Source organism: Anabrus simplex, chromosome 11 (genome assembly GCF_040414725.1).
Source record: "Anabrus simplex isolate iqAnaSimp1 chromosome 11, ASM4041472v1, whole genome shotgun sequence".
NCBI classification, from domain to species: Eukaryota; Metazoa; Arthropoda; class Insecta; order Orthoptera; family Tettigoniidae; genus Anabrus; species Anabrus simplex.
The window spans coordinates 98,995,176-99,139,354 of record NC_090275.1 but is presented as its reverse complement, the minus strand read 5'-3'; positions in this window follow the sequence as shown (position 1 = coordinate 99,139,354).

Here is a 144,179-nt window from a genome sequence, read left to right as displayed (position 1 = left end):
CGTTATGGCTCTCCTTGCTCGTCACTGGTAGTCAGCCTTCGGTCTTGAAGCCCGCACCTTCCTTATTTCCACATCGCTGCCAATTTTACTTGGTGCAGCAGTCTGGTAGCAGAGCGTTTATTTGTGCTCCTACCAGTTCTTTCGGGCAATTTTGAGTGTGCGTGGTCTCTCTCTCTTTCGGTTACGGTGTTTCCCGTTCAGCTTGGTGGCCGGCGATATCTTTACCATGCCTACTCGAGACGTGGCATATCCTGGGTCTCTTAGAAAAGAAGAGTTGCTATACGAACTGTCAATTCGTAATGTAGAGTCTAAAGGGACAGTTAAAGCGGATGAGTTATTATTACGAACTAATTTAGATAAAATTGTTGTGGTACCCAAGGTCTCTGACGGTGAGGCTGCGAGTGTGGCGTCCCTTATTCAGGCCAATTTGACTGAAATATCCTCAGTTATGGATTTTTTAGAGAACGATGTAGCGTCTCTTCATCAGTTAAAACGAGTACAAGGGCGTCTAACCCATTATGTTTATCGGACGGAAGATTTACTCTCCTTAGAATTAAAGGAGGAGCTAGTAAGTCAAATTGGAGCTTTGAAGAACAAGGCAGTCCAACTTTTGGGAAAGGTTGAGGCTTGGTTGGCCGCACTCTCCATTAAATCTAAACCTGTCACTCCTTCTGTTAATCGGGTTGACGAGGAACCCAATAAGGTTATTGGTAATCCTGAGTTGGATGGTGTGCAATGCTTGCTGGAATCGCAGCAAGGTCCCTTACCTAGGATTCTCCCCCAGGCTAATCTTCCAGTTCAGCAATCGATCTTGCCTTCTGTGAATTTGCCCTTTTCTAGTATCCCTCACCCGTTAAGTAGTATGTTGAAAAACGTTCCCCGTTATTCGGTAAATTCTGCCGATGATGTAGTTACCTTTTTGCGATTTTTTGTGGAATTTCAGGATCATGCTCTTGTGTTCGGGCTAACTCACGTTCAAATATTGCAAATTCTTTATCCGTATACTACAGGGGTGCTTTCCAATAAAATAGTTAGTGCTATTTCTGATCAGTTGTCACTTCAGCAGTTTCATGCTTATTTGCTTACTCATTTTATCCCGGCTAGGGCTCTCAGCTCTCTAGTGCTGAAATTTTATTTCAGGGTTCAACGCTCGGACGAGCCTTTAACAGAATATGTTGCTGATGTTAAATTTTACGCTAGGGTGTTTGCGTTACATTATACAGAAGAGGAGATCGTTCTCATGATCGTAGAGGGCATTTCCCCGTTATACCGCTCCTGTCTTTGTTTTGCTGCTCAACCTCACAGTTTTGCGGAGCTCGAAGCGATAGTGGTATCGGCCGAAGGTGTTCGCCATGCGGACTCACTTCGTATTACTAGCTTGCCCCCGGTTGGTTCTAATGACAGGGAGTCTGTGGTGCTTCGTAAGCCTAACTTATTAAGAAAGTGTTATAATTGCGGTGCTTCTAATCATTTGCGTAATAAATGCCCCTCTCGGTCTCGTAACAACAGTCAGGGTGCTAGTGCTGGTTCTAGGGTAGAGGTTCCGCCCAGAACCAGTAATATTGTATGCTTTCGGTGCGGGGTCGCAGGTCATCTTGCGCGACATTGTACCACCCATTCAAATAGCTCTTGACTACAGCGGGAGGTGGTGCAGGACAATGGTACCACCTTGCCTTCCCCTGTTATTAATCAAACATCTTGTTCGTTTGGTGAACCATCTCCTGTTTGTCCTGTGGGCTGTTTAGAGATATCTACGGAAATTAAAGGTGTGAGTCCGTTGGTTGAGGTCGAAATAAACAATGAGCCCGTTTCGGCTCTTCTTGATTCTGGTAGTGTGGTGTCATTTATTAGTGAAAGATGGTTTGCTTTACATAAAGCTGTCTGTAAATTCCCTCATTTATCTCCGGTTTTGCATTCGTTTGTATCAGCCAATTCTTCCAGAATTGAAGTCCTGGGACTGGTAAAATGTAAGATTCGTCTTTCCAATTTTACTTGGAAATTTTCCTTGTATGTTGCGAGTAATTTGCCGTATCCTATCATTCTTGGTTCAAATTTTTTCGATTATTCTGGTTTAGTCTTAGATATTCAGGAGGGTTCATGTTGGTTTAAGTTTTCACCAATGAATAAAATACCTTTGCACATTAGTAATTCTGCTTCAGCGTCGTCGGTATCGCCGCCTCAGGACGAAGTGGTGTCAGATCTTAGCCATTTGACTGAGGATGAGGCGCAGCGTATTAGGGAGTTGTGCGAGGCCTACCCGGATGTGTTTACTGAGAAATTGGGGATGACGAATATCTTAGAGTATAAAATAGAGGTCACGGATTCGGTCCCTGTCAGATTTCCGCCCTACCGTTTATCTCCTCCTAAGATGCAGGCATTAAAGGAGATCATTAACAACATGCTTGAGGAAGGGATCATCCGGCCCTCTACTTCGGCTTACTCTTCCCCCATTTTCCTGGTGCCCAAGCCCCAGGGTGGTTATAGGCCTGTTTTGGATTACAGGGCTCTTAATCGTAAAGTGGTCTTGCAGTCTGTCCCGCTCCCGGATTTACATACGTGTTTTTCATGGTTCAAGAGGGCGAGGTACTTCACTGTCCTGGACCTCAATCAAGCTTATTACCACATTCCGCTCGCGGAGGAGTCTCGTCATCTGACGGCCTTCGCGACGGACTGGAACCTTTATGAATTTTGCCGGCTGCCTTTTGGGATCTCGACAGGCGCCGCCGTTCTCACGAGACTCCTTGATCAGTTGTTTTCCGACATTAAATTTGACTTCCTTTATCACTATCTTGATGACGTAGTTTTGTATTCGGAGACGTTCGAGGATCATCACCGGCACCTTGATGAAGTATTGTCACGCCTGAGGAAGCCTGGCTTGACAGTCAAATTGTCCAAGGTCTCGTTCGCTAAACCTCAGATGTCCTTTTTGGGGCATATTGTATCCTCTAACGGTGTCTCGGTCGATCACTCCCGCACTCAGGCCATTCAGGATTTTCCTCCTCCGCAGGATGTGAAAGGTGTGTCCCGCTTTGTCGGAATGGTTAACTTCTTCCGAAAATTCGTCCCGAATTTTGCCAGTCGTGCGGCCCCTCTTAATGCACTCCGGCGTAAGGGAGTAAGGTTTCAGTGGGGAGCTTCTCAGCAGGCTGCTTTTGACGATCTCAAGCTGGCCATTTCTAACGCTCCGGTGTTAGCTATGCCGGATTTCACTAAGGTCTTCATAGTGCAAACCGACGCTTCTTCGTCAGCTGTCGCAGCCGTTTTGCTCCAGGAATCTGAGTTAGGGAGACGCCCCATTGCTTATGCTTCACGGGCTCTTACCCCTTTAGAAGCTAAGTACTCCGTGTACGAGCTTGAAGGCTTGGCTGTTCTTTTTGCTCTAGAACGCTTTCGTGTGTACCTAGAGCATGTTAAGTTTGAGCTTGAAACTGACAACCAGGCGTTAAGTTGGGTGCTTGGGAAACCACGGAAAACTGGTCGCTTGGCTCGTTGGGCCATTAGAATTTCCGCCTTTCAATTCAACGTCCGTCATATTCGGGGCTCTGAGAACGTTGTAGCGGATACTCTCAGCAGGATGTTTTCTGAACAACCTATTCTTGATGACGAACCAGGTCCTTCTGAGTCCTCTCTAGCAATATCCTTGGCTGGAGCGATTTTATCTGATTCCCCTCTCTTGTATCACGATATAGGTAAATTTCAATTGGAAGATCCGCTCTTGGCTCCTATCGTCCAAGACTTGAAGGATGGGAAAATTGTCGATCCGTATGTATTGAGGAACGGAGTTCTTTGTTGCCCCTCCCGTCATGATCGTAAGATGAAAGTTGTAATTCCATCTGTGTTGGTCCCTATGATCTTTAAGTATTTTCATGAAACTCCCCTCGCAGGTCATCAGGGAGTATTTAAAACAAGGGAGAAGGTCAGGGAAAATTTCATCTGGAAGGGAATGGACGGAGACATTCGTGAACTTGTCAAGGCTTGTAAGATTTGTAGGATTAGTAAGCCATGTGTTAATTCTCGGGTTGGGTTGTTATCCTCTACCCAAGCTACCCGTCCTATGCAACGTCTATATATCGATTTCGTAGGACCTCTCCCGAGATCGAAATCTGAATCAAATAGGTTTATTTTGGTCTGCGTGGATGGCTTCACTCGTTTTACATGGTTATTTCCGACGAGGATGGCCAACGCTGAAACAACCATTAGATGTTTAAAAACCATATTTCATCATTTGGTCCTAGTCAGTATTTGGTTTCAGACAATGCTAAAGCCTTTACATCTAATCTATTTAAGAACTTCTGTTTTAGCCTGTCGATTACTCACGTCACGACTTCCCCTTACTACCCCCAGCCTTCGTACGCGGAGAGAGTTAATAGGAATTTACGCTCGGCCCTCATTGCTTTTCATCATCACGATGTTCAGAGGTGGGACACCACCTTGCCGTGGCTGGCTTATGCTTTTAATACTGCGGTGCATGAGGCACACCAGTTTTCCCCTTTCTCTCTCATGTTTTCGTTTCTTCCGAACTCGCCGCTTTCCAATTTGTGGCATATTGATGATTTGTTGCCTGAGAGGGTGGATCCTCTTAATATTCGCGCGAACTGGAAGAAAGCTAAAGAGAATCTTCAGGTCTCCTACCAGAGGAAGAAGGAGCGCTACGATAAGGGGCGTCAGCCTATCAGCCTGGCTGTCGGGGATGAGGTATTCATTAAGAATTTTGTTCCCTCTGGGAAGTTGGCACCCAGGTTCCGTGGTCCTTTCCGGATTATTGATTTTCTTACCCCGGTCACCCTGTTGGTGAGAGACCCCGTGACCGAGGGAGTTTTTCGTGTTCATCTTTCTCAGCTTCAATCTGCTCAATGAAGTTTTTGCTTTAATTGGTTGGCGAGAACCGATACGTCTGTGGTGTTCATGTTTGCGGGGTTTGTTCCCCTGTTGTTTTGCTAACTTCTGTATTTTATGGGGAGTTGTATTTTACTTAGTCTGTAAGAGTTTTTAAATTTGGTATGTGAGCCCTCCTGCAGCCCTACCTAGCCTCCTACCTCCACGCCCGGCCCGCTGACCCGGGATTGTCTTCCTCCACCTTCACTCTTACATCTTATCGGCTCTTGTGAATACAAAACTGCTGGCCTTAAACTTGTATGTTTCAGCATTATGGAGGTTCCATCTTCGCCGTCGCTCCGTGAGAAGGGCCCCTCATGTGGGCGTGTTTTGGCATGCGCTGACTCCATCGGCCGTCCTTCCGGGCCGTTTTTCTGCATGTTGTATGTTTTGCGCTGGCTAGCATTCGCCGCCAGTTGTGGCACGCATCATCCATCTGGCTTATTGCATCTTGGTGTGCCTGGTTGCCGCGTGTTCGGCATTCGTCATTCATTTTGAGCCATGCCAGTTTCGTCGTCACTTGGACTTGCAAGCCGGTAGCTCGCCCGGCGATTCTGCTGAGATGTGCATCTTGAAATATGGATTCTCACGGACTGGCTTTTATTGCCTTTCGCCAAGCTAAAAGGTGTTTACCTAATGAAATGTTAGGCCAGTTGTTGGTGTATCCTTAGCAAAGACTCTTTCTCCGAGTGTTTTTAATTGCTTAAGCAAACTGATATTTATTTGTTTGGAAAAAAGAACCTTTTATCAAGAGCTCTTGTGATGTCTAAAGTAAAAGAAGAAGGACTTTTTCCAACCTGGTTGGAAACTTAGGGAGGGAGGTCTGTACCAAGAGGAACTCTCCTTCGTCATGAACTTTTAAATTTACAATTCATACAGGTCGATCTGCATATATTATATCTTTGTAACATGTGTGTTTTTTCTTCCTATCTTAATAAAGTATAAATGTTGTCCCGTTCCCTTATGGCCCCAGGGAAATGCGAAATTATTTCCGCCCTGGTGGTACCCTCCAAATTGTGTTGGCAAGCCTTCCTCCGACCTGCGCACTCGTCTTGTTCTCTCTCCACCTTGCCCCTCCTCACCTCTGCCGAGGGATGGCACGGTGCTCGCAGTAAACTTCGTTCAGTTCGCTTGGAGCGAGCAAGCAGCTTGGTCATCTAGCCGCGAGCGTGGAGGTAGGAAAGCTTACCAACCAACGTTAGGCTTAGGGAGGGAGTTGCCTTATATTGAGAATGTAACGTGTTTGTTCTCTTGTTAATAGAGGCTAAGAGCCTCAGTAAATAGTAAGAGGGTTTGCTTCTGTAAAAGTTAATGTGGTTTCTTTAAATTTAACATGTTGTCACTAAAAGGAGTTTGTTAAGAATTGAGAATTGAGAGTTGTAATATTTGAATTGTTCGAGGGCAGGTCCCCCAATGAATACGGATTTCATTTGTGCGCACTCATTATTGTAATAAATGTTCAGCATTACAACCACTCGGTTTTCGCTCACTGCGTTATGGCTCTCCTTGCTCGTCACTGGTAGTCAGCCTTCGGTCTTGAAGCCCGCACCTTCCTTATTTCCACATCGCTGCCAATTTTACTTGGTGCAGCAAACTATATAGCCTATTCCTCTCGTAGCATTTTTTGATCACCTGAAAATCTTATCCCGACAGCTCCTCTTTGGTCTGAGTTCACACTGGTTTTCATCCAATTTACTCTAAACCACTGATCGTTCCTCATAGTGGGATATTTTTAAATCAAGACTTGAAGGCCACAATTTCCGGCAAATTCCGTTGGGTTTTTTTCCCCGTAATAATCTAATCTATTACTTTCGAGATAGAACAAATGCAAGTGAAGAACCTAAGATAGGTTAGTAGAATCACCGCTGGAATCAGATAGAATTGGGCCCGACCAGAAGCTATCACCAGTCTTCTGAGCTTATACAACCATATCTATTTAAGCAATTGTTTCATGAGGAAAAAGGGTGATCATTTTCTTTTGTTCTACCTGCTCTTCTGTATGAGTTAAATTCCTAAGTAGAGATATCCTATCGTACTGATGACGGTAGCTATATTATTGATGTGATATTGATATTCATGAACCTCTCAGTAAATATATACTACTTTACTAACGTCCTGTCCGCCTCCGTAACGTAACGGTTAGTGTTATTAGCTACCTTCCTCGGGGGCCCAGGTTCGATTCCCGGTACTGCCAGAAATTTAAGAATGGCAGGAGGGCTGATATGTGGTAAAAATGGTACATGCAGCTCACCTCCAATAGGGGTGTGCCTCTTAAAGAAGTACAACACCTCGGGATGAGAACATGAGTTTGCATTTTTTGCATTTTACTAACGTTTTCGCCCAAGATGGTCGGAAACAGCGTGGACCGGGTAGGCCTATATGAGCGTTAGATGGTTGGTCATACTGATAAATAACTTAAAATAAATCGATATCTCGCACGGTTGTCATTTTATCTTTCTTTCTTAATCCGTTTACCCTCCAAGGTTGGTTCCTCCCGCGGATTCAGCGAAGAATCCCACCTCTACCGCCTCAAGGGCAGTGTCCTGGAGCGCGAGACTTTGGGGCGGGGGATACAACTCTGGAAGAAGACCAGTACCTCGCCCAGGCGTCCTCACCAGCTATGCTGAACAGGGGCTTTGTGGGGGCATGGGAAGATTGGGATAGACAAGGAAGAAGGAAGGAGGCGGCCGTGGCGTTAGGTAGGTACAGTCCCGGCATTTGCCCGGAGGAGAAGTGGGAAACCACTGAAAACCACGTCTAGGATGGCTGAGGAGGGAATCGACCCTCCCCCCTCTACTCAGTTGACCTCCCGAGGCTGAGTGGACCCCTTTCCAATCCTCAATACAATATATCATGTAAATGATATTACATCAGTCTTGGGACTAGTTTCAGCCACTTAGTCGCCATCTTCAGTCAAATAACAATTATAACATTAAAATACATATAATAACAAAAATTACGGTTATGATCATCTTGTTATAATATGATGTCTTTAAGTTGACTTGGGACCTCAGTCAAAGAAGTAAATCTGGGATTGATAGCCAGAATTAGGAATGAGTAAACATACAGAAAATAAATTAAAAAGGAGAAAAATTATTTATGAGACTCACCTCTAATGTCTGATGTAGAACAAGCACTTGTTGGAGGAAGCAGGCAATGAAAACAAAGGAGTAGATAGGGAGAGGAGGGGCGGAGGTAAATAAGGGGGGGGGGGAGGCATGAGAGGGGAGAAGGGGAGTCTAAGGTGAGGCTTGTACCACTTTTCAAATTTCGTGGCAGAGCCTAGAATCGAACCCGGGCCTCCGGGGGTGGCAGCTAATCACGCTAACCACTACACCACATAGGCGGACTGTCATTTTTTATCATCTGCTAAAATCAGCCAAACAGATCGATTCACAGGCGAATTCAAATGGGCTTTCCGAAGCGGTGTTCATAAATTTGCCCGTGACTTAAGACCGGCGTTGTGTTACCATATTGTGAGACATGTCCACTGTACGCATGCCAGACCGCCTAGCAGCGACCAATGAGCATCAAACACAAACACACCGTGCACTTCAGCCACTGCCGCCGTAGCCTACTTGCTATGGCGCGATCGTATCAGCTCGGAGGTCCGTGTCCGAATCCCTCCTGAAGCGAAGTTTCTTTCTTCTATTGGTGATTTCAAGCTAAGTGAATTTTCCTTTGTTTATGAGGATGTTTCTGCAGATGAAGTATGTAAAATGTAGGATTGTACAGTTTAAACTCAGAATATTTGTGTGGATTTTTTAAATATAGCCTATATAAGATAACATGTCCTCCCTTCCTTCCTGGCTGACTGACTGACTGACTGACTGATTCCTCATCTCCGAGCTAAAACTACTAGACATAAAGAAATGAAACTTTGGCGATCCATTTAGATTCCAGTTTAGTTGCTCACTAAGCGAGGATTTTTTTAATATTCTGTCACTAGGGAGGTGAAAATGGGGGTTAAATGTTTAAATGAGTATACATCTGTATCTCAAACAGTTAACAGTTCACAGGCGTAACAATTAGTATTTGGAATCTCCCTTGAAAATAAAGAAACCCATTTTTTGTTTTCGGAAAATCCGCGCGGAGTGAAACTAAGTTAAAAGTGGGTTGAATTCTTTTTATGAGGATACTTAAATCTCGAAAACTTAACATGTTACAGACGTGAATATTATTATTTATAATCACCTTTAAAAATAAACAAACACGCATTTTGACGGCTGTAGGGTGAAAAGGGGTTTGGGAGAAAAGTGAAAAAATATATTTTAATGCGGATACTTATATTTCAAAAACTGAAGATATTACAGACCTGAAAATTGGTCTTTGGAATCTCCTTTAAAAATAAATAAACATGCACTTTTATTTTCGGAAAATCCGCTTAATTGTGGGGCTGGGAGGGATGAAAAATTGAAAAAGGCGTATGTGAAAAAACTGAGGATGTTACAGACGTGAACGTTGGTATTTGGAATCTCCTTTAGGAATAAAGAACACGTACTTGTTTTCGGTAAATCCACTTAATGGTGCCAATGGATCAGGTAAACTCAATTCAGTAGACCAGTTTAAACCAACTTTCCTATTCGATGAAAATACCAATACCACCACCGACCCTCAACGTATCAAACCTACAAAGGAACCTCACAATCGTAGGACGGACCAAGCCATTACCAGATCAGGACGCATGGTTTATCTTCCTGCTACGTTTCCTTGAAATTCCCGCGAGCTAAGCCGCGGGTAACAGCTAGGGTTTGTATTGTTTGAAATTCAGATGAAAAGCTATTGTACATATTAAGGATCTTTGTATTGTACACTTTTATTTATTTAATCCGTTTACTCTCGGGGATACAACTGGGCAGGAGTACCAGTACCTCGCCCAGGTGGCCTCACCTGCTATGCTGAACAGGGGTCTTGTGGGGGACGGGCAGATTAAAAGGGATATAGACAAGGAAAAGGGAAAGAGTCGCCTTTAAGTTAAGTACTATCCCGGCATTTGATAGAAGAAGTGGGGAATATCTTCGGGGATGGCTCAGGTGGAAATCGAACCCCACCCCCTCTACTCAGTTGACCTCCCGACGCTGAGAGAACCCCGTTCCAGTCCTCGTAACACTTTTCAAATTTCGTGGCAGAGCCGGGAATTGAAACCGGGCTTCCGGGTGTGGCAGCTAATCACACAGAGGCAGACACGCATCTTTTTAATTCGGCGTTATGCTGCTGCCGATCTTAAATAAATAAATAAATAAATAAATAAATAAATAAATAAATAAATAAATAAATAAATAAATAAATAAATAAATAAATAAATAAATAAATTCAAATTAATTATCACTACGACCAACCTTACCACGCTCATATACCAAGTTCACGTTGTTTCGGATCATCCTGTACACTACTACCGCCCTTGTAGCCTGCATGGCCCCCTGAGTAGATACATAGGCCTACTGCTTTACTGCTGGTTTTGCAAATTGTCTTCTGATCATATTTAGGGCCTACGCTACACAAGGCACATCCTCGCTGGCCCCGTGGTGTACTGATAGCGTTTCTGCCCGTTTCTTCCACTTATCCGGAAGCCCCGGATTCCATTCCGGTCAGGTCAGTAATTTTTTATCTGGACCTGAGGGCTGGTTCGAGGTCCACTCAGCCTACATGATTACAATTGACACGCTATCTGACGGTGAGATGGCGAACGCGGTCGAGAAAACCAAGAATAACGGCCGACAGGATCCGTCGTGCTGACCGCAGGACACCTCATAATCTGCAGGTCTTCGGGCTGAGCAGAGGTTGTTTGGTAGGCCTTGGCCCTTCGGGGCTGTTGAGCCATAAGTATTGGTTTTTGGTTTCTAGGGACTTGCTCAGTAGACGATAACACGATAAAATGCTGACATATTTGCTCATTGTCTTCTTTGATGAAACACGTCCCAGAAGGCTCACACCCAGCCTCATGACCCCTTAATTCGAAAATAATACGCTATTCTGCTGTCAAATATGACCATGGTTTCTTCTTATGGATAAACGATCTAGAGACATTCTTCTTCTTCTACTTCTACCACTTTCCCCACACTGTGGAGTCGCTAGTGCGAACCTGTCACACATGTGGATTTGGCACTGTATTACGGCAGGATGCCCTTTCTGAGGGATGTAATCACTATTGTGTGTTTCTAGCGTGGTTGGTAGTGTGGTATGTTGTCTAAGTATGAAGAGGAGAGTGTTGGGACAAACAAACACCCAGCCAGAAGAATTAACCAAACGCGATTAAATTCCCCGATCCAGCCGGGAATCGAACCCGCGGCACTCTGAACTGAAGGTCTCAAAACTAGCCATTCAGTCAAGGAGTCGAATGTCCAGAGGCATACATATTTCACTTAAATATTCCATTCGTTTGAGTCATAAACTATAGAACAAGGAATAATATAATGCCTGTACGATTCTTTGAATGATTTATTTAATTACATTTCTGTCATAAAATAACCGTGGCCTGTGAAAGGTGTGCCTCGGGTTAGCAAGCGTGACCCTTATTAGTTTGGAGGTATTTATTCTATTGTTGTCAACACGAACACGTTTTTCTGCGCTATTAGCACCTCACGCGTACGGCCTGATCTCTGCAACCTGGATGTAATTGGCTATTAAGGGGCGCTGAAACTAGGCCAACTATCGATACTGACAGGTAAACACTGATCGATGTTAACGCTCCACTTGTTTCACACTTCATTAAAGGCGCATACGTTCCGAGGCGATAACCAGCGCACCGCACAGTTCACCCTACCCTTCTAAAAAGTGACCTACAATGGGGGCTTTCAAGATTTATTCACATACTACCAGATAGATAAGGAAATACTTATAGAGCCAAGAAACAAAAATAGCCACAGTTCTAGCCCTTCAGACAAACAACTCAATGTTGAAAACATCCTGGGGATATGAGCTATGAATACAAAACTCAAGAATGCAAACCTCCGCTTTACGCTTACACAAAACAAACCAACAACACGCATATTTTCAACTGAGGAAACGGCACGAAGATCGGAGCGTCTGAAGAAGTACTGGGAGGACCGCAAAGCCCGAACAATCCCTTCAAAGAGACCTGAACGACGGACTGACTAAAGTGATCCTATGTGGTCATAAAAGAAGAAGAAGAAGAAGAAAAATAAATAATAAAGTATGAGAATATATTCTTTATTTATCCTTTTCTTAATCATCGTTATCCTTACGGAGCGCAGCAAGGGATCCAGTCGGCCGTGATTAGATTAGCAGTTTGTCGTTTTCTGCCACTACGAGCGCTAATGTGAGTCATTGCATTGTTTTACCACGGCCGACTGGAAACCTCGCTGCGAGCTAGCTAGAGCGACGCATCAAGTCGGCCGTGGTTTTACGTAAGCACCACTACGAGATGGCAGCAGTGATGAGCCATTAAAAAAGGAGTCTAGGGCAGCGATATTTGCTATACACTGTGTAGTACGGATGGATTTCTGCGCGTTCTGAGTAGGGTAGCTTTTTTTTTTTTTTTGCTAGGGGCTTTACGTCGCACCGACACAGATAGGTCTTATGGCGACGATGGGATAGGAAAGGGCTAGGAGTGGGAAGGAAGCGGCCGTGGCCTTAATTAAGGTACAGCCCCAGCATTTGCCTGGTGTGAAAATGGGAAACCACGGAAAACCATCTTCAGGGCTGCCGATAGTGGGATTCGAACCTGTTATCTCCCGGATGCAAGCTCACAGCCGCGAATAGGGTAGCTAACCATTCTTAGTGATAAATATATCGTCGTATTTTAGACAATTCGCTGGTTCAAAATGGTTTAAAAAAAGCGACCCTATGAAGGTGCCTGTTCTTCCATAAAATACGTAATAAAGAACAGGATGCGAATTTACTGCATGTTTACCTTCCAATATCTGCTTCAGCTCTCGTCAGTACAAGTAACTATTCGACAAGAACAGAATTGCGCAAATGTCGAGACTATTGTTATCCTTGTGAGTAACCAGGAATGGACACAATGAGTTCATGGCTTGAATATTTTAGCCAACGATGGTTTAAAATCTCTGAAACTTACAAGACACTTCCAGACAGATGTCGGTAGATCTACCGAAATTTTTTATGCGTCACAAGCAACAATTAGTGAAAGTAAATATCTAATTCCTAGAAAAACCTGCTACTGTTCCTAATAAAGCACAAATATCATTCTTAGAGGTTTTAATTTTAATCATTTGCTGTCACGGGCCATTTATTATTATTATTATTATTATTATTATTATTATTATTATTATTATTATTATTATTATAAAGGTCGATCAAAATGTTTCCGCTCAATTGCCGTACAACTAGGCCTAGGAGTTGGAAGGAAGCGGCCTTAATTAAGGTACAGCCCCAGCATTTGTCTAGTGTGACAATGGGAAACCACGGAAAACCATCTTCAGGGCTGCTGACAGTGGGATTCGAACCAAATCTCTCTCAGATGCAAGCTCACAGCCGCGCGCCTCTAACCGCATGGCCAACTCGCCCGGGAATGAAAAGATTAGCACAGGATAGGGTGTTATGGGGAGAACTTCATCAAACCAGTCTATGGACCCAAACAACATTATTAACAAAAGTTCCCGTGAGTAGGATCATTGAGCAACCTAATGAGTAGTGGGAAGGAAGAAAGAAAGAAAGAAAGAAAGAAAGAAAGAAAGAGGAAGGATGGAATGGAAGAGTAAAGTGGGAGGAAGGAATATTTTACTCTAGAAGTGGGATGCGACATAAAAAGTTTGCGGAGGACTGCATTAGAGGCTCTTAAGTTTGGTTCAAGGGCCCGGAATGGAGTTCATCAGCCCTAGCACTCAAGAAGTTGCCATCCACGTTCCAGTAGTTGTCAGTCACTGGCGCAGGGTCTCGTCTGCGAGACCTCAATCAGTCATCTGTGAGTATGTAAAGCAAGCGCTCGACTTGAGTTATATGACACTTGGTCTGCATATGAAATGCGCCGCCTTCACTGGACCCCACTTCGCTTGCTTCAGCCAGAGAAAGTTGTGCTCCCAAAAAGTCAAGTCATTTAGTGCCTTATTTAGCAATAGATTTGACTTCCTTATGGAGAGAGGGGACGTTTTCACATAACCTCCACGATATTTCCTGTCTGTGACGCACATTCCCTTTTCACTTTGTCACGTAGAAAGATCGATATTTTGTGTATGAATGCCGCATTACTTACTTCCACCGTAGCTAGTCCAGCTCAAGATCTCGATATTCACGGAAAATAAAATACATTCGACACTCCATGTAGTAATAATAATTATATAATCCTATAGACTATCGCACCGCAGTGAGGACTGATGGTAGAATGAGGTCTTGGCTCGAAGTAACCACAGGGGTTACACAAGACTCCAATCATTCACCTTTTTTGTTCATAATATACTTTCATGCTTTCAATTTGATTTACGTTGCACCGACACAGATAACTCTTATGGCGACGATGGGACAGGGAAGGGCTAGGAGTGGGAAGGAAGCAGCCGTGGCCTTAATTAAGGTACAGCTCCAGCATTTTCCTGGTTTGAAAATGGGAAACCACGGAAAACCATCTTCAGGGCTGCCGACAGTGGGGTTCGAACCTACTGTCTCCAGAATACTGGACACTGGCCGCACTTAACCGACTGCTGCTATCGAGCTCGGTGGGGAAGGAAGTTACCTTGGCCTTACTTTAGGTACAGTCCCAGCATCCGCCTGGTGTGGAAATAGGAAATCACGGAACATCGTCTTCGTCGCTGCTGGCAGTGGGGTCTGAACCCACTATCTCCCGAATGCAAGCTGATAGCTATGTGACCCAAACCACGCACCCGCTTGCTCGATAATAATAATAATAATAATAATAATAATAATAATAATAATAATAATATAATCGTGCTGCAGTGGAGCTCTTTTACATGTTACTTGTTATCTATTTAAAGTAAATTACAGAGCATAAGTTACATTTTCATTCAATTGCATCAGTGATGACATTATAGTCATTAGAATCCTCTTTCAAATTAAAATCCAATATTGAGGATTTTTAATTTATCCCTTAAGTGCAATTAGATAAAATGGAATTACATGAAGAGGTTCTGTAATATTTTGCTTTACCTGAACGCTGGAATAATTCGCTGTGCTTTGTACTATTTACTGTCGAAATTCTTGGAAACTGATGTTATAGGATTAGCAACAGACCAAACAGTAATATTTAATCTCAACGTAATGTTTAAAAAATTACGAATAATACAGTATTTCACAAAGTTTAGTAAGTAGGATGGATATTTGACTGAAAGATAGGAAGTTCCATTTAACAAATTAGAAAGGCAAGTGACGTTAAATCAAAAACTAAGACAGTTTCATTTTTATCTTCTCCTTTGAGTCTAATAATTTTCACACCTCTGTAGTTCTTGGTTCAGAGTAGTTACAGGGGCTTCAGAAGGTTCCAATCATTCACCTTCGCAGTTCATTCGATCCCTGCGCATATATACAAAATATCATTCGCACCCGCACCCGCATCTGGGGATATTGTAACTATTTAACTACACCCAAGGTATTGAAACGGATAGATCTGTTACCATAATACAACAGGCCTAATACCTGGAGCCAGAACCCGTACAGTCACAGGTGTATGAGGGATTTCGTCTTACGACAACTACCGATATATTGACCGCATGAAATATATGAAAGACACAGTTGTCGAGATTTCTAGAGTATACCTGACAACGAACATCATTATTTAGAAATTATTAGCAAAATTATCCGCATTGACTTACAGTTTCCATCCGCCAAGACACCAACATCGCTGACATCCGCGGATATCCGCATCCGTGCACAGCTCTATTCATAGAATGCATGAATCACTTGCTGAGGTACGGTTTCTTCAACGAATGTCAAGTCTTAACAGTGCTGTTACGTAGATTTAATACAAAATTTTTAAAAAATGGCCGTCTCGTCAAGAATTGTTAATACTAACAAATTGTCAACAATTGTGTCAAATTAAAAAGGATATGGGCCCTGTATTAAACCTCTTAAGAGTAGAGACTACCTACAAACTGAACGAGGTAAAGGACGACACCTACTAAGAAAAAACGATGTTTAGTGTTATCGGAATAAGATTTTCTACACAGATACTTAACAAAACTATAATGGACAAGGTACTAGAAGAAATTGAAAAAGAATTCTATGTTAGATTTTCCCCATAGATTGAAACTTATCAGTTTCTCCAGTGCAGCAGTTGCTAACAGCGGTTAGGTATTGCGCTTCAGACTCTTTCCAGGCGACTATGTTCGTGTGTGTTAAGTAAGAGAGTGTATAGAGAGTGTGAAGAATTATGCAAGGAGTTTCAGCTGTTATTCCAAGTTTGGCAAAGCATTACATGGGAAATTCCAAGTTCCCATGGAGGGAATTATATATTTTTCACCAATAGAGCATATCAAAAACAGAACAGATGTAAGGCTTTTCAGGCGTTTGCTCTATTAACCAGCGTTTCGTCTTAGGTCTGACACTAGACTCATCCGAGTGGGATGTATCAGACCCTGAAAAGCCTTACATCTGCTCTGTTTTTGACATGCTCTATTGGTGAAAAATATCTAATTCGCTCCATGGGAACTTAGAATTTTCCATTCGGAATTGCTAGGCGGGCAAAATTTCATTGTGGAGATTTATCTCCCGTATGCAGTTATCAGGCTGTGCCTCTTGTAGTGGGCTTCTGATAAGTTCACCTGCATACACCCCAGCGTCAGTGGGTAGGGTCTGACACACCCAACTCTGATGAGTCTAGTGTCAGACATAAGACGAAACTCTGGTTAATAGAGTAAACGCATGAAAAGCCTTACATCTTTTCTGTTTTTAAAGCATTACATTGTTTTCCCCACAGAAAAATAATGCCCAAAAACCTTTCAAGACTTAACTCAATAATGACATTTGCCCAGTGTTGTAGGAGCACTAGATTGCACTCATATCACGAGATATTGAATATTGCCATATAACTGTCTGTTCCTTTATTTATCAAGCACACTCGCATAATTTAAAATTAAGTCTATAACAGTGTTTGTCTCGTATTCCAGGCTGAGTTAAGTGTTAACACTGCCTTTAAGTAGACTTAATACAAAATTTTACAAAATAAATTATTGTTCCGTTTGTCTGTTAGGTCATCAGCCCAGAGGCTGGTTGGACCCTCAAATAGCACCACCAAAGGCTATGCAGTTATAGGAAAACCACAGTAGAGCCCAAATGAGGCATACTAGGCAAGATGAGGAGTGGGGTAGTTTGCCATTGCTTTCCTCACTGGACCAAAAGGTTATACTGCAGCACGACTGACCCTATGAGCAACACCTTTCATAACACTCAGACCCTAGTCGTGCTCCAAATGTCATTACTCAGCAGCTTCCGTATTGTCACAGCCATGGATGAGACTGGGACTTCGGTGGAAGCTACACTTTGCTCTGGCCTGTGCCAAGAGAAACACTAACAAATTGTCAACAATTGTGTTCAATTAAAAAGGACATGGGCCCTGTATTAAAACTCTTAACAGTACAAATTACAAGATGACTGTGACGATTGAGGCGCTGGCCTTCAGACCCCATCTTGGCAGGTTCGATCCTGGCTCAGTCGGATGGTATTTGAAGGTGCTCAAATACGTCAGCCTCGTGTCGGTAGATTTACTGGCATTTAAAGTAAAACCTTCGGGACAAAATTCCGGCACCTCAGCGTCTCCGAAAGCCATGGGACGAAAGGCAAATAAAATTATTATAACGACTTTTTTGTCTCCTATTATTTATGTTTACGTCCTTGCGGTCTCCGCTAACCATAACCTATAATAACCTCAACCAACTGTGACAAAATACAATTCCAATAAACCGCTCTGAACGTTTTATGTAAAGAAACGAAAGACACGTTCATAAATCTCTCTAACGATTGTTTCATGACAAATGTTGGAAATGTGTTAGTGAAACAGAGAACTTGTAACAAAAGTGTTAAAATATAAATTTGTTAAGTAAAGTTTAAAACAGAGTTGAAGAAACCGGTTGGATGTGAAGTTTTCTACGTTTTTGGTGTCACAAAAATATGATATCAATTATTTAAAGATGCTTTTATAATATGTATTCCGTATTTATTGATGGTAGTTCCCTGCTATATGGTGGTTATCACGGGAGATGATGGGCGGCGGCTGCAGAGAAAAGAAATGGCGTATGGCATTTAGTGCCGGGAGTGTCCGAGGACAATTTCGGCTCGCCAGATGCCAGTTTTATGATTTGACACCAGTAGGCGTGATGAGGATGAAATGATGAAGACAACACATACACCTAGCCCCCGTACCAGCGAAATTAACCAATTTTGCTTAAAATTCCCGACCTTGCCGGGAATCGAACCCGGGACCCCTGCGACCAAAGGCCAGCACGCTAACCAGTTAGCCATGGAGCGATGCAGAAAAGTTTTCGGCCCACAAGTGGACACAGCTGATCCGTGGTTCGACAGCTCTGCACTCCGACCGAACAACCAAGGAAAAGACGGGTGACCACGAGACGGTACCGTGGCTCTACACCTCTATATTCTGAAGATGGACCGGAGTTGCCCCACCGTCCGCAGTCCTGAGAATGGTTTTCCGTGGTTTTTAATTCTCTCCAGTCAGTCAGTCAGTCAGTCAGTCAGTCAGTTAGTTATTTAGACGTACCGACCGACCAACAGAACAGAGCGCCGATGGCCACGGCCCCACATCGGCTCTACACCTCTTCATTCTGGAGATCCCCGTCACCTGTCCTGAGAATGGAATACCGTCGTTTTCCATTCTTCTGCGATAAGACGAATGCCGGAACAGGTCCTACTATAGGCACGGCCACAAAACCTCTCACATTCTCCACACATCTCCACCCATCCCCATAAAACCCCATGGCGCAAAAGCCCCCAACGGCTATGGCCTACCAAGCGACTGCTTCTCAGCCCGAAGGCCTGCAGATTACGAGGTGTCGTGTGGTCAGCACGACGATTCCTCTCGGTAATTACTCTTGGCTTTCTTGGTCGGGACCGCCATTTCACCGTCAGATAGCTCCTCAATTGTACTCACGTAGGCTGAGTGGACCCCGAAACCTCCACACATCTCCTTAACCAATTCAAATCTCCTTCGCCTGGGAGAAGACGTCACCTTCCAAGTGACCCTACCCCTTTAGAGTACTATAGGAAAACAAGTTTAGTAGTAGTAGCAGTAGATGGTAATTGTCTTTTTTCTCTCCTACGGTTCTTATTTAATAATACCAAACGTACCCGTGCTTCGCTACAGTATTCTGCATTGTATACGGATTTCTCCGTAAATTATTATAAAGGCAATGATTAAGATTATATTAAATTGCATGTTTCTTAACGCTAACCGAGAAACAAAACAGGGAGGGCGCCATACGTCGTTTCCGATATAAGGTAGGCAATGGGGAATTTTTTGAAAACGGCAAGTCAAATTTCCTACTGCCAATCACAATCGAGTTCGGGAGTTTCTACTATAACGGCAGGCTCACTTAGCAACTGCCATTCACGGTAGAGATGGAGAGTTTTCATTATAACGGAAGAACCCTTTTCCTAATGCCAGTCACGATCGAGCTGGAGAGATTTGAATATAATCGGGAAATGCAGCGCTATCGAACGTAGCAACAATCGAGACATGACAATAAGTATTAGGACCAGAGTTGTAGATCTCCCCAAATTGAACGGCGATTGTGCTATCTGTTTTTTAATTCGACTTACCGTTTATCCACCAACTACCCCAAAACGAAAGTCTGCACCGTCGTTAAAATGCATCTATAATTCGATATTTTCTGGGGCCAAAAGTTAGTATACATTTGAACAGCCTGGTCAGGTTTCGGGATTAGCACTCGCACACATACGGAGTAATTAAAAAAAAAAGTAATACAATTAACGAAGTTGAAATAAACAGAAAATAAGATTCTAACTGAAGACAGCCGGATAGGACAAATAAGGCAGTGACAGAGGAGAAATTAGGCGCAGGGATGACTTACGGTGCTATTACATAAGCCTAAAGAGGCAATGCACATGCTAGAAATTAAAGCGGAAAACAGAAGTAGAATAGAAATACAGTAATAATTATAGCAAATGTCAAAAAACACATAACGGTGTGAAATAATGGGCTACAATCCGCGGTACTGTTCAAATATTAACAACGCCACTTATTGCTATTCGAGGACGATTGTAACCTCTAACGGTATTCCGCCAATAACCCTCAGAATGGCCGATTGACGTCTCTCTTGCTTTTTACCCAAGCAACAACCAAGAGTTTACAGGAATGATGACGAAAATGGCAATACGTTACTTCTCTGCTGGCAAGCAGTCAGAGACGTTGCCATAGTAACCTGTAGATTCGTTGTCGGTCTGTCGGTCACTCAATGCAGAGCACGATACCCGCAGAAAATACGAATTTTCTCCGTCACTGGAAGAAAAAGCGAAATTATGTACATAACAAAATGAAGGGATGTTTCACATTCAGTACGTGGATTTTACAGAAAAACAATAGTATACGAGAAAATGGAAGAAAAATGTTCTTGTTTTCCTATAAACCTCCATCTATTCAGAGATTTTTAAATCATACACATATCAAAACCTTTCCTGGGATGAGTATACTCTAAATATGAAGTGTGGTCGAGATCTATCAAGCCCTTTCACTGCGATAATGGAACAAACAGACACGAAAAATAAGAACCACTGATACCGTCTTGAGTCGACCTAAAACGGATAAATATCCTAAAAATTGACAAAACAAACGTAATTATAGACGGCGGACACCCTGCAATTTTATTTATATCGGTAAGGCACAGAGAAGCATTACCAAGAGGTACAGTGAGTTTGGTAAGTCACGTATTTTCCAACTGGTCTAGGTTTAAACCTATTCTGTAACACTAACTGGCGATTCCTACAACAGCAAGGCCAACTTTCCAAATGAAGGAAATATTTCCATTTATACATCCTCAAATCACAACAGTTACGAATTGGGAATGCGAAAAGAGAAAACTCCAAGCAAGTGGAAGCCTTTACCTTTCACCCCTCCAAGGCCCTTCACTGTTCTTTTATATTTTATTTTCTACAATTTGCTTTACGTCACATCGATACAGATATGTTTCATGGTGCCGATGGGGCAGGAAAAGCCTAGGACTGGAAAGGAAGGAGCCATTGCCTTAATTAAGGTACAGCCCAAGCATTTGCCTGGTCTGAAAATGGGATACCACGAAAAACAATATTCTGGGCTGCCGACAGTAGGGTTCGAACCCGGTATCTCCCGGATGCAAACTCACAGCTGCGCGCTCCTAACCACATGGCCAACTCGCCCGGCAGGGCCTTCACTGTCTGTGCGGAGATGACTGTTGTACTTCTCATACAATAGACTAATTTTCCGTCGGATCTGTCTTGATCATTTGTAAATTTGCTTAGAAAAGTTTATGCAAATTTCTGCTCTACACGGAAAGCCTAGAATCATGGACATGTTTTGGGGTTTAGAAGACGAGGGTGTGAGTATAGATTCTTTGGGTATTCCCCTCTTAGTAGCCTCTTACGACGTGCATCCTTTCATTCCATCCACAAGGAAGAAACAGAGTTCCAATAAATCGAAATAAATATGTAGCATCATGATCTACGTCCAACAATATGGCAGCTGATCCAGCACACAAGATTACCATGTCATGTCACAACATAGCACCACCTATCAATATCTACGTCCAACAATATGGCAGCTGTTCCAGCACACAACATTCCTATGTCATGTCACAAGATAGTCCCACCTAACAATATCTACGTCCAAAAGTATGGCAGCTATTCCAGCACACAACATTCGTATGTCATGTCACAAGATAGTCCCACCTAACAATATCTACGTCCAACAATACGGAAGCTGATCCAGCACACAACATTCGCATAACATGCCACAAGATAGCCTCACCTATCAAGATCTACGTCCAGTAAAATAGTCGCTGATATCGCACACAATTTTATGGCCATAAATATTCGCAAGATACGCATTATGAGAAAAATTCCTCTGCCTTCCGTGACGTTACCGTGTGTAAGGGGCTTTGATGTGATCTAGACGAAACGCCGGTCAAAGAGAGTTGAAACTCGTTTTAAACACGGCGCAATTTGTAGCTACTGTATATAGAAGGCAGTGTTCTGGCGTGAGGAAGAAGATGACGAAGACTTAGTATAGACAGATGACGGAACACTGGTTGCCCGGTCACCACAGTGTCGGTTTTATGTCGACGCAAATTTGATGACGCTATTTCCAGACAAACTCCCAGCCCATAAACATATTCATGTTGATATGGGTACTTTCGCATGGTTTTACCTGGGAGATCCTATGAACCAAGATATATTTTTCCTTCGCATGTAAGTTAAAATAAAAGTTTTAACTAATAATATTTCCCCTTATTTGGAATAATGAATCCAGTTGAATGGACTCTATAAAACAACCTGCAAACAGAGATTGAAGAAGATGGACACGACTTATAAAGTTACTCAACAACGTTGCAACAAACGATCGATATTTTTCCAGGCAACAGTCCGGCACTAGAAAACTGTGATAAAACCAGATATATTACATGGTTTAGAATGTTCAACGTTGAACAAAAGGGTGACCCCAAAAAAATACTTAGGAATCTTTTGGGACCCCAAAAGATTAAAGATAATTGGATTAAAAGAAGAAGTGAAGACCACTACCACAATATGGAGAAAATTAGACATTCACTTGAAAGAGGAAGACTACAATTTTATGGACACCTTCACAGAATGAACAACGACAGGCTAACTAAGAAGATTTTCTATTACATCTCCTAGTTAGAACACACCACCGGTCGGCTGGAAGTGACACAATGGGATCTACAAAGACTAAAGAACGCAGACGACCCGGCGACAGACTACTCCTGGGGATCATTCACTTTCGCACATTCGACGTCAACCTCTGAGAGTGTTATCGGAGGAACAGGGTCAAGCGATCAGCCACGTATGAAGAAGTCCTGGGAAGAAAATAAAAGAAAGGCTAACTCCGCTAATATTATACAGTTTCATTTTTTTTAATAGATTTATTGATCAAGTAAATTACAGATTTTTTAATGTTACATCTTCAAAGAAATACTGTAATTCTGGTACGGACTGGATTGTCTTTTTAAAAATGCTGTTTACGTGTTACATGTTAGACACACCTAAGAAGTGATACAAACTAGTTTCACAGAGTATTCTAGACAAAGACATTACTGTACTGTGTTCAAATTTCTCTCTGTTGAGGTTTTAGAGTCCGTAATGTATCCGAAATTCCTGTGGCACTTTCGTAATTCCTGTAACAAAACCAACAAAGACGTCAACAACAAAGTACTACTTATCACAAATCACTTAGATAATGTCCACACACGTCGTTGACTCGGGGAGCAACAAACTTCCATCTTGTTCGCTTCAGGTATGCACCGTAAAGTTCCTTGTCCAGCTGTCCATCAGTAGTCATTATAAAATGGATAGTGTGTCCAATTATCCATAGTGAAGAATTGTGCTTTGTCCTTGGGGTAAGGAGGTAATCTGGTCTTATGAATTGGTCATCTCTATTGATTGTGAAGTTCAGTTGGTGAAGAAACACTTTGGCTTGCATATACACCGGTCTGACCCTCATACAAGTGGTCAGTCTGTGAAGTATTGAGTCATGTTGAGTACAATATGAGCAGGAGTCCGAATCAGTCATTCGTATTCGATATAGCCGTTCTTTTGTGGGTACAATGTCATGGACTACCATATACCATGTAGATCGCACTTTAGCAGGGAGATGAGGGGCACTAATGTTTTTCCAAAGTTGTTTAAAGTCGGTGTTTGAAGGCACTTGTTGAAATAAACGCATAAGTGGTGTAGGTGTTAGACGAAATAAATCAGTATAAACCCGACGTGTTAATTGTACTTCTGATACGAACTTGGCTTCCGTCAAATAGCACCATTCTTGCAAATAAATTCGGAGATACTTCAGGGCAGACGGGACAATCCGAAGATCAGGTGGATTGCGCAAGTCCGTCACAGTAGACCAGTGTTTCAGCCAAGCAGATGAGAAGCTCCGTTGGTTCATTTCTATTTTTCTTCCACGACTCAAGACGAGGGCTTGACATTTAATGATGACGTTTACCAACCCAAGTCCACCAGCTGTTGGTGGAAGACACAAGGTAGTTATCGGTACTCGGAAGATATTGCCACGCCATATGTACCAGGAACTAGCACATATTATCTGTCTAGCAAACGTTGCAGGCAGTGGTAGTACTTGTGCAAGATACCAGCATTGTGATAGAAGGTATGTGTGGACAGTCCAGATCCTTTGGATTAGAGAGAGGTCTCGGCAGTAGAGTTCTTTTGCATAGACTTTTATCTTGTTGACAACAGGTCCCCAGTTTTGTTGATTCATGTCACTGGTCTTTCGAGTGTAATGTATTCCAAGTATCTTGTGTGATTCTACCGTTTGTAGCGGTGGGAGTTGAGGTAATGATGCCCAGTCTCCTAGCGGAATCACTTTCGATTTACGATAGTTAATAGACAACCCAGATACTGCACTGAACTGTGCGAGAGCATTTCGCATGTGGAGTATATCGTTATCCGATGATAATATTACACTGACGTCATCCGCGTAAGCAGCTACCGCGAGCTTTGCACTTCCTTGTGTTATTCCTCCTATTTCTTTATGCAGCTTGCAAATGAGAGGATTTATGGCCAAGGTAAACAGCACCATCGAAGCCGGACATCCTTGTTTTACTGACCTCTTAATGGGAATGGTTTTAGTGTGAAAGCCATTAATTTGCAAAATCGCAGATACGTTTGTGTATAGGCACTGAATGTAAGAGATAAATGTGGGACTAAGACCATGCCACTTTAAGCAGTTTAGCAGATACTGATGATTCACACTGTCAAACGCACGCTGGTAGTCTAAGGACACTAGTAAGCTCTGTGAATGAGTGCGTTCCGTGGACGCCACGTAATCACGCAGCGAACAGGTAACATCAAAAATTGTTCGTCCAGGCACTCCACAGTGTTGTGCAGGGTGAATGATGGAGGATAATAATGGTCGTAATCTGTTGACGAGAATTCTGGCTAATATTTTGTAGTCGTAAGTAAGGAGGGTAATTGGGCGATAGTCATTGACAGTGATAGCTGTAGAGAACTTCTTTATCAGTACAACAATCCCTCGACGATGTGATTCACAGAGTTGTTTCCTCTGTAACACAGTGTTCAGGACGCAGGTGAGGTCTTCTCCAATTATCGGCCAGCAGGTAGAGTAAAATTCCTGAGGTATTCCATCAATCCCAGGTGTTCTTGAGCTCTTCCCTTGTCGTATCGCTTTTAAAACCTCTTCCTTGGTTATGGGTCCTTCAAGGCTTGAGTTATCCTCTTCTCTGAGCGGTGGAGGCTTACAGTCAGCAAAAAAATTAATTTCATTGTCGTGGGTGGGCTCGGCATCAAACAGTTGTCGATAAAAGGAATCGAAAGCCTTACTTATAGTCGGTTGTGTTATGTACTCTTGTCCTTCTGGGTCCTGAACTTTCAATATGAGAGATGATATGCGGCGCTTGAAGTCCTTCATTAAATGATAAAGATTGATCCGTTCATTTTCGATTGGTTCGTTGACCCGACTGCGTATTTTGAGTCCCTGCAGTCGTTTGTGATATATAGAAAGTATTTTTGCTTTATAACGGCTGATTTTACTTCTTCTCTCTGGTGATGGCTGGTAGTTTTCTTGTAAGTCATAAATACACCTAAAATAAAGGTTTATTAGACGTTCTTCGTCTTGATAAAGTTCGTAAGATTTTCGCTTAAAGAAATACTTTATTTGCGGCTTTACATACCGATCCCACCAATCAGCACAATCTTGATATCTAATCTTTCTTTTACTCCATTCTGACCAAAGCAATTTCAGCTCTTCAAGGATACTAGAATTTTGAAGACAGGTTACATTCATCTTCCAGTAAGAGCGTCCTCTAGGTATAAAATTTATATTTAATCTTATACGTAGGATAACAGCTTCATGATCAGAAAATGTGACTGGTACTACTTCTACACGACTTATGTCATTAGCTAAATTTTGAGGAACATAAAATCGATCCAGTCTTGCTGCTGAATTTGAAGAAAAGAAAGTAAATCCTGGGGTATTATGTTTTAGCACCCAAGGATCACACATTTGGAGATTTGTAACTAAAGTCTGTAAGCTGCTGCTCGGCTTAAAGGGACCTGTACAATCTACTGCACGCAGTACACAGTTAAAATCACCCCCCATCACATAATGCATAGGCAAGGAGCGAAGTAAATATGTTAAGTCCGACTGGAAGAATTCGTTCCTTTCCTGGCGTTTATTACTCCCAGATGGTGCATAAACATTGTAAAACAGGTAATCTTGAAATCTGCCACTCATTCCACGACCAGAGGGAAGCTTCTCTATGGATTGCAGTTCAATACCTGACTTAGTAAGGATAGCAGTACCTAGGTTATCACTACCAGTATTTACATAGGCATTATAGTTTAATACCGAAGAAAAATCATTGATGGAGACCTCCTGTAGCATTACAAGATCTATATCATGACACTGTAGAAATTTCAGCAGAGCATGCATTTTAGTTGGGGATGAATTATTGTTGAAGTTGACTGTCCCCACTGTTAGTGTGAGGGTCATGACACTACAACAGAGAGAAAAATAGAATGCAGTCCACATATTGATATTCTGTCAAACTATTTCTTCGTAGTCGGGGGAGGTAATCCTTGCTTACTCGTTCCTGTCTTATACGGATGGTTTCGTTGTTTACTAGCTAACTTGCTTACTTTTTGCTGACCGGGGTTACATTTTGTTACATCAAGCGATATTTCTGCTACTGGGTCCTCACTCCGCAATACTTCCTCCTCCAGGTCCATCTGACTGTTCCACGATCCGAGAGTGGGAGGATGCTGTTCAGTGATCACAGACCTATCCATATCAGACGAAGATAATGTACTTTCCGGAGGGCGCTGGCTCTCAGTTTCAGACCTTGTCAAAGGTTGAAGAGTGATGGGCATTGTATCAAGTTGTTGGTCTTCCTGTCTCAGCGTGTTTGTGATCGCGTTATTTTCTTCTATGGTTCTTTTATCTGATACGTGTATATCCCTGATATCTAATGTTTCTTCTACTGATACGGTATCTGAGTCTGTACTGTCATTTGAAGGTAATGGAAATTGGTCCCCTGCAGGTGCGTTAGCTATATCCTGTGAATCGGCTGTTAACACTAGTGTGTTTACTATGTCCATATGTTCTAACTTATTGTCATGACTTGAGCCAGGTGTTGTAGGGTTGACGTTGTTATCTGTGCTACTTTCCACTGCACCGTTCGCTACCCTGCTCTGCACGGACGTTGGTTTGTTTACATCCGTGAGAGCGGGTTCTCTATCTGACCGCGCACTGTCAAATGAGGGAGGTTTGAATAGATCGCTCAATGTGAAGCGTGATCTAGATGCCGTCGATGGTTTGCTGTTAGTAAATCTAGTGGGACAATTAGTCCGAATATGAGAACAACTTCCACATGAAAAACAATGTTGCTCCTGTCCGGGATAGGTTACATATGCCTCATAACCCGCTACATTGAGGGTTGAAGGAATAGGCTTTTCAATTGACATCTGAACTACCCTTATTCCTGTATCGACTTGATAGCGGTATCTGTTTGACCACTTCTCGTTTTCTATCTGTTGTACCTTGCCATAATTCTGCAATACGTACTGTACCCGCTCGTTTGGTACTTCCGGCGGTATATTCATTAAGCGTACAGTGATAAGTTCTATTTCACCGGGCATGATTGTAACTGTTACTGAATCGCCATTCATTAATGTAAGAGAATTTGTACCTCTAAAGGAATGTAAGTACTTCTGGTAGCTTCTGTCATTATTAAATTTGAGATAGGCTGCATTCTGTTTTCCAACTAGTTGAATTGTTTGTAGTTCATCATCACATACCTTTAGAACGTCTTCTATCCACTGGTGAATTTCGTGGGCTGTTGGTCTTTGTTGCTCCTTGCCAAACACAACTTTCAGGGTGTTTTGCCGTGTAATTTTGGATGCCATGTTTCCTAACTGTACTTGTTCAATAACTGCAACTTCAAATGAACAAACACTCACACTACCGTCCTCGTCAAGTTAGCAGGGCCCGGCCAGACAACCTGCTTGGCCGGCTGTACAAGCAAGACTGTGTTTCATTCCAGCTTCTCAATATACGCAGAATAGTCTAAATAAATCACTCTGACTCTCATAGGTGGTGGTAATATTTGTTTTTAGGAGAAATATAAGTGAGCAACCCTCCTCTCTCAACAGCAAACAAAGAGTAAAAGAGTTCGGAAATAAGGGTATCAGCAAAAGTATGAGAGGACCACGGAAGGCGTGAAAACGAAACATATCCTACGACTTGCAAACGTAATATTTTCGGAGTCGGAAGAGTACAGGGGGTGTCAGAAAGTGAGGTGTTTGACACGAATGAATGGAAAAAATGGCAGTCTCCAATAGAGGATACGTAGTTTCCAACCTACGCTGTCATGTTAAGTAGCAGTATCCTAGTAAGACTGGCAAGGGATACCTTGGATGTATTCTGGCACCCCAATCTATAGGGAAATTTACCCTTGATATTGTGTTCCTGTCATCTTTCAATGTTGAAAAGATTTCTTAAAAGACGAAGTAAGCGTCCCCATACTACTAAAAAGGTACAATTAATCAATTTCCTCAATTGTGTTGAAAGTTGAAGGCCCAGACTGAGAGTTTTGGATGGCTCTATCAAACTTGTAAAAAATCGAAAATCACTTTCGGCCTGAATGCTGTTCCGGAAAAGCAGCCTACAATCGCTTGTTTCTTTACTCGTGTTCTTCTTTATTCAAACCCCAGCCAAATTAACTTATGTACATAATTATTCCCGTATTGTGTCCCTTAGTTCAATACCCTGAGGCATTGTTTGATTTATTGAATAATATCTACACCGAAAGTAATTGTAAATCCTTAAGTGAAACTCTGCATTGACTCACATTAGCACTCGTAGTAGCAGAAATATGCAAACTGCTAATCTAAACGACCAGATAACGATGATTAAGAAAAGAATTGCAATTTTTAGGAATAAATAAAGAATATATTCTCATATATTATTATATTTTATTTGCCTAAAATTCGTAGCTCATATCCCTGAAATGTTTTCAACATTGAGTTGCTTGCCTGTAGGGCTACAACTGTGGATTTTTTGCGTTGGCTTCCTACCTTAGAAATAAAGGAGGTTATTTCGAAAAGAATCTTGCAACCGTGTAGAGAGTGAAACATATAATACAATGATGAAGAATTACCTATCATTTTTAGTAGGAGGCTGGCTCTCCGTGTGTGGGTGTGTTCGGATATGGGGTTCATCGAATGATGATTTATTTATATTTGTCCCCAGCCTGCAAGCTCATAACTCATACTTTAGACATGAACAATATCAGACGGATTTTTTCTTGAGCAGGAAGGTAACCATTACTGTTCGCACAGAGACACGCCCTTATTAGAAGTGTCCCTTCTGTTGTGCCACCTGTGTACGTCATGAGAGTACAGAGACACCGCCATGTTTCATTGCTCAGAGACCCGCCGGCCGATCGTACGAATTATCTCCTCCATACAGCTCCTGAGCAAAGATTTATCGAAGGTGAAATTGTCGCCGGCAAGCAGCATGAACCATAACTCAAGCACCAACGCTCGTCTGAACATCATCAGTAGCAGAAAACGGAGAGAAAGAAAAGAACAGATGATTTATAGCAACTACATTACAGCACTGATCAAAACAGTATTTTTTATTATTAACTAATTATTAATACAACATCCCCTGTGAGGAGGCTCCCACAAGGTCAAAGTATATTCATTACAAAATATTGTAGGCTATGTCTTCAAATTCATTGGTGAATTTGATACAACAGTCAGAAAAGGTAGCGTATACAGTGTATATACACTAGCAAAAGTACCCGTGCTTCGCTACGGTATTCTACATTGTATACGGATTTCTATCTAAATTACTGTACACGCAGTGAGTACGATTATATTAAATAGCATGTCTCTTAGCGTTATCCGAAGATTGCCACGGGGACGACTCTATACGTAGTTTTCGATGGAAGGTGCGCGTTGGGGATTTCTGAAGACATTCAAAATCAAATTCGGGAGTTTCTACTGTAAAGGTAGACTCACTTGCCTACTGCCATTCACAATGAAGATGGGGAGTTTTCATTATAAAGACAGGCCCCTTTTCCTAATGCCAGTCACAATCGAGTTTGGGGGATTTGCTTATAATCGAGAAATGCAGCTCTGTCTAACGTATAAAAGATCCAGATACGACAAAAATGGCATATGACCAAAGTTGTAGTCCGACTCGTTGGCTGAATGGTCAGCGTACTGGCCTTCGGTTCACAGGGTCCCAGGTTTGATTACCGTCCGGGTCGGGGATTTTAACCCTCATTGGTTAATTCCAATGGCTCGGGGGCTGGGGGTTTTTGCTGTCCCCAACATCCCTGCAACTCACACACACTCTCATAACACTATCCTCCACCACAATAACACGCAGTTGCCTACACATGGCAGATGCCGCCCACCCTCATCGGAGGGTCTGCCTTACAAGGGCTGCACTCGGCTAGAAATAGCCACACGAAATTATAATTATATTTATACCAAAGTTGTACATCTCTCCAAAATGAAGTGCGATTGTGCTAACTGTTTTGTCATACTGAACCCATAATTCTACGGTGGAAATTTTTTTTTTCCCCAAATATTTATTTGGTATTAAGAAAGTACTTTTATGTTTGAAGCCAGCCATGTTGCGCTCCTACGAGCCCCGATGTCGCGTGGGAAGGTTCTCCCTCACGGCAAGCTCGTGAATTGCCGGGACACCTCGGTGGGACTCGAGTGCCCGACAATTCTTTAAATTCATGGAATTCTATACAACGAGGGATTTTGACAATATAGTAAAGAAAGAAATAAATAAGCAAAATTATTCGTACACCCTCCGTGAAGTTAGTGACACCAGGGAAAAACTTAAAGGCAGTTAAGCCTAAGTACATGTTAGCGTGAGACCAGCGAACCAGCTACACGTGCCAAGGTCAGGGGAAGAAGAAAACGCGCGAAACGCACGGGCAGAAACAATTTATTTCCCGTGTTGTGAGTGTAGAAAAATTATAAAATTAACACCTAACATAAATGCAAGTCTGTCCGAAGTTCTGGGACAAGTCTCATCAAAATTGGTCTATTAGACGCAAAATTGGCAGATTACACAACCAAGCCTCATAGAGGGGATAGCGTCCCTCCTGAAATTATAAAAGAAACCCCCCACCGTAGATTTTTCAGTGTCGATCTGGAACTTGAAGCCGCGGGAGCTTGTGCCCGCCGCCATTGGAAATTCGCGCCAGATTGACCGACAATAATTAAATACATGTCCGTGGCTAAGGTCCATATACTTGGTTAAGAAGAAAAAGTGATTGGGAAAGTTCCGAACGTTTGCCGACGAATTAGGAAGGTGTAGGCTGGTTGAAATATACGCAGCAGGTTTTATTTGTATCATCTTGTGTACATTTGAAAGTGAAGCAGAGTCTTGGGGGAAGCTATTCAAGGCAGTTCTGCTCCCTTATCGGCCGAACACCTGTTTTATTGAGGTAACGGAGAGAGAGAAATCACTCTGGGAACGCATCAGACAGTTGTAGTCGACTGCAGGACGAGGGAAGTTCGTGGTGCAAGTTACAGAGAAAGTGCCTGATTTATATGGTAAATTTAATCTCGTGTGTGTGAAGGGTAGTGTTTGTATAAGTGAGATTTTGGAAGTGAAAATGTTATCTGTGAAAATGAGCGGCTAAGCCCGAGGTTAGCTGCTGACGATGTAATCAGAATGCTGAGAATGTCACCATTGTGCAGGTCTGTTTATTTTATATTATGTTGTAGATAGTTAGTTATTGTCTGTCCTAACCAACTTTTCCAGATGATTGTCGGGTTGATATTCGTAATTATCAGGCGAAAGGCGTTGTAAATTTTTGGTCAGCGTGTGAAAATTTCAGTGTGTAAAGTTCATGTCAAGAACGGTAAAATGCGCCGCTTAAAATTTTGTGTTGAGATGAGATATCATTCAAAGTGCGGATTTGTGAACGTTATAAGTGTAAATTTGTCGTGGCGAATATCTTAATCTCAGATGTCAGTTGAATTCAGAAACGTTGGTCGATAATAATAATAATAATAATAATAATAATAATAATAATAATAATAATAATAACAATAATAATGTCTACCGCGGGATAAGGAAATTTTTCTATGTTAAAGTGCATTTAACCAATATATTTTTACAAGGATCGCAGGAATATTTAGATGATTTCGGTGAAATTTGTTAGAGTCACAGTCATTAATGGGAAGGAAATTTTGAGACATCGTGTATATCAATGATACGAAAAGTCGCTGGGTGCTCTTGGACTCTCGAGGTTCGAAAGTCGCAATAATAGTAAAGTAAGAGATGTGTTTAATAATGGTTGTCGTTTTCACCAGGGGATCGAAGTATGAAAAAGGGTCTTGAAGGAAAAGGGATTGAGAGCGATGGATTTATATGTACGTGGAGATGAGAGAGAAGTGATACCGCTGGAATAAAGCGAGGAGAAAGAGTGTGGAGACAAGCTGTATTTTTGTAGAGGAAGTATTTAGGAACAGGCTGTGTTGAGGCAGACTGTATTGTTTTCCGCAATCAATCCGAATTTGAGACGACTATGGTGTGAAGCATTGTAAATTTATAGAACGATTCCAAGTGAAAACGACTCTAGTAAAATGTTAAAGTCTGGGTAGTAAACGTCCAGTGAGTTTTGTTACGAAAAGCCCGTATGGATGATAAGAAAATGAGCGACTTCGAGGATCAAAGAGCACTTTGGACCCATGGTTGGGTTGTATTGAATTTGTTCACTGGAGAGGTCATTGATAATATAGTTGGAATTGATGATAGACGATTTGAGAATTTCGAATGCGGTAGTGATGATTATTATTTTTGAAGGTATCCACTAAATTGGTAAACGTGTATTGGGAATTTTCATTTGCTTCCCTAACACTTCAGTGCACAGGCTGAGATTGTGTTCGAGGTGGAGAATCGTTCGTCACGTATATTTATTTTTGAGTTCATGTATTGTAATGGTAGAGACTTACTGTATTTTTCGACTTGCATTCATTTGATAGTAAGAGACGTGGTTCCGTCGTGCGTATTTTGTCTGACCAGATTTAGTACTGAAAGTCAGAGTTGTTTGAAATTTGCCAGTTCGCCTGATATTTTAAAGGAGGCGTAGTACGACCCACTTTGACGCCCGACGATAGATTTAGGACGTCACATGTTATTCTTGGAGTCACTGATGATGAGACGTCCTAGGTCACGCCCGACGATAGAATTTGGAAGGCATCATGTACATAATGATTAGTGTTAGGGTGTACAGATTTCAAGTGAGCCCGACGATAGGTCTGGGATGGTAGCTGTACACACTCAAGTCTCAGTTTAGATGTTTCTTTTGTTTTTGTTTGTTGAAGCGGCTGGATGAAGGTAGCAGATACAGTACGATATAATTTTATGAAGAGGGTCAATGCGTAGCTCTCCATTGAGATAACGGGACAGCTGTTGACGCGTGAGGGTTGTCCAAGTGTTGGATATCGACCTGATGGAGATTTAATATTTTTACTGTGATTCTCCGTGCGTGTTAAGCTTTAATGACTTCGAGATGTTGATTTATATTTACGGACTTTATTGTTTTCTCGTTTTAACGTCCGTTTTCGTTTGATAGTGTGCATATTGACACTCAGTGTATTAGTGTGAGACTTGAGTTGCGAATGCGGTTTCGATTCGTCAGCCAGTATTTTATTTTATTTTCAATCTTGTAGTACTTTCATTTTATTCATAGTTAAAGTAAGTAAGTAATCACGTTACAAGTAGTGTGTTGGGACAGACAGTAAATAGAGAGATCTGTACTGGTAGCATTGTTTTTCAAGGGAAAGAATTCCTTAAAGTTGTAGTAAATTTTAGCGTGGACTGGTAATTTTATTAAGCATAACAAACCCATTTCTAACCTGAAAATCGGTTCGATAATAATATTTTTCAAGTGACTTTCCACTTTTTAATTAACTTCAGTGTTTGGCATTTCTTCTAAATGCATGATTAGTAATTGTTTCCTGCATTTCGCAGTTTTGTTCCTTTAGTTGTTGTTGGTTCCTTCCGAACAGCTGTTTGGGGTGATGCACATTTAGCATCGGGATTACCTTATCACTTAAGGGTGTCATGAATGACAAATACATGGTGGAATTTTATTTCAATTGTGAATGATGCTGTTAACTTGTAGTGAACACCATGCTTTCCCATAGTATTTCGCAACCTATCCAAAGCAACTGATAGTCAGTTTGGTTCGATTAAGGGTCCATTCGGCGGGTGTTCCGTATCCGTTAAGGGTATTCGACTGGTGGATAACCTTAATTGAGAGAAAATCAGGCGTTCTACTTGTTGAAAGTCAGATTTTCCACGGATCGTGTGGATTAACTCTCAGTTCTCGTTTGGAATAATAGGTGCCCGGTTTTCAGGTCTTCCCTTTTTCAGTTTTTCAGTTTCGCTGTCCACTAACATATTAGCTTCTCCGAAGCAACTCTTCGACATGGTAAGAAACAAAGTGACGGTATGTAATGTGACTGTGTTTGGAACATTCAAAAATCAATAATTTATAAAATTTTTTTATTTTGCAAGAATGCATATTAAATTAATGATGTTATCGTGCTCTTTCAATTTAATAAAAGTTAGTAAGCACATTTTTGCTCCTCATTTCAAGTAGTTAGGCTCTCTTCTGAACCCCATCGTTTGGTTAAGATCGTGACCGAATTTATTCCCGCAACGACCCAAGATTTAAGAGTTCTAAATTGTTCTACTGTAGCAGCCGTGGCCGACCAACGATGGAATGGTAAGTTCAAGGGTTCAATACGATCTATCGTTTAGCCACCAATTACTCCGAAACCAAGCTCTGCACTATCATTAAAATTGCCTTCATACTTACATAATTTTTGGGGGGTAAAAAATTACACAATTGAACATCTAGGAATTTTTCCGCAGAGGAAAGAATCCACTTTTTAGGATTAGCACTCGCATGGATACGGAGAAATTAAGCAAGAAAGTGATACAGTTAAGAAAGTTAACATTAATTGACGATAGAAAACTGAGGAATGTCAAATATGTAAATATCGAGTGAATGTATTGGGATAGGTTAAGTGGGTTCCTGCTAATAAAATGGCGGTTGGTAGGTGTGTTCGAATTCCACTTGATCGTGATAATATTACTCGTATGTTGTACTTCGAGAATCATCCACAAAGCCAATGTATTGTCGTCTGTGTGGAAATATTTACTGGTACAGACGCTGTGCTCCCTGCACGTTCACCGTACATGAGGAGCATGTAAACATACTCATCTTTTGAATACGTAGCGAAAATATGACCAGGACTTCTAGGCTACACCAAGTGTCTGGCCAGTACAGACTGAACATGCATGCTGCATGCTATTGGTCGGATTTGGCACGAATGGACTTCTGTTTGATCCTCAAATCTTAAAATAAAAATAAATACATTTAGCGCCCGTGTGATTCGAATCCACCTACCAGCGGCACAGGCGTCGGCACGTCTGTGCTTAATCCATGGCACCACGATGACTGTTGCTTCACGCTTATCAGAAAGCGTACTTGGTGTAAAACTTCTTCCCGCTTTACAAACTCTCACGTGTTTTTAGCGTTAATTTCATATCCAATCGAAAGATTATAATTCACACGTACTATTTACATAACCGTATGTCAGTTTGATATATTGTGCAAATGCCTGTTTTAAATAAAGTCTTGCCTTGATGACGCAGGAAGTGCTTTAAAGGAGACTATAGCTTGGTATACGGCAGAGGAGAATCGACCATCACACCACTGACGTTCGTTGGGTTGCCTAAAAGCAGGAAAAGTCAGACGCAGCGGACTCACCCGGTATATAGGAGCTTTATTGTGTGTTGTCGCAGTTCATTGTCTCACCCTCTTTTCATCTTATTTCTTCTTTCCTGCTTTAATTTTCCAGCCGAGTGATTTTGCGGCCCGAATAGGGTCGTGTAGCTGTGAGCATTCGGGAGATGGTGTGTTCGAATCTCATCGTTGGCAGCCCTGAAGACTGTTTTCCGTTGTTTTCGATTTTCATATTACACCACGGCCGCTAACCCTTTCCTATCCTTACGTCGCCAAAATCCTTCGATGTGTTAGTGCGACATTGAAACACTAACACAAAAACAATCCATTTCACAGTGTGACATATCATTTTGATATCTGTACAATATAATTTGACAAGATGTGTGCGAGGAACTTCAGAAGATTTGGAGTCATTGTAGTCCTCAGACAGGGCGAAGCCGCGTACCATAGCTAGCAGTTTTGCAGGTCATAAGATACCGGGAATTAAGTAAAGACCTGTTCTACTTGGCCTTCACACGTAATATTTTCATGGCCATTAACTTTGCAGTGTGTCATAAAGAAATGCATCTGATAAATAAGTACACAGACTTACCTAGTAATAATAATAATAAAGCCTCAAGTGTCATGTGTAGGCATTTCTGTCTGACGCCATTTATGCTGCCAGCTCGTCAATTTCGACGTAATGTTTTATCTCCCAGATTGCATAGTAAACGATATCACTGCTGGGCGTGTTTTAATATATGTTGTCTGCTTAACACCAAATGTGTTACCTGAGATATTTTGTATGCCGATATTATACGATATGGATTGCTCAATTGACTTTCTTGCACCCTTCAAAAGACCCATACTTCTGGGAGGATTTAAACCGGCAATCATGGTATCTGAAGTGCAATACTTTGTCACTCATCCTCAGAGGGAGCTGCATAACAAGTATTTGAAACAAAATGGAGCCATCTGCCTAGCAGTCCTGTGATCCTCCACAGAAAAGTGCCAGCCGATGAATTGTTGCAAAATTGAATAGAATTTTGTTTTCCCTTGTGTTTTAACATTAAACATTTCATCAGCTCATGTTGGGTTCGGAACCGTTTAAGATTAGAAACTTAGCAGCCGTTAACGAAGCTGCCAGGTGTGAAAAGAGGAAACCACGGAAAATTACCTTAAGTGCTTCGCTTTAGAACAGAGTGACATCGTCTTTACATTCTAATCAAGGTGGCTGCGTTTGGAACCCTGACGAACGTATATAATGTTCCATGATCAAGACACAAGAGTCACCTAAATCCAGAAGCTTCATCCCCCCCCCCAATGCCACTACAGCCCTTGAAGGGCCTTGGCCTACCAAGCGACCACTGCTCAGCCCGAAGGCCTGCAGATTACGAGGTGTCGGGTGGTCAGCACGACGAATCCTCTCGGCCGTTATTCTTGGTTTTCGAGACCGGGGTCGCTATCTCACCGTCAGATAGCTGCTCAATTCTAATCACGAAGGCTGAGTGAACCTCGAACCAGTCCTCAGGTCCTGGTAAAAATCCCTGACCTGGCCGGGAATCGAACCCGGGGCCTCCGAGTAAGAGGGAGGGACGCTACCCCTACACCACGGGGCCGGCCAGAAGCATTAATAATAATAGTGTTATTTGTTTTACGTCCCACTAACTACTCTTTTACTGTTTTCGGAGACGCCGAGGTGCCGGAATTTAGTCCCGCAGGAGTTCTTTTACGCGCCTGTAAATCTAACGACACGAGGCTGACGTATTTGAGCACCTTCAAATACCACCGGACTGAGCCAGGATCGAACCTGCCAAGTTGGGGTCAGAAGGCCAGCCACCGTCTGAGCCACTCAGCCCGGCATCAGGCTTGAAGCTTCATGGAGGCTGCCAAATGTGGGATTGCAACACACCATAACTTGAACTGTAGCTCACAGCTACATGACGTGTAAAGTACAACAGAGGTGCACAAAACGTGACTCTGGTAGCGAGAGCGTGTGTTGAGGATCCAGCTCGTGTCCACCGTACATTCACCTGCACATTTGTTGCTGAGGCGATCTTTGACTTCGTTCTAATTTCCTTGGAGGGAATACTAATAAAAATGCTACTACTAAATAATAATAATTGTATGTCTTGGGCCGGTAGTGTGCTTTAGCACCAGGTAGGTTACCTACCCGTTATTTCTATGTTCACTTTATTCCACTATATGGCATGGACGAACTATGGGTCTTGCCAAAAATGTAAATGATGTTGCAGCCACTCTAGGATTGGAGGTGTAGGATTGATGACATCTCGGGTTGTCTATAATACTTCCTCGCACTCCTCAACAATGTGCTCCACTGACTGGGAAGGGTCTCCGCAGTCACAGGTAAGAGATTCTAGAAGTCCCCACTTAAGTAGCATGGCATTATATCTAGCATGGCTGTTTTCAAACGGTTGAGTTTAGTCCATTTGTGTACATTCAAGTGAAATCCTGGGAGTCCAGTTGTGGCATTATGGAGCCTTCGCGTTTCACAGGTGCAGAGTTCCAGCTATGACGACATTTTTCTGGATCCTGAAGCCAGTTATGTCATGGTATTGGGTTCCTTGACTTAAGACGAGAAGGGGGTACGTCATTAAGGACCTCATGCATTGGGAGATCCTGTGGGTCAGTAGGATGGTCCTTTATGAAGCCACAGTACTTGTCTTGGTCATTAATATATTTTTCCCCAATTCACATTTCCAATAAACTTGCATACCTTTGAAATGAGTCCGCTGTTCTATTTAACTTTTGAAGCTATATTCCAATTTTATATTCTTGCTCGGAAACAGTAGTCTAATTTCTTTCGCTTCTTCTTTCCAGCCTTTTCAAAATTAGTACTTCACGGTTACAAATCCCAGTTTAAAGACACAAACCGTGTGTGGAGGGATGTATTCACTAAGTGGAGTGGTTGGTAGTGTGATGCGTTGTCTGTGAACGAGGAGGTGTGAATCGAACTCTGTGTCACACTGAATACTCAGCCCAAGATCCGAACTTTCAAAATATTGTCACCCAGTTACATTTTCTCCCAACCAGTCTAATTCCGTTTGGCGTTTGCTACTTTTCAGAACAGCTGGGCAAGGCTTGAGTGAGATAGGTCCACATCATTAAACTCCTCTTTCGATCGGAAAATTTTGACCTGATTCTTTGTTACGTGACGTCTTGGTTACTACATGGAAAATTAGAAAAAAACGTTGTTATGAATGTTTTAAAACACTTATAAGACACAGTGTCGTGTGGTGCCAACTACAACGGAGCAGTTCCACCGTCAACGATGAAGACTGCACTTGTAGTCCGTGCTTTCTCTCTTTCTTGAGGAAGTGGTTGTAGCCCAGAACGTGGCTGAGGCACTGCGCTTCCCTTATCTCGGTAATACTGATGAGACCTCTCTCTCTCTCATTAATTCATTACCTCACTCCGTGGATGTGGTTGATCGTATGACTGCCTTCGGATTTGAGGGAAGCTGGTTCAAACCTGACTTAGGTAGACGGAATTTTGAAACGTCAGGACGATAATCCATTTTGTACGATTCAAAAGACCTCTGGTGACATCTGGTGTTCACGCAACAAAATTATTTAAAACTCAGTCGCAGAACGCCCAAGAGAGGTACGGTTTACTCCAAAGAACATCTAATCAAAATGGCTGCACACAGTTATTGGGGTCATCGACTTATTATTATTATTATTATTATTATTACTTCCTTACGCCCATTCAAAGAGTGCGTTTGAACTTGTTAATTTAGTGCGACTTCTTCTTCTCCCAAAATCTCTTGATGTCATTGCTGTGATGTTTCCTGCACTCTTCTGTCCACTGTTTTTCACTGGTCTATTTTTCCTTTAGCCTACTCCAGGTATATGTGAATTTTAACCAGAGTTCCAAAGAATTTACGATTTGTTATCGTGTCATCCGTAGCGTTCATTTTTTTGTGAATCCTGCTTAATTTCTTCTAACCAGTTGATCTGGACCTTCTTTGAATTGATTATATTGAATAGTTTTTAGGAAATCTAATATTGTGCATTCTATAGATGTGAGCATAGAATTTCAAGTATCTCGTACGTAAGGCATCAGTGTCCGCCTGGCCTCCATAGCGTAACGCTTACCATTATTAGCTGCCTCCTAGGAGACCCGGGTTCGATTCCCCGTACTGCCACAAATTTAAGGATGTGGTTGAAATACTACATGCAGCTGCAGTACCTCGGGATGAGGACACGAGTTTGTCCGACTCGTTGGCTGAATGGTCAGCGTACTGGTCTTCGGTTCATAGGGACTCGGGTTCGATTCCCGGGCGGGCCGGGGATTTTAACCTTTATTGACTAATTCCAATGGCTTGGAGGCTGGGTATTTGTGCTGTCCCCAACATCTCTGCAACTCACATACCACACATAATACTACCCTCCACCACAGTAACATGCAGTTATCTACACGTGGCAGATGCCGCCCACCCTCATCGGAAGGTCTGCGCTACAAGGCAGAAATAGTCACACGAAATTGTTATAAGGCATTTGTAAACTTAAATGTTGCTGTCTACAGGTCTGTCGTTTTTATTTTAATCCTTATGCCATTTGCATTAATGAAACCACATATTTTTCCAAGAATTTTTCATTCTTCGAGGCACCTTTTACTGAAGTATCTTTGACTGTGGTGATGTTTGATAGAACATGCTGTTTGATATTACAAGAAGAGAGCTACACCCTAGGCTGATATAGGGTTTCTTGAGGAGGATATGTAATAATATCTCATCTATTTTTCTGCCCTGTAAATTGTGAAAATAATACGTTGGTGCTATTCGCAATCATTATGGTGATAAGAGTATGAAAATATGGATCCAACAACCAAAAGTATCTCTGCAAGATTAACTAACGCTCTCTATGAGTGTTATATACACTGAAGAAAACTGAAATTGCAACACTCAGAAGGAGTGGTGCTACATTGCTGCAATTGAACATGCAGGAAGAGTGTTCGGTTGTGCTTCGATGATTACACTTTCAGGTCCCTCTGACGGCAAGTTTGGACAATAGTCAATCAAGGATGTGCCCATCACGAGCTGCAATACATTGATGAATTCGTCGAGGCATGGAGTCAATAAGGCCCTGGATCGCTTTCTGAGGAATTGTGGCCCATGCTTGCTGCACTGCACGGGTCAGTTGTTCCAGAGTTGTGGGTGGCTGAGGACGGTTGGCCAGTTGTCGACCCATCATGTCCCACACATGCTCAATAGGACTGAGGTCCGGGGATCTGGCGGGCCATTCTAAGGTTGTGATGTCGTGGAGAGCTTCTCTGGAGATGCGTGCAGTGCGAACCCGGGCATTCTCCTGCTGAAACATCCCATTAGCAATGTTCGCCATCATAGGGACAACCACTTGATTGAGTACCCTATCAACGTACTGTCGAGCAGTCATAGTACTCTCAACAAGCACTAATAGTGATTTCACATTAAAGCCAATAGCTCCCCAGATCATAATGCTTGATGTTGGCCCTGTGTGCCTCTCGACAGTAAGATCTGGGCGGCCCCTCTCCCCGGTACGTCGGCGCACACGATTCCGGCGATCACTGCGGGCAAGACAGAAGCGCGATTCATCACGAAAGACAACCCTATGCCATTCGTGGACGCACGTCAATCTTTCTCGACACCAGGCCAGCCTTACACGTCGCTGTTGTGGGGTCAATGGAATACCTTTTGTAGGAACACGGGCTCGTAAGCCAGCTGCACGCAGGCGATTACCAACTGTTTGTTGTGTAACGTGGTGTGCCACATCTGCTCGAATTTGCGCTGCTGTTGCATTGAGTTCCATCCGGGCTATTCGAATGATGCGGCGATCCTCTCTCACAGTTGTCTGTCGCGCTGGGCCTGTGCCAGGTCTACGAGTGTGGGTACCTTCATTTGACCACGGCTGCCATACATGTTGTACCGTAGATGCCTGTCGGCCAACACGTGCAGCGACAGTCCTTAGCGATAATCCAGCCTCACACAGCCCAATTATCCGAGCCCTCTCAAACGGCGACAGTTGTTGATAGCGTGCTCTTCTCTGTCGTCGAGGCATGTTTAACGGGGAACACTTCACTGCACAGACTGCAAGTCAACTACGCTACACCAGAGTCCGTATACTGGAGTTGATTCCTCCGCGACCAATCACGTGGGGAGACCTGTAGCAACAATCCAATGGGTCTGACCTACATGGCATCGTTCCATATCTTGAAAATCAACACAAACGACCAATGCCTTCATGGTGTTGCAATTTCCATTTTCTTAAGTGTATTTAAATATAAACTCTTGTACAGAGCGAAAGCAACACTTCGGTGCTATTCACAATCATTTTGTTGCTAAGCGCATGGAAATGTGGATCCAGTAGCAGTAAGTATCTCGGCAGGTTCTACTTCGAACCCCAGGCCTGTATTCTAAAACCTTTGGGCTAACGTTACCGCAGTCTCCATCCGACTCCTAGAGCAGCAGTAGTGTGGTGCCAACATTTCGAAAACGGTTTGTTTTACGCCCTTAAAACATGGTTTCGAGTTATTTCTCGCGTTATGAGGTTTAAAATGAGCTTTGTCTCGTCATTTAACGCTAAATTCAATATTTCGCATATATTAGCCTATGCTATTGTGCCAATGGCCTTAAATCTAGGGAATGGAGAAGGCTGTCAAAATTTCATGTAGATAGTGTTACCCAACAGGATCCTAAAAGGCAAATATACAAAATTTGGTTCAGATTGGGAAACGGAATGAATTGATATAAGGAACAGGCAGACAGACAGATACAGATAAATACTCCATTGCTAGGGAAACAAGTACAGCAGATGAGCAATAATTTTATTGTAGTTTGTTTTACCCAGACCATATATGGTGGTCTTAAACTTCTGACCAGACTGTACTCTTACAAGTGTGCGTTTAGACACAGCCCACAGTAACATACCTCGTTAAAGAGACGAATCATTTCTGAATGAGGACGAGTAAGATACATGCGGAGAAAAAGGTCACAGGGGAAGAAAAATAATGGTTTATTGCCCGAAGGAGCCTAGCACAGCACTGCACGGTCTAAAATTTAATATATACCATGGCATAAATTTTCCATTGTGACAAATCACTCCGCTCCTTTTGCGCATTAAGATTCTAACTCACATCGAAGCGTTTATTTTTAATTGGGTGGCTGGTCCAAGCTCTCTAATGTCACTAAAACACTTTGATGTTGCGACCAGCTTAGCGCTGATCGGAATATCAATCAGCTAGCTTGTCTTAATCCCAGGAGCAATTAATTATTGTCACAGAAATTTTTTAATAACGAAAGCTTTTTTTTCTCTAAAAATGAAGTTGATGTGCAAATTAGCGTCGAGCACCACGTAAAATTCTAATTATTGGACATAACAGCTAAGCTTAATGAATCCTTGTAACTGGGTCATTAATGGTTGTACAGCGACAATTGGTCACTTAACAATATTTCAAGGTCGAGGGAAGAAATATTCTAATCGGTCGGTGGAGAAAGTATCTAAGTCCACTCTAGGGGATTTTTTTTTAGTTCGAGCATTTAGGTAGCTAAGGCGCGACTTTCTGTCGTGGAAGGAGTTATGTACGTTTGTCCTTTATGTGGGGATGAGAAAGAGCTTAACTTCATGTGGAGAAGAAGGAAACTAAATTGATAGAGAACTCTGAATCTTGCAGGTATTGATTAGTGATATAGAGAATTAAAAACAATAAAATAGCTACTGTGGCGATGAATACGAAGATGTCTTTGAAGGAAAATTAAGGTGGAAAGGGTTTTTATATGAGTTGCTATTTAGGCCTAATGGGCTATTCGATCCTCTTTGGTGAAGAAAAAGGAGGTGAATTATTACTATTATAGCTACAGTACATGGTAAGACAAAGTAAAAAGTAAAGAATCGTGTGAGATCAGGGCTATCTACAGCAAGCCTCCCCCACTCACACTCGATACCAAAGTATGGAACAGCTGATGAGAGGTTTGTAATGACTGGGGAACTTCAGATTGATATTTATCCCCATGGTAGTATATACCCTATGAAAGCTGCTCATATATTGACATACTTACATTGACCTTATTATTCGTTTTAGAGTAGTTTGTACAGTACATTTTATTTGCATTCCTACAGTCAACATGGTATATTATATTCTTGGATTTTTCATGTTCTAGAGCAGGACCTCTCAGGGTGCATGCGCTTGGTGCATGCACTGTGCACGGTGCAAACGACGACTTCGCTTGGTTAACCAGAGTGCAGACCCCCACTCCTCGATTTGGAGCAATAGCGCGGTCTCTCTCTCTTTCCCCACGCTTGTTTAGCTCGCTCCCCCCGTCTCTCTCTTCCTCACTTGCTGCGTAGCGCTCCAAATCCGAGCCGAATTGAGCCGAATTGAGCCGAGTTGCGCCGAGCTTAGCCGAATAGTTCAGAGACGAAGCGTTGGTCCGAGTCGTGCCGAGCTGGAGCGATGCACAATGCACGGATCTCTTGAGCCTCGATTTGCAAGCGTGAGATTTTTGGCGTTTGAGAGGCCCTGTTCTAGAGGGTATAGTCGTGAGTTTATTTTATTGTTGTTACTTTGACTGCCATTAAATATTTTATTCAGGGAAAATTTGGTTATCTTGTGGCTGTGTTGAGATAGTTTAGTGAAAATGTTGGTTTGTGATATCAAAGTATTAGAAGCCTACTACTTCAAACCATTTTATGGCCTTTGTCCATTAGTTTGTTGAGTTTTTGTTTATTATGACAGTAGTCTTAATTATAAGAACATATTTATGATTTCTCTGGATCCGTGGAAGATTTTGTAAATGCCTTTGAATGAGCTTTAGAATAAATGGACAACCTTGATGTATCCGTCTGAACTTCGTCAGTGTCAACTCGAGTGTAGCATTTTTATTTGAGCCGCTGAGAGCCAAAGTGGTCTAAGTCAATAAATGTCAGTTTTTGAGTTATACCACTCAGTGCATTTATAACGAATGAAAACTTGTTGTGAAGAAGTGGTATAACGATAACTCACATGGGAGACGCTTCAGAGTGCTAGATGCATTCTTCCCATCACGCCAGAGGGGAGGGCATTTGCAGGAATAGTGGTATAAGTCAAGCGTCACGGCCACATGGTTGTGTTGTTCTGTATTCATTATCGTTGTTATTTACATTCTAAAATCAAAAGGTCTTAACTGTGCTAGTAAGTATCGGTATTGTTTTTATTTAGATTATTAATATTCAGGTGTTATTAAAGTAAAAATAGTCTTTATAAGGGAAATTCGCTCTGCCTTTTGAAATTCTAGATAGTAAGGAACTCGGAAATGAAATCCAAGTGGTTGACCATATCTTCATGCTTCCAAACGATCGGGATTTCAGAGTTTTCGAGAAAAAAATCAAGAACTGCTCGAATTTTCACTACGGATGATTGGTGTAATACCATTCAAAAGGCAAGGAGAAAACAATCCTTTGCCGTTTATAGAATGGCTCTGAATGACTTTGTCTCAACAAAAGACATAGAGAAAAGTGTAGCATTTAGAAAGATGAACATGCAAAAATGAAAAGTTCAGTTGGCTTCATTTTCAATGGTTTCGTTTTCAGAAAGACTCTCTTCATCTCATTCTCTACAAGGAATCTCTCGATGAAGGAATCCCTTTCAAAACTTTGGACATTACTGCTTCACATCGCGTTCGTGGCCATCCTTGTTTGTCTGGTGTTCAACTCATCCGTCTCAACAACGCTGTGCGACATGTCACCAAGGCTAAGAAGAGAGACATGATGACCCTTCTCCCATACATCCCTCCGGTACACCACACTTGTTTCAATCAACTGACAACTGTGAGTTCGGCTGTGGAGTATGGGCCTGATTATGTCGACCCATTACAAGAGGAAGATGACGTAGATTGTGAAATTTAGTAAACTGGCAACTTCCATTATAAAGCCTGTTTAAATTTCAGCATGATAATTTAATTTTCAGAAAATTTGACATTTGGGCGAAACAATTTATTTATAATTCATGATTGTCCGTACTGCTGAACTATTAGAGCAGAGCAACTATTTTAACTCAGTCTGTGAGAGAAACGGTTGTAATGGGAGCCGTACGTGCAGTTTCACATCTACTGTACAACATTATGTTTCGTTAACAATTATTTTATAAATATTTTGCCATATTAGAGGTTAAAACACAACCTATACATTTTCCTTTCACTCAACTTTGCCAAAACATTTATCGGAAGAGTGGTTCAACTCTTGATTTGTACCACTTTACCTTTCGCTATGAGTAAACTGTTGACAGGAAAAGTGGTACTCCAAATTTTAGGAACGATAAAAAGCAATTTAAGAAAAAAATAACTAAAATGTCTCTATTAAATATAATTTTAATAAGTTATATCGTCTGCATATTTCATCAAATGAATCATGAATTCTTGTAAAGCCTGAATTTACATGAAATGAAACGCGAAACATTTAATTTCTCAAATGGGAAAGAAATTGACTTAGACCACTTTGGCTCTCATTTAGATCTATGTAGTGTACATAAGCTGAACAAACCTGGTTTCTACAAGCGTTGCTCAGATATTTCAGTACTTACCTCTCCAATCGGAAACAGTCTATTAATGGAATATAAGGTAAATTCAGTATTTCCACAAGGTTCCAACCTGGGACCAATTGTAATTCTGGTCTTTAAAAGCGACCTCCCAATGTCTGGAAGGTATCCTATACTTTGACGAATTTTAAATATTCCGAGAATTTCCTTCAAAAGATGACTGCTACCTCGTCCAAAAGGATCTAGGCTATTGAAGCCAGAGAAGTAAACTAAAATTTAATGTGTCGATACACGGATCGAAATCATTCAATAGGAAGAAGATCAGAATTTTCTTTCCGTACAAACTGAGGTTGAACACCCTGCAGGACTTAAATTAAGTAAACAACCTTGAAGTACTGTTTGACAGGGACCTTACTTACAAGTTCATGTCAACAGGGGAACAAGCAATTCGAACCGGGCGCCTGGATTCGTAATCAGGTATAGGGTAGCATGCCTGCCTCATACCCGGTGGTCCCGGGTTCGATTCCCGGTCAGGTCAGGGATTTTTACCTGGATCTGAGGAGTGGTTCGACGTCCACTCAGCCGACATGATTACATTGAGGAGATATCTGACGGCGAGATGGGGGCTCAGGTCTAAAAAACCAAGAATAACAGGCGTGAGGATCCGTCGCGCTGTCCACACGACACCTCGTCATCTGCAAGTTCTCCGGCTGAGCAGCGGTCGCTTGGTAGGCCAAGGTCCTTCGGAGCTGTTTCGCCATTGTGTTTTGGAAACCATTTTGTAAGCTCACGACAGTAATGCCACTTTACAATTTACTCTAAAATTGGCTTTACGTCGCTCCGACACAGGTAGGTCTTATGGCGACGATGGGATAGGAAAGGCCTAGGAGTGAAAAGGAAGCGGTTGTGGCTTTAATAAAGGTACCGCCCCAGCATTTAACAGCACGGCCAAATTCCTCGGTACTTTTTAATTTATATGTACCGAGCTCGATAGCTGCAGTCGTTTAAGTGTGGTCAGTACCTAGTATTTTGCACTTCAGGAAAAAATTGTTTGTCTGCACATAGCGGGTTTTGCAACTGCACGACTCAGTTATCGATAGGACCACTAATAATACAGATATTTGAGAATTATATTTTCAGCCTTCTCCTAAACTATCATTTCACCAAGCGCGAATAAAATTGTTTAGCCTATAGCCTAACTTCACATACCCATTTTCATTCAGTTCTCTCTGGCAATTTTTCGTGACGCGCGTACATACATGGGCTGCAGCCAACACTTTAATAGGTACAATTTACACGAATTTAATAAATAAGTAGGCTACCCGTTTCGATTCCCTGGGAATCATCCTCAGCTTATACAATACATTAAATAAGAACAACGTCGTCATAAGACCTATCTGAGTCGGTGTAACGTAAAGCAACTAGCAACAAAAATATAATATAAGAACAAATTAAGATTAAAACACACATTACAAAAGAGATGCTTAAAAATAAGCTCGATTTAACATCATAAAATTTGTGCCTCATAAACATATTAAAAATAGCTTTCTTGAAGTCGAAATGGTTTGGATGAAATTGTGTGCAATATTACACGTAGGACCTCTCATTTCTTTCTTTTCTTTTCTCTACAGATCATCATTCTTCACACACTCAAGACCTACACAACTACGGCTGTACCATCATAAGACTTAAAATGTCTACACACTGACTTTTCTCCTTAACAGTCAGCAAACAAGATAACAAGGATGTTCCCTCAACATCGCAACACGCCGTCAGGTTGGCAATTGTCAAATGGGAAATTCCAACAACTATAACCCTTAAAGACGTTATATTAACTCTAAACAACTTTCGATTGTCCTCAATGAATAGCATTTTGTAAAAAAATAATAGTTTTCTAACGTGGCAAATCAGTTGTGTGTTTGAACTTTCGTGAAAGCTCAAGGGCAAGCAGCGCATCTACTCTAACAACAACTTCACACGATCACGAATAAACGACGTTACCCCCGCAGAAAATTCCACAAATTCTGTTCAACCACACGTTAGACATTTCAATTTAATCCAATGAACTGTGCATACACTTTCATCCAGACAATTTCGACTTCAAGAAAGCTATCGAGCTTATTTTAGGGCATATTTTTGTAATGTGTGTTTTAATATTAATTTCTTCTTATTTAATATATTGTGTGAGCTGAGGATTTTTCCAAGAGAATCGAACCCGGTAATTATTTATTTGTACCAATTGTACCTATTAAAGTGTTGATTGGTGGAATATCCATCGTTTAATGTTTTACTATTTATAAAAGTAAGCTTCAACACGTAAATGAAGATGATAAATTATGATTATGATACATAGAAGACAGACAAATGGACAGGCAGACATACAGAATTGATGGAAAATTTAAAACTGCATTTTCTTCTTACAGTGGACATGACCAATAATTCTAAGTAATTCTGATCAAAACTTGCTTTATATATATATATGGACAACAATGATGAAACTGAAGTAAGCCTGTCTTCGACAGAGGCCTTTGCTGGCAGTTTAGAGAAGCTGTATAAACGTTGCCAAATGTGTGTTGTGGCGATTATTTTGAACTTCTCAGATACATCAAGTATACAGTCCCAAATTCCACATTAAAAGGCAGCTGTGGTAATGATTGTTGTTATAAGAGAACGACGAGATAACGATCCTCTCTTAGCACTGAGAAAGCCTTCGGAAGAGAAGGGGGCTACAATGGGTGTGAAACGGGAAGAATTTTAGGCCTTGAAAATTTAATACCGTCAGACTCGAAAGGGAACATGAATTGAATGGTAAAGTCGGCTAGAATGGATGATAATGGGGATGCTGACACATGTAAGGGGATGTAATACCGGACTCATCCAGGAGCTCCGTAGTCAACGAAAGAGCGGTAGGAGCAGGTGGCCACAGTGAAAATGATCAGGCAGGTGTGAATGGTAGGAGGAGGTAAATGCTCTAGCAACGGACAACCGCACCACAATGTAGGAGCTTTATGGAATATCGAGTGGCGATAATTCTTGGTCGGCCCGTCATAGATATAGACTTGAGCAATATTTTATGAAGAGAATAATACCAGAGCTATTCCGTTTAATAACAAACCTATCTCACACTAGGACTAGAATCTGGATGAATATCGATGTGTCTGAACATACAGGCTAAAACTACCAGTTAATCTTCCTAAACATAACCTGTCTCCTAGTGTTTCCAGTGTTCTTGACGTTTTCTTTCGATAGTCATATTATTCAATTAATTATATCGTAACCATTTTGAATAGGAGTGGAATGAAGTCAATTTTCATCTCTCTTCTGACAGTATTGTATGACATTACGCGATAGCCATTTCTAAAGAATCGCTTTATTCAATAGCTATCATTTTCCGAGCCAATAACAAGAACAATATATCTTGTCGGTAACTTTCTTTAAAGCAACATTAATGACAACAATTAGCAGGCATATGTATTCTCTCCCTTTGGGTTTACATCCAATAAGACAGGTTGGGTAGGTCCAAGACTGGCTACATTTTTCAGATTAAAACTTAACTATGAAAGTAATACATTGTGGAGAATGTTAACGAACTGTGTAACGTCTTAAGTATGTGTAATAAAAATATAAAACCTGCTGCAGATTACAGGATGCTGTCTATTAGAATATCATAGGGTACCACAGGGATCATTAATAGGTCCTATTAAAATGTTTCAGATGGAAGGGGATATGAATGGCTGCCGTGCATTAAAATTGGCTGCTACTACGGGGTGTTCTGTGCCAGAGAAAACTTGTTATGAATGGCAAGTAATGGCGCAAGAGTAATTATCAAGCCATAACTCAGACTTGCTCCACTTGTCCTGTCTCTGAGCTTTAATGGTAGCTGCTACAGTATTCCATGCACTTGCCGTGACCCCTCCTGGTGGCTTCTAAGAATATTAAACAGCTGGCTGACATAAAGTTTGCAACATCTGCGGTCAACGTGCCAATTCTACGGTAATAACAGGTTAATATTTCAAACCTCATCTGCATATCTGTAGCAAAAAATCTTAGTCCAGTGGAGGTTATTGAAATAGTCGATAGTGGGCAGATTGAGTGAGTCAATGGATAAGTAGTGAATGGCTGAAGCGCTTGGCTCAGACTGTAGAAGCGCTGGCGTCTCGAGCCCAAGTTGCCGAGTTCAATTCCGGTTAATTTTTGTGGTATATCTGATTTTCTTCTTCTGCTTTCTGGATCTTTTCCCTAATGTATTGGAATCGGCACATGCTGCGGATTAAGCCTAGTTTTATGGCCAGATGCCCTTCCTGACGCCAACGCTATGTGGAGGGATGTATTCACTATCACATTAACAATACTCAGTTAAAATCCCCGTCTCGGTCAGGAATAGTTGGCTGGAATTTCCTGGTCTTCAAGTATGTCAGCTTCGTGTCAGTACAACAACTGACACCTTTTTGTGGCACCTCGCCATTCTAAACAATAAACGTTGTTCGTGGGACGTAAATCCATCAACTTCATTAAGTACAGAATGGAGGAGTGGAGGAAGGAAGGAAAGAGGAAACGGGAGAAATAAGAGAAAAAGGAATTGAGGAAGAAATAGAGAAAGTATGTGAGGAAGGAATGGATGAAGAAAGGAAAAGTGAGGAAATAAGGGAAAAAGAAAGGGAAGGTGAAGGGGAGAAAAAAAGGGGAGAAGAAATTGAGGATTTTTTAAAAGTTTGTTTTACGTGGCCCCGACCCAGATAAGTCTTACGGCGACGATAGGATATGAAAGGGCTAGGAGTGGGAAGGAAGCGGTAGTGGCCTTAATTAAAGAACAGCTCCAGAATTTGCCTGGTGTGAAAGTGGTAAATCACGGAAAACCATTTTCAGGGTTGCCAACTGTGGGGTTCGAACCCACCATATCCCGAATGCAATCTGGAAGTTGCACGACTATAAGGAATGGAGGAATAGGAGAAAGTAGATGAGAAGGAATGTCGGGAAAAAAGAAGAAATGGAGGAAAAAGGATGAAGGAATGGAGGAAAGAGGAAAGAAGAAATGGAGCAAATCAAAAAAATGGAATAGCCGAATAAAGTAAAGAATAAATGGAGCAAATAAAGGGGAAAGGAATGGCGGAAGAGGGGGGATAAAGAAATTGATCATGTAGGAGGAGAATGAATGATTCGAAAAAGCGAAGAAGGCATGGAGAAAATAAGTGATAGAAACATGGATGGGGGAAAGAAAGGTTTAATTGGGGATTTTTTTTTTGCTAGGGGCTTTACGTCGCACCGACACAGATAGGTCTTATGGTGACGATGGGATGGGAAAGGCCTAGGAGTTGGAAGGAAGCGGCCGTGGCCTTAATTAAGGTACAGCCCCAGCATTTGCCTAGTGTGAAAATGGGAAACCACGGAAAACCATCTTCAGGGCTGCCGATAGAGGGATTCGAACCTACTATCTCCCGGATGCAAGCTCACAGCCGCGCGCCTCTACGCGCACGGCCAACTCGCCCGGTTTTTAATTGAGGAAATACGGGGAGAAAGGTATGAAGAACTGTAGCAAACAAGAAAGGAAGGAATGGGGAATGAAAGGAGAGACGGAATGAAGAATTACAGGAAGAAAGTGATGAAGGAAGAATAGGAGAAAAAGGAAATAGGGGAAGAAAGGAAAGGTGGAAGAAGGAAAAATGTAAGGAATGAATGAAGGAACTAAGGAGGGTCGTAAGGAACGAAAGAAGGGGCTAACGAACAAACAAAAAACAAACAAAACAAACAAACAAACAAACAAACAAACAAACAAACTAAACAAACGAACAAACAAACAAATAAACGAAAGACCGTACGGAGGAAGCGTCCAGGTAGACCTATGGCCTACTAAGCGACTGCTGCCCAGACTCCTCTCGGCTGTTGTTCTCATCGTCAGAGAACTCGTCAGTATTGCAATCACGTAGGCGAATTACAGGAGTGAAAATGGGAATCTACGGAAATATGTTCAGGTCTACGCAAGGTGGGGTTCGAACGAACCATCTCCCAAATGCAAGCTCACAGCTGCGCGACCCTAACTGGACGGCCAACTCGCTCGATCTTGGTACACATTTCTTCATATATATACACAACACATCACACTACAAACCATCGCAGGAAGAAGCAATAGTGGAGACATCCCTGCACATAACTCTGCCGTCGGAATGGGCACCCGGCCGTAAAACTGCGCCAAATCGATTATAAGTGTCGATCCCAATAAACTGGCTAATTTTCCTAACAGGAGGTGATAGTGAAAATACGTATGAAATTGGAGAGAGGTGATGCATTCATTTGTTTTTTTCAATCTTTGTGGAGATTCAAACTCCGTCCCTTTGAAGGGCAACTTGTATATTTTGGGACGTAGGGACAGGCCGCAAATAAATAAATAAATAAATAAATAAATAAATAAATAAATAAATAGGAAGATTAGGTAAAAAATAATAAATCGTGCATTATATAAAATCACACATACCACTTCAAATACCTGAAATTAGCGTTCCGTTCAAGAGATTTCACTTGATTGTTCACGTGAATATGTCGTTCCGAACGCAGACAGAATCGGTGTGGCTCTGTTGTGAATATTTTTGATACTTTCCCTTCGAAATAAATTAGTAGAATTCTGTAAGACTGCATCTGTGACATGGGCACCGATTCCGGGGTTGCTACGTTACTCGAGCACCCTCCAAAGTTTTGTGGGGGTGCTCAGTACCCCCCACAAACAGGGAAAAGAAATTTGTAAAAAAAAAAGAGATAATAGAAGAAAAGAAAACCAAGGGGATTTTTTGTCATAGTTTTTAACCCTTATTTCCCTACATTACCAATGGGGAGATTAGGAGCCCATTGAGAATCTTTTATGCACTTGATTTTCACTCACAAGTGAGATACATGGATAGTTTATTTTATTAATTAGATATGATTCGTTCAAAACTTCAGAAAGGGTAATTGATTCCAGAGATAGTTAAGTTTACTAAAGATCCCTTTAACCATACCCATTTTTAAATGTACATCAGATCGTCCATTTTCCTCCTTGAGGAGATTTAAAACTTACGGTGGTGAACATTTTTATCAAACGATCGACCGTTCGTAGGAACACTCTTTATGAGTGAGAATTAGAAATCCGGCAAAGATTTTAAATTTTGTACTAAAGACTGAAGACTAATAATAAACGCCAAATTTGTGACGATATACTTTTAAAAACTCAGTTTGACATCATTCTACGAGAAAACTAGACTATTATGCTTTTTACCTTAAGACGCTTAGCTTCCTTCCTGTTCAATAACAAACTGGTACTAAGTCATGATTATAACTGATCTTTAACTTCTATGTGAATTTGATGTCGTTTGTATGTGAATTTACGTGGACTTTTGTGTGTACTCATTCATTATTGTTGAAAAAAAGCTCTTAATAAAGCAATAGTTTCTTTTTCATCAGGTATTGCTCATTCATAAACACCTAGAGTTGCATTTTCATTTCGATATTTTCTAGGGCCTTGCCCCTTTTTGGACTGTTTTACGTAGCACCGACGGAGATAGAGTGAGGAAAGCAATGGCAAACTATTTCTCTCCTCGTCTTGCCTAGTACGTCTCATATTGGCGCTGCCATCGGTTTTTGCGGTTTTCCTATGTTTTCAGTTTCGTCTTCTTCTAAATGTAACTTAAAAGCTTTTCGGTCGTCGAAAGTACAAGTTAAATATTACACTACCTGTAAAAAGCACACATTATTAACAAGGAATAATAATTTAACAGAGAAAGATATGTTTCGTTCTTGAGAGGACATCATCAGATTTAATCAAGTTACACTCAAATATTTATAATATTTATGTTTATTTCTGTTTAATACTTAGGAAGTATGCAGTAAATTTGGAGGAGAGACAAAGGTGGACAACATCGAGATAAGTTTCAGATTTCAAGTTCATAATTATTGGTCGAAACTGAGGATGTTCTTTCCAGAACGAAACATGTCATTCTTTGTTTAATAGTCTGTCTGTTAGGTCATCAGCCCAGAGGCTGGTTGGATCCTCAAACAGCACCACCAAAGGTTATGCGGTTATAAGGAAACCGCAAAAACCAATGGCAGCACCAAAATGAGGCGTACTAGGCAAGACGAGGAGTGAGGTAGTTTGCCATTGCTTTCCTCACTGGGTTAGAAAGTGCTATTGCAGCACAACTGACCCTATGAGCAACACCTTTCATAACACTGAGATGCACTAGTCGTGGAAGCTACACTTTACTCTGGCCTGAGCCAAAAGATGGATACAAAAGTACTGTATCCATCAAGAAATGGCAGCAGGCCATTCCTTGTTTAGTAATGTGTTTTCTTTACAGATATGCTATAGTGTAATATTTATATTGAACATGTGTATTCGACACACGGGAAAGTATAGCTGTCTTCGTAAAATAATAATAATAATAATAATAATAATAATAATAATAATAATAATAATAATAATAATAATAATAATAATAATTGTACCGGGCGGTACACCTCCACGCCGCTAATTTAAAATGTGCGCCAGTTGAAACTCCTCTGCTGGAGGAAGTCTGAACTTTATTGACGGTATTAATTTTCTACTTTCTCAGAAGATGTCACTACCTGTAAATTTTGGAGTTTTAGAACTGTGTCATTTTTGATGTGTTTTTGTTTTGCTTGAAGTAAGAAGTGTGAACTTTCTCTTCTAGAGGACACTACTGAAGAACTACAATAGTGCACCCTAGTGCGAAGAAAAAGAACTGTTCTTTGGAGAAAATTTTATTTCAAAAGTTTGTTCTTTGTTAAATTTCTTTCAGTCATTGGTTAAGTTGGCAATATTACCCCTTTCTTTCCCCTTGTTTTAAATCTAGCCAATCCTGAATTTCTGAAATTAATTTTCTACCAATAATGTGTTTCTTCTTCATCTTGTGTAGGGGTTTCTCTTTATTCTCCAATAAAGTGATTGTGGGCGGGTGTTCTCATTCCCCTAACGCCTAGAACCTTCCGCGAGGGTATATAAACTGCTGTTTTTAGGGTCTCTGCGCCACTTCTGTTCCATCTTTCTGTGTGTAAAGTACATAGCAGGGGGCGGGAAGCGCCTCTTTCTTCGGCGGCGGTCAACAACCAGGTAATGGCCGATTAATAACTTCTTTCTTTGCTAGCTCAGCAGTTTAACTCTCGGGGCGGGTCCGAAGTTTTTTCCATTATGTAACCTTCCTTAAAATGTAAAGAAACGTGTATCTATTTCATCTTTTAAACTGCATATCGGGATAGAGAGTGCTTAACCCTCTCGAGCTCCCAATAATATTGTTTTGAGGTGAACTTATTTTTCTCAACCTATTCTTCGTTAATGTAATGTAAATTGTTCTTTTCTGAAGTCACCTCTGTAGTATGGGATTAGCCCTTGCATTAACGGCCTAGTGCCAAGTAGGTTTTAAATAAAGTGTATTAGGAGTGCGGAGAGCCTCCTTTCTAGTTGGTATTTTAGAGGCCATATAATTAACCTTTTCTCACTTAATAGGCCTCAGTAGATTGGGTATTTTACCCCTGTGTTTATGTCCGTTGAGGACAGCTTGAAGGTGGAGTTTGGTGTGGCCTGGGAGAGGCTTAAATTTGAGAGCGAGTGGCTCTTTTCTGGAAACTGAGTTTTGTATGCCTCGAGGAGGCTTTTCAGTGTAATTTGGAGCAAGGGCTCCTAGGCATGAATGGGGTTTTCTGCCCCTCTGTTGAAACTTGTGTTTGGGGTAAAACTGAGCTGATTGCCCAAGCATTGTGAATTCAGGGCGCGAAGCCCAAATCCTGTAAATATTGTAACTACCCTTTGGACTTGCTACCTTGTACCTGCCATGCTTGTTATTTCTTTGTTTTTGAAAAGAAAATATAACCTTGTAAAAATTTTACATTTAACTTTAATTCAGTAGTTGGAGACCTATTCACACCCGCACCTTCTTTCACCTCTACCTACCACGGAAATCTCCGTAACAAGTGGTAGCAGAGCGTGGTTGAATGGGTCTCAATTTAGCCCCTTTTGACGGCTAAACCTCGTTTTGTTCCGAACTCTAACGATTTTCTCAGTTGCTGGAAATTTTGATTTTTCCTGTTTCAAAATTGTTCTGTCATCATGCCCGGCCCTCGCGACGTTCTCCACCTTGGGTATTTGCGCAAGGAGGAGTTAATCTATGAATTAACTATTAGAAATGTGCAATCTGGAGGCACGGTTGCAGTAGACACAAACAAGCTTAGAGAGTCCCTTGATTTGCCCATTTCCATCCCCACTTTGGGAGAGAAAGAAATTGACGACTCTCTTTCCACGATCGTCGAGAATATTACGGGGCTAGCTTCTGTAGTTAGTTTTTTTGATGAAAATGATCCTTCTCCTAATCAAATTAAGCGTGTGCAAGCCAGGCTATATCACTTTTCAAATAGAGTTAACGATCTGTTGTCTCTGAAGTTGAATGACGTTCAGAGGAAGGAAGCTAGTACGCTGCTTGAAAATATTTCTGAATTATCTAGCAAGGTCACTCAATTGTTAACTGGGGAGGTTCCTCCCAAAACTGATCAACCCGTCACGGTGAATGTAGGTAGCGAGGAAGAGCCTCATAAGGGAGAAGTCAATAGGAAAACCATTGCTGCTCAAACAACCTCTGCCCCATTGGACGAGTCTGAACGCCGTAACTCATTGACTAATGTACGTTCTGAATTAACTTCTTTGCCACTTAAACCTTTACCGACTATGTCACCTGGGTTCAGTAGTTTGCCCCATCCATTGGCAATGTTGCTCAGGGGTATCTCTAAGTTTTCAGTTAATACCACCAGTGAAGTAATTTCATTTTTAAGATTTCTAGTTGAATTTCAGGATCATGCCCTTGTTTTTTCTCTTTCTCCATGTCAAATTTTGCAAATTATCTATCCGTATGCTGTTGGTATCCTCTCTGATAAAATAGTAAGAGCCATAGCCGAACAGTCATCTATTGAAGATTTTCATGCACATTTGCTTGCAAATTTTATTCCTGCTCGCGCGAGGTCATCTCTGATTCAGAAGTACTATTACCGTGTACAACGCTTGGATGAAAACTTGGCTGATTTCATACAGGACATTAAGTTTTATACTAGGGTGTTTGCTCTTCATTTCCCCGAGGATCAGATTGTACAAGCTATTGTGGAAGGGATCTCACCACCCTACAGGTCATATTTGTGTTTCGCGGCGTGCCCGCAAACTTTCTCGGAACTTGAAGCATTGGCCGTCTCAGCGGAAGGAGTTAGATACGCCGATTCTTTGCGTGTAGCGAAAGAACCCCCGCCTTCCTTTAGTAATACTCGGCCTCCACCTCGCCGATCAGTCACCCCTCGTAAATGTTATGCTTGTGGGTCGCCTGACCACCTGCGCAATAAGTGTCCACTGATCAAGTCGAGTGGGACAAGTAATGGGGCTGGTTCATCACAAGGCTGTTTTAAATGTGGGGCTTTCTCACATATCGCCAAGAATTGCCCAAATTCGAATAGCACCCCCTCCTGCTCAACGTCTGGTGCAAATTCCACCTATGCCAATAATAAAAAGTGACTAGTGGCTTCGGCTGAGTCGACTAATCCATCTTCCCGAGACTCAGCCCCTAGTAAACAGGTTGTAAATTCAGGGAACGAGCAATTTTCAAATGCATCTTTTGAATGCCCCAAAGAGTGTCTTAGGATTGCGGCGGATTCCCCCGCACCTATTCCTTTTCTTAAGATTGAGTTAAATAATGAGCCTATAACCGCTCTATTAGATTCAGGCAGTGTCTGTTCGATTATTTCGGCTGAATGGTATTCTAAATTGAAATCTGTTTGTAAACTACCTGACTATGTCTCATCTCCTGTTCTATATGTTTCGGCTAATTCATCTCCATTAGAAATTCTAGGTTCCTTACTGGCCAAAATTCGTATTTTTAAATTTACATGGAAAACCAAACTGTTTGTGGCTAAGCACTTGTCTTGCCCCATCATACTGGGAGCGGACTTCATTTCTCACACTGGTCTTGTGCTCGATCTTCAGAGTAAGTCGTGCACATTCAAATTTGCGTCCAATTGTAACATTCCTTTGTTAAAATGTAATTCTGTATCATGTTCATCTATTTCGCCTACCCAGGATGAGCTGTTGTTAGACCTTAGACATCTACCTGAGGAGCAGGCTGATAGTATTCGTAAATTATGTCAGTCATTTCCAGAGGTGTTCTCTGATACTCTTGGTGTTACTGACCTTATTGAATACAAAATTGAGGTCACGGATTCGATTCCTGTCCGTTTTCCACCTTATAGGCTATCTCCACCTAAAATGAAGGCTCTGAAAGAAATTATCGATCAGATGTTGAAGGATGGTATTATTAGGTCCTCTAAGTCAGCGTATTCTTCGCCTATTTTTCTAGTCCCGAAACCCCAAGGGGGCTTCAGGCCTGTCATTGATTACAGGGCTCTCAATCGGAAGGTGGTGTTACAATCTGTGCCCCTTCCTGACCTTCATTCTTGTTTTTCATGGTTTCGTAAGGCCAAGTTCTTTACTATCTTGGACTTGAATCAGGCCTATAATCAAATTCCCCTCGCCGAAGAGTCTAAACACCTTACAGCGTTTGCCACGGACTGGAATTTATATGAATACAACCGCGTGCCTTTCGGGCTCCCCACGGGAGCAGCTGTACTCACTAGGCTACTAGATAGGGTCTTCTCCGACATCAAATTTGAGTACTTATATCACTACTTGGATGATGTCGTCGTATTTTCAGAAACTTTTGAAGAACATCTAGATCATCTGCGAGAAGTTCTCGATCGCCTTCGTAAGGCTGGGTTAACTGTCAAGTTGTCCAAGGTTGCCTTTGCTAAGCCCTCTATGTCATTCCTAGGGCATATTGTGTCACCTGATGGTGTAGCAGTCGATCATTCTAGAACACAGGCCATCCGTGATTTTAAACCTCCCAAGGACATTAAAGGTATCGCCAGGTTCATTGGTATGGTGAATTTCTTCAGGAAGTTTATTCCTAACTTCGCTATTAGAGCGGCGCCCTTGAACCTTCTTCGTAGGAAAGGCATCAAATTCGAGTGGGGTCCTTCTCAACAAGCCGCTTTTGAAGATCTGAAATTAGCTCTCTGTAATGCCCCTGTCCTTGCTATGCCTGATTTCTCAAAGAAATTCATCGTCCAAACGGACGCGTCGTCGTCAGCAGTAGCTGCAGTCCTTCTTCAAGAGACTGAACTAGGGAGGCGACCCATCGCCTATGCATCTAGGACTATCGGCTCAAGAAGCAAAATACTCCATATATGAGCTCGAAGGTTTGGCAGTTTTATTCGCCTTAGAAAAGTTCCGTCTCTATCTGGAACACGTCAAATTCGACCTGGAGACAGATAATCAAGCCTTAAGCAAGGTCTTAGGTAGGCCGCGTCGTACTGGTCGTATAGCCCGTTGGGTCATCCGTATTTCTGCCTTCCAATTCGATGTCAGGCATATCAGAGGTACCGAAAATGTTGTTGCTGATGGACTCAGTCGTATGTTTTCTAACGACGTCGAGACCCATGAACCGGTCGACAGTGTATCACCTCCCGAGTCCATACTATCTGGTGTTAATGCCATCTTAACAGATGCTCCCATGCTTTTTAAGGATATTGAGAAATACCAACGTGAAGATCCGACGCTGGCTCCGATAATGGAAACCCTTTCTTCTGGGGAACATGTCGTCCCTTATGTTCTGAGGAATGGTGTTTTATGTTGCCCTTCAAGGCATGACAAGATGATGAAGGTTGTCGTTCCAGCTGTTCTTGTGCCTATGATCTTCAAATACTATCATGAGATCCCATTGGGGGGGCATCTGGGAATATTTAAAACTCGTGAAAAGATTCGTGAAATGTTCATCTGGAAAGGTATGGACGGTGAAATCCGTGAACTTGTAAAAGCTTGTAAATCTTGTTTGCTCAGTAAACCCACCTTGTCCACCAAGGTAGGCCTTTTGTCTTCGCATCAAGCGTCGCGCCCCATGGAACGCCTGTATATTGATTATGTAGGACCCTTCCCCCAGTCGAAGGGAAATGCTAACAAGTTCATCTTTGTATGCGTAGATGGCTTTACTGGATTTTCTTGGTTATTTCCGACTAAGCTGGCTACCGCTCAGTCTACCATTACTTGCTTAAATTCTATTTTTGCTTCTTTTGGTCCGTGCCAATATATTGTATCTGATAATGCTAAGGCTTTTACATCTAATTTATTTCGTAAATTCTGTTTTGACTTGTCCATTTCTCATGTAACTACTTCTGCTTATTACCCTCAACCATCTCTGGCTGAACGAGTTAACCGTAATCTCAGGTCCACACTTATTGCCTATCAACATGAAGATCATTCCAGGTGGGACACGTCCTTGCATTGGTTAGCTTTTGCTTTGAATTCGGCGGTTCATGAATCACATAAATTTACTCCAGCCTCGTTGATGTTCAAGTTTGTTCCCAACACGCCGCTCTCTAACCTCTGGTCTCGAGTGACATTCTACCCGAGACAATAGATCCGGACAACATCAAAGATCTTTGGAAGAAGGCTAAAGCCAATCTTAAAGTTTCTCATGAAAAGGTTAGGGAAAGGTATGATCGTGGACGGAGACCCACCCCTTTGAAGGTAGGTGACCAAGTTATGGTCAAGAACTTTGTTCCCGCGGGCAAGCTTGCCCCCAGATTTCATGGGCCTTGTATCATTCTCGATTTCCTTACGCCGGTCACATTATTATTAAGTAATCCAGCCACCGAGAGGATATTTAGGATTCACCTGTCCCAGGTGAAACCGGTGTAAATTTTGTGTCAACTTGCTTCATATAATTTGATAGGAATATGAAGGTTATATTTTTTTTTGAGTTTCCACTCTTAAGGCATTCTGCTCCTGCTATAATATTTTGTTTTATATGTAAGCTTTTTGTAAAACCTTCCCCGATCCGTTAAACTGCCATTTTGTCCTTACCATGGCCATTACCACGCTCCCGTCTCCTGCTATACACACTTTGGCTTGCTTATATTAAATGCCATGGATTTCTGCACGCCGCTGGCCCCTCAACCTCCCCAACAAGTCTGTGCCCTCAAAAAGATGCTGGTCCAACAATATTCTGCCGCCTAGCTTTAATGTTTCAGCGCCCCCGCAGCCGCGCGGCGCTGTGCCGCGACTGGGTTTGAGGATGGGCCCCCTCGACCCCAGCGAGGACGACATGTGCACGGCGAGCCGGAGCTCTCCTCCCGGCCAAGGCTGACGTGCGGCGCACGACCTGCTACTTGCCCGCAGCCTGTATATCTTCACCGCGGGCGCGGCGTGTTTCAACTCCACTGCTCCCCTCATGGTGCGGGCGAGCGGTATCTCAGGGTACTTGAGGGGTCCGAGCGGCCTCTCCTGGACGCAAGCGGCAACGGCCGATCTGGCCATTCAACTTAGACTACATCAACTACATGGACATTCCAGTTCGACATTACTACCTTCTCTTGGATTTTTCTGCAATACCTGGTGGACTTAGAAATTTTTTTTCTCTCTCAACTTTAAAAACTAAAGTTTATCTTCTGAATTCAACTTCTACAAGCATAAAGACTTTACTTCACCTGCAACAACAAAATTTTGAAACTGAATCAAACCATATTAAGAAAATCTTAAAAATACTTCTGCAATTAATCTCCACATCTACATCAAAACTTGGACCTAGTTTTCAAACAAATTTCATGTGTCACCCCTGGAGGAACTTTTTTGGGGGGGGGGGGGAGGTCTGTACCGGGCGGTACACCTCCACGCCGCTAATTTAAAATGTGCGCCAGTTGAAACTACTCTGCTGGAGGAAGTCTGAACTTTATTGACGGTATTAATTTTCTACTTTCTCAGAAGATGTCACTACCTGTAAATTTTGGAGTTTTAGAACTGTGTCATTTTTGATGTGTTTTTGTTTTGCTTGAAGTAAGAAGTGTGAACTTTCTCTTCTAGAGGACACTACTGAAGAACTACAATAGTGCACCCTAGTGCGAAGAAAAAGAACTGTTCTTTGGAGAAAATTTTATTTCAAAAGTTTGTTCTTTGTTAAATTTCTTTCAGTCATTGGTTAAGTTGGCAATATTACCCCTTTCTTTCCCCTTGTTTTAAATCTAGCCAATCCCGAATTTCTGAAATTAATTTTCTACCAATAATGTGTTTCTTCTTCATCTTGTGTAGGGGTTTCTCTTTATTCTCCAATAAAGTGATTGTGGGCGGGTGTTCTCATTCCCCTAACGCCTAGAACCTTCCGCGAGGGTATATAAACTGCTGATTTTAGGGTCTCTGCGCCACTTCTGTTCCATCTTTCTGTGTGTAAAGTACATAGCAGGGGGCGGGAAGCGCCTCTTTCTTCGGCGGCGGTCAACAACCAGGTAATGGCCGATTAATAACTTCTTTCTTTGCTAGCTCAGCAGTTTAACTCTCGGGGCGGGTCCGAAGTTTTTTCCATTATGTAACCTTCCTTAAAATGTAAAGAAACGTGTATCTATTTCATCTTTTAAACTGCATATCGGGATAGAGAGTGCTTAACCCTCTCGAGCTCCCAATCATATTGTTTTGAGGTGAACTTATTTTTCTCAACCTATTCTTCGTTAATGTAATGTAAATTGTTCTTTTCTGAAGTCACCTCTGTAGTATGGGATTAGCCCTTGCATTAACGGCCTAGTGCCAAGTAGGTTTTAAATAAAGTGTATTAGGAGTGCGGAGAGCCTCCTTTCTAGTTGGTATTTTAGAGGCCATATAATTAACCTTTTCTCACTTAATAGGCCTCAGTAGATTGGGTATTTTACCCCTGTGTTTATGTCCGTTGAGGACAGCTTGAAGGTGGAGTTTGGTGTGGCCTGGGAGAGGCTTAAATTTGAGAGCGAGTGGCTCTTTTCTGGAAACTGAGTTTTGTATGCCTCGAGGAGGCTTTTCAGTGTAATTTGGAGCAAGGGCTCCTAGGCATGAATGGGGTTTTCTGCCCCTCTGTTGAAACTTGTGTTTGGGGTAAAACTGAGCTGATTGCCCAAGCATTGTGAATTCAGGGCGCGAAGCCCAAATCCTGTAAATATTGTAACTACCCTTTGGACTTGCTACCTTGTACCTGCCATGCTTGTTATTTCTTTGTTTTTGAAAAGAAAATATAACCTTGTTAAATTTTACATTTAACTTTAATTCAGTAGTTGGAGACCTATTCACACCCGCACCTTCTTTCACCTCTACCTACCACGGAAATCTCCGTAACAATAATAATAATACAATAAACGAGTAATGTCACGTAATGCTAAATTGAAACATGTCAAACAAGACACAATTACGACATTTTAACAGAGTAGTTAAAACAGAAGCACTTTATGCATCTGAAACTACGAGGGCGAATCACAAAGTAACTTACACTAACTCACCGTGGGAACACGCTGTGTGTCGTGACCGTGGAAAATGTGGAGCAGGCTATAGTAACTGCTGACACGTCATATAGGAAAGTTGGTGTGGGTATCGCGTCGTGCTGTGTGTGCAGAGCGCGCTATGCTCAATGGTGTGTCAACTGGATGTTCACTGCAAATTGGAGGTGCGTGTAACCAGTAGCGTAGCCAGGATTTCAGTTTGGGGGGGGGGGGGGCATTCATCCAGAATTTTATTTTGATAGGTGTCCAAACTTCCATAGTTTAGGTGGTGTAGAATACCGAAAAAGGAAATGAGTGTCCTTGGATCCAAGTAAGAGTGGTGGATTCGTGCGGATTCGGGAAGCTAATAGTAATTTCCTTCTTCTTCTTCCCCACTTTTCCCACATCTGTGGGGTCGCGGGTGCGAAATGTATCGCACATGTGGATTTGGCCCTGTTTTACGGCCGGATGTCCTTCCCGACGCCAACCCTTATTTAGAGGGATGTGATCAGTGTTGTGTGTTTATTTGGTGGTTGGTAATGTAGTATGTTGTCCGAATATGAATATGTTAGGACAAACACCCAGTCCCAAGCCAGAAGAATTATTCAGACGCGATTAAAATCCCCGACCCAGCCGAGAATCGAACCCGGAACCGTCTGAACCGAAGGCCTCAACACTGATCATTCAGCCAATGAGTCGGACTCCGGAAGCTAATATTAATGCACATTATATATAAAATGCTCAATAAAGGAACTTTCGTTAAAACTCCTGGGGTGTCTGGACTCCTTGGATGACAAGCCCCGGTCCCTCGGCTACCTCTGTTACTCCCATCCCAACATAACTGCAGCATTTCATATATTCCGCGTAGAAGTGAAATGAATGCAAGAATAAACACTTTGAGTAAGGATGCAATATTCTGGTTTAGAACAAATACGGTAATGTTATAATAATAATAATAATGGTCATGTGATAAGCAATAAAGAAGTGACATTTTATACAAATAATGCGGCAAAGATACACACACAAACACACACGCGCGTGCTTGCGCGCGCGTCGAATACAGGTTTCTCGTCCTTCTTGTCCATGGCTAGATGATGAAGGCAAGAGAATGATGGCCCACCATAACTCGTTATTTCGACATTATAAACAAACCCTAGATGACACAGACTTCAAATCTAACCGCATCTTAAGAAATCGCACAAAGCAGGAATCAGAAATTTAAAAAAATGCATATATTTTCGGATTTCAGCTAACAACATAAATTCTAATCGCGCATGGGACCAACTTAGAGCTCTGGGAATAGGAAAACATCAACAGAGACAGACAACTCCCGACATTCCACTTGACGAACTGAACGATTACTTTAGTAGAATAAATATTCAACCTACCCAAATTAACTGCACCGACTCACCGCCCTCCCCTCCAGCCAATCTGCCATTCACATTTCACAGTGTCACAGAAAATCAGGTTAAAAGGCTTTGTACTAGATAAAATCAAAGACTACAGGTGTATATGATATTCCTATTACTTTTATACATAACATTATGAGTAACCGTCAACAGCGTGTAACAGTAAACGACAAGGCCTCTAAATGGAAAATGAAACTTAGTGTTGCCCCACAGGGCAGTATTCTACGGCCCCTAAGTTTCTGTATTTATATCAATGACATACCATCTGTGACAGGAAATAACACACATGACCTCTGTGCTGACGATCTTTAAATAGGCTATATCGACACTGCAAGACAAGATATTAACAGGGACCTCCGACGACTCAGTGTATATGCACAACGAAGCTCTCTTATACTAAACTGCAAAAAAAAAAAAAAAAAAAACTCAGACAATTATAATTGGATCACGAAAATTACTGAGCTTCTCAAACAATGTCGCAATCCCCCCTATCCTACTGAATGGTAACATTATTCCCTACAGTAAAACGGTTAAAAATCCCGGCGTAATGATGAATGTAACAGTTGATTGGTCTGATCAAACGAAAGAAATACGTAAAAAGATTTTTGGAGTACTTCACCCTATTAAACGACAGAAGAATGTATTTCTATTTGAGCTACAGGCCAAACTAATACAGACACTCATTCTCCCTATTCTTGATTATTGTGACGTTGTTTTAGTTGACATGACGAGAGAAGAAACACTTACACTTCAACGAGCACTGAATTCCTGCCTGCGATTTATTTACAATATCGAGTACCGTACGATTTTCATATCAGCCCATACTATCAGGCTGTCTCATGGCTGATGTCTGATAAACGTCGCCAGCTGCACACTTTAACGATGGTGATCAGAGTGGTAGCTGAAAGTCAGCCAGTGTATATGTCTTCTAAATTCGTCTTTTTATCATTTCACAGCTTAAATACACGTTCTAGATCCATTCTTTCTATTTCCCTGCACCGCACAAATAAAATTATTAGATCATTTGTGGTGACTGTCGCCAGATTATGGAATTCCCTGCCAGTTCAGGTCAGAGAAACTAACTTTTTAAAATCACGATTTAAGGTCACCCGCCGAGACTACCTGCTGAGGACAGCTGACTGAATGGTTGAAGTATGAATGTGAGCGTTCCTGAGGAATAGCCATGTTTAAGAGTTTTTAATATTAATTAGTTCTAATATTAATTTACATACATACATTATCATTATAGACTGTTATGCCTTTCAGCGTTCACTCTGCAAGCCTCTGTGAATTTACTAAACGTCGCCACAATCCTCGATTTGCAACTAGTGTTGTGGCCTCATTTTGTTCTATACCTCTTATCTTTAAATCGTTAGAAACCGAGTCTAACCATCGTCGTCTTGGTCTACCTCTACTTCTTTTACCCTCCATAGCAGAGTCCATTATTCTCCTAGGTAACCTATCCTCCTCCATTCGGCTCACATGACCCCACCACCGAATATTTAGTAAGTAATTTATTTAAATTTATTTTAAATTCTATTAATTTATGTAGTTTTAACTACACTGACTGACAGAGCGAATGCAACACCAAGAAGGAGTGGTTCGAAAGGAATGAAAGTTGGGGAAAAAACAGAGACGGCACGGACGAATAATTGATGTTTATTTCAAACCGATATGCAGGTTACACAATGCGCACGGCATCGACTCAGTAGGATGTAGGACCACCGCGAGCGGCGATGCACGCAGAAACACGTCGAGGTACAGAGTCAATAAGAGTGCGGATGGTGTCCTGAGGGATGGTTCTCCATTCTCTGTCAACCATTTGCCACAGTTGGTCGTCCGTACGAGGCTGGGGCAGAGTTTGCAAACGGCGTCCAATGAGATCCCACACGTGTTCGATTGGTGAGAGATCCGGAGAGTACGCTGGCCACGGAAGCATCTGTACACCTCGTAGAGCCTGTTGGGAGATGCGAGCAGTGTGTGGGCGGGCATTATCCTGCTGAAACAGAGCATTGGGCAGCCTCTGAAGGTACGGGAGTGCCACCGACCGCAGCACATGCTGCACGTAGCGGTGGGCATTTAACGTGCCTTGAATACGCACTAGAGGTGACGTGGAATCATACGCAATAGCGCCCCAAACCATGATGCCGCGTTGTCTAGCGGTAGGGCGCTCCACAGTTACTCCACGCCGACGCCACACTCGTCTGCGGTGACTATCACTGACAGAACAGAAGCGTGACTCATCGGAGAACACGACGTTCCGCCATTCCCTCATCCAAGTCGCTCTAGCCCTGCACCATGCCAGGCGTGCACGTCTATGCTGTGGAGTCAATGGTAGTCTTCTGAGCGGACGCCGGGTGTGCAGGCCTCCTTCAACCAATCGACGGGAAATTGTTCTGGTCGATATTGGAACAGCCAGGGTGTCTTGCACATGCTGAAGAATGGCGGTTGACGTGGAGTGCGGGGCTGCCACCGCTTGGCGGCGGATGCGCCGATCCTCGCGTGCTGACGTCACTCGGGCTGCGCCTGGACCCCTCGCACGTGCCACATGTCCCTGCGCCAACCATCTTCGCCACAGGCGCTGCACCGTGGACACATCCCTATGGGTATCGGCTGCGATTTGACGAAGCGACCAACCTGCCCTTCTCAGCCCGATCACCATACCCCTCGTAAAGTCGTCTGTCTGCTGGAAATGCCTCCGTTGACGGCGGCCTGGCATTCTTAGCTATACACGTGTCCTGTGGCACACGACAACACGTTCTACAATGACTGTCGGCTGAGAAATCACGGTACGAAGTGGGCCATTCGCCAACGCCGTGTCCCATTTATCGTTCGCTACGTGCGCAGCACAGCGGCGCATTTCACATCATGAGCATACCTCAGTGACGTCAGTCTACCCTGCAATTGGCATAAAGTTCTGACCACTCCTTCTTGGTGTTGCATTTGCTCTGTCAGTCAGTGTATTTTAAGAATTTCAGTATTTTATTTTAAGATTTTGATTAGTATGTGGTTAAGTGTACAAGAGGGCCTGGAGCCCTAACTTCGCCAATGTACTGAAGGCACTAAAATAAATAAATAAATAAATAAATAAATAAATAAATAAATAAATAAATAAATAAATAAATAAATAAATAAATAAATAAATAAATAAATAAATAAATAATGTAAAGCGTATGGGTATAGATATTTTGTTAGTTGGTAAAGAAAAATACACGTTACAACAAATGCTATGTAGGGTTTACCTTGTCCTGTTAGTTCCCAACGCGTTTAGGGCCACGCAGCTGTGAGCTTGCATCTGGGAGATAGTGGATTCGAACCCCACTGTCGGCAGCCCTGAAAATGTTTTCCCGTGGTTTCCCATTTTCACACCAAGCAAATGCTGGAGCCGTACCTTAATTAAGGCCACGGCCGCTTCCTTCCCACTCCTAGGCATTTCCTATCCCGACGTCGCCATAAGACCTATCTGTGTCGGTGTGACGTAAAGTAAATTGTTAATTACTTTTCCACGCAAGTCTGGGATACAGAATATAGTACCTAGTATAAAGTTAGAGTTTCGTGACGCTAATATTCGTATCTACAATTTTTATTAACGTGCCAGAAATCAACGACACTGAGCTGTTGCCATTTAAACACCGTTTAAAGGGTTACCGATCCAATCCGGGATTTGAACCTGCGAACTCAGACTCAGAAGAACAGCGACTCAACCAACTGAGCCACATGAAAGGGAGGCGTTTGTGATTATTGTTATAAATAGATGCATTTAGTATTTTTACAAAGGTTTTATGAGGAGCATTTATAAAGGCGTACGTTTTCTTACTGTCCTAAACGCACGAGGCCGGACAGAAGAACTAGCTGGAAGCTAAGGAACCTTGCAGGGGTGTCGCTTCCTTCTCTATTCACTTTTCCAAATTAAACTCCATGACGTAACAGCCCCGAAGCGCCATCGCCTACCAAGCGATGGCTGTTCAGCCCGGAGGCCTGCAGATTACGAAGTGTTGTGTGCTCAGCACGACGAATCCTCTCCGCTGTTATTTCTGGCTTTCTAGACCGGGGCCGCCATCTCACCGTTAGATAGCTCCTCAATTATAAACACGTGGGCTGAGTGTACCTCGAACCAGCCCTCAGATCCAGGTAAAAGTCCCTGACCTGGCTGGGAATAGAACCCGGGGCCTCCGGTAACAGGCAGGCACGTTACCCGTACACTGTGGGGCCGGCTGGTACTTTTAGGTCTCCTTATTTTCGAATTTGACTTAAGACATCCTGCATTCGATTCCCGGCACTGACAGAGTTAAGAAAGGCATGGGAGGGGGAGGATACAGCCTTGTTTTTGGGTGCAGTAGAGTTTTCCTTGAGTCTCTCGTAATCGAAATATATACGGCCTGGAAGGTAGTCACCTTCACGGGGTGTAGTACCAAAGTGGTTCCTTTTTTTTAAGAAGACAAATTAAATGAAAATTCTACTTCCTCACAAACGAAGAACGATATTTTCAATTTTACGAACAGTTTCAATAATGCAGCCGGTTTATGTTAAAAGTACAAAAGCTATGATTGTACATGGTAACAATCAAAACCAACAATATCTACTGAAGATCCGTCACCGCACTCGGTAGGACTGGCTTTCTTTTCATATTCACCGGGCGAGTTGGCCGTGCAGTTAGGGGCGCACAGCTGTGTGCTTGCATCCGGGAGATAGTGGGTTCAAACACCTCTGTCGGCAGCCCTAAATATGGTTTTCTGTGGTTTCCAATTTTCACACCAGGCAAATGCTGGGGCTGTGCCTTAATTAAGGCCACGGCCGCTTCTTCCCACTCTCAGCCCTTTCCTTTCCCATCGTCGCCATTGAAGACCTACGGTGCGACGTAAAGCAAATTCTAAATAAAAAAATCTTTTCACAACCCCTTTCAAGGGAAAGTTGTATCCACACTACTGGCCTGGACTTACACCCCACCCACTGAAATTATTTTGTGGGTACGCCACTGCATCCACTCACCATTTAAGGTACAAGGTAAGTCGGAAGAATGGTTGGATACTCAAAATACACCACCATAAATGATGCGGTACTGACTCAAAAGTATAAAGAAAGGTAAGGGACGGGATCTAGTGTTTTAAGTAGAATCCGTATCAGTAGAACGTGACTACCCATTTTAAAAATGTTTCATGTATCGACTGCGATTCAAGCCTGGGCCGTCCTGATGAGAAGATGGAAGCATTGGAACGGAGTTATCATGCCCGCCAATTATAAAGTATTTACCCGCACTTTTGATGGTGCCATTTGAGGTTCCAATCAGTCCCCGGACATTTGACAAAATATATAGGCCTACCTATCGAACTTAGGCACGCATCCGCGATTGTCTTGGCACTGTAAGAATTTAAAAAAAAACTTTTTCATAACTTACCGAGGATGCACATAGTGTTGGCTTTTCAGTGACAAAACGGTCCCTCTTCAAAAAATGTTACTTATATGGCACAAAATGAGGAACTAACGTGCAGATCACAATCCTGTCACAGTCTTCCCAACGCTGCAACTCAAACACAGCACATCTCTCAACCACGGTGAAACCCGAGGATCCCTAGGACATTGTTGTTTCCTGGAACCGATCTGCAAAAGCTGACACGATGTTGTAAGCTTGCAGCTGTTTCTGGACGTGGCCACCGAATCTCGGTGGTCACGTTCCGGCCCCCTACTGAGTAATCCCTTGCTAATTGGCCCTTTCTTCATGTCTTGACATTTGTCAATACACGGTTTCATTCCCAATACTGAGGCCTCTACAGGAAAATATCCTCGCGCATCACAATCCTAAGTGTCTTCCTTTCATTCAAGCAGTACAAATATGGAGAATTATGTATGTCCCTATTGAGCCCTACTAATAGATTCTTGTCGCTACGTTAATTTAACATTTCGGCGTACGTTTTTAAGTTGTTCGTACCGTACGTAAAACAACGGCTGATCCTCGCTCTAGTTTCAGGAAATATTTTGGGGGGGCCCGGCCCCCATGGGCCCCCCTCCCAGGCTACGCCAGTGCGTGTAACGGTCAGATTTCTATAGGCTAAACGGCTCAATTGCACGAGCATTCATCGTGAAATAACTGCTTTATATGGTGAACGTGCAGTTTCTCGCCCAGGTATTATAAACTGGTGTAAGAAATTTGACGCCGGTCGCACAGATCTCACAGCTGAATACCGCAACGTCCAGTACTGTTGCAAATGTTGACTGTGTGGATGAGATCGTTAGAGAGAATCGGCGCCTAACACTGCAGGAAATTGCCAGCATGCTGAACATTTCGCAGGGCAGTGTGTTCTCCATTGTTCACCAGCACCTTGGATTTCGTAAACTGTGTCAAAGAGGGGTCTCACGTCTGCTCACCAATTTTCACAAGGGACAACGTTTTCAATCGTCAATGGCATTTTTGCAATGGTATTCTATGAAGGGCAGCGAGTTTCTGCGGTGAATTATCACAAGGGATGAAACGTGGGTTCACCACTTCACCACCACCACCACGAAAGAAGCCCAAAGTCCAACCTTCAGCAGGAAGGGTAATGGCAACGGTGTTCTTTGGTATGGAGGGTGTGGTGCACGTAGAATTTATGTCGAAAGGCAGGACAATCAACTCGCCTTCGTATTGTCAATCGTTGGACCGGTTGCGTAAGGCAATTAAAGAAAGGCGGCGGGGAAAATTGAGCGCCGGTGTGATTTTGTTGCACGATAACGCAATACCTCACACGTCCGAACTGCTGCAGCGATTCATGTGGGAGGTATGGCAGCATCCTCGATACAGTCCAGACTTAGCGCCATGCGATTATCATGTGTTCGGAGGACGACGATTCCGCAACGATGAGGAGGTAAAGGCAGCTGTCTGCAGGTGGTTACATAGCGCTGGAGATTAATTCTACGCATCCGAAATCGAAAAGTTCGTTGACCGTTCCGAGAAACGTTTACAGTCTCTTGGGGACTATGTGGCAAAGTGAACTTACATTGTATGTTGTCATCCAGGGCCCGGATTTTTATGCAGTAACCGCTTAGATTGCAAACTAATTTGGTTAGTAGGAAGTGTCGGCCACCCACTCTTCCATAATGTAGCAAGAGTAACATAAATTATAGGGGTTCTGATGGGCCGTACCCCTATTGTTTATGCAAACCCCGTAGCACAGTCGTTGTGAAGGTAGACTATACTTGTTACTCGCTTCAGGAAGTTTGCATTCTAACCTATTACTGCATAAATATCCGGTCCCTAGATAACCGTGTTGCCTGTATATAGGTGATTTCATAAATGGCGAGAACCTGGAAGTGTAACTTACTTTCTGATTCGCCCTCGTATTATAATTGGTGGTGGAAAATATCGACTAAATGTGATCGAAAAACAAGGAAGAAAATACTCGGGAAAATCTTAAAACCAAAATTCGAAAGTGGAATTTGAATAGAAAAGAAATGAAATTAAATCGATCAAGTTACACAAAAAATCACAGATATAATCAGGAGACGGCTATTTCAATTTTATGGTCATTTATACAGAATGGATAATAACAGGCTCACAAAGAAAATGTTAAGCTTTGCTTTATCAGTGAAAAATCACAATAACTGGCTAAAAGAAATCAGTGAAGAACTAAATGAAATTGGCATTCATGAAGAAACCATTCAAGAACCTAAATTTACATACACAAATTTTCTGTAAAGCCCATCCAACTAAATACGGGATGGATTGATCAACGTAAAAAGGAACACAGAGAGAATGAGTGGAAAAGGAGAGGAAAACTAAAAAGAAATTACTAATAAGTTCAAATGCCCTCCTTAACTGGGCATAGCGAATAAAAATGTAATGATAATCTTGTTTCTCTTCCGTAGTATTTGCTCCACATACCAGCAGAATCTGTTTTTTTTTTGGCTCTCTGTCGCCACTTTACACGATTGTGCGCTAAGTCAGGATGAACGCGTTCATTTTTTAGATCTTCATGTATGGTGTCTGGGTCGTTCTACCGACCTCTTCCCATCACTCAGCAATGTCAGTCCGTGGAACTGTTGCAGCAGCTCGAAGTACATGTCCATACCAAAGGAGACGGATTTCCCCCATTTTGTCAGTAATAATGGCGTGTCCAGAGGAGTGCGACAGGCTTCGGCAGCCGGCACAATTCCTATCCTCGCCGCTAGATGAGGGCATCATTCATTTCATTCCTGATTCGGTCGAATGACTAGAAACAGGCTGAGGATTTTCAATAATGGCGTGTGGCGTCCAAAGAGGCCTGGTGTAGATATTTTGCCTTGACGTCGCACAGACATTGTGCGCGTCTGTAAAGATGAAATGAAATGAAATGAAATGAAATGAAATGAAATGAAATGAAATGAAATGAAATGAAATGAAATGAAATGGCGTATGTCTTTTAGTGCCGGGGTGTATCTGAGGACTTCCGCTCGCCATGTGCCGGTCTTTTGATTTGACTCCCGGAGGCGACCTGCGCGTCGTGATGAGGATAAAATGATGATGAAGATGACACCCCGTGCCAGGGGAATTAACCAATTATGGTTAAACTTACCGACCCTGCCGGGAATCGAACCCGGGACCCCTGTGATCAAAGGTCAGCACGCTAATCATTTAGCCATGGAGCCGGGCTCTGTAAGGATGAGGTCCTACCTATGATGAATTCTAATGATGAAGACGGAACACATACCAAACTGTCTAGCCATCAGAATTAACTAATAGATTAAAATCCGCGACATAGCCGGGAATCGACCCCGGGACCACCTGGACGAAAGACCAGCACACCGACTATTTAGCCATGGATCAGGATATTTTTCAGTGATTGGTACCGCTCCATATCGCTCGCGAACTTCATTTTTGCTGACATGATCATGAAATTTTGAGCCAGAAGTCTACCGGAGCATCTTTGTTTCCATAACGCCAAGTCGCTGTTCGATCTCCTTAGGGGAAGACCAGCATTCTGTACCATACAAAGCCACTGGACGCAACACAGATCTATGAAATTTAGACTTTAGCCAGTCTGAAATCTCCTTATCACACAAGACACCAGCTACTGAGCGCCACTTGAGCCATGCGCTCTCACCCGATTTGATACTTCAGGATTTTTAGGGTTCAACCTTCAGGAATTTTCGAGCCAAGATATTTAAATGACATTGTCTTTGAAAGGGTCCGTCTCTGAGATGTAGTGGTTAGTGTGACTAGCTGCCACCCTCGAAGGCCTGGGTTCGATTCCCGGCTCTGCCACGAAATTTGAAAAGTGGTACTAGGGCTTGAACGGGGTCCATTCAGCCGCGGGAGGTCAACTGAGTAGAGGTGGGTTCAATTCCCACCTGAGCCATCCTCGAAGTGGTTTCCTTGGTTTACCACTTCTCATCCAGGCAAATGCCGGGATGGTACCTAACTTAAGCCCCTGGCCGCTTCCTTCCCTCTTCCTTGCCTATCCCTTACAATCTTTCCATCCCCTCGTAAGGCCATTTACAGCATAGCAGGTGAGGCCGCCTGGGCGAGGAACTGATCATCCTCTACAGTTGTATCCCCCGACCCAGAGTCTGAAGCTCCAGGACACTGCCCTTGAGGCGGTAGAGATGGGATCCTTAGCTGAGTCCGGGGAGGGTAAAAAGATAAAGAAGAAGAAATTTTTGTAAGGTCAACGGCATTAATTTGAATCATGTTTAGATCATTTAGATCTGTTGTCAAATAGTCTGTTTTCATAACGTCGAGCCGCAGTCCAAATTCTGCGAGGACTTGTAGTTAAGTCTAATCCTGAGAGGCCAAAAGTACTTTGTCGGCATCAATTCAGGTACAAGGGTACAAGGAACTGATTTTTGTAGATCTCTTGTACCAGTATCCATGACCGAAATGAACTTTAGTGGTGTTATTTGGGGATCCAACCAGCCTCTGGGTTGATAACCTAACGTACACGTAAGGAATGTGCAGAAGTCTGGACAGTATAAAGTTTAATGGCTTGCAGATTTTAATATTCAGTTATTTTAACAGTGTCTCTTGTGGACAGTATTCATCATGGTGAAACAATAGTAAAAGAAAGCGACGACAAATTACATTTTGAGGCTACATATAAGAAATAAGACGTGAATAAAACATTTTGAGAGAAACATATTGTAATTTTTAAAGAGCGCAGCAAACAATCGACAAGTTTTAATAATAATTGGATTGTCCCCACCAGACGAATGTTGAAAAGCTTCTTCAGACTTGCCGGTGTGAACCACAAAGAACCTCCGAACACAATCTCTTCAAATTGTTTGCGATATACATTTTATACATCATTCATACTTTAATACGTCATGTGGAAAAGCGATATAAATTATTCGGTATTGTTTTCTTTTTTATTTGCTTTACGTCGCACCGACACAGATAGGCCTTATGGCAACGATGGGAGAGGAAAGGCCTAGGAAGTGGAAGGAAGCGGCCGTGGCCTTAATTAATGTACAGCCCCGGCATTCGCCTGGTGTGAAAATGGGAAACCACGGAAAACCATCTTCAGGGCTGCCGACAGTGGGGCTCGAACCCACTATCTCCCGATTACTGGATACTGGCCGCACTTAAGCGACTGCAGCTATCGAGCTCGGTATATTCGGTATTGTTGTGATGGTGGAATTCAATAGAATGTATAAATGCAATGCTATTTAAAGGGTGATAAAATGAAATACTCTCGGGAACAGGATGGTGGGGGACAGGCAGGTAATGTGCCCCGGTCTCCGGATTGCGGAGGGGGCTAAACTGGACAAGGGCTATTAATTCCTTTTTGCTAGTGGCTTTACGTCTTATGGCGACGATGGGATAGGAAAGGGCTAGGAGTGGGAAGGAAGCGGCTGTGGCTTTAATTAAGGTACGGCCCCAGCATTTGTCTTTTTTTTTTTTTTTTTTTTTTGCTAGTTGCTTTACGTCGCACGGACACAGATAGGTCTTATGGCAACGATGGGACAGGAAACGGCTAGAAGTGGGAAGGAAGCGGCCGTGGCCTTAATTAAGGTACAGCCCCAGCATTTGCCTGGTGTGAAAGTGGGAAACCACGGAAAACCATTTTCAGGGCTGCCGACAGTGGGGTTCGAACCTACTATCTCCCGAATACTGGATACTGGCCGCACTTCGACTGCAGCTATCTTTTTTTTTTGCTACTTGCTTTACGTCGCACCGACACAGACACTGCAGCTATTGAGCTCGGTAGCATTTGTCTGGTGTGAAAATGGGAAACCACGGAAAACCATCTTCAGAGCTGCCGACAGTAAGATTCGAACCCACTATCACCCGGATGCAACGACAGCCGCGCGCCTCTAACCGCACGACCAACTCGCCCGGTAAGTGTTATCTTACTACAGATATTTACGTATTTCAATCCCCACACTTAGCCCAGCTTACTAGTTTCAATATCGTAATGGTAGTTAGACTAGTATCAACGCTAACAAGGAGCCTGCGTGGCTCAAGCGGTAGCGCTCTGTCCTCTCACCACTGGGTTCCGTGGTTCAAATGCCGATAACTCCATATGATATTTGTGCTGGACAAAGCAGAGACGGGACGGATTTTTCTCCAGCCAACACTCTTTAATATCATTTCATTTGTCAGTCATTCAGCATTGCCCCAGAGGAGTGCAACAAGCTTCGGCAACCGGCACAGTTCCTATCCTCGCCGATAGACGGGGGCTTCATTCGTTCCATTCCTGACCCGGTCGATCGACTGGAAACAGGCTGCGGATTTTCATTTTCATTTCGAACTTTACAAAATTGTGGCTAGGATTGGGAAAGGCAGCGACCGTGGCCATAATGAGGGTATGAAAGTGGGAAAACACGGAAAACCATACTCAGGGCTGCCGACGCGACGGTGGGATTTTTCTTTCCTCGAATATTTCCTTGAAGGATAGACTGCAGAAATGTGTATTCGGTTTCATTCCTCATAACATGGCGAAGGTACTGAAGTTTGTTCGTTTCCACGCTAGTGAGAACTTTCTTATCCTCTTTTATCCTCCTAAGAATCTCAACATTTGCGACATGATCTATCCATTGCACCCACAATATCCTTCGGTAGAACCACATATAAAAGGCTCCTTATCTATTACAGGGTCACTTTCTTAGAATCAACGATTCAGTTCCATAACACAGGACAGGGAACGCAAAACAGCGCAGAAATCTCATCTTTTAATTAATTGTTAACCCATGACTTTGGAAGATGATATCCACATTTTTTTAAGACAGCCTTCGCTCTCTCTGTACGGAACTTCATATCCTCGGAAGGATGTCACTGACCATTTATGGCTGTTCCGAGATATGCATACTCGCGTGCACGTTCAGCAGGGTACGATGAAACGCAGCGACAGAGATTTTGCTCTGTGTCAGTGGCGTAGGTAAGGGGGGATAAGGCGGATATATCCCCCCACCATAAGGCGTTTGTACTCATTATTATGAATATACACATATTATTTTTACAAAGGTTAAAGTAACAAAATCATCCACCTGCAAAACAATCTATTTAAATTGTGTTTTATTATTATTATTATTATTATTATTATTATTATTATTATTATTATTATTATTCTTTCGAATGGGCCACCAGAGGACCACGTGCCAATTTCAATTCCTTCTTCTTTGTTCTTTCCTTTTCTTCCAGTACGCTTTCATCTGTTCACTATGTTTCTTCTTTCTGTCTTCAGACCACTTTGAACCAGTCTTTTTTACTTTCCTACCTTGGAATCCTTCTATTTTCAATACTTTTTCCCGAAAGCCTTCTCTATTATTTATTTCTTCTGTTGTTATATTGTTTTTTCTAAATCATTTCTTACTTCATTGACCCAGCTTGTCGTTGATTTCTTACTCCACAAATATCTGAAATTCTTACTGGTTAATCTACTATCTTGCATTCGATATAAATGTCCAAAAAACATAAGTCTCCTTTTCCTCATTACATCTGATATATTTTCTATTTTTTGATATATTTCAGCATTACTTCGTAATTTCCAACGTTTTTTTTGTGGGCCTAATATTTTCCTCATGATTCGCCTTTCTAGTATTTCTAGCTTATCTAAATTATAGTTTAATGCCAGACACTCGCTTGCATATAGGCATTCTGGCTTCACTACTGTGTTGTAATGCCTTATTTTTGCATTTTTGGATAGGCATCTTTTATTGTAGATATCTTTGGTGACACCAATAATTTCAGAACGTTGTGCTCAGCTAAGAAGCGCGATGGAACTTATTTATCAGATAAATTTGCTTTCTTCTCTTCTCAAAATCTCTTCATGTTTTCGCTGTGTTTTTTCTTCCGTTCTTCCGAACATGCAGTTGTGGTTCTTATCTGGAGTTCCTTAGCAAAATGATGTTTGTTCAGCAACATTCTAAAGCTAGGCTTGTCCCATATAATTTCACCTCTTATGCTGATTTCTTAAAGATCATTTTCAATTTCGATTCTCCAATTATTCTTGATTTTTAGTTTGGGGGTATAATTAAATATTTCTTTAGTAAGTCCTTCATGGTCCATTCTCTGAATATGGCCATAGAATTTCAGTCGTATTTGTCTGATAGCCCGGGCGTAGAGCTGACCACACTATCCCATCAAGCGCCGAGGTTACGGATAGTGGAAGCCTGTACCTTCCACCCCTCCAAGGGCCTTCATGATCTGCGCGGAGATGACTTTGTCAATTAGTGTCTGATATTTTCTCTGAATGCTGGTACAATTAAGGAGAGCACCTTTAGTCCACACTCGTTCTATACATACTCGATCAAATATTATCCAAAGGATTTTCCTTTCTTGTTTTTCTCAATTTTTAGTTAGTGATCTACCTCCAATGATCAGGGTTTCTTTTGTGTTGTTAGTGATATCCCCCCATCAGCCCTCTCTCTCTCTGTCAAGGAAATGTCTACCGGACGAGGATTATTTTTTTCTTTTTTGCAAGTTGCTTTACCTCGCATCGACACAGATAGGTCTTATGGCGACGATGGGACAGGAAATGGCAAGGAGTGGGAAGTAAGCGTCCGTGGCCTCAATTAAGGTACAGCCCCAGCATTTGCTTGGTGTGAAAATAGGAAACCACGGAAAACCTTCTTCAGGGCTACCGACAGTGGGGTTCGAACCCACCATCTCCCGAATACCGAATACTGGCCGCACTTAAGCGACTGCAGCTATCGAGCTCGGTACCGGGCGAGTTGGCCGTGCGGTTAGGGGTGCGCAGCTGTGAGCTTGCGTCCGGGAGATAGTAGGTTCGAGCCCCACTGTCGTCAGTCCTGAAGATGGTTTTCCATGGCTTTCCATTTTCACAGGAGGTAAATGCTGGGGCTGTACCTTAATTAAAGGCACGAGCACTTCCTTCACACTCCCAGGCCTTTTCTATCCTGTCGTTGCCATAGGATGTGTCGATGTGACATAAAACAAATTGTAAAGAATAAGTGAAGAAAGAAAATGCCTTGCCTAAACAACTGCTCTGCATTAATGTGGAGACCAAAATCGCGGTTTTTACGACAATGTTCTGATGAACGTCCTCCGTCAACTGAAAAAGTGTTTATTACTACAGATAAAATGCCTACTTATAGCAAAACGCCAGTTGAAAGTAATATACTACAATATACACAATGCAAACTTCTTTAAGTCTCACAAGAATTTAAATCGATTCATGGTCTCTCCTTATAAAATTATTAAAATGGAGTTACCCCCAGTTTGCACCAAATCCTTCAAATATTGCACAACGAGGGATGGAACAGCTAGTGTCTACTAATTTTTGAATTTCTTTCTTCCGTGCAGTGATGTACGGTCGTGCTGTGCTGCCCGTGTTGATAGGCGGGGCAATGGCTATTAGCAAACAATAGTTTACATACAGGGCGGGTGTTTCCAGGTGGCACCGGCCTTTTGTCTCCCAGAGCCAGGCGATTAACTAGGAGGGGCGCCCTAATACAGCACTAAAACATTCCTAAACCCACAAGCTCTAAGTCACTCGCAAGGTCGAGCACCAGCGTGCGGCCTAGACTTTGCTCTACAATGAGACCACCTTCTTCTTTATCTTCCCTTAGCCGAGTTTGGTTCTGGCATAGCTATTGCACCTTTGTCATGTGTCGTGCAGAAAAGCGTCTTAGTAATTTTCTTCTTCATCTTCTCCTTCTTCATCTTCTTTCGAGAGGCCCTACTTGAGGCCACTCTTGTTCATCTCTTGGGTTTTGTTCTTCATCCCATATTGTCCCATCTTTTCCACGTCCAGCCCCTTTCTTTCCTCCGACCAGGGGGAACCTTTCTTCCTCAGAGTTGCTTCCTCAAAACCGTGGACTTTCCGCAAAATTTTTCTCACAGTTACCACTGCTGCTCTTACGATCCGTAATTAATTGTAGACGTGATATGGGCTTTTTGGGCTTATACCATATCAAGAAAATAAGCTGAAATTCTTTACGTTTTGCAGAAAACTTTGCTCGGCGTCTTCAGAAGAAAATCTCGACTGTTCACAAGGAAGTCTACAATAATGAAGGTTTGAATTAACCGTTAGTAATAGGAAGTGTAACCGTAGCAACCGTGCAGGCAGTGATGTAAGGTATGGATGCATGGTCGGACAGTGTAACCGTAGCAACCGTGCAGGCAGTGATGTAAGGTATGGATGCTCAGACAATGCTACCTAGCAACCGCGCAGACAGTGATGTAAGGTATGGCTGTTCAATGTTACCTAGCAACCCCGCAGACAGTGATGTAAGGTATGGTTGTTCAGAAAGTGTTGCCTAGCAACTGTGCAGGCAGTGATGTAAGGTATGGATGCATTGTCGGACAGTGTAATAATAGCAACCGTGCAGGCAGTGATGTAAGGTATGGATGCATGGTCGGACAGTGTAACCATAGCAACCGTGCAGGCAGTGATGTAAGGTATGGATGCATGGTCGGACAGTGTAACCGTAGCAACCGTGCAGGCAGTGATGTAAGGTATGGATGTTCAGACAGTGTTAGCTAGCAACCGTGCACACAGTGATGTAAGGTATGGATGCATGGTCGGACAGTGTAACCGTAGCAACCGTGCACACAGTGATGTAAGGTATGGATGCATGGTCGGACAGTGTAACCATAGCAACCGTGCAGGCAGTGATGTAAGGTATGGATGCATGGTCGGACAATGCTACCTAGCAACCGCGCAGACAGTGATGTAAGGTATGGATGCTCAGACAATGCTACCTAGCAACCGCGCAGACAGTGATGTAAGGTATGGCTGTTCAATGTTACCTAGCAACCCCGCAGACAGTGATGTAAGGTATGGTTGTTCAGAAAGTGTTGCCTAGCAACTGTGCAGGCAGTGATGTAAGGTATGGATGCATTGTCGGACAGTGTAATAATAGCAACCGTGCAGGCAGTGGTGTAAGGTACGGATGGACGGTCAGACCGTGTTATCTAGCAACCGAACAGCTATGTCTTATGTCTGGTTACCATCTGAAATTAGCAGCCGTTCGTAGATGGCGATGACCGGGAGACGTATTTATGATCGTCTGGTTTTCGCAAACGGAAAAGTGGTTTCTCATTTATTCTTTTGTACGTTACCTCTTACCGTTTGCTATTCGCCTACGGTTTTCTTCAAAATGTATTGTGCCGCGATCTCTAGGATGAGCGGTTGAGGGCTGAGGTCTCCCAGTAGGCACATCCTGATGTTATCCTTAATTACAACCTTAAATCGCTTCCTATGACCTCCAAAACAATGTTTATCCTCTGCTAAATCAGGATAAAACATTGTTAGTGAAAGCGATTATGGGACACGCGTATTGCATGTACTGTCCATAGTAGCTGACGACTTAAACCTTACTGGTAGCATTGTTGTTTGTTTTGTTTTATTATCATTGACGCACATTACATGCTTTAATAATTAACACAGTGTAAACACCATGTTCTTGTGTAACGTAAATGTTGTTCCGTATTATTAGTAATTAATCATACATAAGACGCAAAGTGAAATAAAGGGTTTAACATTTTAATTCCGGTACTCTAAACTATTAAAATTTAATGTGCGACCCTCGCTTTCTGTCACAAAATATTATGAGACAGGTGATGGCACTTTAACGGGGGTTCACTGTATTAGACTGCAGGATATCAGCACATTCTCCCATCAGGTGAAACTGCTTACGACATTTCTACCCAACCGAGTCCCTGCCTACCATTTTTTACCTCCACTCTTCTCAAGTTGTTGTATTTCCCACGGTTTTCTTCAACAGTGTATAGTGTTCCTGGCGGGGCTATCCCCAAGACAATACACACAGAGAACACATTCATTAGTTTCGTGTCCACCGCCTTCTTCCTGTCAATGTGGCCACGCGCCGCGCCTGGGCGGTCTGAGTCACGTATGGATCTCGCCACCACCACCTTCGGGGTCAAACTTGAGACACTTGCAACGCTCGTAAGAAATGCTTAATATATTCTCGCTGAATTAGAATATCAATATTTCAAATATATGACACCATTTATTTCGAAGGTGGACTCCAAAAACAAGACTATAACGTTTCTGTTTTACATATTGCTGTCATAAATATAGGTCTCTTCCTAAACTGACAACAGATGATCACATCTTTTTTTATCCTAGCAATCGTTTGATCTCTTTTGGCATGAACAAAATCGCAAGCGTCTAGGGCCATTCTTCGAACTCCCCATGCATGCACAGGTAAATTTGCTAATGATTTCCAATGAAGAGGCTTCAGTAACGACGCACACTTCATACTCCCTGCTTTTTTGCATTATATTCTTAAAACTTCTCAACCAGCCTATTTCCGTGATTGCATCAAACTCTTCTCCAGAGACCATAGTAAAAATACCCGATCCTGCACACCTTGTGTTTACCGAACTCGATAGCTGCAGTCGCTTCAGTGCGGCCAGTATCCAGTATTCGGGAGATAGTAGGTTCGAACCCCACTGTTGGCAGCCCTGAAAATGGTTTTCCGTGGTTTCCCATTTTCACACCGGGCAAATGCTGGGGCTGTACCTTAATTAAGGCCACGGCCGCTTCCTTTCCACTCTTAGCCCTTTCCTCTCCCATCGTCGCCGTAAGACCTATCTGTGTCGGTGTGACGTAAAGCAACTAGCAAAAAAAAAAAAAATTGTGTTTAACCCTTCCTTTACACAAAACAACAATCTACACGACATCATTCACCATTACCGCAGCCCCACAATGGAATCTCTTACCAGTGGATGTCAGAAGCATTCCAGCAGTTCAGCTTTTAAACATGCCTGTGTTGAAATACTAGGTAAATATACATGAATCATCAAGTTTTCATATGAAATCACACCTTCCTACTTCCTCTTCATCAATATTTCGCTCTTCATTTCACAAATCTTCTTCTTACTAATCCTTCTGTTCAGCTCTCAATCGAAGGCAACATCTCGGCATCTTCTGGAAATATATAGACGCTTTATGAATCTTTCTTTTAAGTAGTGTACCCTATAGGGCACATTAATACTGCAGGATGATACCTACCTGCTCTTCTTGTTCTTGCATACGGGCTTTAGCTCAGCTACAATCGGCAGAAAGGGTCGTTAATTTTGTGTTCTATGACGAGAGGATCATGGGTGACTCAATACTACATTAAACTACGAAATGAGGAACACAAACGCACCTACTGACATTTTGAGCACAAGTTGTGTATTCCTAACTCAACATTTCTTTTCCTTTATATTACAATTTATTGCACCAATCGTGCTAAAATGGATGCCCAACAGGCTCATATCATGAATAAGATAAACATCAAACAAAGAAAATTATTCGCTATCTGGTTGGTTTGTCGTGTGGAGACTATATAAGTGAACTCAAGAAACAAATGTGCTCTTATACGGAACAGCCACGCTGTACCTGCACATGAAGTATATGATGCTAGGGTGAGAACTTGTCATGCAGAAATAACGCCACTAAAAGATCCCCACTTATATTTGGGGAAATGCCCACACAAGATAATAAGTTTGAACCTACGACTACAGACATAATCTTTCTAATCTCGCATGAAATATCACTCCTTTGTGGATATGAACCAAGGTCCATTCAAACAAACATTATATTTACAAAATTTACGGCTTAAACAAGTTTTCTTAGTGCCTCGTTTCCATCTACCGCCCTACCATTATAAACACAGTTAAATAAAGTATGAGAGAAAGAGGGGATGAATGAATGTACCCTCGCACATGCTTGTCTCGCCTGCGGGAAGGAATTCCAGCCCTCGTCTTGTATTTTAAAAATGGCTGCGAGCCTCCCCACTGTGCAGGCAAGGTAAACGACCTCTAAGGCCTGGGCCGTGAAGCACCCTCACACAAACAAAACAAAAACATAACCCAGTTTCAAACATGCAGAGCTCAACTCTACCTTAACCTTGTCTCAACACATGACGAAAATCGCCACAATAAATGAGTGAGGAAATCAACATACGTGTCTGCACTATCCAACGTCCGTGACAGACCGCCCTGGGTCTCGATTCGACCACCTGGAGTATTACACATGTTATACATATCCATCTCGCCGTCCGCCTAAGCGACGTGTTCCAGTTAACCCTAAAGTCATGGGTTCAAGCCCTAATTTGACATAGTACAAAGGGTCGCAAATATCTGTGACATCGCCTACGGGTTATACCCATTACCCTCACATTCAATCCAACACCATATAAACATGGAGTAAACAATTAAATCCAGGCCGCATACGTGCTCTACATTGTGCAAACGTATTCCCCTCCCAGCATATGGGTACTCTATCATGATTAACCTATAAATACAAGCAGATATCGACAGATGCCGGGCACTAAGAAACATTGATCTAAGCTCGTGCCTAAGCTTCCCTACGACTACTATCATATGCTACCTTAATCCTTGCTTACCTATAGACAATAAAAAATACAATTGTGTATACCTAACCTAAATTATATAAAGGAAATATCTTAATAAATGGCCTAATGGGCCGTAATCCTACTCCTTACTATTTTTACAAATTAATCACCGTATTTCTGCATAACAACCCCCCAACCCTACACATATATATTAATTATTGTTCACTTATCTATCATCTTGGAGACCTCTTTCTTCCTCCGTCATGGTTAAGCAATGCCTGCTCAGCCCATCATGGTAGCGATGTGGTCCTGGGTCGATCCTCTGCGTCCAGTCTCCATGGGTTGCTCGTTCATGAAGCCGTCTTCTTGAGGGATGACTCGTTCATGAGGCCTTCTTCTTGAGGTTGTGGTCGGCAGGTCTCGTATCACACGTCTCTCGAAACACAGCACGAGTCTTCACTGGAATGAAATGCCTAATTTATTAACAGCACAGCATTCCCAGTACTTTTACTTAATTTTCGATGCAAAAATCAGTACTGGCGATCTGCGACGTTGAAGTCATTGTTCCCCTTTAACTACTTAACCGCGCACGAATGTATATAGGCAATATCTACTATCTGAAATCAGCAACCTAATCGGTCGAACAAATTGTCATTATCTCATGCTCGACTGATTCATACCCATACGTATAGCAGGAATAACACAGATGACTTTAGTTTATACTTGCACTTCTTCCGCACTTCACACTATATTTACGTGGTTACCCGTACCTCTTCATGATGAAGTCTACACGTACGGCATTGTCTACAGTCGGTTAATTAGGCACTTGCGACCTCACTTGTAAAGCGTCTAAATACAATCATGCGATTGAATAGTTACTGGAAAGTTTATGAATCACCGATTCACTGAATAAACATTTGCACAACCGTATTAAAGTAATCACCATCTTTGTCATAAACAAAGGTTTCTGGCGCGAGCATCAGCAGAACGCGACACACACGGACAGCGATCTTATCATGGACTCATCACCTCCTTCCACCTTCCTTGCTCTTATAGAATCCAGGAACCCACGCGACTCGCTGGGAAGTCCCGGGTAACAACTTGAGATTGGCATGTGGCCTCGAAACATTTTCTCACGGCAGTCGGCCTCCCACGTAGTTATTTATTCAACTCTATATTGATAGACTTTGAGGTGTCTATGGCTTCAGAAAATTCTGTCACCGATTCCCAACCTATTACTTTCTTGTAAAACCTTCAAATATAGGAGTTATGACTCAATTTCCATAGCGTGGTGAGCCTGTCGGTTCCCGCTGAAATTCTCTGTTAAGGTGGCACGTCTCTCCCCCAGACAACACCCATCTCTCTTTCTTTCTTCCTCCTATATTCTTTCTTTATCGCACACGACCACGCCTTGCCTCGGGAATCCCCTTCTCGATTCCCGCTCTCCATATAGCATCACGCCCTCACAGTTAGCGTCCTGTTGCGCATTCTTTTATCAGCGTTAAATATCCATTCTTATAACCAACAGAATGGTACAGTAGTATATCTAGTACGTATTATTCATATATTTTTAATGTACTCTACGTACAATGTGTATTATACAGTTTATATTTGTTTTTATATATGATAATATTCTTCTTTAATATCACTACGGTTGATTATTTTATTAATACCATTATTATTGTTAATAAATCCCGAACTTTGCCAGAATATATTATTATTATTATTATTATTATTATTATTATTATTATTATTATTATTATTAAGGCATGTCGTAGGTACGACATCGTAACTGGTGTAAAACCTTCAATTATTATGTTTAATATATTTTAATTAGAGTTTATTTAAGGCTAAATTATCTTTTATTAAGTGTTAAACATGACTAGTATATGGTTCCTCTGTAAATATGTAGTATAAAATTGTATAACCTCCAATACGTATCGTTTAACCTCAAAATCTATAGGGTCGATAGCGGTAGAAAATTCCATAATGTTCGTATGTTAGACTTATTGTATTATATTTGGTGTATACGAAGGGTTCTGGAAACTTACTGTAAGGTTTTATTATCCAGATACATGTAGAGACATTACGAATGTTGTAGATATTTCCATGTACATTTTTAAATATTGAAAGAACATTCGAGTACTCATTCGACTAGCTGGTCGATCGAAGTTTCGAGTGTGTTCCATTAGAGTGTTGTAAGAACTCTTCAAGAAGTCGATCATTCTAAATGGTTGAACGAATGGTATAAATATCGAGCTGTCAGTCAGTGAAGGCAGTTCTTAGTTCTTGGGACTCAGGCAAGTGATGGACTGGGAGTGACTGTTGGGCTCCGAGGTGGAGTCAGATCATTGGACTCGAGTGAGTGAGGCGGGGAATTCAAGAGAGAGTATGTAATAGTGTACGCGTCAGTGTTGTTGATATCTATATTTGTCAGAATCGACTTCAGGGTACTCTGCTATTGAGTGTTGTATACAGTGTCATTTGCTACTGCGTATAGTTGTGTGTTGTGACGTACAGTGTAAATAACGTAATTTATACAAGGAAGTGAACGTGTTCTCGTGTGATATTTATTTACGTCAAATAAAATCTCATCGTAGAACGATAGGCATTGCAACTACTTTTCTTGTCACGGATGCGGGATCTACTAGACAAATGGAAATATACGGGTGGAAGCGGGGAGAGTAAGGAACAATGTCGGGGAGGGGGATGTATGAAAATTGCCGAGTGGGTTTACCAGGTGTAGGTTACAAATCGACGAAACTTTCAGCCATGAACTCCTTGTGCCACATTATGTTTATTCTCAGACAGTACAGTAGTAGTCCCGTAGATTGTCCACAACTCGTTGCCAATAATGCGGGATACATCCAATACCAGCCGCCTCACCATTGTGAATTTTGCAGTCTCATGTTTTACGGCGTTGTCAATGTCCACTGGTGTCCCACACCGTCTCCAACTTTGGGGATGACAAAAAAATCACACGGAGACAAGTCCAGTGAGCATGGCGGTTGTTCCAGTATTTATCACGCTGTTCTTGACTCGTCGCATCCACTCTGTACGAAGCCTGACTCATTACTGCTTTCTCATCGTCGTTTGCGTGGTATCTGTCCAACACACCGCCATCTCGTGTTGTGTCCATGTACTAAACTTCAATCACTACTGATCTGCATTTAGGGCAGTCGCCCAGGTGGGAGATTCCCTATCTGTTGTTTTCCTAGCCTTTTCTTAAATGATCGCAAAGAAATTGGAAATTTATTGAACATTTCCCTTGGTAAGTTATTCCAGTCCCTAACTCCCCTTCCTATAAACGAATATTTGCCCCAGTTTGTCCTCTTGAATTCCAATTTTATTTTCATACTAGCTGATGTACCCGTGCTTCGCTACGGGATTCTCAGAAAAACTGACTTTGTGTTTTTCCTAACTGAAGTCGACATAGGTCATTACAAAAACGTCAGTAGGAAAGTAGTAATTAAAAGCAATGCTATATAAAATAATCGATCAAATGAAAAACCGCACATTTTCTCACTTTTAGCGAACAGTACTACGGTGCCGATCTAACAGTCCAAAGTTCAAGAGTTGGAATGACCAGGCCGCAGACAGCCGTGAATACTCCTCTACCATCATTCCGTTAAATATGCACACTGCTCATTCCAATTACTGCCTCAAAGTAGGGATTGAATGCTATGATGAACCAGTGTGTTACGTACCAGTAGTATCATAAAATTTATGAACCAGAGGAATGGCATGCAAAAGAAGAAAATTATCTAACTCTCCAGCTAATTTCCGCCAATATTCAGGCAGGCTGTTACACTCGGTACGACCGGTCGAGTTGGCTGTGTTGTTTAGGAATGCGCAGCTGTGAGCTTGCATCCGAGAGATAGTGGATTCGAACCCCACTGTCGGCAGCCCTGAAGATCGTATTCCACAGTTTCCCATTTTCACACCAGGTAAATGCTGGGGCTGTACCTTAATTAAGGCCAAGGCCGCTTTCTTCACACTCCTAGCCTTCTCCTATCCCGTCTTCGTCGTAAAACCTATCTGTGTCGATGCGACGTAAAACAATTCTAAAAAAAGACCTATCTGTGTCGGTGCGATCTAAGGCAAATTAAAAAAATACTTGGTACGCAGCAGTAATCCTATCTATCGGAGAAGAGTGGCAACAGAAGACACAAACACATCACAACAAACAATGGTCAATGTAATGTTATTGTTGATAAATTTTATGAGCTTTGTAGGTCTTCACATGTAGTTTTCTTTTGACTCTGTGATAATTAGGGTGTCTTATAAAATTATTTATACCGTAGACTGTAGTTTCTTATTTTCCGACTTTACATACCGATTTCCATTAAATTCTGTTTACCCATATTTCTCGTGACTCGGCGCTGATATGGACTTGGTAAGAAAATCCAAATTCAAGAATATCTCTGTGATTATAGCCGATACGATAACAATGTATAAGACATAAATAGTCGGAAATACAATACTATATAACTTGAGTTATGTAGTATATATCGATACGGCCAATAATAACAAATATTATTGAGAATGAATTTAAGCCCTTCCCCTAAACTACCATTTCACTCAGCGTGAATACAATTAGTTACGGCCTAGATTACAGCAGCTTTTCCTCCAACTTTGCCTACCGATTTTCGTTAAGATACAACCACTAAAATACTTGACTTTTTAGGCCTTCCCCTAAACTATCATTTCAGTCGCCGTGAATACAATTGCATACGGCCCAGATTATAGCGACTTCTTCTCCGACTTCGCCTACCGATTTTCATTAAGATACGACCATTAATAACATAAATATTTGAGAATTAAATTTTAGGCCTTCCCCTAAACTACCATTTCACTCATTATGTCTAAAATTATTTATAGCCTAGATTGTAGCGACTTATTTCCCGACTTCGCATACCGATTTTAATTAAATTCTATTCAGCCGTTTTCTCGTGATGCGTGTACATACGTACAGACAGACAGATAGACAGACAGAAATTGCGGGAAATTAAAAAGTGCATTTCCTTGTTACTGTGTACACGACTGATACAGAAATACCATACTTTTAAAATTCTGAGCAATGTACAGACAAAACTCTTATTTCATATATATATATATATATATATATATATAGAGTGTGATCTTTCCTACTTTTAAAGACACCACTCAAACTTATTCGTCTACTGATGTCCTCCCATGCCATCTCTCCACTGACAGCTCGGAACATTCCAGTTAATCGAGCAGCTCGTCTCCTTTCTCCCAAGTCTTCCCAGCCCAAACTTTGCAATATTTTTGTAACTCTACTCTTTTGTCGGAAATCGCCCAGAACAAATCGAGCTGCTTTTCTTTGGATTTTTTCCAGTTCTTGAATCAAGTAATCCTGGTGAGGGTCCCACACGCTGAAACCGTACTCTAGTTGGGGTCTTACCAGAGACTTATATGAACTTTCCTTTACATCCATACTACAACCCCTAAATACCCTCATAACCATGTGTAGAGATCTGTACCATTTATTAACAATCATATTTTACCCCCAGTGAAGGTCTTTTCTTATATTAATTAACACCTACGCACTTACAATGATTCCCAAAAGTAACTTTCACCCCATCAACGCAGTAATTAAAACTGAGAGGACTTTTCGTATTTGTGAAACTCACAACCTGACTTTCAACCCCGTTTATCATCATACCATTGCCTGCTGTCCATCTCACAACACTATCGAGGTCTCCCTGCAGCCGCTCACAATCCTGTAACTTATTTATTACTCTGTACAAAATAATATCATCTGTAAACAGCCTTATCTCTGATTCCACTTCTTTACACATATCATTGATATATATATAAGAAAACGTAAAGGTCCAATAATACTGCCTTCAGGAATTCCCCTCTTAATTATTACAGGGTCAGATAAAGCTTCGCCTATTCTAATTCTCCGAGTTCTATTTTCTAGAAATATAGCCACCCATTCCGTCATTCCTTTTTCTAGCCCAATAGCACTCATTTTTGCCAGTAGTCTTCCATACTGTGAGTGTCATATGACCATTCTATGGCAGCATGTTAAAATATGAGAAACCGGGCGAGTTGGCCGTGCGCGTAGAGGCGCGCGGCTGTGAGCTTGCATCCGGGAGATAGTAGGTTCGAATCCCACTATCGGCAGCCCTGAAAATGGTTTTCCGTGGTTTCCCATTTTCACACCAGGCAAATGCTGGGGCTGTACCTTAATTAAGGCCACGGCCGCTTCCTTCCAACTCCTAGGCCTTTCCTATCCCATCGTCGCCATAAGACCTATCTGTGTCGGTGCGACGTAAAGCCCCTAGCAAAAAAAATGAGAAAAAATAGTTGCTGTTATTTAAGCACAACCCCCCTATATTCAATCCTCATCCCGAAGGCTGGTTGGATCCTCAACAGCTCCACCATTAGCTGTCATAGGCAACACTGAAGAGGCGTACTAGGGAAGTGAGGAGTGCGGTAGTTTCTCGTTGCTTTCCTCACTAATCCAGAAGTGACTATTACATGTCAGTCTAACAAGCCCACTTTTTATGAAATAATGAAAACTGTTACCAGTCAGAAGTTTTATTAAATACCATCCTTCTCTCCTGTGTTTATTCCGAGAGAACTCCGGAAATGACTATTCATCATTTTGCTCTTCGTCTTCCTGGTCTATTTCCGTGGACCTTGCCCTTAGAAATCAATTTTCGAAGGCTATGTTCGCTCCACATTACATGTCCAAAGCAGCGTACGAAACGTTGAGAGACTTCGCACAACAGACGAACGTTTATGCTAACACGGTTCAGAATTTTTGTAGATGTCAAATGTGGTGCTACCAACAAATGCCTAATAATTCTATTTTTTTTAAATACACAATTCTATGCCTTCAGGCATGCAACTCAATAATGGGCAATAATAATAATAATAATAATAATAATAATAATAATAATAATAATAATAATAATAATAATAATAATAATAATAATGGGCAAATCACTGAAGACATCGCAGGGATATGAACTAAGAATATTACGAAAAATAAAATATAACAAATTATGAGAATATATTCTTTATTTATTCCTGAAAGTTACAATCCTTTTCCTCAATCATCGTTATCCGGTCGATTAGATTAGCAGTTTGCCTTTTTCTACCACTACGAGCGCTAATGTGAGTCAAAGCAGAGTTTAACTTAAGCCCTCATAACTATATTCGGAGTAGACATTTTTAAAAATTAAAGAAAAAACGAGGGTATTGAACCAAGGAATACATTTCAGGAGGGATTATGTAAATACGTAAATTTGGCTAGGATTTGATTTTAAAATACGAGCAAAGAAATAAGCGATTTTATGCTGTTTTCCGAAACTGCATTCAGGCCGGAAGTGATTTTCTATCTTCCGTTGTTTGATAGAGCTATCCAGGACACGCAATTTGAAACCCTTTCGGGCCCTTTAGCCCTTCAACTTTCCGCACAATTGAGGAAATTTTGCGTTCATCGTAGTATGGGGACCTCCACATTCTCTCCTAAGAAATGTTTTCAACTTTCATTAGTTTCAAATCTGTTGAGTAAAGCCTTCGTACAGTACATGTTTAGTCACTCTAAGAAATAGTTTTCAGTGGTCGACACATGTGTGCATTTATCTCCGTTCTACGGGCGGATGCCCTTCCTGAGGCTTTTTATAGCGAGTATACGTGGTGTACAGTCACACGGTTGCAATAGGCAACTTACAAGCTGCAACAGTACTGCGGGTAGCAGAGAACACTGGCGTTATAATTAGTCCGTGGGTTGGCGATGGTATCCAAAGAGTGTATGTACAGTGCAGAGTAGAGAAAATGTAGGAATGATATGGTGATTTTATCTCTTCCGATACGTTAATTGTCAGAACACTTGTGTCTGGAACACCAACAACCCTCACGAGCGGAACGAAATTCCTCTAGACGGTCAGAAGATGGGGGTAAAATGAAATGAAATGGCGTATGGCTTTTAGTGCCGGGAGTGTCTGAGGACATGTTCGGCTCGCCAGGTGCAAGTCTTTAGATTTAACTCCCGTAGGCGATCTGCGCGTCGTGATAGGATGAAATGATGATGAAGTCGACACACACACACAGCCTCCGTGCCAGAGAAATTAACCAATGATGGTTAAAATTCCCGACCCTGCCTGGAATCGAACCCGGGACCCCTGTGACCAAAGTCCAGCACGCGAACAATTTAGCCATGAAGCCGGACAGAAGATGGGGGTAAGATGTGCCATAAGTCAGCAGAAGGTCACTGGGAGAATTCTATACACGATAGCACCAACGCAGAACGTCACCACACTGAAACCTTTAGTGGCCCAATTCAACGAGCGTAAGATTAATAAGGGCTGCTTCCAACTGCACTCATCAGAAAGTGTTAAATAATATGCAGTGTCGTGTGAACACATGTCTGTAGGCCGCAGGAGGACATTTCCAATACCTCCTGTAGAGAAAAGTGCACTTCCCTAACTGTAATAATAAGAGACTTGAAGTACAGTTCTACAAAAGCCGATGACGTTATCGGAACGTGACGTAACGGAAAGTTACTGCTAAACCAACCAGCTGGTTTGACGTTACGGACGACGCACTGCATTCCTAGCCGGGCTAGTGAGGACAGAGGAAGCACGCTAACGTATTGCATATGGGACTAGTTCCCTTTATATCACCTGTAATGTACATACTAGCGGAATAACCTATTCTTCGCACGTATGTTTCCTTCCTCTCATAATAGACAGAAAGCACTGATCTCTATACATGGATCGCTGATGCCAGCTCTCCGCTGCAGGAGAAAGTACGCCAAGTTGAGTGCGCGGTTCGCCATGTTGGTGTACCCATCCTAGAGCTCTCCTTTTGGGGAAGCAATGATAATATAATCAATTTTAAACCGCAATTAATGGCGCATTGGAATAATTAAAAATATAGAGACATGTTCACTCAAAGCATAAGGACATTGGGAACACCGACAAGTCATTTCGAGGTCAGTAAAACTCCGGGATAGCAATAAAAATGAGTGTATAATAACGGCCGACAAATATTAACTTAGGTGCTGAATACATGCAATTAGCGATCGGTAATACAACAGGAGTGAAAAACAGTTTCTGGAAACGTTGCTGTAAATTTTATACATGCATGCCACGAAATTATGCATTCTCAAGGGGAGGTAAGACTGAATTTTTCGTATTTTGAGCCAAAAACTCGGTTTTTCTTTTTATTCATACAAAAATAGCCCTATTCTTCCTGTTTCAGAAAATGTTTTTATTTTAGTAATTCCGGCTTTTGTTTAAAGCTTGTAGAAGCCATTTAGTATGAGCCCGCAGACATTTAAAAGCCCAGAACTACACCCACTTCTCCTGTAACGGCATAATGATATAGTTTACTGTGTGTTTTTCGCTGGATATTTAAGTATTTCGCGGCGTATTTGTCGTAGAAGTACACTTCGGCATGCTGACAGTCATATGTTTACTACGTAATCAATACAATTACGTTATGTTAGGAAATATTATAACTTGAACTGACGGAGGGAATGTTGTACCTCTTCCAAATAGTACTCAATTTATATCTGCCACACACGTATACTTTGATAGTTTAAATATATTATGCATTTGTATTATTTACATTTATGAATTCGTATTTGTGTTGATTGTAGTAGTACAAGCATGGCTCCCTTGTTTGTTTATATTTTACTAACATGCAGAAGTAACATGTGGTTTCAATTCAGCGAGTGAAATATCTAAACTAGTGATTTCTCATTGATGTATTTCATCTTAATTCCTTTGTAAATGTGTGGGGTATTGTAATAACACAGCACAGAACACCCGTGGAACTACAATCAAGAGGCCTGGCGTCACTGAACTGAGTATAAACAAAGCAAGCGCGCTCCTCGTTGTCTACTGCACCGTGCGCTCGCTGCCATCTTACTACGCCAGTCATCTTCTATTCGGCTTACTGCTACCCAAGCTACCAGCCATCCATGTATAGAGATCAGTGATAGAAAGCCACAACAAGTGATATGGGCGCTAACAAAAGATATACAAATTACTAACTCTACCCAGTGGTATAAATATTAACCGTCACAACGGACAGCAACTTAATTCTCCGGAAGTTTGCCTTCCTTTATTTTTACCCCTTAGAGCCTTTTCTTCTTCTTCCGCTTTTTCCACATGCGCAACACAGTTCGTACACGAGATGACACCAGTGTGAGAAGGCGACAGAGAAAGAGCTATCCCAGTATCTACATTCTTCTTCGTCGCTCCCTAGCTGATGACAGGTCGGGATTGCTCCGAAGCCCTACGCAGCTGTGGGTGCCGCTGGATTTTGTACTTCGTTACTCCCCTTTCTCCAGGTTTTCTGTGTGTAGCTGAGACACAGGATCAAATTATTCAAGTCCTGCTGAATCTGATTCTCCCAGTCTTCTTGGGTGCTGTCATTTGAACTGTGTTGATCGCTGCCGCCAAATAAACTTCTATGCTATCCTGTTCTCATCCGTACGACAGACATGGGCAAATCACTGAAGTCTCCTCACCTGGATTACTTTTTCAATAGTTGGAAGGTTATCACATTGTTTCCGGATGGTTTCATTGTCACGCAGGGTAACGTCGAGAATTTAGTGGAGGAAGCTACCCGGAAACTTTCTAGATTCTGAAGGTCCCGTTTTTAAATGAATACATTGAAAAACTATATCTTCATACTACAGATCCCTGCCATTTTCACAGAACAAACACACATACATATATACATATACCTATATAAACTGAACGATGGTCTTTGCGTAGCCTTTATATCTCATTGAAAGTTAATGGAAATGACAATTTTGGTAAGGTACAAACACAACTGAATTTTCTTGTATGACGATTATAGATACTACATTTGACGAAATTTGTAGAAAAAATTTCTGAGACAAATTATTATAAAGATAAGGCGTATAACAAGAAGAAACACACAAAACAGCCTCAAAAAACTGCAAAACACTAGGAAGTTATATGAGCAAAAGCAGAGATATGTTCACCATATTCACAACTGCATATCAATAGAATATAATTCCCTGGTCTAACAAGACGCAGACTGCAACAATCACTGCAAATTACTCAACCACCCATAAAAGTCCGGATGTATTAATACGGCACGGCCGAAATGGGAGATAAATTCCTGGGCGGGTACGAGACTGTGTAATTATATCAACAATGCAGCTCCCTTATGAATATGCACACATTCTTCGTGGTCCTTCTCCACATTTCATCCCACGGATCAAGGTACTCGGATTATGGGAAGGACTTAAGAATTACAGTCGAGAGGGAACTCTGATTTAAAGAAAGTCAATGGATGAAATATAACCCCGAAAATTTATTTATGAGTAGTACATTAGCATTCTATTTCACTTATTATATCACCTTGCTGAGAGAATACACAAAGTTGATGCTTCAAACGGTCCACTTGCGTCAGGTCAGCATTACCCATCTGATATTCAGTCCCTTTAGGTTTTTCCCGTGATACAAATGTTAGATCTTAACAAATAAAAGGCACTTTTTAATAACTAAACTATTCAGCAACTACAGTAACGTTTTGAAGCTTTCAGAGATGGAGGTATGGAGATTTTAAAAAACATTTATTTGGCTTTTGGTCCATCGACCATACAGCCAGCAAAAAACATTACAAATTCACAAATCACACAGTAATATATATATATTCTATATATACAGACACAGGAATGAAATGACATAAATGGCAGACAGAAAAATCACCTGAAAGTCTCTTTCACTTCACAAATTCCCTGGATGTTCTGACATTTACATTTTTTTATTATGACTAAAATCAATATAAATATCTGATAAAATAAGAGCGGTAAAAAGACACAAATTATATATTTAAAACGCTATATTTGAGAAATTGCGCTGAAGTCACTTAAATTCTCTGTTTGATAGGAGAAAGAAGAACTGGCAAGCTGGTTAGAGACAGTCTCCTTCACACCACATATGCCTTGGATATTCTGACACTCACAATTCATGATTTGCACTTTTTTTCTTTCTGAACGTGACGAAAACCATTACACATTTTTTATTACGAGAGGTAAAAAATAAAAATAAGGACACGAATTACATATTTAGATCACTATTTTTACCGAGCTCGATAGCTGCAGTCGCTTAAGTGCGGCCAGTATCCAGTATTCGGGAGATAGTAGGTTCGAACCCCACTCTCGGCAGCCCTGAAGATGGTTTTCCATGGTTTCCCATTTTCACACCAGGCGAAAGCTGGGGCTGTACCTTAATTAAGGCCACGGCCGCTTCCTTCCCACTCCTAGCCCTTTTCTGTCCCATCGTCGCCATAAGACCTGTCTGTGTCGGTGCGACGTAAAGCAACTAGCAAAAAAAAGATCACTATTTTTTGAGAAATTCGGCTAAAATCGCATATACTCGCTGGTTGGCAGAAGAAAGAAGAACTGGCACACTGGTACGGTAGAGATGGTGTATGGAGATGAACTGCTCGACTAAATGGTAAGTTTCGAGCTGTCAGCGGAGAGATTGCGTGGAGTGATATTAGTAGACGAATAAGCTTGAGCTATTACGAGTAAATGTAGGAAAGATCATAATATGAAGATAAAGTTTGAATTCAAGAGGTCAAATTGGGGCAAATATGCTTTTAAAAGAAGAGAAATTAATGATTGGAATAATTTATCAGGGGAAATATTTAATGAATTTTAATGCTTTTCGAATGCGACGAATCAAATTTTTAGGGAATTTGGAATAAATGAACGCTGACAGAGTTTTACATCAAATGTACAAATTTCCACAAAACGAGGCCACTAGACCAAAGTGGTACATTTTATTAGGGAAAGACCTCACTGAATTATTATCGCCAAATCTACAAGATCGGAAGGCAATATAAAACATCATTCAAACACGGGGATTTCAGGAAGAAAAAAGGAAACCCACACGACTGGCATGGTCGGAGGACCGGAGACGTGGGCAGTCAGTGAAGATGAAGAACGACTGGGCAGAAAGGAAAACCGAAAAATGTTGATTCAGCGCAGTCCTACGTGACCCATTCGCGAAGAAGAAGATTCCAAGTTCTTTGAAATAATTTAACAAAAGACTGGGTAAACAATTAATAGGGAAACTGCTACTTAGGCGGCAGCCCTAACTGCATATCAATGACTGCGACCCGATTTTCTGCACAAATGTAATTTATTACCCGTAATAATCTACCGCTAATCCCATACATAATTCCTCAATAAGTTTACCTCGCACGCTGTCATACGCCCGACTCCGAAGTCTAAGTGTAGCTTGTTTGCCTCTTACCCGGAGCCCCTGGGTTCGATTCCCGGCAGTGTAACGGATTTCTACCTGGACGTGAGGGCTGGTTCGAGGTCCACTCCACCTACGTGATTTTTTTGAGGGACTATGTGACGGTGAATTTGCGACTCCAGTCTAGAAAACCAAGACTAACTGCCGAGAGGATTCGTCTGACTGACCACGCGTCATCTCGTAATCTGCAGGTCATCGAGATGAGCAGCAGACGCTTGGTAGGCCAAGGTACATCAGAGCTGTAGCGACATGGTGTTTGTATTCTTCTGGCATGTGCCTCCACTAGTTCGACAAAATATAAACATATTATTTTGTAGTATTGTTCAATTACTTGACGGAAACTGAAAACTGATCCTGACAGCCCCTCTGTTGTCTCATTTTCATCCAACACATTCCCCACCGCTGACAGCATCCTGCTTTCCGAAATACCTGTGAGCACCTTGCCAGGTATACTGATCGATGACATGCCTCAATAGTTGTTGAAATCGTTTTGCCCCCCCCCCCCCCCACACACCCCACCCGCTTGCATATAGATATGTGGAGTTACTACTTTCGGCAAAACAAAAGATATCTTATTCAGATTCCGCGATAATCCTGCTATTCTACGAAGCTATTTCATTCCTACAGTTCCCCTATATTTAACCATTTTAAGTACAATTTATTCCTGCTTTTATTGATTTTTATGCAGATCTTCCCAATTTCATTCTGATCATCAATCTACTTCCCATTAGCTTCAACACAAATATTTCCTTTAACTAGCAAAGTTATTAATGTTTCGTCTTACTACCAGGTCATGGTCGTCAGTTATGCTGATTTTACCTCAAGCTCCGATTTCACCACAAACTGGCTCTGATCACTATTGAACCATCTAACCTTGACATCTCTAGACCTTCCTATTTTCAGATCAGCTTTGAACATTTTGCTAGCTTTCATATTTTTGAAATTATTAAGGGATATCTGATGTACATCTTTGGGATCTAGGGTCCCTGTACTAGAACGAATTAGCAGATATACTATAGGTTGCCTGAAACTGGAAAACTGATCCTGACAGCCCCTCTGTTGTCTCATTTTCATCCAACACATTTCCCACCACCGACAGCATCCTGCTTTCCAGCTGAAAGTAACATTCTAGCTGGGAGGTTCAAGGCAGCTCGTGACATTCAACGAGGTGGGCGGTAAATGAAGGTATGTGTTATCGATATTAGTCAAGGTATAGATTTGATATTAGTAAATATCGACAATTTTCTATCCATATTCCATATTTCAATATCGTTTTTTGTGGTATCTATACTATGTTGCGACATTATAAATATAGAAAATATCATTATCAAAAATTAAGAAATAGTGGTATTAATCGATCAATGCGAACAAAATTATATTTAAGTGTAAACTTAATGAGTAGTATATTACAGTATAAGTAAACCACGAAGTATTTTAAGATAGAAAAAGGGGTAGTGACGGATGTTCGTTTATAAGACGAGAAAAATATATTTATCAAGGAAAATAATCGATAAATTCGCAACTTCTTTGAAAACATTTACGAAAAGGCTAGGTATAGAATTGATATGGAATCTGTCACCTGAGTGACAGCCCAAAATGCTGATCGTTGATGATTGATTTAGTTGCTGTTGGGCTGTTGCATGTTGCAGACATTTTTATTTTGCGGATAAATCACATAAATATTTCTGTGATGGTTTTTTTTCTCGTGAAAGTTACTTTCAGTTGCGAAAATGGCTCCTCCGACTATTAGGCTACAGTGAAGATGTACCTGACAAAAATACAGTGAAGTGTCACAGTGTATAAACAATGTTTGAAACATGTCGAGTGGAAATACAACAAATTTATGATCATTAATTTACACACAATATTTTGATTCTTGTTATTATTTTGTTTCTCTTGAGACTGTCGTGATCCCAAATTTAACGTAATTCAATATAATTATGAATCCTCATATTTTGGAAGAAATATAATTTGATATCGAGAAATATAGATATTTTGTTTTGATGACGATATTTTAGTATATCGGAACGTCCCTAATTATACGCCAATTTTGATTTTATACTGGGAAGACTCTCTTTCATAATTCAACTACATTTTAAGAGTACCAATCTCTAGAAGGACTGATAGCAGAATTTAATTGGCTGTTCTGTGAGCACCTGTTGAACCGTCGATTTGTCTTCCAAAGTGGGGATCAAACCCCAGTCAACTATTCAGAAGAAAATCATGAAAACCTCATTGATGATGATCACGAACACTTCTGAGATCACGTGTTCGTTCCCCTGAGGTCTATGGACAAATGGGACAGAAAGAAAGTAACATTCTAGCTGGGAGGTTCAAGGCAGCTCGTGACATTCAACGAGGCGGGCGATAAATGAAGGTATGTGTGGCAGTCCCCTTAATACGGCATTGTCCACATTAAAGGGCGTCACTTAATTAAGGGACATGGGAGAGGTGGGGCTGTCACCTACCCTCCACTTGTTGTATTACCTTTGTCCCTCATTGTCTCATTGTGTACTCTAGGTCCGCGCCCTTGCCCCTGAGGAGACCCAACAAGACCATTGTTATGACACTTCCTTCAACGTGCCTCATATTGTACTGTGCGTCAAGATTTACACAGCTAGAGTAATTAATGTGAGACTTCTCCTAAAAGAACTTAGGTATAGGGGCGTAAATAATTTATTATAAACACTGAAGAAGGTGAAAATAATTGCAAATAATTACAAATAATGTTATATGTATCCCCACGTACACGGCGCTGGCGAATTTTAAATCGCCTCGTTTTACAATGTATTATGTTCACATTTAATGTTACATTTCCAGTAAGTAAGAAGAAGAGTAGGATAGATCCACGGTATCTTCTGCCTGTCGTAAGAGGCTCTCATTTTGGGAGTACGGATTGAAGACCGCAGGATCTCTAAACTGTCTCACCATTCACTTGTGCTATACTTCTCACTTCCAGCTTTCTAATCCGATCTTGCTTGATAAACTCTTGTTGTCTTTCGACTTGGGCAGGAATTCTGAGTAAAGGAAGTCTTATTTTTACTTCCTTAATGGCCCCTCATTCTTCCGAGGGGTGGACCTCGTCCTTGCCTTATCCCGATTAGAGTTAAGAGGGGTAGTTATATAGCATTTCTGAAGCGAAAGGTCACTTTCCGGTATTTCTATTATCACAAAAAACTGGACATACTTTGAGAATAAACAGTCTCGGAAAACTACTGGCTCTCTTCACATTCATATTGTTCGTTGTTTCGTACCAGAATGCCACAATACCAATGCAGGATACTGCTCCCCTTGCGCTTACATTACTTAGACTGTACCGTACATGGGTCATTGTCCCAAAAATAGACGTAAGAATGCAGGGAAACTATCAGATTTTGCTTGTGGATGTGTGGGAAGTGAGTATTATGATTCCAAAGTATCACTTATCTGTCGATTAAAGGGGATAGCCTCAGTGAGTTCGAAATTTTAGGAGAACTGCAATGTCCTAGCTAGCCAATTGGCAAACTTGCCATATTTAAGCACTTATTGTTATATTAATTTGTTAGTGCATTTCCCTCCCACTTCCCACTTCCCCTCCCTTCCCTCCTCTGACGCAGAGCAACAGGTAGCAGCTTGTGGTCTGGCATAGAAAATAAGGCAAGTTTGTCCATTTGAATCACGTGCCCGGAGGTATCAAAATAACCTGATTTCCTCGAAAAGAAAAGTTTTCTCCGCAAATCTGACTGCACCATCGTTTTTAGCCTAACTCGCGGACCACCCCTGACTTTTAATGTGGAAAACAATTCTTAGCAGACAAGTAAGGGGTCCCCTTATCACGAAAAACGTAAAATTAAGTAATTTTCTCAATTGTGCCGGAAGTTAAATGGCTAAAGGGCCCACATAGATTTCAAATTGTGAAACTTGGTTGTCTCTATCAAACTAAAAAACCAATTTTTAAAATCACTTCCGACCTAAATGCAGTTCCGGAAAAACTGCCTAAAATCGCTTGTTTCTTTACCGGTTTTCTTTCTTTCTTAATCTGCTTACCCTCCAGGGTTGGGTTTTCCCTCGGACTCAGCTGGGGATCACACCTCTACTGCATCAAGGGCAGTGTCCTGGAGCTTCAGACTCTGGGTCGGCGGATACAACTGGGGAGAATGACCAGAACCTCGCAAAGACGGCCTCACCTGCTATGCTGAACAGGGGCCTTAGTGGGGGATGGGGAGATTGGAAGGGAGAGACAAGGAAAAGGGAAGGAAGCGGCCGTGGTCTTAAATTAGATACCATCTAACCATGAGAAGTGGAAAACCACGGAAAAGCACTTCCAGGATGGCTGAGATGGGAATCAAACCCGCCTCTACTCAGTTGACCCCCTGAGGCTGAGTGGACCCCGTTCCAGCCCTCGTACCACTTTTCAAATTTCGTGGCAGAGTCGGGAATTGAATCCGGACCTCCTGGGGTGGCAGGTAATAACACTAACCACTACACCACAGAGGCGGACACTGGTTTTCTTTTTTGATTCAAATCCTAGCCAAAATAACTTATTTACATAATTTTATCTGTAATGTGTTCCCTGGTCAATACCCTCAAGAGTTTTCTCATTTATAAAAATGTCCACGCCGAACGTAGTTATAAGGGCTTAAGTGAAACAATACACTGACTCACGTTAGCGTCGTAGTTGTAGCAAAAAGCAAACTGCTAATAGACCGGATAACGATGATTAAGAAAAGGATTATAAAATTCGTATCACATGTCTCTAGGATGTTTTCAATATTGAGTTGCTTGCCTGGAGGGCTAGAACTGTGGACTTTTGTCGGCACAGTTCTGAAACGCCGCCCCGCCGTATAGGGGAAGCGTGCCTGCCTCTTACCCGGAGGGCCCGGGTTCGATTTCCGACCAGGTCAGGGATTTGTACCTGCATCTGAGGGCTGGTTCGAGGTCCACTCAGCCTACGTGATTACATTTGAGGAGCTATGTGATGGTGATATGGCGGCCCCAGTCAAGAGAGCCAAGAATAATGGACGAAAGGGTCCGTCATGCTGACCGCAAGACACCTCTTAATCTGCAGGCCTCCGGGCTGAGCAGCGGTCCCTTGTAGGCCATGGCCGTGCGGGACTGTTACGCCATGCTTTTTTTATACTTCTGATACACCCTGTATAAGGACAAGTGTCCTTGTTGTCGGTTAATACCTTTCTTCTGTATTAAATGTTTTATATCTTTCTTTTAAGGTAATCGGTGATACATGAACTTTTCTCCTAATTGTGATTTTGTTCACATTCTTCAATTAATACAACTACTTTTCAATTTCCCAAACGATATTTTCGATATCAGTAATATTATTAAATAGCACTGATACCTCAAAAATATCGAAACAAAATATCGAATACACCGAGCTCGATAGCTGCAGTCGCTTAAGTGCGGCCAGTATCCAGTATTCGGGAGATAGTAGGTTCGAACCCCACTGTCGGCAGCCCTGAAAATGGTTTTCCGTGGTTTCCCATTTTCACACCAGGCATATGCTGGGGCTGTACCTTAATTAAGGCCACGGCCGCTTCCTTCCCACTCCTAGCCCTTCCCTGTCCCATCGTCACCATAAGACCTATCTGTGTCGGTGCGACGTAAAGCAAGTAGCAAAAAAAATCGAGTATCGATAGTAAATATCGATTTTATACAAAATCGATAATATCGCCAGATCTCCACTATGGCGTGGCGAGTACACCGATCTGGGTAAACAAAGAATAACGGTCTCAGGCGCGTTTTCTAACAACTCTGGTGCCGATGATAGAATACTGTTGGAAGCTGCACGAGTGTAACGTCCATTCGTCCCAGATGTGGCGAGTTCCAGCTAAGCTAAGTACTTGTAATGTTGACATGGCGTGGTGGACACAGGTGCGCACGCTCCATTTCACAAACATCTCCTCAAGTGCTCTCTCCATCTATCACGAACCGCTAATATTAAAACAAGCTCACTTGTTCGCCGCATGTGAGACACATTGACAAACACAGTCTCTTCCTCAGAAACTACCAGCTTACTCACATGGTACGTAATTACTTTATATAGCATCCCTCTTATGATATGTCTCGGGGTTCCTTCTACTCTACCTTTGTATTAAATATATTTAAATAATCTTCTTTTCCATTTGTCCCACATTCTGGATGTCCAAAATTATTAAACTGGCGGTGTTCAGGGAGGCACAGCACGGGGCGTAATGATCGTAGATATACTAAACAAGCAACGCGCTCGCAAAATGTCTCACGAAACGTTAGTTCCAAGTCTTGCCACCAGGCGAAAATATGGCGCTGCAAGCAGTCAGAACGTGACATTTTCCATAACTCTGACGTCAGAATGTTCTTCCGGTGGAATTGCGTTGTGTCAGCTCCTTGCTTGTTACAGGAACAACCATTGCATTCATATTACATGACCCTTTGGTGTGTGGTTTTACAAGTTCCTTCATTCTTGGTCCGGTTTTCTTTGAGAAGATACTCTCTCATGGGCCTGTTAGGTGGGTGGTGGCGTTAGAATAACACCAACGGTTACCCTGCCTGTCGTATGAGGCGACTAAAAGGGGCCCCAGAGCCTCTCAACTTGTGAGCGCGGGTTAGCGACCACGGGGTCCTTATCTGAGTTCTGGCATTGCTTCCACTTACTTGTACCAGGCTCCTCACTTCCATCTATCATATCCGATCTACCATGGTCAACTCTTGTTCCTTTCTGACCCCGACGGTATTAGAGTACTCAAGGCCTAGCGAGTCTTTCACTTTCACGCCCTTCGTGGCCCTTGTCTTCCTTTGCCCGGTACCTTCATTTTTCTTTTTAATTTGCTTTTTAAAGAACCAGAGAAACAATGAAATGCCATTTGGTCCTTGTTTCAATGACGGTGAAATCCTGACACCCACCTCCCCGCGGTAGAGAGGGGGCAATGACTGCATATAAAAATAATATTTTATATGCAGGCGGCTAACGAATGAAGGGACCGATATAAGGAGATCCCCTATACAAAGTGCCAACAGTCTCTTTGAGAGTGGATGAGCGGGTATGGGTAAGGGCACTCTATTGTCCTGGGGACAAGAAAGTGTTCCCAAAGGCGGAGGAACCAGTTTGGTCAACGGTATTAGGATGCAGAAGGCAACGGGAAGCCACTGCATTAAAGATCCTGAGAGATATTCCAATAAATCCACATGGCATGGCTGCAACGTCAAGATCGGAGCTGATCGTGTGGATCGTCTACCTCCGTTTGGAGACGACGGCTTAAGAAGAAGAATATTTGGAAGTTTATTATTCATTTATTGCATGAGCACAATGTTACAAAATACTCAATGACATTCGCATGTTTGTTGACACGAAGATTGCAAATAGTCTACGGGTACCAAACAGAAATGTAATGGAATAAAAGATTTCAATGATGGGACTTGAAAACGCTCCCACAGGAGTTAAGCAATTTTTTTAAAAAGTATATATTTGTTCGTGACGTCGACCTCTACAGATCTTTCGCCACTACTTTCGCCATTTGAGAGGAACCTGCGTGTAAGTGGAACTGCGGAAGTGTAGAGTGTCGAATGTGAGGAAACGAACGTTAAGGATGACACAAACTCCCAGTCCCCAGGCCAGGGATATTAATCATTGCCAATTAAAAACCCTTGACCCAGCCAGGAATCGAACCCGGGGTGGCCGGGTGACAGGCGGACGCGCTACCCCCTACACCGCGGGACCGGACTAGAGCTAAGTATACTCTTACACATATGTGTAACTTTTATTAAACCAATACGAAATTGATAAATCGATATTTCTCGAAAATGTCCGACTCGTTGGCTGAACGGTCAGCGTACTGGCCTTCGGTTCAGAGGGTCCCGGATTCGATTCCCGGCCGGGTCGGGGATTTTAACCTTAATTGGTTAATTCCAATGACACGGGGGCTGGGTGTATGTGTTGTCTTCATCATCATTTCATCCTCATCACGACGCGCAGGTCGCCTACGGATGTCAAATAGAAAGACCTGCACCTGGCGAGCCGAACCCGTCCTGGGATATCCAGGCACTAAAAGCCATACGACATTTCATTTTTTCCCCCTCAAAAATGGGAGAGTTGCATTTAATTTGTTGACCCGCAGCTCTTCTGTCCATGCAGTATAACCCCACTAGAAATGAACAGAATCCCAGATTACGCGTGCGTAGTGTCTCCTTGTTAGTGAACGTCCTAAGTTGGAGACATATTTCTTTAAACAAATTCCTGTACGTTGCACCGTGACATGGCGATAATGGGACAGGAAAGGTGTAGGAATACGAAGGAAGCGACCGTAGTCTTAATTAAGGTACTACAGACCCAGCATTTGCTCGTGTGAAAATGGGAAACAGCAGAAAACCATCTTCAGGGCTGCCTTCAGTGAGGTTTGAAACAACTACCTCTCGGATGCAAGCTCACAGGTGCGCGCCCCTAACCGCACGGCCAACTCGAGAGAGAGAAAAAAATATGGAGCTTCAATGACTTCTGAATCAACCGTCGTATGCCTACCCCTTAGTCTCTTTTTCTGATACGAGGAGGGGAATGAAGTAAGATGAAATTATCTGGCATGGTTTTACGGCCGGATGCCCTTCCTGACACCTACCTCAGTTGAGAGCATAATGAATATGAGATGAGTGATTGGGAATTAAACTGGGTACGGAGGTGCAAGGCAACGGCTGTGGCCTATGAATGGGAACTGTCCCTGGAAATACTTGGAAGCGAAAGTGGGAAACCACAGAAAAACATACTCAGGACAGCCGACGGTGTGGTTCGAACTCACACGTCTCCTGAATGCAAAGCTTGGCTCCATAGCCATAGCTGCTTAACACGCTCGGCTTCTCCGCTCGGTCAATACATATTCTTCTTCTTTTTCTACCGCTTACTTGTGGGGTCGCAGGTGCGAACTGTGTCGCTCATATGGATTTGACCCTGTTTTACGGCCGGATGTCCTTTCTGACGTCAAACCTATATGGAGGGATGTAATCACTATTGCGTGTTTCTATGGTGGTTGGTAGTGTAGTAAGATGTATGAACATGAAGAGGAAAGTGAAGCGACAAACACAAACACCCAGTCCCCGAGCCAGAAGAATTAATCAGATGCGACTAAAATCCCCGACCCGGCCGGGTATCGAACCCGGGACCCTATGAACCGCTGAGACCATCCAGCCAAGGAGTCGGACGGTCAGCAAATACTCTATTAATACTATAAAATCTTATAATTACGACGCTTCACCGTAAGTCTTATTTTGTTCCTTACTATTATTTAGTGCCTTCTCCATTACTGAAGGCTGACCACAAACACAGCGAAGTCTGTACAATGTTCGGCTGTCCTCATCAGTCTACTGGAATCTAGGCCTGTCGAATCCCGTTCAGTTCCACAGCCAAGTGTGTTGTTTCCTTCGACCGCGGCCTCCACGTCCATCAATTTTACCCTGCATGATCAATTTAAGTAATTTGTACTTATCATTCCTCATAATATAGCCAAGTTAAAATTATACAGTGTTTTGAAAGGAATGAGACGAAATAATTTAATAGACCTTGCAGTGGGAATTGAACACAGATTACATCCAGCAGAAAACATCGCAATTAGTGAGTTCAACGAATCTGAAAATGACGCTGCTCAAAATATTCACAGATGGAAGCAAGAGTGACATCAGAGTTGGTTAAGGAGTATCTTTGTTTCTGGAAAATAAATTATACGGCAGTTAAAATTTAAACTGGATACAAGACGTTCGAATAATCAGGCAGAGCAGTTGGCAATTCGGAAAGTACTTGAATCAATTGAAACAGTGGTATTAAAGAAAAATATCTCGCGGAAAGCCATGACATCCACTGACAGTAAAATAACAATAGACTCATTAAAATATAGTAACTAGAACTAGCCTTAATCACCAAATTAAGGTGAAAATAACGAATAAAAAATCAAGTTCACCCGGATTAAGGCTCACGCTGGGAACTACGGTAACGAACTCGCGGATCATCTGGCCAAGGAAGCAGAGCACAACAGTGACATTAGTAAGTGTTACAGCAAAATTCCAAAAAGTGTTTTGATTAAGGAATTCAGAGATGAGAGCAGTGGCGGTACATTTTACTCTGGCAGGGCTGTGCCGCCATCTCTTTCCCCTCCCCAATCGCTCGAATTTTCACTCACCAACACCACGATACTTTTAGAGTAATAATAATAATAATAATAATAATAATAATAATAATAATAATAATAATAATAATAATAATAATAATAATAATAATAATCCGATGGCACTAGCTGGAAAGAACTCTGCTTGAATTGCAATATTAATTAATGAATTACCTACACTACAATGACATTTTGTCCACACATTAATAGGCTAAAAGCTAATGCAATCCCGACTATTATGGAACTCTACTGTTTCACTGATCACAATCACAAGTGATAATAACAACACTCATGAAAACAAATAAACAGTGCACTCCCGAATTTCTCTCTCCTTGCTCAAATTTCAAAGCATGACAACGTTTTTAACAATTTGACCACTCTACAAATAGTGCCGTCACGTTATGGTTACATTTTGAATCTTTATTTAACTTCTTTATAGAACTGAATTGTTTAAATAGTCACTATAATGGAATTCATTGTTTTGTAAAATGTTTTGGAATTAATCTCCAACAACAGTTAATATAAGACGTGGAGAGAACAGCCTAGGTCAGGGATGGCGAACCTATGCCACGCGTGTCACTAGGTGACACGCGAACACGATTTCGGTGGCACACCACATGCACACATTTACGTTTTTATGTTCGTCTTGTACTATATACTATACATATTCATGCATGGTATAGTTACAGTGTTTCAGGTTTAAGAAATATAATTATACCGAAAATATAAATTCTAGTTCCATTCGGACGTGCATTATGGCAACACTTCAACACTGAGTGGTCCGGAAGTCAAGTGAGGTAAATGCCAGATGCGTCCGACGAACTATTCGCTCACCCACTTGGCTTGTGTGTGGTTGCCAGGATCGCGTAATTATTTGTAGTGTGTAACTGTTTATTGTTTCGAATTTTGTAAGACAAATAGTTGCCAAGAGATTATCTCAACTTTGAGATTTGGAGAAACTATCGCACTTTATTTCAAAACCTCATATTGCACAAATGAGTATTATTAAGGCCAATTTTTTTGAGTGGTTAGATATTGACAGTTTAGAAATTTATGAATTTCAAGAAAGCAGTACATGAGTGAACAAATCCCTACAACTTGGTGAAGAATTGGTGAAAATCGTGTGTGCTGTTGATGATGAATATTTTTTCCAGAAGACAAAGAACTTAATACTTAAACAGCGGAACAGCCTCCCACAGATGTTTTCGGCCATGAAGAATCTTGCTATAGGGTTAGTTACTTTGTTTGGTTCATCATAAGCCTGCAAACGGCTGTTTTATGCAATGAACGTGTGAAGTCAACTGTTAGAAACCGTCCTAGTTCAGACCAAAGTGCTTCTTGTGTGTTATCGAAGACAACAAGTTAAGACCCTAACATAAATTAATGACATGGCTACTAAGATTCAGCAACAAGTTTCACACTAAAGTTGAGAACGACATTTCACTTAAAAGTCCTTCGGCATATTTGTATTTTTGATTTCTATATGCAATAATACTCAATGACGAAGTGTGTTACAATGGGCGCTTTTTATATTTAAACAAGAATAATGTCAGGTATTCTTAAAACTTACTTGTTAAAAAATGTATTTTTGCGGTATTGGCAAAATACGACCACGGAACATGCAATGAAATGTATTATTTTACGGTGTATGTATAATAACATATAATGAAACATAATTTGGAATTACGGATGGAAGTCTGTGATAGGTTGGGGGAGGGGGGTTGTAGCCATTCCAAAGGAAAATAAAAAGTGGCACAGTATACAGTTGGAGAAAAATAAAGCAGACATACAATGGCACACTAGTTGGAAAAGGTTCGCCATCCCTGGCCTAGGTACATTGCAAAGTGTTGGCGATGTGCTAAAGACTCCGCCGTTCAGCACTTACACCCGTCTGCGCTCTTCCTTCCCCTGACAAGCCCACGTCGTTCTTCCAGGCTCCTCCCGCACCCCGCATACTTGCAAAGTGTGCGACCTGCTCAGGGCTCTGCTGCCAGAGTCCGAACGCCTCAAGACTAAAGAGAAAACATCGAGCGTGCTGGACAGCAGCCACGGTCTGAAAGTCGTTGCCATTTTCTTGAAAATAGAAAAGCAAAATGATTACAGCCGAAATAATAAAGATCACATTGTATAACTGAACAGCACACCACTATAAGTTTTGTCCACTTCGCTACATTTTCCCATCGCTTTATGTAATCAATTACAGAGTGAAATAACGTTAAATATTTTTGAAAAGGCTGAGGGTCGGCAGCCAAAAGCCCTTCATGCACGAACCGCCACTGGATGAGAGGTTAATAGAATGGCAGAGTGAATGGAATCAATAACAAAATCATTTTTCCCAGTGTATTAGACCGACTTTCCCAACATATTTATTTGACGCCAAATTTCACCACAATGGTAATTGGTCATAGAAAATTAAAAGCTTATTTTAATCGCTTAAAAATTGTAGATAGTCTCATATGCCTATGCGATGCCAGTGATCAAACAGTTGACCATTTGTTATTTCATTGTGAATTACTTGAGAGAGAAAGAAGCGTTTTAAAGATACTTTTGGTAAGAGTCATGGCCAGTGAGCAAAAGTAGGTTAGTAAAAATTATTTTAAACAATTCTTACGTTTAACGAACTCAATTGTATTTGAACAACTGTGAAAGAAGGATATAGTTTTGTTTACTCATGAACATCACAACAGCCATCGAATTAAGAATGTACCTCACATGTAGTTAGAAAATTAAGTTACATTTGCAATACGATTACTCAAGCATGTAGTATTACTGTATTTAAATGGGCCATGCTGTGAATAAACAGTAAAAATATAAAAAATAAAAATGCCCAAGGTAAGATGTCTTTTTTTGTTGATTTACACATCAACGTTCGCTCCCTCCGCATGCGTCTGAGTACGGCAGCATTGGAGACGCGGTCAGTCCATGAGATCCTTAACATCCTTCGGAATAGCGACATCTCGAAGCCATTATTCTCTCAATGGTGTTACATTTAGAGTCCACGTTTCAGATCCGTACAGAAGCACTGAATATACATAGCATCTGTCGAAGTTGTGATGTGTCTTCAAGTTGAGGCTTCTCTCACACAGTAGATTCAGAAAGCTAGCACGAGGCATTTCTATTCGTGTACGGATCTCTAAACCCTGAAGTCCAAGTCTTTAGTATTCCAGCTGCCAAGGTGCTTACACTTCCGTACTTGTTCGAGTTGTTTCTCATAAATGTTCATAAGAATGTGCGTCACTTTTTTTTCTCGTCTGTGTTAATTCACAGTGGCCACAAACGGTATTGAAATGAAAGACTACCTAGGCCTTGCGCTGGTAACACCATCGGGGTCGGATGAGTTCAAGAGTTGTCCAAAGACGATCAGATAGAAAAGTTGAAAGTGAGCAGTCTAGCACAGGTAAGTGGAAATATTGCGAAACTCAGCTGGGGCCACCATCCCACACTGCCAAGTGGAGAGTACCTGGAATCTTCTTTCCAGTCACCTCTCAATATATAGTGAACCTAGGTATGACCCAGACTGAAAATCTTCACTGGTGTGCACACGTAAGAAATACATGTAGAGAAATGTACATGACGCTACACCCTCTCAAATAACATAAGGACATATTGTCACAAGACGTAAAAGATAAACTTCTCCAAACTTTAATACTACCAACACTTGATTATTGCGACATTGTCCTCGCTGATGCGACCCGTGAGCAAACTGCGAAACTTCAAGGAACATTGAACTCTGGTCTTCGATTTGCTTTGAACTTGAATTAATATGCTCACCTAACTCCTAGTTACACAGCTCTTTGCTGGGTGAAACCCGATAGGTGACGAAAGTTCCATGTACTTACGCTGTTTCATCGAATTCTGAATGAAAATCTACCCAAATACATTTCTTCAAAATCCATTTATTATCCCCATGTCATAATTGTAACACTAGATTTGGCACTTCCCGTCAACCACTCTTCATTGTACAATAGATCCTTGGTTGTGGCTGGGTCATGACTTTGGCATTAGCTTCCAGCTGCTGTCAGGAACTCTATCAAAATTCAAGACTGCATGCAGAGATTACCTAATGAATACCGCTGATTGTTTCATGTGATCATGGTATGTAGGCTAGTAACACGGACATTTTACTCTCCTCCTGAACAACACTGATGTTTCTTAGCTTTTAGCTCGTGTACATTGATCAGTGTTTATTGCCATACTTATTTTTCTGACACAATGCTTCATTATGTATTGCGTTCCGTTTATGCATTAGGTTGTATTTTTCAGTTTGGATTTTACTTGTATTTCATTAAGATTTTTGATCTTCCTTTTTACGTTTATGCTCCGGATTTCTTTTCCGTTATTTGATGATATTTACTTTCTTTCTTCATTATACGCTCTGCAGATCTGTAATTTAGCTTAGTGACCTTTGATTTTATAATAAAAAAATTGTTTTCCTTTCACATACGTATTATTCTGTAATTTACGTGGCTAGGTGTAAGACAAGGCCACGAGCCCTAACTTCACCACAGCTTAAATAAATAAATAAATAAATAAATAAATAAATAAATAAATAAATAAATAAATAAATAAATAAATAAATAAGTCCATCTCTATAGTGTAATAGTAAGTGCAATTAGCTGCCAACCCCCGGAGGCCCTGGTTTGATTTCCGGCTTTGCCAATGAGTAGAGGGGGATTCGACTCCCACCTCAGCCACCCCTTAAGTAATTTTCCCTTCCGGGAAAATTCCGCGATGGTACTTAACTTAAGGGCCACGGCCGATTCCTTCCCTTTTCCTTGTTTATCCCTTCCGATCTTCCCATCCCCCACAAAGCCCATGTTCAGCATAGCAGTTGAGGCCACCTGGGTGAAGTACTAGTACTCCTCGTGAATTGTATCCCCGAAAACAAAGTCTCACGCTCCAGAACACTGCCCTTAAGGTGGTAGAAGTGGGATCCCTCGCTGAATCCGAGGGAAAAACCCTTTATTTACTAACTAGTACCATCACAGTATTAATCATCAACTGTGCAGTTCTACATGGAGAATAACCCGGGGAAAGGACAATAGATGTAATTATTTGGAATGTAAGGTCATGCTGTGACCTCCTCCTTTTGACCTATCCTAAACAGTACGAGTAATTCAGAGGTACAGAAGGAAGGAATCCAGACTTCATAATGAAATTCATATAAGAAGAGAGGTAAGTAAAGATTGAAGCAAGGTAATTAGGTATTTTAAAATTTAGTGTCGAGACTTCTAAATTAATTGCAGAACACAATTTCGCAAATTGAAGATCTATGGTCACCTGACATTTGAAGATTGCGTATTGTATATTAGTGGAGATTGTCAGTGCTCCACCCACCGAAGTGTGACGTCATCAGTGAACATTTAGAACAAGTGGTTTCCATAGAAACCAACTGGGTGGGAAGATGGCCAGCAAACGGAGAAAAGATGGTGTTAATTAATCTTGTAAAGCTGCTGGAGGCTGGTTCACGTCATGTCACTGTTCCGTCAGGCTCAGAACTCGTGACCTGGGTGGAGCAGGGGGATTGTGGGCTCATTAATAAAACTTCAAAGAGAAACCGGCATGTCCGAAGTGCAAGCGTAATTAATTTCTACAAATGTTTTGGGGGGCTTCTGAATGTTTCGAAAAATAAAAATTTAAAAGCAGTTCTTCCTCCAACTAACCAGGTGGTCCCATGTGGAGATGTGTGATGTACAGAGATTAAGAACACGATGTGGGGGTTACAGAAGTAAAAACTGGTTAATGTGAGGGGAGAAGAGAGCTACGTCATCGTTGGGTACTGCGATTAATGCGGTAGTTTCGGTAAATTACAGGGTAAATAACACCTCTGACTTATCAATGAATACCTGAGTAGGCTCTAAATAAAGATGGCGTAATATACAGTTTGGAGGCTCTAGATCTACATGATGTTGGACAGGTATCAAACTACAAGGATCTGGACGACATTTCAGTATTGTGAGCAAGTCAAGAACGAGGACGATAATACAATACTGTCAACAAGCTAGGAAGCTGGAGTGCATAAGTGCACTGTATTATGAGGAGATTTTGGACTTAGGTAACAAACTGGACCATCAAGAAAGATCACGTACGACATTAACAAAATTCAGGCAAGCAACTCAATGTTGAAAACATCCTGGGGATATGGGCTACGAATTTTAGGTAAATAAAATACAATAAAGTATGAGAATATATTTTTTATTTATTCCTAAAAATTACAATTACAATTACTTTCATGAAAAGACCAAGTGTTTACAATGCACTACGTCTTCTCGTATATGCTAGAATAAATTTACTTTCATTGATTTTTCTTGGTCTCATCCTTGCCTTTGACAACGTGAAAATACGATATCAACCAGTCTCTGCAGTGAATGGTGTGACAATATTGCTCATAGGGTCGATTGATACATGCAATTCAGTGGGCTTGGCAGATTGATATGTAATAGCAATTTCTGGTTCGGTGAGGAAAGCAACGGGAATCTGCTTCACTCCCCATTTCCCTTATAGGGTCATTCATTGAAGCCCAGGCCATCTATGCCAGCTGATGGCGGATCTGTTGAGGATACAACCAGCCTTTCGGTTGAGAACTAAATCGAAAATTAACAAACTAAATAAATAAATAAATAAATAAATAAATAAATAAATAAATAAATAAATAAATAAATAAATAAAACATACATTCATTAACAGGATTCAGGGTTCTAAACCCCTTTAACGTCCCACTACTACAGGGCGAGGATTAGGAAGGCAATGGCCGTAGGTTTAATTGGTGATCTCAAGCAGGTCTTTTTTTTTCTTTGCTATTTTGCTTTACGTCGCACCGACACAGATAGGTCTTACGGCAACGATGGGAAAGGAAAGGCCTAGGAATGGGAAGGAAGCGTCCGTGGTCTTCATTAAGGTACAGCCCCATTATTTGCCTGGTGTGAAAATGGGAAACCACGGAAAACCATCTTCAGGGCTGCCGACAGTGGGGTTCGAACCCACTATCTCCCGGATGCAAGCTCACATCTGCGCGCTCCTATCCGCACGCCAAGTCGCCCGGTCAAGCTGGTCTTAAGCGGCGTGTCGATTTAGCAACTCCGCTGCACATAGCCCATTTGAATTCGCCCGCGAAGCGATCTACTTGGTTGATTTCAGTGGCCTTTGCTGGCGGGACCTAGTGTTTATACTGCACTAAAGGGGCCCATAGACGTGCAATATTATTGTGCAATATGGGGGTTTGTGCAATAAAATTGATGGTGTGTATTTAATATTGAAGGATTGTGCAATATATTGTACGAAATCAAGAAAATTTGAAATATATTGCGCAAATCGCAAAATACTGTGCTGTGTGTTGGCAATATTGTGCAATATCCCGTCCTCCCGCCAGTTGGTATCAACAAGCGTTGGAGAAGGTATCGTGATGGCAGGTAAAAAGGAGGAGAAAAAGTTTATTTTGGAGTTTATCGAAGTGTACCATGGCCTTCCGGCTCTGTGGGACGTTCAGAGCAAAGCGAGGAGTTCATCATACAATTCACCATTCATGCGCAGAAAGTTTCGAAAATCATTTGGTTCCCATTTTCTCAGTTCATTGAGTAAATTCTCATGAGTGTACTTTTCTCTGTCTAGAAACCATTGTTTGGCCCTTGTGTTCTTTTCCGTTGCTGCTTCTTTTTGGCACTTACGCCCACGGCGATCAAAACGCAGCAAAGATCAGTGTCACTCAATATAATCACCAAATAAAATACCGGCTTGGACTGACTATATATTGCAATGCATATTGTACGTCTATGACCGCTTTGCACAATATATTGCACAACTATTAATATTTTCTCCACGCGATTCTATTTATTGCACAAACTCGATTTTTGTGCAATAATATTGTACGTCTATAGGCAGCTAACAATATATTGTACAATCCATTTTGCGCAATAATATTGCAGATCAATGGGCCCCTTAAGTCTTCTGGTATAGGCTAGAGCAATTTTGTTCCTTTCACTGATCTATCTCAGTTTCATCCTTGGCTTTGACAAAATGAAATTGACTGAGGTATGAGCAATGCTAGTAATACCATTCCTTATGCAGCCAGCCCCTGTTATGAATGGTTTGAAAATGTTGCTCATAGGGTCGGATGAAGCATGCATTTCAGTGGGCTTGGCAGACTGATATATAATAGCAACTTCTGGCTCGGTGAGGAAAGCAACGGGAAACTACCTCATTCCTCGTTTCCCTAGTACTCCTCTTCAGTGATGCCTATGACAGCTGATGGCGTAGCTGTTGAGGATCCAACTAGCCTTCGGGCTAAGGACTGAACATATACACCTTCAGTAGGTTATAAAATGATAACGGCGGACTATATCGAATTTTGTTTTTCAAATCATTTATCAGTATGACCAACACTATAACGTTCATAAACCTAGTTTACAGTATGTTGTATCCAACTTCCCTGTATTTAACTTTATAGGACTGCTGAGTTCCACTTAAATTTGTCTGTTATGTCTGAGGTACACCATCAAATTTTTCTTTCAGTTCAAAGATTGTTCAACGTTGGTGAAATTTTGACAAGATTTCAAAATATTTGGCAAGGTTTGATAGAATTTTGTTTTAACATGGAGGAAAATAAAGCTGCAGTTCTGGTTTTTTTGGACTAGGACAAAGACACCTCCGTACAAGCCATGAAGGCCGTTGGAGGAGTGGAAGGTAAAGGCTTCCACCATTGTTAACCACGTCACTTGATGGGGGTAGAGTGGTTAGCTCCACGCCCGGCCGCCTTTGCCCTCAGGAATTAACCTGGTACTCATTTTTGGTGTAGGCTTAGTGAACCTCAAGGCCATATGCACCTCCGGAAGTGGAAATCTCGTTTCTTAAATTTGACGACTTCCTGACGGGGATTCGAACCCACGTCCTTCCGGGCGAACCGAACACGCCTTTAGCGCCTTTTGTGGACTAGGAGTGGGATAAACTCTTTCTTTTATATGGGGAAAATGTTAACGTGTTTACCTTCAGCTTTACTTTTCGAGAGCGAAAGCTGGGTGGACTCAGGATATCTTATTCACAAGTTAGAAGTAACAGACGTGAAAGTAGCGAGAATTATTGCTGGTAGAAAACAGGTGGGAATGGCACGAGGGTACTCGAAATGAGGAGATAAAGGCTAAGTTAGGAATGAACTCGACGGATGAAGCTGTACGCATAAACCGGCTTCGGTTATGGGGTCATGTGAGGCGAATGGAGGGGGACAGATTACCTAGGAGAATAATGCACTCTGTTATCTAGGGTAAGAGAACTAGAGGGAGAACAAGACGACGACGGTTAGACTCGGTGTCTAACGATTTAAGAGGTATAGAACCAAATATGGCCACAGCACTACTTGCAAATAGAGGATTGTGGAGACATTTAGTAAATTCACGGAGGCTTGCAGACTGAACGCTGAAAGGCATAACAGTCTATAATGATAATATATGTATCTTCAACATAATTTTTGTAATGTATTTACTGCCATAACATCATTTGCGTAGATCGTCATAAATCGATAATTGCTGACTGTTTGCTTATAGGTTACCACTCGGTAATGAACATAAAAGCTGTCCACTTAAGATATTCCTCTTGCAGTCTCCTCGTACCCTGCCGTTTTACTGTGGTACTCTACGAGGATCACTGAATATAGGCAGGGATGTGCCTCCTTTTCACACACAACATCCCTCGGTCATGAAGACTAAGGCCGTTTTTGTTGTTTTGATTCCTAAAAATCCCAGCATGCTCAGCGACATAGCGCATACTCGAATTTTAGTGGTCGATTCTGTCAAAGACTTGGCATTCTTTGATCAATTAGAACATATTCTAATTCCCCTCAACCATGACGAACAAAAATGAATAGTGTGATGATTCCCTCTGAATCACATGTTAACACACCCGGTATTCATGCTTTCCGCCACCTGCAGCGCTGCTGCCGATGTAAAGGCCAAGTACAGTGAATCACATAATTATTCGGACACGTTAGTAATTTAGTCTTTGTTACACACTGGCCCTATATTTCAAAGAAAATATCGTACACGCAAACTAGTTTCTGACAGAACCCAGTTTGACAGATTCAACACGACGTTCAAATGTGTACTTTTAGGAAACAGGAGAGAACCAGTGACCACGGAACCTCAGAACGCATTTAACGAGCTCCAGCAAAATTATTCGTACACAAGTCAGTTGACATGCAGAGGTCGTATGTAGAAGAGCCACGGACAGTGTGAACGTAAACATTCAGTGTGTTCGAGTGCTGTGTACAACGTAAGTGAAAATGGGCTGCGGAGGAAGAGAGAGCACAATCGAACAGCGGCAGCTAGTAATTTTTCACCATGCTAAAGGTAAAAGTTGTCGAAAAATTGCTGAAATTTTACAAATGAAGAAAAGTACAGTCTCTGATATTATCACAAGTTTCCGGGAGGAAGATAGAACTGAGCATCTACCGCATACGGGACGTCCAAGAACATTTTCTGTGAGGCAAGAGTGTTATATCATCAGAAAAACGAAAAAAGGAACCCAGGTTAAGTGCTCCAAAACTCGCTACGGAGATTGCTGCAGACATCGGAAAGAAAGTGCATCCCGAAATAATACGCAGAGTGCTCAGAAGAGGTAACTTCCACGGCCGTATTGCAGGAAGGAAGCCCTTCATAAATCAAGTAAATCAAAGAAAGAGAATACTATTTGCCAAAGAGCATGTTAAAGAAGACAATGAGTGGTGGAATGACGTTATATTTGCTGGTGAGAGTAAATTTAACATATCTGATGGGAGGATAACAGTTTGGTGGTGTCCTAATACTGAGCTTCAAGAGAAAAATCTGAAAGCAGCTGTGAAACATGGTGGTGGACATGTACTGATGTAGGGGTGCATGTCGGCGAATGGAGTTGGTGAATTGGTTTGTATTGAGGGTAAAATGGACCACTTTCAATACCGTAGAATACTGAGGGACAATATGAAAAAGAGTGCCGAAAAGATGGGGATTGGTGAACATTTTAAGTTTTATCAAGATAACGATCCAAAGCATATGGCCTGGAATGTAAGGATATGGTTATTGTTTAATTGACCAAAGGTGCTTTATCCTCCCCCTCAATCACCAGACTTGAATGTGATTGAGAATCTTTGGATAAACTGGATAAAGAAAATAAGAAAAACAACAATCACACTAGAGAACAACTGAAAAATCGACTTCATGAAGAATGGCAGAAGATATCTCCCGATTACATCCGGAAATTAGTGGAGAGAATGCCAAGTCGACTCAGGGAAGTAGTGATAGGAAATCCCACCAGATACTGAACCTTTAGGACCATAAGTAAAACGGTAAGTGTCCGAATAATTTTGTGCAATATTCGTTTTGATTTTGTTTTTAATGATTATGTATTCATTGAACGTGTTAATTAGAAGGATCATGGGCGTTTAGTTTCTATATTCCATACATAAACTTGAATCTAATTTATATGAGTGCTTTATCATTACTGAAACCACTAATGCAAAGGAAACTATCATAAATCATGTCTGTCCGAATAATTATGCGAGTCACTGTAGGTGCGCTTTTTGTCGGCTGAAAGCGGAAGTGTGTAAACAGTTTCTGGTCTGTACGGTAGTGTTATAAGCGCAAAATATCTGGTGTTAACTTTTCGTGAGCTAAATAGTGAAAACGATTACGTATTTGAGATGTAGGATGTATAATTTGGCATATGTTTCAATATGTGAATATCACAACAACTTGCTATATCTCGGGTTACACGTCGGGTTGTGATAAAAAGTCAAATGCAAATCTTATCTCACTCCAAAGGATCACAGTCTGTTCTCCAAATGGTCGAAGGCTGCTCCACGACAATATCTGCCTCTGAGATAAACGTCCTACCTGTGAACTGCATTTTACCACCGAACTTGCACAAAACTGTGACAATATTATCATTAATGTGAAAAATTGGAAATTCCAGACGCAACCTGGACCCCATAGAGTCCCACACATTTTTCCAAATCTTCCATTATATTTATCCTGAAACATCACAGTAAAAATACGTCCATATCAACGCCTATGTATTAAATCAGATGTTCCTTGCACTCATGATTATTCCATACTGGACTCCTTGAGTATTAGCTCTGTATGCTCTAGTGCAGGTGATAAAACAAATTTAGTGCCGATAATCAGCAGGAATTCATCTTAAAAATGAGAATTAAGCATCTGCACAGGGAGTTTCTAGTAAGATTCATGATTAAGCTGAGCATGTTAACATGTAAATGAAGTACTAACGTAAGAATTACGTGTGTATGACATACGTATTTATAAGAATAATGTGGCAAGCCTGTAGAGGTTTAATATGTTTACTGCGATGTATTTCGCATCCTGCACACTAAACAGTTGATTTTTATAACTGACGATTGCTACAGAGTTTGATATGCAGTCATTTTCGTGGCGAATTACTCGAAGAACACTAAGCACAAACGTTTAAGATATTGTTTACGTCACTGACGAACCAATTTCTGAAGTTATGTCATTATTAACTAGAAAATACCTCCTACGTATTTCTCACAGATTTCTTTCAAAATATGAAACACTATATCTTAATTTGCATCAAACATTTATAGATAGGGACCTGCGCTTTTCGTGTTTGGATAACACCGTCCTTTTTAAAATATTCCCTACAATGCTTGGGAAACAGTTACCTGTACTTGACGTTGTTAACTGTTCGAAAATTAGACAGTATGCTTTCGGGAAATAAAACGAAATGAGACTATAACCCGAATATGTCAACTTTATCATGCTTAATAATGCGAATTCACGGTGTTTGCCTTCATATAAAGGTTTTCCCACCACCAGAATAAACAATTATGTCCATCAAGGTCTTACAAACCGGGCGAGTTGGCCGTGCGGTTATAGGCGCGCTGCTGTGAGCTTGCATCCGGGAGATAGTGGGTTCGAACTCCACTTTCGGCAGCCCTGAAGATGCTTTTCCATGGTTTCCCATTTTCACCCTAGGCAAACGCTGGAGATATACCTTAATTAAGGCTACGGCCACTTCCTTCCCATTCCTAGGCCTTTACTATCCCATCGTTGCTATAAGACCTATCTGTATCGGTGCGACGTAAAGCAAATAGTTTTTTAAAAAATCGTACAAGGTCAACTTGTTCTCTCACTCGCTCAACTCGACTCTGGTTAAGAAGCTGGACAGTAACAGTCTTATTTTCCCTCTGAGTTCTGTTGAGGCTAGTATTATGTCTTTAAAATACAAAAATATTATAAAATTATTAAAAATAACGCGAAATTCTTCAAAAATAACCCCGATTTCCACGCAAACATAAAATGGAAAACACAGGTCCCTATACATAGCACATGAACACAGTCATCAGTCAGTAAACACAATGCAGAGTTTCACGGTTTCAAATCATTTATTTAAACTATAAATTCCGAATTAAATCACATCAGTTCCCATTTAGAAACACATCTTCGGAGACAGCTGATCTCTATCTATCTACACTAGCGCCGTAGTAGTGAAGGAACATATCAACCAGCACAAGTGGTCACACTATGCATGTCTATTCGTCCTGCCTCAACACATCTCAAGTTTTGCAAGCGATTTGACAAGTACACTCGTGAAAAATGCAATATTCTTGTCAAGTTATTGAACTTGACAAAACATGATCGTGTACAACAGGCTTTATTGGACTGTAAACAGTGAAAAAAACTTTTATTAGTAAAATATGACTTGCTTTTAGCTCATAAACTAGGAATACTTTTTCCGAATATGAAGCTAGCATGTGAGGTAGAAAACACTCCCAGACAACCATACTTCCCAGCACTGACGAGTTAATGGAAATACACAATTGAAATAGCAACTTGTCTTGAGTTTTAACGCCTCGTGGGCAGCAGTAATGGACTTTAATAACACAGATGATAATCTTGTTCCATTCCGCTGGCAACAAAACTTTCGCAATATTCTCTTCATTTGGCGTGTGTCAGCGTCATGATGATAGGCACGGGACGACACACCTTCTTACAGGTATGCCGATAGGTCGAGAAATATTCCGAACAGGATAATAATAATAATAATAATAATAATAATAATAATAAAGTCCGCCTCTGTGGTGTAGTGGTTAGCGTGATTAGCTGCCACCCCCGGAGGTCCGGGTTCGTTTCCCGGCTCTGCCACGAAATTTGAAAAGTGGTACGAGGGCTGGAACGGGGTCCACTCAGCCTCGGGAGGTCGACTGAGTAGAGGTGGGTTCGATTCCCACCTCAGCCATCCTGGAAGTGGTTTTCCGTGGTTTCCCACTTCTCCTCCAGGTAAATGCCGGGATGGTACCTAACTTAAAGTCACGGCCACTTCCTTCCCTCTTCCTTGTCTATCCCTTCCAATCTTCCCCATCCCCCGCAAGGCCCCGGTTCAGCATAGCAGGTGAGGCCGCCTGGGCGAGGTACTGGTCATTCTCCCCAGTTCTATCCCCCGACCAAGTGTCTGAAGCTCCAGGACACTGCCCTTGAGGCGGTAGAGATGGGATCCCTCGCTGAGTCCGAGGGAAAAACCGAACCTTGGGGGTAAACAGATGATGATGATGATGATGATGATGATGATGATGATGATGATGATAATAATAATAATAATAATAATAATAATAATAATAATAACGCACTGGCAGAAAGAGCAAGGAAGATGGAATTGGCATTTAAAATGAGCCATGATAGTTGCAGATCCAAATCTATCTCCTGCCGGGCTGAGTGGCTCAGACTGTTGAGTCACTGGCCTTCTGAATCCAACTTGGCAGGTGTGGTTCGAATTGTGTACATGGTAGCTGCCTCTATGGATCCGTGGTAGAGTGTCGGCCTCCGAATCCGAAGATAGCGTGTTCAAACCCGGCAGAGGTAGTCGGATTTTTGAAGGGCGGAAAAAAGTCCATTCGACACTCCACGTCGTACGATGTCGGCATGTAAAAGATCTCTGGTGATACATTCGGTATTTACCCGACAAAATTAATTAAATCTCAGACATAGACGCCCAAGAGAGATCCGGTTTACTCTGTCTGCCATCTAGCGGACCTAGAGTAAAACGGAACGTCGAAATTGACGAGCAGACAGCCAGATGGCGTCAAATCGAAATGTCTGCACGCGGTAGCTGAGGCCATATGATTCTTCTTCTTCTTATTATTATTATTATTTTGTCTACATGGTGCATGGTGCGCTGGGTGGCTCAGACGGTTGAGGGGCTGGCCTCCTGAACGCAGCTTGGCAGGTTTGACCCCGGCTCACTCCGGCGGTATTTGAAGGTACTCAAATACGTCAGCCTCGTGTCGTTAGATTTACAGGCATGTAAAAGAACTCCTGCGGGACTAAATTCTGGCACCTCTGTGTCTCCAAAAAGCGTAAAAGTAGTTAATAGTACGTAAAACAAATAACATCACTAAATCCATCTCCTATCAGGCTAAACGGAGACACAAGTGCGTAGTAGTCAGACGGGCATGCCTTTACGCTGCAGAAACACATGCAAAAATGGAAGATATGTCTATTGAGGAAAAGAAAGAAAGCTAAACGGAAAGATTTACGGTCCTAAGAAAGTGTCCGAGAGTTCTGTCTTCCACCTGAGGTCAAACAAGGAACTGTATTTTCTTTTTACAATTGGCTTTATGTCGTACGGACACAGATAAGTCTTATGGCGACGAAGGGATAGGAAAGGCTTAGGAGTGGGAAGGAAGCGGCCGTAGCCTTAATTAAGGTACAGCCGCAGCATTTGCCTGGTGTGAAAATGGGAAACCACGGAAAACCATTTTCAGGGCTGCCGACATTGGGGCTCGAACCTATTATCTCCCAGATGCAAGCTCACAGCCGCGCGCTCCTAACCGCACGGCCAACTCGCTCGGTCAAAGAACTGTATGCGAGAGTCGAAGCGATCACTACCGAACGTTTTACGGTCACCTGAATAGAATGAACCTGGAGAGATTGGCACACAAATTGTTCACTTTCCACGAAAACTCTCATCCGGTTCCACCATCTCCCGAATGCAAGTTCATATCCAAATTATTATTATTATTATTATTATTATTATTATTATTATTATTATGTAGAAAATAAGTAATAATAACTATGTTGTTACCGAGCTCGATAGCTGCAGTTGCATGAGTGCGGCCAGTATCCAGTATTCGGGAGATAGTAGGTTCGAACCCCACTGTCGGCAGCCCTGAAAATGGTTTTCCGTGGTTTCCCATTTTCACACCAGGCAAATGCTGGGGCTGTACCTTAATTAAGGCTACGGTCGCTTCCTTCCCAGTCCTAGCCCTTTCCTGTCCCATCGTCGCCATAAGACATATCTGTGTCGGTGCGACGTAAAGCCAATAGCAAAAAAAACTATGTTGTTTTTACGTCCACTAACTACTTTTGATGGCGCGCGGCTGTGAGCTTGCATCCGGGAGATAGTAGGTTCGAATCCCACTATCGGCAGCCCTGAAGATGGTTTTCCGTGGTTTCCCATTTTCACACCAGGCAAATGCTGGGGCTGTACGTTAATTAAGGCCACGGCCGCTTCCTTCCAACTCCTAGGCCTTTCCTATCCCATCGTCGCCATAAGACCTATCTGTGTCGGTGCGACGTACAGCAACTAGCAAAAAAAAAAAAAAAACCTTTTGATGGTTTTTGGAGATGCCGAGATGCCAGAATTTCGTTCCGCGGAAGTTCTTTTTCGTGTCAATAAATCTACCGACACGAGGCTGAACGTCTTCAAATACCACCGGACTGAGCCGGGGTCAAACCTGCCAGGCTGCGGTCAGATGGCCAGCCCCTAAACCGTCTGAGCCACGCAGCGCACCATGCACCATGTAGACAATTCAACGTTCAATGAATGGTATTCGAACCACATCCGCCTTACTGTACTTTCGTCTTCCTTGATACATTACTTTGACACATTGGATACGGGTTACAGAAATATTCCGGCTTTTTGTCCATTCTGTTCCTGACACCTGGGGCAGACGAGGACGAATATTGAACCACGGCCCTTGTGTGCGCTTACAGTCAAATACTCCGGCTGCCTCATAACCTCTTAACTAAGAATTATTAACAACACATCATCACACCAACATAAGAAGAAGTCGATCATCGAACTTTTAATGGAGCTATCACCTGTGTTCAACAATTTTATCTTCATTTCAACAGAACAAAAATGCTCCAGGATTTTAAGAACATTTTTCGAATGTTATCATGATTGTATTTTAACTTGACGTATTCGGTAACCTGAATCGTATTTTAATGAATATGTGTGATCTTGACTATTTAACTTCTCTTACAAGTATTTTCGGCTGATGATATCCATAAAGAAGGACGAAACATGTCCCGACACTTGTTAATGTCACCATAATTAAACATAACATTTTTTTAGTATTGCAAAGGTGGAACCTTTGATTGTACCTTTGAAAAGTATCTTCATCAAAGAATACGATTTTGAATAAGGACATACAGCCTGCTTTAGCCTCCTCTTGAATGTCACCGTCGTCTTAATCTCTAATCAAAACTGATTTATTTTCACTAAACTTCGATTGTAATGCCAATAAACCATTCTAAGTACAATTCATTCGATCATTGTACTACAGTCCAATTGGTGTATTTTACATCTAAGAAACTTCATTTGATTGGGAATTTCCAATTAAGAAACTCGTAATCGAATCATAAGAGAAGAAAGAGGACGCACGACATGTAATAAAGCCACTTAGTTTTTATAGCAGCAATCAGAGAGCTTTGGAATCACGTCACTTGTCATTTAGACGTCTTCCATATCGGGACACGTCAGGATAGCGCCGCCCACTTTGACACGAAAGAGTTATGTTTCGCTTGAAGACGAGAGGTCAAGCCACTCCTCCGAGTGTTATTAATTTATTTGCCTATGAATGAGCTGTGTCAAGCCGAGGAATAGAAATTATCGCAGTGTTGGGAACTAATCAGTGACGTGAAAACAAAGATGTACCTAGTAAATGACTGCGCGGTTTGGATCACGTAGCTTTCAACTTGCAATCGGGAGGCAGTGGGTTCGAATACCACTGACGGCAGCCTTCATGGTGGTTTTCCGTGGTTTCCCATTGTCATAAAAGGAAAACCTTAATGAAGGCCACGACCGATTCCTTCCCACTCATAGCTGTTTCCTGTCCCATCGTCGCCATATGAACATTTAAAAAAAATGATGGAGCACAACTATCAGGGTCGTCTTCTTCTTGTACCATGGCCTCACTGGATGTCGGCTGTCACCACGGTGATCCAGTTTTTGTTCTTAGCAACTCAGCAAAGAGTGGGGATACTGAGCCCGTACCGTTCTCGTAGATTTCGTAGCCAATATATTCTCCTTCCCTTACTTCTCCTTCCTTCAATTTTACCTTGTAAGATAAGCTGAAGGAGTCTATTGTTTCGAATGATATGTCCAAAGTACTTACGTTTTATTTTTGATCTTGTGTATGACCCCTAGCTCTTTGTTCAGGCATTGGGGTATTTCAGTGTTACGCATTCTGTCAACCCGTAGGGAGCACCACATCTCAAAAGATCGAAGTTCTTTGGTGGCGTTCTCTGTTACGTCCAAGTCTTGGTACCATAAAATAAGACAGAAAATACATAACACCGAAGTAAACGGGGACGGAGATTGATCTTGAAGTCCCTTTTATAAAGAAGTTTGCTCATTCTCTTGATTGCAGTTCAATCCGGGACCTAATTTCAACAGCATTGTTCCAGCTGTGATCAAGTACGCCGCCGAGATACTTAAAGCGTTGGGCTTGCTCCAGTGATATGCCAGCTATTGTAAAGTTAACAGGTTGAATGACATGTTTGGTTATTTATTTATTTATTTATTTATTTAATTATTTATTGCACACTACAGGACTTAGTGTCCCAATTACAGTGGCAACTACGACAGATAAGCTACAATTAACATGGTAAAACTTATATCTAAACTATATTCTACAATTTTATCCAATCTCCTATAATATTGAAATAAAATATGAAAGTATTTTTCTAAAGACTAAAGAACCTTATGGTAATGCGGTGGAACAACACACGGCAAAGTAATATGATAAAATAAATGAAGCAATACATTATATTGCATAATATTGATATAAAATATGAACGTATTTTTTTAAGACTAAAGAACCTTATGCTAATGCGGTGGAACAACACACGAAAAAGTAAAATGATAAAATAAATGAAGCAATACATTATATTGCCTAATATTATAGAACTTCACCTTACAATATCCCCTATTTTTAGGACTTCATACAATTGCGCGATGAAGTTCAGTTACAAACTCACTCAATGGCAAACTGAAGTCAAGGCCATTATTTTTCTGAATGGCACTGTTGAAGATACAGCAGAGTCTGTTTACCGGCGAGTTACCACGGGCACACGTCCTGGATTTTTCATTTAAAATGCCATGTTATTTCTGGAATTGAAGCGAGGTACATGGAAATTTAGGAGAGAAAGTAATTCAGGATTATCAATAGCATAGTTTACAGACCATTACTTTGGTCTTTCTCGTGTTTAAACACCGACCTGCTGCAGCACTGTGTTCAACCAGCTTAGTATGAGGGTAGCCATTAAATTTCTCATGGAAGCAATTCACTGACATTGTGGATCACTGAGAGACAGTCGCTCTCCGAATCGCGAGATTGTGGGTTCCAACCTAGTAGAGAAACTCGGAATAATGAAGGGCGGAGAACAGCTCCATTCGGCTCTTACAATGTTGGCGTTTGAAAGATCGCTGGTGACACATTTAATGTTACGTGACATCATTAATTAAAAACCAGCCATAGGTCACCCAACAAAGATTTACACATACACAGCGTTTTAAAACTATTATAACTATTATTATTATTATTGAATCCATTTAGGAAGGCTCGGCTTGTGCCGGTAACTCGGCCTAAGTAAGGAGTCACCTCTTGATTATAAAGCTATACAGATATCTACAAATATTTACAACATAAATAATTACAATAAATGTGCACAGATGATGTCCCTAAACAACATTTTATCTCCCCCTTTTGGGAGGGGTGGCTTTTTGTAGTTAAACGTAGGTGTGATGATGCAGGTTTAATGCGGTTAAAAAGCTGTGCAAGCTTTTCGGAATAACGCCAGTACATGATATTACAACTCGAACTGTGAGAACTGATTCTAATTTCCACAGGCGTTGTTTTTCTATTGCCAGTTCCGTGTATTTTGATATCTTTGTGGCCATTGTTGTTTGCAGATTGGAGATGTTTGGACAAGAAATTCCTATAAGGGATGCGGGTCTTTGTGATTTATCGATTAGAATGTTATTATTTTTATTTTTTTTCTTTGCGTATAGGCCATCTGTGGACCACGGTGCTTGTGTTCTAGCTGTGTTTTTGTCGTCGTCTGCCCTTTTAGTGTACTGGATTGTGTTCTTAGTGGCCTCTTGAGCCTTCCTGTTGGTCCAGTATTCCTTCATTTTATTGCTGAATTCTTTCCTGATTATTTTTATTATTATATGAAGATGGTTTTCCATCGTTTACGAGTTTCACACAGCCGGTATGCTGGAGATGTACCGCAATAACGGCCATAGACGACATAGTTGCCATTCCTAGCTCCTTTTCATCATTGCGGCGTCCAAACTTTCTATGTGTTTATTATTATTATTATTATTATTATTATTATTATTATTATTATTATTATTATTATTATTATTATTATTCGTGCAGAGGTGAAAGAAGGTGCTGGGTGGAATAGGTCTCAACTTACGAAATTAAAGTTAATTTAAAACTTTAACAAAGGTTATATTTTAAGGCCACGGCCGCTTCCTTCCAACTCCTAGGCCTTTCCTATCCCATCGTCGCCATAAGACCTATCTGTGTCGGAGCGACGTAAAGCCCCTAGCAAAAAAAAAACGTTATATTTTTTTTCAAGGTAAATAAATAACAGAATATAACAGGTACCAAGTAGCAGATCAACAAATTAAGAAAGTACAATTACAGTTTGTTACTGGATTTGGGCTTCGAGCCCCAGACTCACAATCCTTGAGCTATAAGCCCAACTTTACCTGTATACAAGGTACCACAAAGGGGCAGAAAACCCCAATCATGCCAAGGAGCACTTGCTCCCAATTAACCAGTAAAGCCTCCTCGAGGCACACAGAAAATCCACTTTTAAGAAAGAGCAAGCCCGCTCTCAAAGATCAAGCCTATTCAAAGGCCACACCAAACTCCACCTTCAATCTGCCCTTCAGGCACACAAGAACAAGGTTAATAATACCCAATCTACTGAGGCCTATTCAGTAAAGAAACAGGTCAATTACATGGCCCAAAATTCTGAGTTGAATGGAGGCGTAACTTGCACTCCTAATACATTTTTAAAACCTATTTGGCACTAGGCCGCTTTTGCAAGGGCTAATCCCATACTACGGAGGTGACACGATAAGAAAACTTATTTACATTACGAAGGGAGAAAAAAAAGGAAATGAAAACGTAGTCACCTCAGAACAATATGAGTGGGAGCTCGAGAGGGTTAGGCACTCTCTATCCCAATTTATAGTTAAAAAGCCAAAATTTTACCAAATGTCTATTACATTTTAAGGATAGGTTACGTGAGAAAAGTTTCGAACCTGCCCCGAGGGTTAAACTGCTGACCTAGCAAGAAATAAAGTTATTAAACTGCCATTACCTTGTGGATGAACTGCTGCCCGAACAAAGGGGCGCTTCCCGCCCCCTGCTACATAATCACACTAGGAGAGATGTTAGTGAAGTGGCCAGGAGACCAGAAAATCAGCAGTTTATATACCCTCGTGGAAAATTCGAGACGTTACATGAATGATTACAACCCGCCCACAAAATTTTATTGGATAACAGCAAAAACTAATACACCAGACGAAGAAGAAACACCTTATTGGTGGAAAATTAATTACAGAAATTCCTCATTGGTCAAATTCAAAACTGGCGGAAAGAGAAGGGTTATACTGCCAACCCAAACAATGACTGAAAGAAATTTAACAAAGAACAAACTTATGAATAGCAAATTTCTTCAAAAAAAAAGTTCCTTCACTTCGCACTAGGGTGCACAATTGTAGTTCTTAAGTAGTGCCATCTAGAAGAGAATATTCACACTTCTTACTACAGAGAAAACAAAAACAAATCGAAACCGACATAGTTCAGAACACTTCAAAATTTACAGTAAAGACATCTTCTGAGAAACCTTAGAATTAATGTGGTTGTTAAAGTTCACGCTTTCTCCAGTAGAGGAGTTTCAACTGGCGCAATGTTTGAATTAGCGGCGTGGAGGTGTACCGGCCGGTACAATTATTATTATTATTATTATTATTATTATCATCAGTGCTCTTTTGTGGTGGTTCCTGTGAAATGTTGGCTCATGGCTTAAAATCAAGTTTGCTTGTCTGCTTTTGTTACGTTTCAAGAGATATGATGCGTACGAGCGCATGATTGAAGTTCCTATAAACTGCCGATCTAAAATGATCATTTGTTGTCGTCAGTTAGGAGTTAAGGAAAACGAAGGAGAGAATCTTCGTCTTGCTGCTTCTCGTCCTTTCATATTTTTCGCTGCTGGAATCTAATGGAATAGGGGTTGGTTTTCTTACCATTCAGCAAGCAAACTGTTCTTGTCAGGGACAATCTGACAGTATTTGTATTGCCAGAAAATAACTATTATATTAATTAGCTACCCATCATAGTTGATCCGGAGTTAATGTGTGTTTAAATGTAACTGCCTTCTTTGTTTCTAAATCATTTAGAAAGAATAAAACAATTATTTTTTGATGCTGAGGCAATTAAGTTCCTAGTCATTTAGTAGGAGCAAGGAGTGCATGCAGTTCGCAATCTGGAGAAGTGAAATGGAGAAAATAACAAACTATTCTGTACCGATGCGCAATAAAACAAAGAATGACAAGTTTTTTTAAAATTATCTCCTGAACCTGTGAACAGTTAAACAAGTAAATGTGAAGAAAACATCGCAAGTACCGGTAGATTTACTGCAGTTGAAGAGGGAAACAATTCTGACCTTAATTGCCCCTATTGTTGAATATTAACTCAGAAAAATGTTCTTTTTTTGATAGTTGCTTTACGTCGCACCGACACAGATAGGTCTTATGGCGACGATGGGATAGGAAAGGCCCAGGAGTTGGAAGGAAGCGACCATGCCCTTAATTAAGATACAGCCCCAGCATTTGTCTGGTGTAAAAATGGAAAACTACGGAAAACCATCTTCAGGGATGCCAACAGTGGGGTTCGAACCCACTACCTCCCGGATGCAAGTTCACAGCTGAGCGTCCCTAACCGCATGGCTAACTCGCCCGGTATTATTATTATTATTGTACCGGGCGGTACACCTCTACACCGTTTATTTAAAAGTTGCGCCAGTTGAAACTCCTCATCTGGAGGAAGGTTGAACTTTATCTATTCTATTAATTCTCTACTTTCTCAGAAGATGTCACCACGTGGAAAATTTTGAGTTTTTGAACTGTGTCACTTTTGATGTGTTTTTGTTTCGCTTGAAGTAAGAAGTGTGAACTTTCTCTTCTAGAGGACACTACTGAAGATCAACAATAGCGCACCCTAGTGCGGAGTCAAAGAACTATTTTGTTGGAGAAATTTTTATTTCAAAAGTTTGTTTCTTGTTAAATTTCTTTCTGTTATTGTTTAAGTTGGCTGTATACCCCTCTTTTTCCCCTTGTTTTAGATTTATCCAATCCCGAATTTCTTTTAGTAATTTCTGACCAATCTGGTGTATCTTCCCCCAACTTGTATCTGTTGCGGGGTCCTATCCAATAAAAACATTGTGGGCGGGTGTTTTCATTCCCCTAACGCCTAGAAACTTCCGCGAGAGTATATAAACTGCTGATTTTGGGGTCTCCGGGCCACTTCTGTTCCATCTTTCAGTGTATTAAGTACATAGCAGGAGGCGGGAAGCGCCTCTTTCTTCTTCAGCCGTTCAACACCAGGTAATGGCCTATTAATAACTTCTTTTCTTGCTAGGTCGGCAGTTTAACACTCGCGGCGGGTTCGAAGCATTTCCATCATGTAACCTTTTCCTAAAATGTAATTACTCTTTTCATCTTTTTCTTGTAAAGCTACATATTGGGATAGAGAGTGCTAACCCTCTCGAGCTCCCACTCACTTTTGTTTTGAGGTGAACTTATTTTCTCAAACTATTCTTCGTTTATGTAATGTAAAGTGTTCTTCTCTAAGTCACCTCTGTAGTATGGGATTAGCCCTTGCGTTAGCGGCCCAGAGCCAGATTAGGTTTTAAAAACTAAGTGTATTAGGAGTGCAAGATCGCCTCCTCTCAAATTGTTATTTTAGAGGTCATGTAATCAACCTTCTTTTCATGTAATAGACCTCCGTAGGTTGGGTATTTTACCCCTGTGAATACGTCCTTAGAGGACAGCTTGAAGGTAGAGTTTGGTGTGGCCTTGTGATAGGCTTACAATTTTGAGAGCGGATCGCTCTTTGAAATTTGTTTCTGTATGCCTCGTGCAGGCTTTATGTGTAATGTTTGGAGCCAGTGCTCCTGGGCATGAATGGGGTTTTCTGCCCCTTGGCTAAAATTTTTTTTTTGGAGTAAGGCGGGGCTGATTGCCCAAGAGTTATGAAGTAAGGGCACTGAGCCCGAATCCAGTAATATTGTACCTACTTTTTGCTACTCTGTACCTGTTATGATTGTTATCTCTTGTTTTTGAAAAGAAAATATAACCTAGTTAAATTTTAAATTAATTTTACATTGCACGTTAATTTCGTAGCTTGAAACCCATTCACACCCGCACCTTCTTTCACCTCTACCTACCACGGATATCTCCGTAACAAGTGGTAGCAGAGCGTGGTTGAATGGGTCTCAATTTAGCCCCTTTTGACGGCTAAACATTGCTTTGATTCGAACTCTAACAATTTTCTCAGTTGCTGGAATTTTTTGAGTTTTTCAAAATTGTTCTGTCATCATGCCCGGCCCTCGCGATGTTCTCCTCCTTAACTACTTGCGCAAAGAGGAGTTGATATACGAGTTAACTATCAGAAATGTGCAATCTGGAGGCACGGTTGCAATCGACACCAACAAGCTTAGAGAGTCCCTTGATTTGCCCATTTCCATCCCCAATTTGGGAGAGAAAGAAATTGATGACTCTCTTTCCACGATCGTCGAGAATATTACGGGGCTAGCATCTGTAGTCAGCTTTTTTGATGAAAACGATCCGTCTCCTAATCAAATTAAGCGTGTGCAAGGCAGGCTGTATCACTTTGCAAATAGAGTTAATGATCTGTTGTCTCTAAAGGTGAATGACGTTCAGAGGAAGGACGCTAATACGCTCCTTGAAACTATTTCTGAATTGTCTAATAAGGTCACTCAATTGCTAACCGGCGAAGTTCCTCCCAAAACTGATCAACCCGCCACGGTGAATGTAGGTAACGAGGAAGAGCCTCCTCAGGGAGAAGTCAATAGGATAACCGTTGCTGCTCAAACTATCTCTGCCCCATCGAACAACGAATCTGAACGCCGTGCGTCATTGGGTAACATCCGCTCTGAATTAACTTCTTTGCCATTGAAACCTTTAACGACTATGTCACCTGGGTTCAGTAGCTTGCCTCATCCATTGGCAATGTTGCTTAGAGGTATCTCTAAGTTTTCCGTCAACACCACCAGTGATGTAATTTCATTTTTAAGATTTCTAGTGGAATTTCAGGATCATGCTCTTGTTTTTTCTCTTTCGCCATGTCAAATTTTGCAAATTATCTATCCGTATGCTAGTGGTATTCTCTCTGATAAAATCGTAAGAGCCATTGCCGAGCAATCATCTATTGAGGATTTCCATGCCCATTTGCTAGCTAACTTCATCCCGGCTAGGGCCAGGTCCTCCCTGATTCAGAAGTACTATTACCGTGTACAGCGCTTGGATGAAAACTTGGCTGATTTCATTCAAGATATCAAATTCTACACTAGGGTGTTTGCTCTGCACTTTCCTGAAGATCAGATTGTGCAGGCTATTGTAGAAGGTATTTCGCCATCCTACAGGTCATATTTGTGTTTCGCGGCGTGTCCGCAAACCTTCTCTGAACTTGAAGCATTGGCCGTCTCAGCGGAAGGAGTTAGATACGCCGATTCTTTGCGTGTCGCGAAAGAACCCCCGCCTTCCTTTAGTAACACTCGGCCTCCACCTCGCCGACCAGTCAATCCCCGTAAATGTTATGCTTGCGGGTCGCCTGACCATCTGCGGAATAAGTGTCCTCTGATCAAGTCAAGTGGGACAAGGAATGGAGCAGGGTCATCACAAGGCTGTTTTAAGTGTGGGGCCTTCTCACATATCGCCAAGAATTGCCCAAACTCAAATAGCACCCCCTCCTGCTCAACTTCTGGTGCAAATTCCAGCTATGCCAATAGTAAAAAGTGACTAGTGGCGTCGGCTGAGCCGACTAATCCATCTTCCCGAGACTTAGCCCCTAGTAAACAGGTTGTAAATGCAGAGAACGACCAGCCTTCAAATTCATCTTTTGAATGCCCTAAAGAGTGTCTTAGGATTGCGGCGGATACCCCCGCACCTGTTCCTTTTCTTAAGATTGAGTTAAATAACGAGCCTATAACAGCTCTCTTAGATTCAGGCAGTGTTTGTTCCATTATTTCGGCTGATTGGTATTCTAAATTGAAATCTGTTTGTAAACTCCCTGACTATGACTCATCTCCTGTTAAATATGTTTCGGCTAATTCATCTCCATTAGAAATTCTAGGTTCCTTACATGTCAAAATTCGGGTTTTTAAATTTACATGGAAGATCAAATTGTTTGTGGCCAAGCGTTTGTCTTGCCCCATCATATTGGGAGCGGACTTCATTTCTCACACTGGTCTTGTGCTCGATCTCCAGAGTAGGTCGTGCACATTCAAATTTGCGTCCAATTGTAGAATTCCCTTGTTAAAGTGTAATTCTGTATCATGTTCATCTATTTCGCCTACCCAGGATGAGATGTTGTTAGACCTTAGACATCTACCTGAGGAGCAGGCTGATAGTATTCGGAAACTGTGTCAGTCGTTTCCCGAGGTGTTCTCTGATACTCTTGGTGTTACTGACCTTATTGAATACAAAATTGAGGTCACGGATTCGATTCCTGTCCGTTTTCCACCGTATAGGCTATCTCCACCTAAAATGAAGGCTCTGAAAGAAATCATCGATCAGATGTTGAAGGATGGTATTATTAGGCCCTCTAAGTCAGCGTATTCTTCGCCTATTTTTCTAGTCCCGAAACCCCAAGGAGGCTTCAGGCCTGTCATTGATTACAGGGCTCTCAATCGGAAGGTGGTGTTGCAATCTGTGCCCCTTCCCGACCTTCATTCTTGTTTTTCATGGTTTCGTAAGGCCAAGTTCTTCACGATCTTGGATTTGAATCAGGCCTACAACCAAATTCCCCTTGCCGAAGAGTCTAAACATCTTACAGCGTTTGCCACGGACTGGAATTTATATGAATACAACCGCGTGCCTTTCGGGCTCCCCACGGGGGCAGCTGTGCTCACTAGGCTACTAGATAGGGTCTTTTCCGACATCAAATTTGAGTACTTATATCACTACTTGGATGATGTCGTCGTATTTTCCGAAACCTTTGAAGAACATCTAGATCATCTGCGAGAAGTTCTCAATCGCCTTCGTAAGGCTGGGTTAACTGTTAAGTTGTCCAAGGTTGCCTTTGCTAAGCCCTCTATGTCATTCCTAGGGCATATTGTGTCACCTGATGGTGTAGCAGTCGATCATTCTAGAACACAGGCCATCCGTGATTTTAAACCTCCCAAGGACATTAAAGGTATCGCCAGGTTCATTGGCATGGTGAATTTCTTCAGGAAGTTCATTCCTAATTTTGCTAATAGAGCGGCGCCCTTAAACCTTCTCCGTAGGAAAGGCATCAAATTCGAGTGGGGACCGTCTCAACAAGCCGCTTTTGAAGACCTTAAATTAGCTCTCTGTAATGCCCCTGTACTTGCTATGCCTGATTTCTCGAAGAAATTCATCGTCCAAACCGACGCGTCGTCGTCGGCGGTAGCTGCAGTCCTTCTTCAAGAGACTGAACTAGGGAGGCGCCCCATCGCCTATGCATCTAGGACTCTCTCGGCTCAAGAAGCAAAGTACTCCGTATATGAGCTTGAAGGTTTGGCAGTTTTATTTGCCTTAGAAAAGTTCCGTCTCTATCTGGAACATGTCAAATTCGACTTGGAGACAGATAATCAAGCCTTAAGCTGGGTCTTAGGTAGGCCGCGTTGTACTGGTCGTATAGCCCGTTGGGCCATCCGTATTTCTGCCTTCCAATTCGATGTACGACATATCAGAGGTACTGAAAATGTTGTTGCTGATGGACTCAGCCGTATGTTTTCTAATGACGTCGAGACCCATGAACCTGTCGACAGTTCATCACCTTCCGAGTCCATACTATCTGAGGTTAATGCCATCCTAACAGATGCTCCCATGCTCTTTAGGGATATCGAGAAATACCAACGTGAAGATCCGACGCTGGGTCCGATAATGGAAACCCTTTCTTCTGGGGAACATGTCGTCCCTTATGTTCTGAGGAATGGTGTTTTATGTTGCCCATCGAGGCATGATAAGATGATGAAGGTTGTCGTGCCAGCGGTTCTTGTGCCTATGATCTTCAAGTATTATCATGAGACCCCATTAGGAGGGCATCTTGGAATCTTTAAAACCCGTGAAAAAATTCGTGAAATGTTCATTTGGAAAGGTATGGACGGTGAAATCCGTGAACTTGTAAAAGCTTGTAAATCTTGTTTGCTTAGTAAACCCACCATGTCCACCAAGGTAGGCCTTTTGTCTTCGCATCAAGCGTCGCGCCCCATGGAACGCCTGTATATCGATTATGTAGGACCCTTCCCCCAGTCAAAGGGTAATGCTAACAAGTTCATCTTTGTGTGCGTAGATGGCTTTACTAGATTTTCTTGGTTATTTCCGACTAAGCTGGCTACCGCTCAGTCCACCATTACTTGCCTAAATTCTATTTTTGCTTCTTTTGGTCCGTGCCAATACATTGTATCTGATAATGCTAAAGCTTTTACATCAAATCTGTTTCGTAAATTCTGTTTTGACTTGTCCATCTCTCATGTAACTACATCTGCTTATTACCCTCAACCATCTCTGGCTGAACGGGTTAACCGTAATCTCAGGTCCGCACTTATTGCCTATCATCATGAAGATCATTTTAGGTGGGACACGTCCCTGCATTGGTTAGCTTTTGCTTTGAATTCGGCGGTTCATGAATCACACAAATTTACTCCAGCTTCTTTGATGTTTAAGTTCGTTCCCAACACGCCGCTCTCTAACCTCTGGTCTCTGAATGACATTCTGCCCGAGACAATAGATCCGGACAACATTAAAGATCTTTGGAAGAAGGCTAAAGCTAATCTTAAAGTATCTCATGAAAAGGTTAGGGAAAGGTATGATCGTGGACGGAGACCCACCACTTTGAAGGTGGGTGACCAGGTTATGGTCAAAAATTTTGTTCCCGCGGGCAAGCTTGCCCCCAGATTTCATGGGCCTTGTATCATTCTCGATTTTCTTACGCCGGTTACCTTATTGCTAAGTAATCCAGCCACCGAGAGGATATTTAGAGTTCACCTGTCCCAGGTGAAACCGGTGTAATTTCTGTGTTAACTTGCTTCATATTATTTTGAAAGGATATGAAGGTTATATATATATTTTTTTTTTGAGTTTCACTTTTAAGGCATTCTGCCCCTTCTGTAATATTTTGGTTTTAGATGTAAGCCTTGTGTAAAACCTGCCCCGACCCGTTAAACTGCCATCCTGTTCTTGCCACGGCCATTACCACGCTCCCGTCTCCTGTTCCACCTTACACTGTGGCTTCATAATAGTAAATGCCATGGATATCTTCACGCCGCTGGCCCCTCAACCTCTCCACAAGCCGGTACCCTCAAAGAAGATGATAGTCCAACACAATTCTGTCGCCTAGCTTTAATGTTTCAGCGCCCCCGCAGCCGCGCAGCGCCGTGCAGCGACTGGGGAGGGGGATGGGCCCCCTCCTCTCCAGCGAGGACGACATGTGCACGGCGAGCCGGAGCTCTCCTCCCGGCCAAGGCTGATGTGCGGCGCACGACCTGCTACATGCCCGCAGCCTGTATCTGTTCACCGCGGGCGCGGCGTACTTCAACACCTCTGCTCCCCTCATAGTGCGGGCGAGCGGTATCTCAGGGTACTTGAGGGGTCCGAGCGGCCTCCGTTGGACGCAAGCTGCAACGGCCGGTCTGGCCATCCGACTCAATCTACATCAACTACATGGACAGTCACCATAAGCAATAACTACACTTGGGAATTCAACAACAATATTTGGTGGACATTGCAAAATTTTTCTTCACCTTTAAGTATTAAAAGTTTATCTTCAGAAATTCAAATTCTACAAACATAAAGACTTTCATTCATCTGCAACAACAACATTTTGAAACTGAATTAAGAAATCTTGTAAATGCTTCTGCTATCTATCTTCGTATCAACATCATTACTTGGACTTTGTTTCAAACTGATTTCATGTGTCACCCCTGGAGGAACTTTTGGGGGGGGGGGAGGTCTGTACCGGGCGGTACACCTCTACACCGTTTATTTAAAAGTTGCGCCAGTTGAAACTCCTCTTCTGGAGGAAGGTTGAACTTTATCTATTCTATTAATTCTCTACTTTCTCAGAAGATGTCACCACGTGGAAAATTTTGAGTTTTTGAACTGTGTCACTTTTGATGTGTTTTTGTTTCGCTTGAAGTAAGAAGTGTGAACTTTATCTTCTAGAGGACACTACTGAAGATCAACAATAGCGCACCCTAGTGCGGAGTCAAAGAACTATTTTGTTGGAGAGATTTTTATTTCAAAAGTTTGTTTCTTGTTAAATTTCTTTCTGTTATTGTTTAAGTTGGCTGTATACCCCTCTTTTTCCCCTTGTTTTAGATTTATCCAATCCCGAATTTCTTTTAGTAATTTCTGACCAATCTGGTGTATCTTCCCCCAACTTGTATCTGTTGCGGGGTCCTATCCAATAAAAACATTGTGGGCGGGTGTTTTCATTCCCCTAACGCCTAGAAACTTCCGCGAGAGTATATAAACTGCTGATTTTGGGGTCTCCGGGCCACTTCTGTTCCATCTTTCAGTGTATTAAGTACATAGCAGGAGGCGGGAAGCGCCTCTTTCTTCTTCAGCCGTTCAACACCAGGTAATGGCCTATTAATAACTTCTTTTCTTGCTAGGTCGGCAGTTTAACACTCGCGGCGGGTTCGAAGCATTTCCATCATGTAACCTTTTCCTAAAATGTAATTACTCTTTTCATCTTTTTCTTGTAAAGCTACATATTGGGATAGAGAGTGCTAACCCTCTCGAGCTCCCACTCACTTTTGTTTTGAGGTGAACTTATTTTCTCAAACTATTCTTCGTTTATGTAATGTAAAGTGTTCTTCTCTAAGTCACCTCTGTAGTATGGGATTAGCCCTTGCGTTAGCGGCCCAGAGCCAGATTAGGTTTTAAAAACTAAGTGTATTAGGAGTGCAAGATCGCCTCCTCTCAAATTGTTATTTTAGAGGTCATGTAATCAACCTTCTTTTCATGTAATAGACCTCCGTAGGTTGGATATTTTACCCCTGTGAATACGTCCTTAGAGGACAGCTTGAAGGTAGAGTTTGGTGTGGCCTTGTGATAGGCTTACAATTTTGAGAGCGGATCGCTCTTTGAAATTTGTTTCTGTATGCCTCGTGCAGGCTTTATGTGTAATGTTTGGAGCCAGTGCTCCTGGGCATGAATGGGGTTTTCTGCCCCTTGGCTAAAATTTTTTTTTTTTGGAGTAAGGCGGGGCTGATTGCCCAAGAGTTATGAAGTAAGGGCACTGAGCCCGAATCCAGTAATATTGTACCTACTTTTTTGCTACTCTGTACCTGTTATGATTGTTATCTCTTGTTTTTGAAAAGAAAATATAACCTAGTTAAATTTTAAATTAATTTTACATTGCACGTTAATTTCGTAGCTTGAAACCCATTCACACCCGCACCTTCTTTCACCTCTACCTACCACGGATATCTCCGTAACAATTATTATTATTATTATTATTATTATTATTATTATTATTATTATTACTTTTGTCTAACTTTACTAAGTTTAATCAAAATCAGAAGTGAAGAAGTCGCGGTTTTCCCTTATTAATACCGAAAATGTAAATTATGGAATCCTTTAGCCACCACTCCTCCAGGCATCAACGGAGGTAGCATGGATTTAATTAAAAATATTATTTTCTTATTCTTATTATTATTTTGCTGCGTCTAGTAACCAGAAATCAACCTAGATTTCTCAGCCGGTACACAGGGGACACGAAGGCCATGATGGTGTATGGCCTCTGGTGGTGCCTGGTGCAGTTCTTTCAAACTGACACCCATAGGCAACCTGCGTATCTTTGAGGATGAAGCACTATCTATGATGAATTCTAATGTCTAACACTGCATAAACACCCAGTTGCTAAGTTACAGGAATTTAACCGACTAAGGTTAAAACAGTCAATGCGGGGATTCGAACCAGGGTCCCTTGGCTCGATAGCAACATTAGCCCTGGAGCCGGTCAAAGTAAATTTTCTCCTTGTCCCGATAACCCCAATGGAGTTGAGCTGCATGTACCATTGTAACCACATACCAACCCTCCAGCCACTCGTAAACCTCGAGCAGTACCGGGAATCGAACCTGGGTCTCCGACGACAGCAGCTGATAGTGCTACGTACTGTAGATGGACGACACTAAAGTGAAACTGGAGTTGAAGAAGTAGCGAAGAGGATAATTAACGGAAGGAAAATAAGCAAGAGATGCTACGAGTAGAAAGACGAGGTGAGAAGAAGTTAGGGAAGAGCATGAAGAGAAAGATGCGAAGCATGAAGCGAGAAGGACAAGGGAGAGGAAAAAGGGAACATGGTGTGACGAATGAGAAAAAAAAAGCATCAGAAGCAGCAGATGAACAGGCAAAGAAAACAAAAGCATCTTTTTTAGTTTTATGTGACTGTTGATATCGTGATGATAAGTACGCGACCTCCGGATTTACATGAAATCCGACCCACAAGAACGTAACATTTCAAAAATGCGTTGGTCGATATTCGAAGAGCGGCTGAGAGAAGCCAGTGACTATGTTGCTGAGACAGATGAACCAGTGACTATGTCGCTGAGATAGATGGACCAGTGACTATGTCGCTGAGACAGATGAACCAGTGACTATGTCGCTGAGACAGATGGACCAGTGACTATGTCGCTGAGACAGAGAAGCCACTGACTGACTATGTCGCTGAGATAGATGAACCAGTGACTATGTCGCTGAGACAGATGGACCAGTGACTATGTCGCTGAGATAGATGGACCAGTGACTATGTCGCTGAGATAGATGGACCACTGACTATGTCGCCGAGATAGATGAACCAGTAACTATGCCACTGAGATAGATGAACCAGTGGCTGTGCCATTCAGGTAGATGAACCAGTGACTGTGCCATTGAGATGGATGAACCAGTGACTATGGCACTGAAATAGAAGAACCAGTGACTATGCCACTGAGATAGATGGACCAGTGACTATGGTACTGAGATAGATGAACCAGTGACTATGTCGCTGAGACAGATGGACCAGTGACTATGTCGTTGAGACACATGAACCAGCGACTATGTCGCTGAGACAGATGGACCAGTGACTATGAACTGTGACAGAGAAGCCACTGACTGACTATGTCTCTGAGATAGATGAACCAGTGACTATGTCGCTCAGATGGATGAACCAGTGACTATGTCGCTGAGATAGATGGACCAGTGACTATGTCGCTGAGATAGATGGACCAGTGACTATGTCGCTGAGATAGATGGACCAGTGACTATGTCGCTGAGATAGATGAACCAGTAACTATGCCATTGAGGTAGATGAACCAGTGGCTGTACCATTCAGGTAGATGAACCAGTGACTGTGCCATTGAGATAGATGAACCAGTGACTATGGCACTGAGATAGATGAACCATTGACTGTCTGATTGGGATAGATGAACCAGTGACTACGCCAATGAGATAGATGAACCAGTGACTATGCCACTGAGAAGAACCAGTGACTATGCAAATGAGATAGATGAACCGGTGACTACGCCATTGAAATAGCTGAACCAGTGATTATGCAATTGAGATAGATGAACCAGTGGCTATGCCACTAAGATAGATGAACCAGTGACTACGCCAATGAGATAGATGAACCAGTGACTACGCCACTCAGATTGAAGAACCAGTGACTATGCCACTGAGATAGAAGAACCAGTGACTATACAACTGAAATAGATGAACCTGTGACTACGCCATTGAGATAGATGAACCAGTGACTGTTCGATTGAGTTAGATGAACCAGTGACTATGCCACTGAGATAGATGACCCAGTGACTACTCCATTGAGATAAAGAATGGCAGACTGGGAAGATCGTGCGAAGAAAGGAAGTAGTACGGGGTAAGGAGGGTGGGTTGAAGGAGGAGGACATTGTGAATAATGAGGAGAATAATGAGGACGAAGTACTGGGCAGGAAAGAGGAAAGAGTGTGTGAAAAATGAGAGAAAAAGCATGAGGAACAATAGATGAAAAACAAAGAAAAAAAGGGCAGCAAATAAAGAAGCAGGAAAGTAGAGGAGGAATTACTGGCGAAGAATAGCAGATACACGATACCCAGTGCAAGAGAAAGATCATGATGAGAAAGAAAGGACACTTCAATGAGAGTAACAGGGAATGGGAAGTGAAGATGTTGAAGACGAAGGAGTGATAAAGATTAGAAATAAGACAAAAGGGAACGAGAAGAGAAGACTTTGAAGGGGAAGGAATATATAATTCCATTACTGTTTTAACTGGATTTTATATTTTTTTACTGTCTCAAAGAGAGTTCGTTGTTATTACATTACTGTGGTAGCACTAATATATTTGGGTTATCGCCTCTGGCCGGACAACAACTAAAATATCACTCGACTCTCTCGGAGATAAAAGAAAACAACAGCTCCAGTGTATATCAATGTTATGTTAGGTATGTAATCAGTCTAGTCCTGAGGGTCCTTCCCAGATACCAAGCAAATGACATGACATTTTCAATTTGAATACAGCCCGAGTTTTAATAGACCAAGGCGGGCCGTCACACTCATATCCGCAAAGCTCTTCCATTAGCGCTAATGGATATGTTATTACACCTAAGTACTCCATTTTTCGACCCACGCCAGCCAGACATCTGGGCTTTCTCATAAACGCCCCCAACATAGAGATTACTAGTGCTACGGCTCGAAGGTATTAATATACTGCTCGGTATCCCAGGGCGGTCTGGAATATAGTTATACAGCTGAGTGCAGGGTTTCAAATTAAGTGCCCAAGTCTTTGTAAATTATGCGAATTTTTTCCAGGGATATATTTCATACTCTCTTTAATGACATTCACCATAGCTGAGCGTGATTAAAAGAAGGCCGAGTCCAGATTTACAGCGCAACGGGAACAGGGCAATTAGTATCTGCTCTCTGGGCTGAAATTGTGGAACTTTACTGACATCACCAGGACGTGACCGAACAACAGCTTGAGGTTTATTTCCTTATAAGACTAAGCAACGCTGAATGTATTCGAAATGATTCCTGGCTTCTAAGTAAGGATATGTAAGTATGGATTACCGAGTCTTAAGCAAGAACACGTTAGAATTGATTGTAATGTGCGGATCCACTACAGAATTCTTCCCATTTCTTACAGACTTACACACATAAAAGGCTCTCATTCGTTGTTAACTGAATGTCCTCGATCCTCAACCTACAACAATTTCCTTCACTGCTGTGGCCAGCCGTGAATGGAACCTCTTTCCGCAGGAGGTCATTGGGATATCAAACCACGGAATAATTAACCGAGTGTGCTCAAAGTATCTCGTTGGGATGAACTCGTAGAACGACAGTTCTTCTTTGTATTATTAATATTATTATTATTATTATTATTATTATTATTATTATTATTATTATTATTATTATTAATGTAACTTATTGTATTGTAATTTC